A 108,403-nucleotide genomic window follows, 5' to 3' on the forward strand; every position below is an offset into this window, starting at 1 on the left:
TGATTGACAGCCGATTGACAGCTGCCACCGTGTTTAAGATGCCTTCAAGAAATGAGTAGTTTCACTTACGACACATTTCCTCCCTAAATTTGTCACATGAGTAAATTGAGCACTAATCTCTAATAATCAAAGTGAAATAATCCAATGTGATTATTAAAGATGTACATTTTATTCTCTTATTAAAAGAGTAATAACAGAAGCAACTACTTTAAATCACATCTCTGGTTGATTACAGCTCGGGTTGTATTAACATGGTGGAATCATCTCGTACTGATCGAGCTCGGGGAAGATGGGGGACCATGTGACAGGATGTAAACAAACCTTCCTCGACCGATCACCTGAACCAATGAGGCACAACCAGAAGTGAGCTCACCTGAGATGTCACTGATTATCCCTCATTTCACACAGGAACAGTGAATTCATATTATAAATCCATATTTCTGGATTCATTTAATTGAACTATAGTGATTCTATGACTTCTTAGTTGAAATGTGTCTGTTAACATCTATCCTGATACACAGCGGAAGGGAAAAACTCACTGTGACTTGTAAATTCTATAGGAAATCAGAGGAAACTGATTTGCGAGAGTGAAGCTTCTCATTCCAGAAGGGGAAGTAAAATCTTTTCCCGTTGTTTACCTTTGTCTATTTCGATGGACACAACAAACAGAAACTCGTTTTTCTCTCGTCTCCTGCTCCTCACCGAACCCAGCGTGGCTGCAGCTGGAAGCAGCTCGCCCTGCAGATACAGATGTTCATGTTTAATAGACGACCAGGGAGGAGCAGCATGAATTCCATCCGCCAGACGAGAGAACACACACACACACACTGGAAACCGGCTCTGGGATTGGATGTATTGATTGAGGTAGGAGTCCTGACGGATCACAGGCTGTTCCGAACCTGCAGGTACAGTTCCTGGATGGATGTGCACAGACATGCTTTACACTCATAAACACACATTAATGCCCAAACACCTGATAAATGTGATGCTCGTTGAAGAAACCAGCAGCCGGTTTATTTTATAAATCAAATGGAGCCTCTGACAACCTGAAACTTCACATTAAAGCCTTGTTGAGTTCTATCTCGTCAACGCAGTCACATTGGACACGAGTTCAAGGACGTCAGGCGACGTAACAGGAGCAGAATGACTCAGATTATCTATATAATGATAATCAATGCCTAGAAAATGAAGATTAAATCAAGCAAAGTAAGTTTAAAACTTCTCAGTCAGCAGAATCCCAAAGAGAGGCAGCGTTTACTAACTCGCCAACAGTCTTAAATAGAAACCCGGGGTTATGCCGTCTGCTGAAATAAGGTCAGACAAATATTAGCCTCAATCTGACAGCGTTCAATATCCTGTTATAAAGAAATAACAGCTCTGTGGAGACCGGGCGATGGACCCGAATACATCAACATCTAGCTGCAGTTTCTTTCTTTTACAGCTGTCAATACGGACATTTAGCTCAGGCTGCTTCGAGGGAGCAAAGATCTCCGAGGTGAAGGAACAGACAGAACCAGAAGAAATCAAAATAGATACTGGGAGTTAAAAAGTGTGAAGAACTAAGAGAGCTCCTAGTTTTCTAAAGGCACGACTTAATAGGACGAGCCAGATTAATGCAACTCATGACCGACATAAACATATCCATAATATCCACAGAGGATAATGTCTGACCCAGGCTAAAGGCCAAAGGCTAAAGGATCACGGTTATGAGTTTGGCCAGAGACATTTTGATTCTGTGATATTTGAAATAAAAAAAAAGGAAAACAGAGGCAGAGGAAGGCTCATCACCATGGATATTAAAATCGCAGCAAAGAATAATTCCGTCATATTTCAAAACCCGACTGAATAAGTGAGGGAAGTCCAGCAGACAGGATCAGCCTGTTCAGCAGGATGATGGATTACAGCAGGTCGGAAGTGAAGAGGAGAAAAGAGCAGGAAGAACATTCACCTGATGTCTGTGACAGTATCAATATCTTAGTGGACATCACTGTTATTTCAAAGAGTAGACTGGTGACCAGTGTAACCAGTTCAGACCTGAGGTCATGCAGTCTGGACTGAGCTTCTTAATGAAAGGTTTATCTGATGGACGAACTCTACCTGTGCTTATATGCTTTTAATGACAATGCTAACATGTTGATATTTAGCAGTTTGATATTCATCCTCTTGGGACCATGAACGTCTACAGGTACAAAGTTCCAGGGCCTAATATACTGCCACTGGCTCAACAAAAAAGTACAAGATATAAGAAATTACTTTTAATAAGTATCAAGACACATAGTTAACAGTTGGATGAATAACACGTTGTCTTCTCTTTGAGACAACCACCCACCGTGTGCTTGTGTCCATCAGGCCACAGTGTGATCAGTCCAGCTCCATCCACTGTGTAGTCACCTGACTCCCTGACACACTGTTGGAATAATCGTCTATAAGTTATCATGAACTGAATATGATCTGGTGTAGGAGGTGTTATTCAGTGCTGTCTGGAAAGTGTTGAAGTAAGCTTCTACACTGTGGGCCCCATTCTTACACAAGAGTTCGCCTGACTAACCACTGCTGTGCCTTGCCTACAGCTGATTTTTAAGGAACTGTCTGTTATGGTTATGAAATCATAAAGGTTATTTTTCATTGTGTATAGAATGGGGTATTACCAAATAAAGCAACACCCCGAAGAGAAGGAGTTATCAAGAAATTAAAACCCCACCCAGATGATGTGTTGTAATTTTGAGCTGTGCAAATAAAAACACTGTGTTTGGGAAGTTCTGTTGAAGTTGGCTGCGACCCATTCAGAGGTGCAGACTTCCCTTGCAAGTAAAACCTGAGTTCTCGTGTATGTGTGGTGTTTGATTCAGTTCTGACAGCACTGTTACATGTCTGGGGGAAATTCCCTCGACACAGACACATGAACCACAACACAAGTTCTGAATGTCCATCGAGCCTCCACTTGTGTAAATGTTGGTTTCTCTCTCCTCACACACTCTGCGACCTCTGGCTCCATCATTCGCTCTCCACGACCTTTTCACCGTTTTCCAGATGAGACGTTCAAACTGAATTTTCCACCTCGGCTCCACTTTACCGGGGCAGTGTCCTTATTTCCCAGCTTCCCTGACAGAGTGCGCTGTAATAGCCCATCACAGAGTGCTAATAGGAAGTCTGTGTGGGAGATTGAAACATCAAATGATGCTTCAGTGCATCGGGGAGACAGCCGCGGGTTCCTGGCATGTACCAATCAGCTGAGGACAGGAGTTCACAACTCCCCACAGCCCCTTAGTGGTGACGGCCGGGCGCTGCAAGAACACAGAGGCTGAGCAGAGGGAGGAGAGCAGCACTGACTGGAGGAAGAACTAAAAAACACAGAGGGATAAATAGATAGATAGATAAATGGTGGGACAATCTCATCTCACCAAGTTGGTCTGGTCCAGAATAAGCTCATCTGTCAGTGTCGCGGCTCTGTAAACACACACAGAGGGAGAGAGGATCCAGGATCAGCTGCCGGTGGTGGAAACCCACCAAGCAAGGAGATGTTTGTCTGGTCTGGTGTCTGCTGAAGTTATTTGGAAAAACACGGGATCGGAGGCACAGGAGCCAAAATATTTCCGGTATGATGTTTTCACAGCGACCGTCTCCCGGCCGGATTCAACAAAACTGCAAATTCCATATAGAGTAAATGATAAAGTGTTTATCTAGAGCTTTTATAGTCTTGAATCATACTGTGAATCGATGTGCAGAACTTTCTCTATGAGACGGGACAACTTGGAGTTCTGTGTCTGGATGGACACTTCCACATGAGGACTAGGGAAGACTGGGATCGAACTTCCAACCGCTCTCACCCCTGAGCCACAGCCGTGTGTCATGTTATCGACTTTGCACAGTTACAATTTAGTGACGAGTTCGGGGTTAAAGTAAACACAGACCTGACAACACTTTCCCTGTAGCTGCCGTGGTAATGCTCCTCACATTTACCTCAGTGCAGTGAACTCTCTTTGTGTTTTTGTGATAATGTGCAGTTCCCACAGGCCGTCAATTACATCCACCAGTCAGTACGGCCGCTATAATAATAATTGATGTGCCATAAACTGCTGTGTTCCCATCAGCCGGTCTGCCTCAGCTGCCAGACACATAATCAGCAGGTGGAGAAAAAACACACAACACAGGCAGAGCAACACACTGCAATTTGAGAAGACGCACAGGTCAAGATTTAATGTGAGAGCTGAATAATAAAGTTTAATTCTGGAGGTTCAGAGTTTGGAAACCTTCCTGCAGCTGGTTGTGGTCGAGCGGCAGCGCCACACGGGAGTCGACCAGACGTCATGTTTACTGTTTAGTGTGTTTTGCTGACACTAACACAAAGTGTGACTTACAGTGAGCGCCGTCATAGAATAAGCTCCACAGCACAGATAGGGAAGCAATCACCTGGAGTTCATACCGCGGGGTCAAAGGTCACGGCACCTCGGCAGCCGCTAAATCAGAATGTGGTTTTTGTTTGTAACTTGAAACACGTCGGTTTGATATCATCAAGGACTTAACGAGGTAAAAAGACCCTGAGTGGAGAAGTTGTGTAGTCAGTGTTGCTGCGTTGCTTCCCATGGACTCTGATTAGATCATCACCCCCCCCCCCCATCAGGCTCAGCAGTGTTTGGCTTCGGGTTGAAATGCTTCAGTTGGCTGCTTACACTGCAAACAGTTGTGTTGTGTGGTGACAGAGTGTAAGTCTGCGTCTCTGTTGACATGTAAGCCTTATTATGACTCTGTACAGCTAGTGTGTGTGTGTGTGTGTGGGGGGGGGGGGATGTGTCCACATCTACACAAAGCTGTACAGATCTAGAGGAAACATGATCTGATGAGAGCAGAAGAGTTCAAGCGGGTTCCTCTCTCCTCGTGTTCTCTCTGCTGTTTGAGTGTTTCTGTATAAACACGTCTCTGTTTCCAAGCTTGTGATGTGTCCGAGACTCTGACGACTTTATTTTATCAACATTAAAACACGACACCCGGGTAAACTTGCCGATTTCTTCTTTTTCATTTTGGCAGTCTAGACGCTGACGCTGCACTTTTCCTGCACGACGTTGTGACGTACATTGATTGTGGTGCGTAAATTGCCATGATGGTTTGAGTACGTATTGTGGTGGTGATGGTAAACTCCTCTGGCAATGGGAGAGGAATCTGTAGTGGTAAACGACTCATATTCCCAACTAAATGAAAAATATATATTCCGAAAAACAGTGTATGATATCTCTACAAGTTGGTAACTTTAATTATGCAGAAGAGCTTTAACGTAGAAGGAATATTCAGCATCTTGTCATTTAATCTTAAATATGGATATTGACAAAAAAATGTGAAATGAGTGAGACTGAAGAAAAAGTGATGAAGGTCAATAAACAGCATCTTTATGAAAAAAGCGTTTTCCTGCCACACAAACCGAAATCTCTATTAAATGAGAAGCAAGAGATTCATTTTAATTGAAAAATCCATGAAGCCTCAAGGTCTCGTCCATCTTTCAATCTTTTAGAATTCACTTGAAGCTGCATTCAGTGTCTGTTCAATCAAAAACACTCATTATATGACTAATTTAGAAATGTATTTGCCAACCTCTTTGTTTAGTTAATATATTCTTCTTATTTATTATGTTTACTTTGACCATGTTTAATATTAATTATTAATCCACCAAAGTCCAAACCTTTTTAATTTGAGCTCCTCTTACTGGTTTTATTTGAGTTTTATTTAAATATTTCTAATAATAACACAACTTCTCACACTGAGCAGATTAACTGAGTTACGTTGTGTTGTGGTTCCTTTCATCATGAATCATGAATATTAATGTGTGAATGTCTTATTTTTTTATAATTCATACATTAAAGGCTAAAATCTAAAACTTTTTCGGGTAATTTTGTTTAATAATTATTTGTCAACGTGTGAGATACAATTTTTCATTCTGGAGGTGTCACGGAAATACTTTGGGGAAATATGAGCATGTGTCAGAGGCAATAAAACTGTGAATCTGCTTGTGTGCACGTTAAGGTGCTCATGTCTATTTCCATCAGGGTGGGGTTGCATACCTTGTGTGTGTGCGTCTGTGTGTGTGTGTGTGTGTGTGTGTGTGTCTTTACATGATGGCCGGCAGCCAGTGGAGGCATGTGGCAGGAGCTGGTTCCAGAAAGCCCACGGTGAGGAACGGGCTCAGCTTCAAACACTTGAGATCCAGCTCTGGGATTAAAGTCGCGCTCTGACATGAGTTTACACCTAAATCACCATCGCAGCCAATAAACAAACTCATCTCTGGAAACTGAGACAGTTGAGAGCGAGGGAGCCGCTCGACGTCTGGAGAGAAACTGCTTGACGGAGGGTTGAGGATGAATCTTCTGAGCTTTAAAACATATTCTCTTTATCTTAAATACAGAAAGGAACGAGTTTTAGCTTCTGCTCTGCTGAGTCAGACTCTCTGTGTGGGAAAGTGTGTCTTCATGGTGATGAGCTCAGGACAATATGCTGACACAGGGTCTGTGTTCACTGACGTCGATCTGATAACATCCTGTAAAAAGGGTGAAGGAGTTTAATGCACCTGAACTCCAGTCCTGACCCAGAGGATCCAGAGAGTTTGGTCACATGGTCTCACGTCCTGTGACGGAAGCTGCAGAGACTCTTTGATTCAAAGACGTCACCGAGCTGCTCAGGTGCAAATCAGGTTTCAATGAGTCGACCGACATCATCTGAAAAACGTGTCCAAGTAATAACTCGTTAATATTTCACTGTCAAGCTGCAGCTGGGAGGAAGTGAAGTACCTTGCGTGGGTTTGAAAATACTTTGCTTCTGTGGTTTGACGTTGATAATGATGTTAATGATTTGAAGGACACGGAGCTGATGACAATTTGAAAATATGAACAATGCGATAAGTCACAATACAAAAACATGAGCTTTTACAGGTTGGGATGTAAATTGAATGATGAGAAATTCTTTGTTTGATTCTAAACAGGTGGATCATGTCCCACTAACGCCAGTAATAACCATTTCAGTCAGTGCATTGAAGGAAGAAAATTATTTTATAATAGCTCCTGTGATCTGGGGCACATTGCGGTACGTAATGAAGAATCCTCTGCTGCGTTCTCTCTGCCTCGGTCTCACAGAGGCGGCTTGTAAAGAACCTTCAGCTGCTTCCTTGGTGTGATAAAAATAAAGTTTTATTATTATCCAGAGCAGAGTACTGGGACAGTGCACTCGACACTTCACGGCTATGCTTCAAGCAGCCGGGGATTCCGAGTCCTGTTCAAGGGCAACTATACAATAGATGCTGCGGGAGGAAGAAAGTGTGTTACTCTGGATGAAGGATGTGTGTTACTCTGGATGAAGGAGGTCTGTTACTCTGGATGAAGGAAGTGTGTTACTCTGGATGAAGGAGGTGTGTTACTCTGGATGAAGGAGGTGTGTTACTCTGGATGAAGGAGGTGTGTTACTCTGGATGAAGCAGGTGTGTTACTCTGGATGAAGGAGGTGTGTTACTCTGTATATTTACCTCGGTAAAGAGACTTTCTCCAAACACAAGCTGACACAACAAAGACCTTCTACACTGGACTCGAGCAACAAGGCGTCTCAGTGAAGTTCTCCACAGATCCGGTAGGGTAGCATCGGTGCCCCCCCCACAGAGTCCAAATCAGAGCCCCACAAGATAGGAGGTGGCTTGAGGCCATAAAGAGGAGCAAGGAGCAGCGAGGGGAGGAGGAGGAGGAGGAGGGGGGGGGGGGGCTAAAATAGGGGGGACAGGGGAATGCCGGCGCCCATACCAGTGGAGATTAATGCACCGACCCACATGTACACAATGTGCCGGGCGATATTTGTCCAGGACATCTTTATCATGAGCCACGTTCTCCACGAGTCACGTCCCTCTTATGGTCCTGACCTTCCACTGCTCATCGGCCTGGGATGACCGGCTCCCCACTTGCCCTGTTAACTGGTATGTTGGCTTCTTGCCCGTCACACTGGGTGGGGGATATTGGGGGGTTGTTGGTTAAACTGGTTTGGGTAAGTAAGTGTGTTCTACTTCAGTAAATTTACCCATTGCTTTTGCAACTGTTTTTTCTTTTGTTGTTTCTGTCATGACTCAACTCATGATATTGTGCATGTGTAGAACAGAGTCTCCTGAGCCACATCATCCATAACCAAAAATGGTTGTTGATTGACAGCCGTGTGTCGTAGATTATAACCAAGTGTCAACCCACTGGTTCCCAGCGCCATCTTGGTTTTTTGAAACCAGATATAATCATATTTGGGGGAGCAGGGGCTGGAGTTACACTTCTGCACATGCACCTGTTAGACGTGACAAGCTGTCAATCACACGGTATCCATAATTTATAAACTGAACGTCACGTGTATTGAAATTAGACACTGATATATTGATTTCTTCTTGCAGGCAGTGGAGTCGCCCCCTATTGGCCACTCAAGAGAATGCAGGTTCCAGGCGCGTCTGCATTGGCTTCACATACAGTCCATGATTATGACCCAGTAAACCGCTCATACCTACAAGTACCAGTACATAAGTGGCCCACTGGGATGCTACTGGTGACTTGGTACCTGCTTCCTCGCTTGTCGTGGTTCCCTGTCTCACTGGGTTGTTAGGTGGGAGGCTGGTGAATCTGGTTGGCCTCTCGTGTCAAATACAGAGGGGGGTGTGTGTCGTGGTGTCAGCCTGATGTTTGCCGGTTCGCCGTTAGACCAGTATTGGTTAAATGGGTGGATGATTCTACAAGCGGCTGTGGTGGGTAGAAGTAATCTGGACTGGGAGTGTTTGAGGGGGAGAGAGAATGAAGTGTTCCCAGTGGTGATGCAGTTTGACATGTGGAACACTAAGTGTATTAATCCAGAGCAGTGCAGCTCTGTCACCGTGCATCTGTCCACTCGGCCGACGCCCGCTCTGTGAGTGAGTGCATGTGTGAAAAGTGCTTTCCTTCAAGTGTGTGCAGTTTTTTTTGTGGGTTTGTGTGTTTGTGTTTGTGTGAACGCAATCTAAATCAGTTCCAGTTTGTAATTTCAACCATGAACTCTGAGCAATCTCCAAAATACAATCTTTCACACACACACACACGCACAGACACACACAGAGACATACACACAAAGAGAGAACTGGATGTTTTCAGCGTCCATGTTTGCTGCATGAATAATGTGAGTCACACAAACATCAAATCCTTCTATTCCATTTGCCAATTTCTGGTGAATTCTGAGATGCACCGGCGGCTGCTTTTATTTGCATCTCTATAATCGGGGATTTAAACACGAGATGACAGTTTGATGGAACCGGGGGAAAGAGATTTGACAGCATGAGAATCCATAACGACGGAGACCTATACACAAAAATACAGAAAAAATTAAATAATCCTTCAAGATCTCTATTCACACGAGAGCCATTTTGATTTGTGTGATATTGATATCAATCTTTTCCTTTGAGAGTAAATATTTGGTTACAGACCTAAACATGTGTCCACCACAGAGACCTGGACGTATAAAGACGTGAAATGCTTTTCTATATATATATTTAATATACTTTACACGTTGTGAAGCGGTTTGACCTCCTCCCTCTCCCGGCTGAAGCGTGTCATTTATGTGCAGCTGGCTAAAGGATAAAAAACTATGTCAGGAGGAACCGGAGAGGCATCGGTGAGTCAAGGCCGACAGGAGAACATCTTATTGACTAAATCACTTAAGCTCCCCCCCTCTCTCTCCCTCTCTCTCCCTCTCTCTCCCTCCCTCTCTCATATTGATATACTGGAATCCTTCACTGAGCTCGTCAGCCTTTTCTTCACCCCCCCAGTCGTTACACTGACCCAGTCTTTATGGGTTTCATTAGAAACTTGACCTCCTCTTTCTCCTCCTCTTTCTCCTTTTTATTCTTTTATCCCTGTGGTCTTCTTGATCTTCTGCCTTTCTGTTCAGACTCATCCTTCCATCTATTATCTGCCCAGTCCTTCAACTCCCTTTCTCCCCACCTCCTCCTCTTCTCCCATCTTCTCCCCTCCCATCATCCCCCTTTCCACCCCAACCATCTCCAAGCTCTACCTCCCTCTACTCCACCTCCACCTCCCTGACTGTATTCCCCCCCCACCCCCCATCTTCCTCTTCTAAGACAGATAGCCACTTATCCTTTTTATTTCAGTTCTTCTCCTGTTTTACAGCTCAGCGAGGTGGAGCTCGGAGGTCGAGCCGAGCAGCAAGGTCACAGCTGGATTTAGATTTCTCTAGGAAATCAGGGGGGAAGAGGCCGGGAGGAAAAGAGGGGGAAGTGCTCGACCTCTAGTTATTGCCTTGTGGGCTGTTTACGGATTACAGGTCACAAATCACGTGACAGAGCTTCTCACCAGAAAAACAAAAAGTGTTTGGTTGGGTGATTAAACCTGAAGAGCAACCTTCTGGAAATTCAAATTGAAAAAGACGTCAAGGTGAATGATGAATGTGCGGATTTGCAGGATTCATGTGTTTCAGTGTAATTGTAATAAATGCAGAGCCTGGATTACAGTTGTGTCATTTACACACACACATGCGTCAACTAAGCACCAACATATGATCAGTTTCTGCCATTTTATTAAACATACACATGAATAATGACGCAGATATCATATGAACATTTGTTTGATTTACTGTTATTGATATTATTTATCTGCTGAAAAATTATATAAAACAAGTCAAGGTGACAAGTTATGAAACAAAGTAAACAAGTTGTATAAGTCAAAGTCAAATCAGCTGTTATTAATATCACAGGTCAAATACATTTTCTAAATTTGAATTCAGGTCAATTTCCAAACAGGTTTTTCTTCTGTAAAAGTAAACATCATCTGAGGTAAAAGAGTAAACTAAAGTAAGACACTGACTCACTGTGGTTGTTTTGAATATTCATTCAATTATATCAAATGACACAACAGTTAAGTTCAAACTGTATTTAGGTGAGAAGTGAGATGCCTCCCAGCTGAGCTCAGTCTGTAATGCTACTCACTTTAAGACTTCTAATGAAGACTGGCAGCATGGGCTGTAAGATGAGAATGATAAGGGTGTGTGTGTGTGTGTGTGTGTGTGTGTGTGTGTGTGTGTCTGGCAGAGGACACCGTTTCTATTTGTGTGCCCCTAAATTTGAGTGTATGCGTTTGTACATCCCAGTGTGTATGTGTGTCATGAGGGCATCACCTGATATGTTTGAGGAAGCAACGTGTGTGTGTGTGTGTGTCTGTATTTCTGTTAGCTACAAGAAGTGGAAAAATGGATCAGTATTCTTAGAGTGCAAGTGTGTTATAGTTTTTTTATTTGGGGGGCGGGGGAGCTGCAGCAGAAGTATACATTACACATGTATATACATAAAAATAACACACTGCCTCAATGGGAATAAAAAGTTAAATCAACTTATCTTTATCTTTAAGACATGGTCACTGGAGGATGAAGAAAAGTGACAGTAATAAATAATCATTTATTCTGTGTCATTTCATTTTTCATCGACACAGAATCTAAAAAGATAAATTTAAACAGGTTTATGTTCTAATAGGAAAATGTTCCCTGGGAGTTTTATTTATGAGCAGAAGCTTTTGCCTTTGACTTGTTATCAACTGACCAGATCTCCTCTCACGCAGGTCGTCGGTTCGATGCTCATCCAAACCTTGGAGCTGGTCCAACGGGTCAATACCGGGTCTTTTTTTAAGAAAGCAGGATTTTCCAGAGGAGCTGGATCAATAACAGACGATCATAATTCAGACGTCTCTTTTGTGTATCGTGCAAATAAATTCCCAATCCTTCCTCTGGCCACTAAATTAAATTCCGGTTCAGTGGATAGAAGATGAATCTTAGAACACATTGCTGCAGAGTTACACTTTAAAATGTTGAACAGACTTTATACTGTAAATACTGAGATATGATTCCAGCAGCAACAAGGGGAAATAGCCTGAGGAGACATGGAGGATGGATCTTAATGAACCAATTCTAAAAAGTGTTGGGCCTTGACAGAGGTGTGTGCTCTGTGAGTGACTTCCTAGTTTCTTAAGACATTCAGAAAAAGACAAATTAAAACTCTCAAAAGTTAAGGAAAGGGTAAAAAAAGATTTCCCCCGTCTCGTTCCACCAAGTTTGAGGAAAATCGGTTGTGTAGCTTTTGTGTAAAGCCCTTGACAAACACACAACGATGCAAACATCCGCTCGCTGGCTGAGCTAATGAGCTGCTGCCACATGTCAGCGATGAAGAGCCAGAGGAAGATGAGGAGACACTGACTTAAAGCTCTTTGGGGAGAAACAGCTCCGACACAACAGGGCAGCGCTTCAGGAACACACATGCATGAGTGTGTTCACATTTGTTTTGCTTGTCTGCGTTTGTGTTTGTGAACAAGAGTTCTACACAGGAAGATAATGGAGGATCCAGCCACTGACCTGATTTCACACTCGTTTAAGTTATGGTGTTTTTAACCACTGAGGTAAAACAAAGTGCAGGTGGCTGTGGAGCTGGGGGGGGGGGGGGGGGGGGTACACATGTCTCAAGTCAGTGGACAAAGGATTATACAAACACCTCACTAGGGGACTATGAACTTTAAGATTCAGACCTTAGACTATCCCATTATTCACAGATAAAGCTGGATACAAACATTTAGAGTCTGTGCAGAGGTGATCAAGGAAATGGAGCTGCAGTATGATATTGTTAATTTTGTTTTAATGTCGTCTGTCCTCACAGGAAATCATGAATTTGGAACAAATAAATAAAACAGACGACGCGTCTCCAGTGAGGATGAAGAAGCTCGATGACGAAAGCAGCCGAGTCGCTTCGTTCACATCATTCGGAGTCTGTTAGTTTTCAGGGGGAGGAGCTACAGCAGTGAGGTCCTGCCGATACAAGTCAGACTCAGCTGTCAATCATAATGTCTCACCATGTTTTTAAAGCTTCAAATAAAAACCAAACTTCCTGAAACGACTTTTTGACGTGAACTATGAAGTTTCACTTTGGTCCAGGTCCAATGGATGAACATGGAGGACACAGGTTTCTAAACGATACTGCAGCCCTCCACCAGGAGGCGATCGAGATAGTTTGGCTTCACTTTTGGGACCCGTCATGTCGTCCATCTTTATTTACAGTGAACTTTCATCAACACATGGTGGGTTGATTACAAATGAGAGATTAATAACGGCGGCTGCATTGCTCTGAAGCTTGAATCAAACCAGAGGCTCAGAGCTGCTGGTTCTTAATGGTTCGAGATATTTTGATCGTTATGATGTCAAACTGTGAAGAAGACGCCCGAGAGGACGAAACAAAGAGAGACAGAGACGAGCTGTTAGTCAGCGCTGTCACAGTGTGTTTGTGAGAGAGTGTGTGTGTGTGTGTGTGTGTGTGTGTGTGTGTGTGAGAGATGTGCATAGAAGAGAAACAGCTCAGTTCAAAATGAATTGTGTTTAAAAAGGGACTAAACTTATCAGGCAGATTCTTTAAGCTTCGTGTAAACACATCCGTCAGTTTAGGTCAAAAGTGAAAACTCACAAATTTGTTTTATTTTATCAGCGAATGAGGAAGAAATTAATCTAAATAAAAGATAATAGGATGATTTATTATGATTGATCAAAAGCTGCGTGAAGCTTCCTGCGCTCCTGACGACACAGATGTGGAGCGGATAATAATACTGTGAGTGTGAGTGTGTGTGTGTGTGTGTGTGAGTGTGTGTGTGCGTGTGTGTGTGTGTGAGTTTGGGGTGACAGCTGATGTCTGAAATTAGGAGCAGCCAAATTCAAACCCCCCCGGACAGATGGGGAGCTGAGACACACACAAACACACGAACACACAGAGAGAGACTGAGAGAGAGACGCAGACACACAATAAAACTCACACACTATACTGCATAAAACGTATTCTGACAATGACAGACATTTGAATGACAATGTCCTCACTCCAATGGCAACACACACACACCAACACACAAACACCTACACACACTATAAAGCTCACACAGTAACACAAACTATAAACTAACGATGTAACAACTATTAGAACACTCACACTAAAGAGGGGATGAAGCAGGTCGAGTACTAACAGGAAGGTCGGTGGTTTGATTCCCGGCTCCTTCATTCCACGGACTAGATAAGTGCTTTGTAAATACAGACCATTGACTATTTACACTGTAACACACACTGCAACACACAGTGTAACACAAACTGTCACACACATTATAGCAGTGCCTCTCAGTGAAAACCTTCTGTATCACGAGACGTCTCGTTTGAGAGATTAAATAGACGCCAGCGTTGAAACGTCTAAAAGATAAACTGGTAAACAAACACTATAATACTCAGCTTATAAAACACACAATAACATGTTTCTATAGTTGTGAGGACACTCTACCACACAATACCCCCCCCCCCCAACCCTCACCTTAACCACCACAAATAGATCTCCCCCCCGCCCTTTGACACAGATATAATTCTAACCTGAACTTAAGAATCTTAAATATCAAACGACGCTGTGATGTTGTGACGCCCGGACTCTACCCCCCCCCCCCTCCCCCCGCCCCACATGCAGACGCTGCCTCACACCTGAATCCAACAAGTGTGTGAGGATGTTGTGACACAGTCGTAGAACGTGAGTGTGTGTTTTCTCTCCTGCTTTCCACTTCTTCTACTATAAATCATGATACTCCGGATCAGATGTAAATGAAGGAGGGACACACACACACACACACACACACACACACACACAGTTACGTCTTGCATGGAGAGGCACAGATGGCTTGCCCCCCCTCGCCCCCCCCGCCCGAGGCTGCTATTAGCAACATGAACAGTTTGGTTGACCGTTGTTGCTCTAAGCAGAAACACACACACACACACACACACACACACACACACACACACACACACACACACACACACACACACACACACACACACACACACACACACACACACACACACACACACACACACACACACACACATATATACACAGCTGCTCAACAAAGATGAAGACACAACATACTGGTGGCTTTAAGATTATGACTGATGGTCCGTTAACACACACAAATACTGAGACGGTGATGTTTGTTTTATTTGTGTCAGACACACTGTCAACAATAAAAAAAAAAAAACACAATAATGCCACACTGACAAAAGAGAGAGAGAGAGTTGAGAATGAACTAAAATAGACACGATTGTGTTTCCACTCTGACCTGCACCGAAATGAACTCATCTCTTCATCAGGTCACTCACCAGTTATTGTGTTTGCTTTGTTATCGATCGGTTTCTGCAGAAATGACTGTGATCACTCAGATATTAAATCATATTCTGGTGCATTTTAAAAACCAAATAATTTTCCAGTCTCACTGTGACGTCTTGAATGCTTCATGGTTCAGTAACGCCTCATTAATAGATACTAATCGACAAAACATGAATTCATCCAAAGCTCCAAACAACCTGACTTTGTGATGTGTGTTGTGTTACTTTGTGTTGATCTGATTCTGATGTTATTACATCCATAGCTTGGCTGCAGTTCTTCTATGTGTCCCTAGGGGGCTTTGGGAATCGTGCACCTATTTATAGCTCAGCTTCAGCTAGAGGACAAGATATTTATAGCTTGAGATCTGTTCAGTGTTGTGCTGCTGAGGCTCAGCCACACACACACACACACACACACACACACACACACACAGGGCACATCCATCCTCCCACATGCACACTCTCGAGGGCCCAAACTCACACACACTGATTCCAAGACTAATTTCTCAACACACACTCGCTCTCACGCAGTCATTCAGAGGCTGCCGGGCGCCTGGAGGAGGGTCTCTGCATCCAACTGCTCCTGACAGTGAAAAGGTTTTGCTGACGTAAGCATTAATGAGCACCAACACACACACAAACACACCAACACACACACACATGTTCATGCCACTACACACAAGCTTGAATGGACACACATGTGGAGTAAAGACAGAAAACTGCACAGGAAATGTTGGCTATCTACAAATATCCATGAATAGCCATAAGATATTCATACGTGTGCATGTTTACTTTTACACCAACACACGGAACATCCGAGTGTCTGCAGATCCCCCCCCCCCCATGTTCCTCCACACAAACACAAAGGCAGCATTTGTTCACTAAGTGCTGCTCTAAAAGCCCCCGAACCAGCTCCACATCACACTCCAGTGCCCACTGGTGCCGGCTAATGTTCCCTGTGTAGAGGCTCGGTGCACGCACACACACACACACACACACACACACACACACACACACACACACACACACACACACACACACACACACACACACACACACACACACACACACACACACACACACACACACACACACACACACACACACACACACACACACACACACACACACACACACACACACACACATATACAGACACACACAGGCTCAGATTCCACATGCAGCTCCAGTCTTAAACACAACAGACAAGATCCACTCAGAAGATGTGAGGCTACAGATTTGTGTTACTGTGCAGATCTGCACTCTCCACACACACACACAGGGTAGAGCCATTAAAAGACCACAGAGGAAATTAATGAAAATTGAATTGTTTCTTAATATGAATATTGATTAGTGGGATTTATTTGAATTGAGTAAATTCAACATCTCAGCAGCATCTGCACAGGAACAAGGAATCTGATTTCTGATTGACGTGTAACCAACCTGAGCAGTTTATCATGTATTCATGTGTCATAAATAAAACACCAGCTGCAAAAGTACAATAGTTCAACCCCTGAAAATACCTGAAACATAAGTGGTACCTGTGTAGTTGTAAACACACGACACAGAACATTCTTACCAACTTAAGAAGACACAGTAAATCACAGACTGAAGCATGTCTGTTAAATGTGTTAAAGGTTGACTACAGACCCGTCCCCTCACACGTCCCTGTCCAAGCATGTAGGAGACATTCATCTGTCCTGCACCACGATGGAAACATGTCAGACTCTTTCACATCCAGTTCCAGCTTAAAGATCTGAATCTGAAACACTGGATTCTTGGGGAAATGCAGCAAAGGCAATTTCCTGTATGTGCAAATATACATGGCAATAAAAAGAATTCTGATTCTGATTCAAAGAAAAATGTGAGAGAGAAGAAAGACGTGATCATAAGTTCATGAGGCAGGTTTTAAAGTCATGGATGATGAAGGAGGTTTGTGCTTCCATCATGTTTGCAAGGGTGTACTGCTGCACTGTGGGTAATGTGGGCAGCATGAAAGAATAATATGTGGAATAAATATGAAGGATATCACAAATTCTGCTGCATTAATTTTCAAAAGAACATTCTGTCGTATATTTATACAAATTTAATGCTTAACAGTTTTGGGCCGGTACAGAGAAGCATAAAGACTGGGATCAGAGCAAAGTGGCTAATTCTGAAGTAAAACAAAATTACCAGAGCACACTTATTAAAACACAGCGTCTCGTTTGTACTAAAACAGAAATGTAAAAATCAAATTTACTTTCATGTCCAGAGTTTCATCTAAACCTTCTGTGTGTGATTCAGTGATTCTCTCCCTTTTCGTTAGTCTTCATTTCATTAATACTCTGAATACTACTTTTTCTGTCTTTAAGCGTGAATTCTATTTCACTTTCTCCATTTAGTGATTAGCATTTTTTCACTCGTCTCTGTTATCAACAACAAGAATAAAGTGTGTTTAGAAATGAACTAAGATGGAGCTAATAACATAAATAACCATCGGAGCACCTGTGGCTGGATGTTTGTTGTCTGCTGTTTGATGTCAGCTGAAAAAACTAAACGTGTAGAAACACAGAGAGAAAAACACATTTAAGAACATTTAAGACAGACATTCATATTAAATCCAGAGTAGATGTGGAATCAAAAAATTATGTCACAGCATCTCTCTCCTTTTTTATTTCTCTGGGAAATATTTGACTCTGAGCTGTTTTACATTCACAGCAGGTGAAGAGAACTGAAGCTGAACTCGCCCAAAAGAGAAGCACTGCTCAACACAACACAGCATACAAATGTGTGTGTGTGTCTGTGTGTGTGTATTCCTCTGCTAAGCTTTCTATTGTGCGTTTGTTTTGCACTTGGCTGCACTGAAGATGAAAGTGGAACCTGTATGAGGTAAAAAAAAACTCACAACTGACGCTCTGGGAAGAAAATAAAACTAAACAACGAAGGGGACTCAGAGAAAACAGGGATTTAAGAATAGAGTTCGATCGCTCAGTCGATCCCGGGGTCAAGACGCTTAGAACCAATAAGCAGGACGAGGAGCAGGAACACGAGTAAACAGGCGGTTTCAGATGAAGTGCCAGTGATGTAGTGACAGCTGCTGAGCACAGAACCCGACCAGTTAGGAAAACAGGGCTGTTCACCGCGCCGAGGCCGAGGCCTGCAGGGAAATCAGTTCAGTCTCTAAGAATCTGACACAACTAGTTTCCACAGGGAGAAGCTCTGCTGACACCCGGTGCCTTGCTCATGGGCACCAACCCTGGTAACTGTAGGAGCGTGAGGATGTGGTCGTCAACTTCTCTTAGTCTGGGATTCAAACTGGCAACCACCAAGATGCCAGTTTGTCCTTAAGAGAATTAAGATTAAGATATGTTTATTTATAACAAACACAGAATGTAGAGCTAGAAACATGCAGATAGATTTCAAACCAGCTGAGTTCTATACAAACAGCTTCCAGGGATTGATTATGAAAGAAGATGACATTGATATTTATGATCTTTCTAGTTTTAATAAATAAATGACTCGAGGACACCGAGCAGGTTTCTTTAGTTTTATTAAAGCCAAAGTCAATTCACAGCTGACTGACGCTCATCTGGTGTATAAGTGTGTGTGTGTGTGTGTGTGTTAGTGTGTTTGTTTGATTGAGTTAAACATCATAACTTTGGCGATACCTCAAAGACTTCATCTCTTGTTGCCCTGTGGCGTATAAAATAATTTAAAACCTTAACAAAACACACATTTACAAAGAAACAAGTCTGTACAGTAGCTTAAACAAAATAATCATAAACTAAACATGAACAGAACGTACAGGAGACGACTGTGAGCTCAGGCAAACAACGAATACTGACAGAAGGTAAAGTGAAGATGGAGGTAACACACACAAACACACACACACACACACACACAGACACACACACTCTCTCTCTTTCCAGTTGTATGGCGAAATACAAAGTCTCACACTCCCTCTGGTGGCATGGTGAATAAGTAAAAACCAAAGTTTTGCAGGGCACAATCAGTGTGTGTGTGTGTGTGTGTGTGTGTGTGTGTGTTTGTGTGTGTGTGAGTGTGTGACGTCACTTCATGTAAGTTCAATGTTTCTGCCCCGACCACGAAACACGTCTGAAGTTTTATCCAGTTTCTGATCAAATAACATCTTTAATTAAGAAACCCTGTTAAATCCACTTTCTGTAATATACCAGCAGACCAGTCCCATTAAAACTTGTAACTGGTTTTAATGGTTAAATGTATAACACTTCATAGACCATCTACATTGTTGGTCAGGCTTTTAAAGAGAAACAGAAAATACTCAGCAGCAGTTTCATAGACTTTGTTTGCCACCAGATGGAATTAAAAACAAATACAGTGAATACCACTGAAGTAAAATTAAATCAATGTTTGATTAATAACATTCAAAAGCTGAATTTCTTCCTCTCAGACGAACGTGGCCTTTGAAAAGGTAAATGTTCTCAGGTTGGAGGGTTTTTCCTTCACATTCTTTCTTCTCACAAACCTTGAGGACATTTGGTATTTAAGTATCATCACTACGCCCCCCCCCCCCGCCCCCTCCCTCCCCCCTGCTGCTCTGCTCAGTCCTGACATTCAGGCTGATGGGTGAAGCTAAGCTCCAGCTGAGCAGCTCCTGATCTCAGCCTCCTCCCTCCTCCACCTCCTCCTGCACTATTCAGGAAACAGGAGCCAACTAAATATCATACAAAACACGCTCACGTACCAACAGGGATGTCATATTATTATTATTGAATTATTTGAGTTTCTAAAAGACTCATTGCGTTTATTATTACTTCGTTCAAAAGAAGTCATAATTTTCTGGATGTTAAAATTCAAGCTGTGATAATCACTTAGAAAACTGGAAACAAGGCCCATGCTGCCAGAGAGAAGATTCACGAGAGCGTTTAAACTAGAATCAAATACTAGAAAGTGAGAGAAGTTTCTTCAAAGCTTCATCGAGGTGAGATGAACTCCAGGCTCAGGATACAAATGTTCCTATAATTATCTCTATAAATGTGTCATTATTATGTCTTTAAGGTGGAAAGACAGACGATAAATACTGATTTTGTTTAATTGCCCGTCCCAGTTACATGTAGTGATTTAAGCAATTGTTCTGAATAAAAGCTAATAAAAAAAGAGGAGACGAGCAGGTACTTGTCTCTTTTCACGCAGCTCTGTAAACCTCCCGTGCTCCACTGAACGTTCGAAGCTCTGAGACATAATGAAGTGGAACGTTTTCACTAATCCGACAAAACACGACCAGATTTCTCCCGGAACGTTTTCACCGTCCAGTCGACTCGAGGAGACGCCATCGAGACGCCAGCTGCATCATCAGGTGTCTCTGAACACAGAGCTCAGATCTCAGATCAGATCCATCCTGTTGATGCTCTTTTGTATCCAGGATTTATAATCTTGTGTTCAGGCGAGATGGACGAGTGTAGATCTCAGAGTAACGAGGGAACAGAGACACTTCACCTTCACAGGCTGGAGTGAGAAGAAGAGTGGATTAACATCAGGGTTCTGAGCAGAGAGCGAAAACGAAGGAGGCTGGAGAGGAAACCTTCAGACTAACAGAGCGACTCCATCTCCTCCACACGTCTTTCTTCCATTTTACTGCAGCACTTGCACTTGTTCTCCTTCCTCGCCTCACATCTCCTCTTCCTCCTCTCTCTCTCTGTCTATTTTCAGGCCTGGAGACATTCTATTCTTTACATCCCATTACACAGTCTGAGATGATGAGGGCGTCGTGTACCTGTCAGTCTCGATACAGGGATGATCCTGCCTCCAGGTGAGGAGGAGGTGACTTCTCGCGCACAAACACACGCAAACACACAGACACACACACACACACTGTCAGCCTAGCTTCATGTCAAACAGAAGCACACACACATGCTCAGGGTGTGTAAGCGTTGCAGTTAGTTTGCCAACACAACACACATATGGAGTCTTTTGTGGGTTCAGGGTCTTCGTGTCCAAACGTCTTCTCTTCATGTAGAGCTCAGACCGAAACGCTACTATCATCCGATGCTTTTTAAACATCCTCCAAAATGAGCATCCTGAAGATGCAGGATTAAAATCCGTCCCCGCGAACAGATGTCGCTACCTGCCCAGGTGTCCACGAGCAAGACGCCGTGCTGTACAACTCCCAGCGCCGGAGCTGCTGCTGCTGCTTCCTTCATCTTTCCCCCAGTGTGTCACATTCATCAATCACTTGGCTGATATTCACACTTTCTGTGGGACAAAGGCTTTTCCTCCCACGTGAACTCTTCCAGATTCTTCTCCAGGTTTTACTGTTCGAACCCGAGTGCAAAGGTATTAATGTTTTTATGAGATGTTTTTGCACCGTCGAGTCATTTTGAAAGTTTAGCTTCAGCACCGATGGCACCGCAGAGAGATTGTTTTTAAATGTTCCAAGTCTTCTGGTTTCTTCACTTCAGTGTCGGCTTTAAAAAAATAAGCTTTTGGTTAAATAGGCTGAATAATCCCTCGGGGAAAATGAAAAAACAATCGTAGCTTCCTTTGCTTTCCTTTGTATTTTGGCCTTTTTCAAGAAATTCTAAATCACTGATTATCATGATGCAGATACTTGCTTAGTTTATGAGCTTAAAGTTGCAGCTAAATATTAAAACCACAGCTGGAAGCCGTCTGTAGAGAGCAGCAGTGAGAACCTCTTCACACTGAAGCTGTACGTGCTGCTGTGATTCCTCAGGTGCAAGTCCTCCCGTCCTCCTTCCCATCAGTGGAAACCCCCGGGTGGTCCCGTCCCCAGTGGCGTGATGGTGAGGTAGTTGGAGGGCACGTAGCCCCTCTGACCCCCCCGCCCCTCGACCAGGCTCCACTCCGGGTGCCCTCGCTTGTCGTGGGCCTCCAGGACGCGGACCGACTCGCCGGCCCGGAGGGAGACTTCATGGCTTCCTCTGGCCGTGAAGTCGTAGGCTGCCATCACCTGGAAGAGACGAGACAGAAGACAGAGATCTGAGAGCTGGAATCAGGGGACAGATCCAGCTGTGATTCAAAGACACACATTGAAATGTAAAGACTCACTTTGTCTACTTCTTCAAACTTACTCAGTAATTTAACTTTTGAGCAGTCGGAGCTGTTTGAACTTTAGTTTAAACATTTTCACGTTCAGACATATTCAGATTCCCGATGACATCAGAAGAACCTATACGATCCTATGACATCATTCTGCCCAGTTGCTGTGGCAACAAGGAAATATGAAGTGTCAGAATTCACAACACGGCTCGAAGAAATGAGCAAACACACACAGACACACTAACACAACCACAAATCATTGTTACGCTCTGTGGAAAGGTTAACCCCACTCGTTATGTCTCGACACATCCCATCTCATCACAGCACACACACAAGGATACACACACAGACACACACACACACACACACACAGAGGGCTTCCTAACGAGGCCTGTGCTGGTATGACGGGGCCCCAGCAGCGCTAATAGCTGAGTTTATCCGGCTGCTCCGTGTCATTAACAAAATGCCTCAGCTCCAACTTTCACTCTGCCCTGACGATCTTCACTCATTAGCATCTAATTAGCGTCGTGTCACGAAGAGACGGGGAGGAGAGAGAGTACGAAAAGAGAGAAGTGACCATCGGCTGCAGATTTACATGGAGCCAAGTTTCACTTAGAAAGTGTGGAGAAGCTAATCAGCACCTTTCAGTTATTATATATATTCATGAAAACATGCTGAGGTCACAAATCACACAGAAACAATTAACTGAGAAAACGTAGAGAAGCCAGACAACAGTGAACATCTGGGATTACACAGCCAGTTTGCCCAGTACGTTCCACTACCTCAAACAGAGGTTGAACCATTGTCTGCCTGAAGGAATCAAGCTCCATCCATCCACTGCTCATCCTCTGAGGGGGGGGCAGGTTAACCACTTTACTACTGTGCCGCAATCTTCTCAAGTGTGAATAAAAATGGTACCGTCGCTATTATAAAACATTACTTCAAGTATATTTTATGGAGTTTAATTTAATTATCTGATTTTATTCTATTAACTTTTATTTGTAATTGCCTTATGTGTTATTATGCATTAACAGGACCTTTAATATATATTATTTGAAATATAGTACGTATTTTGTTTGTTTGTTTGAAAAGTGCTTATTTTAAGTTCTTAAGTCTATCCCAGCTCTCACTGCGTGGGAGGTGGGGGTGTCTCTCCAGACTCCACTCGTGTCTCTCAAGGTTTAAGACGTATAGACTGAGAATCACATTCACACTTTGGCTCAAATGCATCTCTCACAAATCAGAGGAAAATATTGCAGTCGAGACAAATTTGGCACCTTAGCGTCGCGGCTCCACCTTCATGTCTTAAAACGCTGATGCACATAAATCACTTGGACTGAAATATAATTTTCTTCTTCAGGTGCAAACAGATGCTTCAATGTTGAGGGAGGAACATAAATGTGTAGAAAATGTGTTTTTTTGAGATTCACCTGCTCCAGTTTGAACATGGTGGTGTGTGTGTGTGTGTGTGTGTGTGTGTGTGTGTGTGTGTGTGTGTCTGTGAGCAGACTCAGGGTCAGGAGGCACCGACATGGGGAGGACAGGCTGTGAAACACCGCTTCTATAAGGTCACTGGAGCCATCATTCACTTTAACAGCCAGTGTGCAGACATGTCTTTAAAACACGCACACAGACACACACTCACACACAGACACTCACACACTCACACACTCGTAATACCAAAAGCAATTCCACTTTTCATCCACTCACGTGAATCTCCTTCTCTCTCATGTACACATCCACATAAACTATCCCAAATTTACAAGCTGTGACACCTCCCTCTCTCACACACATGAGTGTTGCCAATGTAAATCAATGGCGCACACACACACACATACACAGCTCCACACACGCACACCTCCACACACACACCATCTATCTCAGCTTGCAGCAATGCCTCGCATAAATTAGCTCTCAACCCTTCACACAGTAACCCACTTACAAGGTTAAACTGCTAATTATGGACCTATCCATTAATAACACACACACACACACACACACTCCATGAAACCATCTTACAGATAAGGACACACACATGAATGCACTTGTATATGGTTGGATAGGCAAGGATTGCCCGTCTTTCCTTTACACTCAGACGCACACACACGGTTTCACAACTGACAGATTGATGCTTGGGCTTCAGGACGCTGCAACATTGATCACTCGACTCTTCAATCACACACAGAATATGTTACTTTTGATTAAAGAAATCCACTCACACACACTCCACCAGTTTGCAGTAAGATAAGAACATTTCAAAGATCATCAAACGGACGTTCACGTCATTTGCAGTAAGATTTTCATGTTCCTGAATTTACGAGTAACACTTCTCTACAGACCAGGAGCACATGAGCTGCTCGATGATCTATAACTAAACCAATGAGGCCTAAAATAATCTGACTGATGTCTTTAACATATCTGTCAACGTATTTCAGATTCTATGTCAATAAAATGTATAAAAAGGAGCTGGTAGATTTAATAGATCATGTTTCCGTGGCGTTAATATGCAGATTTATGTAGAATCAAGCTTCGACCTCTAATCAGATCATCTTCAATGATGAAGAACCCTGAGAGGTTAATGTGACGTTTCCATCGCGCTGAGTCAGTCAATCAATCAATCAATTAATTAATTAATCACCTGGAAGCTAGGCTGGCTCATGACTGTCAGCGGCCGGCTCTCGGGGGTGTAGGAGTGTCTTCTGATTCCCGTCGCGCCATCGGGCAAGGTCAGGTGTGGCGAGGGGGGCGGGTCCTCTGATGGCTGGTGATAGCGAATTAGCTTCGAGGAAGGAGCGTAGCCTCTTCTGCCTGCGAGGATCAGTCACAGATGAACTTTGATATGCACTTTGCTTTTAATGCACATTTACACATTCTATTAACATCATATTTTTCGAGTCTACTTTGCATCACTTTTAACACCAAAATAAACCAACATCAAAAACAGGATTTGATTAACTTAGATTTAACAACTCTAACTGTTAAGTCCAATAAATTAAAAGATGAAATAAAGGTATATTTTTACAGACAATATAAAGTTTAACTGTTTTTCAAGCTAATTAAACTTCAATCTAAGACTAATCCTAAATTAAAATACTGCCGTTGTGTTTTTCAGTGGTTAAAAGCTTGTAATATCAAATGTCCACCACAAGATGGAAGCCACGAGCTACATTTAAAAAGCACTTGAGTAGTTTTCAGACATGAAAGTGAGTTTCTTGTCTTTCATGACGGCTCATGTTCTCTGCATGTTGTTCTGCTTCGTACCTCCTGTGTCCACCAGCCATCGGCGTTTGTCTCCGCGTGTGTCCATCTCGCTGATGATGGCCACCAGTTCCCCTTTGGCCAGGTTCAGGTCCAGGTCGCGGCTTCCCACAACAACTCCCCCCACCTGGTAGATCTTTCCAGAGCCGTGTTTATCCGTCAGCTGCTTCAGGCGCCGCTGGGAGGACGGGCTCAGAGGCTGGCGAGGCAGAGGAGGAATGCAGAGGGAAATGTTATGAGGGGAAAATTGTTAATTAGATCAGACAAAGAGAGGAAGGACGAGAGGGGCCTGAGCAGGAGAGAGGACTGTCAGTGTAGTAATGGAGGTAATAAAGGTGGCATCGCCAACATGACAGCTGTGTGCAGGTTACACCAACTTATCAACATCAAACTTAAACGTTAAATTATTTATAAGTGATAGATTTAAATATAAGTTTGATATGGAGTTCATTTCTATTAAGAAAATGGGTTATTGTGCTAAGAACAACCTATAATGACAGAAACAATATTTAAGAAAATTGAATTAACCTGTATTTTTATTTTTGTCGTTTGTTCAACATTCCATCTGCAAACATGTTGGATGTGTGGGGTTTGTGACAAATACTGCAAACAGCCACCAAGGGGCAGCAGAGACACTTTACTGTTTGTGATATGTTGTGTTGTCCATCTTTATGAACAGTTGTGTGTTGATGGCGAATCAGAGTTCAGTCTTTTGAAACCATCTTGCTCTGAGTGACAGGTTATAAATAGATTAAACGTTTCCAGTCACTGAATAGGATCGAACTTTTAAGTGATTAAGAACAGTTGCAGAACCAGACGAGCAGCATTCTCCAGCCTGTTGTCTGTGGTGACTGATTCATGATGTCACGTGCATGACGTGCGTCTGCTTACGTGAATCACAATCTGTGTCAACTGTGACTACAAAGGAATCCCGACACGGCAGTAACCTGCTCTTATAGTCAGGTATTTATACATTCTGTCTGGCAGGTTTGAGGAATGTAGCTCCGCTCTGGGACATCTGACACGTTGCTGAGCAGGAAGCGTAGTTTCGCTTTAACGTAGACAAACTGTGGTGACCCATCAGTGTAATTAGTCTCATAAAGATCTGACACACTTCTTCTAATTCAAAACAAAAGCACAAAGGCATTATTTCAAGTCCAACCTGGACCACACTGTCCGACATGTTCAAGATGTTCCAGTTCTCCATTAGTCACAAGTTACCCCTTAGAATCATGACATCAGTGTAATTAGTCTCATAAAGATCTGACACACTTCTTCTAATTCAAAACAAAAGCACAAAGGCATTATTTCAAGTCCAACCTGGACCACACTGTCCGACATGTTCAAGATGTTCCAGTTCTCCATTAGTCACAAGTTACCCCGAGAATCATGACATCAGTGTAATTAGTCTCATAAAGATCTGACACACTTCTTCTAATTCAAAACAAAAGCACAAAGGCATTATTTCAAGTCCAACCTGGACGAAAGGCGCGTTGAGTGTTTCCTCGACACTTCGACACAGAGTCTCAAGCCTCCTCGCCCCTTCCAACACCGCGGTGTCTGCCCACTCCCAGAATGCACCAGGGCTGAATGAGCTGTGCGGCAGCTGAGGGAAGAACAGAGACGGAACAGAGAGAAAGAAACAAAATGAGCGTGAACATTATAGTATAAATCGATTCTTATACTTTCCAGCAGGGGCTCAGTGGATTACATACGTGATTACAGGATTATTTACCTGTTGTGTAAAGCTCTGGAAAAGTTGCTCCATGTCTGAGGCGAGGTCTTTGTGGAGACAGCTGTACGTCCCCAACATGCTCCAGATCATCTGAAGAGCTACAGCGTTAAACTGAGGAAGCTCGTTGAGGAGCAAAGTGTTGATTGTCCTAGAAGAAGAGGAGGAAAGAGAAGAGATTCACATGTGAAGTTTTGAAATTTCCATAAAATTTAACACAAGGGAAAAAGACTGGACAGAATAATGTTCAACCCTTTCATTAAATGTGCTCTACAAACTTATTTCCAGAGGGTGCACTTGTGTGGACTGTGATGATTCATAGGACGAAGCAGTAAAAATAGTGTTTATGGTTTTACACCATAATTGACTGGACTTTATGGAAGAGTGTGACTTGTACTCTGGTGCCTGCTCATGTTTTTAAATTGTTTTATATTGAACGAGGTGTAGATGTAGAACGTTCTGGGTTCAGACGACAACTCTATGTTCATACAATTGCTATAATAAATGTAAAAGCTACTATCAGACAATTTATCATTATTTTGTGGCTGGTTTTACCTATTTATAACTTCATTAAAATAATGTATCATCTATTCAAATGCATTAGATTGTTTACTACAACTGAAATGGACCCTGCTACTATGGCGTATTATTGGCTTTGACACGCCTTCACTCTATGGACTGACCTGTAACCCTGTTTAATTATGAGTCAGGTTTTCCAACCACAGGCTGAAACGATCTCTCTCTCTCTCTTTGTACCTGTAGGTGTTGGCCACCGCCTGCTCCTCGTAGGTCAGATTCGATTTGGCTTCGATCAGTTCGTAGTCGAGCAGCTTGTCCAGCCTCTTCTTGATCAGGTTCCTCGGGCCCACCAGGAGGTCACGGAGCGCACACAGCGGTTTGTGAATCAACGTCCTCATCCTCTTCTCCTGGAAACAAGGGAGGGAGGGAGGGATGGAGAGACTACAGTCATTTTTAGAAGATGAGGAAAATCCTGATGCTGCCAACACGTATAAGACTTAAATCTCAGGGTCTCAGGGAAATCAAAAGAAAACACTGGAGGAAACGTAGCATGAAAATAAAAGAAATTAAATTCTGTTTTGTTCACAAAGGTGGAAAATTACCTTCAACTCACCAGTACAACATAAAATCAGACAAACAGATGGGAAGACAAACTATTAAAATTAAATGGTGACTTCATAGATTTAACAGAAATGTGGGACTTAAAGTCATATAGGTTTATTGATTAAAGGCTTTATTAATTTGTTTTAACAATGTATGGCTGCTTTAACTTAAATCCTTTGACTTCTGTCTCCACTGATATCTGGATAAGACTTGACTCACAAACGTAGGAAGGATCCACTGTCTGAGCGCTGTGGTGATCTCTTTGTAGCAGATCAGCAGCTTCTCTCCGTCCATGTCGAAGTCAAACTCCTCCGTTTTACAGGCCAGGAAACCCTGCACACACACAAGATGTCAATCACTGGTCAGGTGTTTGACTTCTCTGAATAAATGACAAGTGTTTCCTTATTCTAGTTTAAGGTTGCCATGTGGAAATTAGACGTTGTTAAGAGGTGTTGCTTTGTGAATACACAGGAAAGAGGATAAGTTCCCGGGTCTTGAGAAAATTACTTCTCTTCGTAGGAAAACAAGTTTCCACAGGATCATTTTAGAAAGGTACACAGTAAAGTTGTGTGTTTGACCTCAGGGAGGGTTTGAATTTACACAGTGTGACTCACGACCACACTGTCCGACATGTTCCAGTTCTCCATTAGTCACAAGTGACCAGGGAATCATGACATACAGTCACTGGGAGGATGTTTGAATGGGAAGGAATAAATAAGATGTCTGCATTCAATTGTCTTCAGTCATCTGTTGTTTTTTTGTACTAACAGTAAGAATGCGGTAGTGGAACAATAGTGAGAAATGCATGTATCAAAGTATGAACTAGTAGAATTAATTGTTTCGAGAAGATGATTCGATACAGATTTTCTTGAATGCAAAAAAATCTTGCAAATAATGAATTCTGTAATTTCAACAATTAAACCAATTTTAGGAATTACATCACCAAAAGGACGTTAGCCTGGAAGCCGACAAAACAATAAACGTCTCTACGACTGGATTCTCCTGTCACATGTGGGTCACTTCCAGGAATAGAAACGAACCCTCAAGTGAGATGTGAGCGGGAGCAACACTTTAATTCAGATCGTCTGTAGTGTGAATGTAAAAGTTAAAAAAATATAATTAACTGGGAACTGACAGGATCCTACTGGAAATCTGGGTTTTAGTGTCTTTTCTAGGCAAATAATTCCTCACGGATAAAAGATTATTCAAGTTATGTTCTTCCTCAAATATCCTTTAATCTAAATAGTTTTCAGATTTACATATCAACAGCAGAATGTTAAATAAGATAAAGGAGCTGTGTGTTATTATAACCTTGGACATTTGCAGCTTACTTGTAGATGGTGCAGATACGTCTCCACATTCTCCAGCAGCTGCAGGATCCCGTGGCCCAGGACGTGGAAGAAACCTTCCAGGACGTTAAACTCCTCATCAACCAGCTGCAACACAAAGAATAAGGATTTAACGTGATGTTATGATAACATGTATATAATGATACATGTAATACAAAATGTCATGTCAGGAAAAAGAAGTTGCATGAATTTAATATCTCAACAAAATCTAGACACCTGAATCACTCCCATATGTGAGGATGGTCAGGGATGTAAATTATTAGGTCATTGACCTTATTGGATGAACAGGTATGACCTTGTTCTAGCAGAGTCTAGAGCCACCACTGTAAACAGCAGGTTTCATAATAGACCTTATTGGTTGTTTTCTTCTGTGGATGAATCAGTCCACTGGTCAATTATTAAATGCTGCAGTGACAGTGTGTACTGGACGGTTATTAAAGGCTCTCATGGATTCTGTAAACATTACTTATAGTGTTGCTCATCTCTCTCTGACGGTGACAAGTCAGGGTCAGTTCCAGAGCAGCCTCCTGGTGTCGTTCAAGAGCATTTAAGTGTGATATTTAAAATAGTGCGATAAACTTCATATCCAACCTTAGGAACTATTCCAGCCTCGTGTTTGATTTGCTGGCTGAGCCTCGCCGTCTTCTTGGCGATGCTGTGGGAGTTGAGACGGTTGATCTTGTCTTTGATGGTTAAGGTTTCGGTTTTCTTGTATTTGTCAGCTTCAAAATACAAAAAAACAAAACACAGATTGGCAACTTTTACAGCCAAACCGAACAAAAACAACAACTTATCCACTCATTTTCATCTGTTGATGTATTAGCAGTGGACAGTTTTGGCAGAACCCTGACTTACCGACTTCCCTGAAGCGTTTGTACTCGTTGATTCGACAGTTGATGGCGATGGAGGTGTGAGCCGTGTGCTCCAGGACTGCGTACGCAGGGTGAGCCGGGTCGGTGTGTTTCTTAATGGTCTGCAGGAGGAGCGGGTAGCGGGCGATCCGCTGCACCGGCATCACCAGGAAGAAACTCAGAGAAGTAGCATTCACCTCAGGCCTAGAGACATGAGCGTCAACAATCAGCAATCAGACAACTTCAGGACAGGAAGTAACAACTATTCCTCTGTTTTTCAGCAGTTTCTACCGAGCTCAGTCCGGTGTGAAGGAAAAGAAAATGTGATGAACCTACGCTGAGGCCTTGATGACATCGACAATCTCATTCCAGACGTCCTCCTTCTGTTTGTAGCTGTTTTCCAACATGGTGACATTGTTGTAGTTGGCCAAGTATTCCCTATAGGCTGCTTCGATGTCTGAAGACAGGCTGAGGAACGAAGCACCTGTCAGAACGGAAAATGTGTTTACAATCATACAATAGAAACGGAGGTTTATATTCAATGGAGACATTTCCATGGCTGTACGTGTAGAGTTGTGTCTCTTACAGAGCGTCTCCAGGAATTGAGGATCTCCCGGCTGAACCTGCTTCTGGTCCAACAAGCTGAGTAGTCGACTCGACACGTCCATCACCTCATCGATGTAGAGAAACATGCTGTCCAGGTTGGCTAGAGGAGGCTACAGTTAACAGAAAGACACACAAATTAATGTAGTGTATTACAGGAATGCACTGTGCACATCTCAGACAAAAAATATTCAGAAATACAACAACAAATCTAACACTATGAAGGTTGTGCAGCATTATAATAGTTCCAATTACTTAAAATGCAGATTTATTACATCAAGCAAGCATCCATTGTAAGTGTGTGTGTGTGTGTGTGTGTCTGCTCCTTTTTTGTGCTAATTAATGCTAATGAATTTTGTTTTGCTCCATTCAATTGTAATGAAAGAACAGAGGGAACAATCTGCACATTGCCACAGAATACAAAGCAGCCACTTTTCTGTCTCACAAAGGCTTCATTCATCAAAATATGTTCTATCTCTCTGCTCAGCCCTCTTCCTCTCTCTTCCTCTTTTCACTCCCAGTCTTCATTCTTTCATTATATTCCACCACATTGTTATATCTCCGTTTTGAAACCCAATGAGTTTCCCTCTTTCCAATTTCATTTCATTGTCATTTTCCTCATCCCGTGTTCCCTTTGTGTGTCAGCCCTGATTCGATTATGTTTTACGAGGCCTCATTTCATTACCACAACAGTAATAAATGATTATTTAACAGTGATAAGCGTAACCTCGGATATAATGAAAAGCTAGTTATAATAAAGCATCAAGCAGCGTCTGCAAGGGGCTTCGGATGCTGCAGAGTCAATTCTACAAGTAGAGGTTAGATTTTGTTTAAGGGCACAAACAAAAGGGTTTATGATCATACCAATCAAAACTAAGACATTATAATAAAAACATTTTAAAGTTTTGTTAAATTAGAGTGAGCATGTTTTGTGTGTTAAACTTCAGTCCTTTTTTCTTTGTTTTATATCATGTAACAACATTAATACCAACAGTTGATGAATACCTGTAGTGTCTGCAGGTTGCTCCTGATGGTCACTGTGCTGACTTGCAGCAGTCGAAGATAATTCCTCTCAGATTGGACCAGCTCCTCGATGGACATCAGTTGTCTCTGGGCTGCTCTCGCCTTAGCCGCTGCTTCCTCTTCTTCAGATTTCTTCTCGACCTCTTCCGCATCCTGTGCTAACCTCTCCTCCGTAAAGCTATCCTGTGAGGAAATTCTTGACCTTGTATCTACAGGTCCCGAGGTCTCAGCTGGATCTTCAACAAAAGCATCCGAGTCCTCAGCCTCTGGGATGAATGTCTCTTCTCCAGATTCAGTTTTCTCTGAGGCTTCATCTGGCTCCTGGGGCATTGAATCCTTCTTGGTGACTTTTTGTAAAGCTCCAAAGGAAGCCAGTGCAGATGAGGCTGGTTTGGGGAGAGTCAACGTGAAGGAAGGCAGTCGCCTCCTGGGCACCTCCATGATGGACGTCACTGTCAAAGAGACACTTCGTTTAGACACCATGTTCATATATTTTCATCTTATCCAAGTATGTAGAAACAATGACTCATCGTCCAAAACAGGACCAACTTCTTCTTTACAGTTATAAATATCATCTTTGTACTAATAGGAGGAGGAGAAGGAAGAGGAGGAGAAGAGGAAGGGGAAAAATGGACAGAGGGAGAAGAAGACAAAAGATTTTAAGTAAATTAAATATGAGTTCTTATGAACAAACCCACTTTCTTTCCTGAGAATAGAAGGAGAAAGGAAAATCTTTTCACATTGAATTTGACTGTCAGGTTCAGAACAGAAAAAACTAGAACCTTGAATCCTGTATCCACCCAGCTGTGTTGTCCAAACAGCACCAGAGACAAACACAGCACATTTCACAAGTCTATGCTACATCTGTGTGGCCCTGAAACAAATGTTCACCTAATACATGTTAGATCACTGCTGTGGTGCTGAAGACATCCGGTGTTACATTAGCAACCTTCTCACTATTCAGTGTGAAAGGACCAAGTGGCAGGAGGAGTGTTATTGTCCTTCAAATTACATTTCCCTTGTCTAACCTTTAGCAAAAGTGAAAAGGGGAGTTCAGGACAGGATTATTTAACATCTGGTGCCGACTGAGTCTTCAACAGGAAGAGTCACTGAATTTCCAGGAACATTCCTTCACTTGATTTAGGGTTAATAACTTAGAAGTGAGGAAAAGGTCCAGAGAGGCAGAGAAAGGTAAAAACAACCAAAAGCGTGTTGAGGATTACAGCTGAAGTTTCCCATGTTAATTGATCCTTAATAACAGAGTCAGCAGCCCACAGCAGCAGAGCTACAGATGAATTGGCTTTGTTTACTTTGTTTATGGCACAGAAACAAGCAGTGAGGGGGGGGGGGGGGGGGGCATTGTCATGGATCCTCTGAGTTGGAACACCACATGTGCGACCCACCAGGAGGCTGGCAAGCTGCTTACTGAGCGACTAATGCTGCCACCGCTGTGAAAATTAGCCTCTACATGGTTCAGCTGAACAGCCTTGTGTGGATTCTGAGGCCTGACTCTAATGACAGTTTTATTTCTGACTCTGTGATCAAATTATAGCCCCGGTGTGTGGAGTAACCACTTCTAACAGCAGCATCATGACTCAGAGCTTCTTCTTCTTCTTATGCATCATAGTCCAGCACTAAAAGTTTGATCCTGTGACTGATCTGAGACCATGCTCCACCGCATAAAACTGTGTTACTCTGTGTGAGAGAAGTTTCGTTTCAGACACGCTGTGTTTCAATCCAACATTTTCACGCAAATAAAATACTTAACTTAAGCAAAAATAACTTATATTCAATACTCAGCCTTAAATGGCCTGAACTTTAATGAGAAAAATATAATTGTAAGGTTCCATTTGTGATTCTGTTCCTTTAAATTTAAACCAATATGCAAGTTTGCTTGATGTACCTATCTGAAACTAAAGTTGTCCAATACAACAGCACGGCAGTCATGTTTTCATCATAGTGGATTGTACCTGATAAACAGGAGAGGATAAGAATGTGTTTTTCTATTTCTGAAACCTTTTTAAAATGTTTTTGGGTGTAAAGAATCTGTACAGATGTCTGATGTGGGTTTAATTTATTGTCCTCACTTGAAACAATGAGTTTATTCCAACATGGATCTGTTGACGGAGAAGATTCTTGGTCTAACGTGCATGTGAACAGAGAGCAGATAACGGTCTAGGTCACAATTAGTCATGTCAAGATGCCCATTATCTTCTGGAGAGCGGAGACACATCAGGGACAGGAAAGCAACTCCCAACACACAATATAAAACATCCAGTCTAAAGCATTCCTGCAGAGACCTTCAGACGTCTCAGCTCGGCCATTTGTGGGTCAGTTGCAAATATTTATATATATATCATAGAAATACAAAAGTCACCTTTTTGTAATGATCAGCAGGATATGATGGACTGAATTGTACTTGATCCAGTCCTGCCTCACAGATTTATCTTTCCCCTCCCACATATGGTTTAAGGGTTTAGCAGCATATGGTGACCCAGACTTTTGGGATAACAGAGTTTCAACAACCAAAAATCTGGCATCAAACACAAACTTGACCATGCAGACGCTTATTTTAATCTAAATAGTGCTGGTCCGACACATTTCCTGACTGTTTGCTTGTGTTTTCCCATTTTAACGCTTATTTTTTTATTTAAAAAGTATATAACTCTTTATATAAAGCATTCTTAAGAGGTGTTAATTAGGAATACCCAGGTGTCAAACTGCCACAATTTATAACCTCTTTATAAACGAGATAGACGAACTTGACGTAGAAAACCTTTCAAAACCACTTTGTCATCGCTTCAGGTTTTGACATCTGCTGCCAACAAGCCCCATCAAAACCACAGCAAAGCTCCCACCACAGCTATGTGTGTGTGAGAGTGACAAAAACATATCATTGTGAACAACATGTACATGAGATCCGGTCTTTATTACCTTGTTCAGATTCCCTGATTCAGCTGCAGTGCAGGTCGATCTCCCCTCTGTCGCTGTGCTCTGTCCCAGGAAACTGCTGCAGAGGAGACGCTGCTGCTGAATGGACAACACAAACACACACAGGGCTGGTGTAACTTTCTCCAGTGACTCACACACAGCGGGCTGCTGCTGGGCCTCATGTGGCAGCAGTGTTTCAATGTATATTCACTAGTGTGTGCATGTGAGGGAGGGAAAGACAGCGCATGAGTATGTGAGGAAAGGGGGGATGGTAGTGGAAAGGAGGGCTGGCGGTTTTGTAGAGGAAAGAGGAGAGGGGGGGGGGGGGGAAAGGGTGGCCACACACACACACATTCACGCTGCTGAATAAGCTGATTGACTGCAGCAGCCGGTGGGAAAAGGAAGCACCACTCACCCAGGCAGAGGCCGATTGGCTGACAAGTCTTCCAAGTGGTAGTAAGAACCAATCGGTGGACACCTAGAGGGACATCACAGAACCCTGGACAGACCAATGAAGATGGAGCTTGAAAGTGATTGAAGTTTTCCTTGCACAGGAAACAAAGGCACCGCGGGACGTACCATCCTCTTCCAATTGCAGAGGGATTGTCTGGGTTTTCTGGGAGGAGGAAACAAAAGGAGATTTAAAGCTCTCTCTCCTTTGGACGTTTTCTCAGCCGGAAATAAAAGGTTTTACGCAGGTTGTATTTCAAACTGTTAAATTAACAACTGAAGAAACTTTTAACCCACTGAGCAGCAAGCATTTTTACAAAAAGTTTTATAGGACTGTGTTAGTTGGAGGTTAACAGCAAAACCATGCACTTTAATTAAAAAATAAAGGGTCAGATCCCCTATAATCTAACATTATCAGGCCTGTGCAAATAGATATTTGTTTTATCATCACACAACTGTGACATTAAAAGACAATGGAGATTAGCCTGTGTTGCAAAAGGCAAAGATGCATATGAAAAAGAAAACATTGAAACTAGCAGCTGTGTTTAAAGATGGAATTCAGAGGGAGTCGGTTGAAGGTGTGACAGTGTTTTGTCACACTTCACAAAACCACAAGATCAAGTTGTCATCAGAGATCATCTGGGATGTTGCTGCAAACCCAAAAGATATCTTTCATAATGACGGAGCAGATATGACACAGCTTCTTTCATTTCCATCCTCCTCCTCTACACTTCAGAGGTTTTATTAGAAGGAATAAACATTTATGATGTGATAGGTAACAGAATTAAGCTTTGGCTTTACGTGGAGTTGGTTTATATTTTCTGAACTATTCAGATTTATATGCACAGCGATTTCCAAATGGTTCTTACATGCATCTTATTATTTTCCCAAAGCATCGGATTTTCGCATTTATTTGCCATTTTTCCTCCAAAACAAACAAACACACGGTCGTCTAACTATGTGCCTGTAAGAATAATTATAATTAGATGCTAGCGGGAAGCCGGCCGGAGACAATGAGGAGATTCACTGGATGAGTCTGGAATGAGGGAGGAGGGCAGAGCAGAGTCAGGTTAATCAGATCAGCATGTCAGGGAGGAATGTGGCAGGACTGGATTCTTCCACCAGCTGACCTATGATCATTTTATGAAGTCAGCTGACGGAATAAAGGTGAACAAACATGGTGTTTATCCAACTCTCCACAGAGAACACTTTCTGACTGGCTTGAATGGGAAAGTGAAACCTCTCAGTCTTGAACAAACATATTTCTCCCAAGCAAATAATTTTTTATCAAAGAGAGAATTACGAGTTTCTATAAGGAAGGACTCTGCAAAGGCTCCATCTAAAAGGCGTTATATCTTTTCTTATTAATAAGAGAGCTACTGCCCGACAGTTCACTGATGAAACCACATTTAAATCTGCCAGGTTCATATTTCTACTTGAATCCACACCAAGGAAACATCACCACCTTGGTATATTGTCTGATAACAATAACTCTCAGCAGAGAAAGAAATCATAAGTTGTCTTTATACAGTTGACAGGCAAACACGTTTCCTTGACTGAAAAAACAAGACGGAAATGATCTTTGATGTTTTCACTTTACACTTAATATTTGAGTCTTTATGTCCTTTGCACTTTCCCATAAATGAGTGCAAGTGCAGGACACAGGAGTCTATCACAGGCAGAGAAGTGTAGAACCATGTTTACCGTAATTACTGGGTTGGCTGACTTCCTGGCTATTGTACAGTATGTGTTCAAATAAATACACAACTCAAAGCTGGATGTGTGTTAAAGACACACCTCCATACAACAGCGTTTGATATCAGACATGTAAAAACCTAAAGGGTGCCTTGTTGACACCTTGGGAAATCGGACAGATTACTTCTGGAACACGCTTCTCTTGGACAGAACTTTGATCCTGCACTTGCACTATGCCGTTACTAGAAGTTGTTTGTTGACTTTGAGATCCTCCTGCTGTGAGCTGTGCGACAAACAGCTGAGACAACATGACAGAGCTGAAAATGAGCCGTGATGTTTACATCACTTCTCTGATTCGGCACAGAATCTGCCCTCAACCTGACAGTCTTGTGTTGCCAAAGCTTTACTGCCACTGACTGAGGAGTTGTTCCAGGTTGGCTGAGTGACAGCAGATAGTCGTGATCACGGTAGCATCTTTCTTGTGTTGAACCGTAGTGGGGGAATTAACATTGTCTTATTTACTTTGTCTTGATTTAAAGCAACACTTCACCCAGAAATAGCAGTTTCAAGTTGAGTTAGATGGATCACTGACTCGGAAAAGGGAGAATGGTGCGGTTTCTATTCCCACTCCTGAACGTCTCTTCTGGCTCAACGTAAAGCTTCTCTCAGCCAAGCAAGTTTCAAGTCAGACGCATTCTCAACATCAGGAACATTCCCAAAACATTCAGGTGAAGCTTGAGCTCGGGGGTGAAGGACATGACAAATAGATTCCACTTCCGAGATCAGATGTTTTAGTTTTTTTAGGAAATCATTACATCATATCATTAAAAAGCTCTGATTCTGACATCTGCCTTTTTACATCCAGCCCCTGGAGAAGATCTGGAGAAGATCTGGAGTTCAGTGAATGTCTGAAGCAGAGAGTTACGCCACATCTGAGTCAAACCAATTACTGTACCTACCCCTACTTAGGTTTTTCATCTAGCTATAGCACTATAAAGAAGTACTGCTCATTAAGTGTATCACTACCTCAGGTTTCGTCTCTCAGTGCAGTTCCACTCAGGACTCCAGACGCTGCAGCAGCAGAAGGACACATCGTGATATCCTTGGTTTAAATATCACCGGTGAACTGAAACAAAAAAAGTGAAGGAGTCAAAACAGAATCTTTTACCCGTCTGTCTCTCTCTTTCTGGAGTGAACCTCCGGCTCAGATACAGTTAATCAGCATTTTATTAAATGTACTTTAAATCTGGTTTATATGGATTTCAGTTAAATGGAGGGTATTTTGGATTTACAAATACAACATCAAACAGAAAGTATATCTTACACACAACTGCATACTAAACATGTGTGTCACCTGTGTACTTATAAATACTATTACTCTGGAAGCATAGTTCAAAATGTCATCCACCAGCAAGTATTTTCAATTTCCAAAATCTGTTTTGTGCAGTATACAAAGTAAGTCATCTTCATTTATCGTTATAGGTTTGCGATTAAACATTACATCACCGTAGCATGTTCACCTGTCGCACACAGTTTATATAAATATGAGCACAAATATCTTACACACAGCTGAATACAAAACATGTGTGTCAACTAAGTACTTAATAATATGAGTATTTCCATTCTCCTAAATCGATTCTGAGCAGTATTAACATTACATTTACTGTATACTGTAAAAAAAAAAACACGCTTTGCAGATTGGAGACACTTGTTTGTGATTCACTCCACAGACATAATAAACTATGCTTCCACAATATTACCATTTATTAATACACAAAGTTGAGACACGCATGTACCAGTCAACTCCAAGTAAATAATGACAGTTACTGCATTTTTTACTTCACAACATTTAAAGTATTTACAGTCTACTGCTGTTCCACTATAGCTAATGTCTTATTTTCTTTATGTATAAGTACACAGTACAAATCTCAATTGTGTGTACATGTACCTGTAACCTCCAAGTGTAACAGGTGAACATGCTACCGTCATGTGTAGTTATAATATTTACCCTCAAACACGTGACCTGTGTCTTCTACCATAAAACGGAGCCTGAGGTTCACACCTTGTGTTTCGTGTTCGCCATATTGTGAGAGTATTTTTCTGTAATGGTGATAAACAGCACCAGTAAGACGCCCGCCTGTCTGTACTGGTTCCATCATGAGAACCAGCAGCACGACACAGATGTGTATTTAAATATCGAGCATCTCCTCCCGCGGCGGACATGAAGCTTTAAAAACCAGCTGCGCTTCGTTAGAGACCTGATTCAGATGAAAACCTTCATTTCATGAGGCGTCTGGCGGACACACGGTTTATCCGCGGCGGGGGTTCGAGTCCCGAAAGAGGAGAGTGAACGTTTTACCTCATGTCGCGGTCCCGTCCTCGCGTTCCAGCCCCAGAAGGTAAATAAAGAGGATTCACCTGAACCCGCCGCGGCTCACCTGCTGCCCGTCAACCTACAGACCAACCACAGCGCATCCGGTCACTGCGCTACAAAGTACAGCTCGACGGAAGAGGGGGTGGCTTTCAGAGTAAAAGAGAGAAATATGAGAAAGCAATTAAAAACATTCACTCAAACGTGATACTCTAATTAATTTTCCGGTACTTGTACTACACTTGAGCATTCCTATTTTACTTGACTTCGTTTTTAGGTACCTGTACTTTACTAGAGTATTCCATTTCTACTTTACTTCATTTCCAGGTACCTGTACTTTACTTGAGCATTCCTATTTAATTTTACTTCATTATTAGGTACCTGTCCTTTTCAAGAGTATTCCTTTTTAATTAACCTCATTTCCAGTTTCTTAACTTGAATATTCCCATTTTACTTTAGCTCATTTTGAGGTACTCTTACTTAACTAGAGAATTCCCATTTTACTTTACATAATTTCCAGTTACCCAACTGGAGTATTCCAATTTGACGTTAGCTTTTTTTTTAGGTACTTGTACTTTACTAGAGTATTCCCATTTCATGTATAAGATACTAACACTCCACTACCTATCGTATTTATACTTATAACTGTCACATACCTTTCAGATAAACTTTGTTCATTTAAGCTGTATTATGGTCCATGTGACATCTATGAGGTCTGAAAAGGAAAAATAAAAACATTCGCTCAAACATGATATTATACTTCATGATCAGGTATTTGTATTTACTCATGTATTCTCTTTTTATTTATAGCTACTTCAAGTCTACTTTATGTCATATTTCACTTTTTACCTATACTTTGTACTTACTTTTCAGATAAACATTGTCCATTTAAGACTTATTATGGCCCATGTGAGATGGTCTTGTATATGTAGACTGGAGTATGTAAATATATACTATGTATACATAGCAGATGTATAAATATCAACATAGAGTGTGCAACATCCAATCTGTAAGTCAAATGTCAAATTAGTGTAATATTATTATTACACTAATAATAATTTGTACTATTCCTTATTATTGTTATTAATTCTCCTAATTAAACAATTTCTATGTAATGAACTGAATCCTCAAAACAAAGTTCCTGTGTCTCTAACGTATGTGTTCTTACTCCTCCACGCCGCCAGGGGGCGATAGAGCCCACACATCCCGTCGCTGTGGCGGAGGTGAAAAGTCTAGAGTGTGACAGCGCCACATGCGTGTTGTTGTGTTGTTGACATTTTAAAGGTTTCATCTCTTCTCGGTGAGTTTCATTGTTGTTTTATCACATTAATACTTTTCATAGGCGACGTGTTCTAATCGCGTCACGTCGCTAAGAACACGTTGCTCCTGTAGCATAACCGGTAAGCTAACATATACAGTTCCATTGTCGGACAGGACGCACAGTCTTATTATAATAGTTTATTCAGTAAACTGAATGAAGTGTTTTCATAATGTTTTTATATTAGAGTCTCAGCGTTATTGTGGTTTAACTGTGGTCTATGTAGCATGTTTGACTTTGGCTGGATCGTTGTGTTGCTGATGCTGTGATGGAAGAAGTCTCCAGGTTTACTGAGGAGTTTAACAACAACTACCAGATTTACGATGTGATTCAAACCTGTGGGATAATCTTTATTTTATAATGAGTGTGGTTCGTAAGAGGTGTGTGAGTCTGAATAGTGATTAATCTAACGTAGCAGTTGTGTTTACACACACTTAGTTTCCTACAGGCGTCTTCTAACTGTTCAGTCTGAAAGATCTATTGTGTTGAAACGAGAAAAGAAGAGATAAATGTTGTGTCTCTTTGTAAACTGATGAATTATTAAAACTATGCTCAGTCAACAGTAGATTGAGGTTGTGCAACAAAGAAGTAATGTCCCAGATCAAACCTGTTATCAATTATTAAGAAAACCTCAACACAATTGCACATAGTGGTTATTGCTTGTAGAATATACTTTAATATAATCTGTAATTGTGTTGGTGTTACGGAGCTCTCTCATGAGTTCATTTCTGATTCTTTATATCAGACTGATCTTATGAAAGTTGTCTGTCTGTGGTTAAATCTCTGAGCCTGTGTCATGTTTCTGTTTCAGGTGTTCTGCAGCTTCCGGGTCCAGACTCGGGTTCGGTGAGTTCTCCGTCCGTCCGGAGGTGAAATGAGGAACCTGAAGCTGCTGAAGAGTCTGTGCAGCTCGGAGCTGAACAGTCCTGGCTCACCGCAGTTCCTGTGCGTGCGGGCCGACACCGGCTCGCTGCTGGTCGCCTCCCAGTACTCCGTCACAGAGTACGACGCCCGAACGGAACAGGTGAGTCTGGTGGAGGGATTGATCTCTGCTGTAGTTTGTAGAAGAAGCATTTCCACTTAGTTCTGGTCGACGAGTGGAGATGACAGTTGTCTCTGACTTTCTCGTTCTCCCCCGCAGGTTGTCAATGAAGCCTCATTAACGGCGAATGGTTTCCTCCCGGAGGACGGCAGCGGGCTGGTGGTCGGACTGCAGGACCTGGCGGAACTGGAGTCGGCGTGTGTGGCCACAACTGGTGGCGACGTCGTCCTCTTCAACCTCAACACGTGCCAGGTGCTCACATCTACAAAGTGCTGTTTGAGGGTCAAGAAGTTAGCTTTAGCTTTGAGGTTGTTGTGGGATTAAGGATGGAAACTCATTATGTTAATGAGGGTTCTGTCTGTGATCATGTTGTACAGTTGGAGTGCGTTGGCAGCGTGGACAGCGGTCTGACCTCCATGAGCTGGAGTCCCGATGAAGAGCTCGTCATTCTCACAACCGGTCAGATTTTTATACAACAACAAAAACATTTTCTTTCTAGAATTGCTAACATCTCTGCAAACATAAATGTTCCCATCTTGTTTCAACATGGAGCTTAAAGCCTTTATCTACTGAATTCTGCTCTACGAGACAATATGTGACATTAGTGAGAGATCAGTGCTCAGTAAGGAAAGTCTCCACTTCAACAAAACATATTAAACTGTGCTACAAATGAAATAACGTAATTAATTTGTTATCACAGGCCAGGAAACAATCATCATGATGACCAAAGAGTTTGAGCCGATCACTGAGGTTGGAATCCACCAGGACGACTTTGGTGAAGGTACGGTGGCTCCTAGTGGACTCTGCTCAGATTAGGGACTCCAACATTCTTGTAATATGACTGAACGATGTTTATATAAATCTTTTATTCTTCTGTATGTTGTGTGATTTGCAGGAAAGTTCATCACAGTGGGTTGGGGGAAGAAGGAGACGCAGTTCCACGGCTCAGAGGGGAAACAGGCCGCACAGAGGAAGAGCCAGGTCAGGATTCAACGACAGTTACAGGGTTTGAACACAAAATAAAACAATATTCTGAATGATGTTAACTCGCCACACAGGAGGTGCAGCCGGCGGCCGGGTGGGACGACCGCAGGCCGCGGGTGACGTGGCGAGGAGACGGTCAACTGTTCGCCGTCAGTGCCGTCTGTCCTCAGACCGGAGCCAGGAAGGTGCGGGTGTGGAACAGAGAGGGAGTCCTGCAGTCCACCAGTGAGCCCATCAACGGCCTGGAGCAGGCGCTCTGCTGGAAGTAAGAGTTCAAGCAAAAGAACCTGGTGTCTTTTCTAAAAACATAATAATCTATATGAAAATAAAGGCTGCATTAATTTAAAATCTTCTGTTTTGGTGTCAGACCCTCCGGCAGCCTGATAGCGAGCACTCAGCGCCATCCCAACAAACACAGCGTGGTGTTCATGGAGAAGAACGGACTCCTGCACGGAGACTTCACGCTGCCCTTCAGCAAGGACCAGGCCAAGGTCGGTTCCAACTCTGATTTTTAATAAAACTCAGGAGGATCAGTGTGGAATGATCAGCAGACAGTGATTTCAGTTTATTAGACTGCTGAGTGTGTTGTAGGTGAAGGATCTGCTGTGGAACACTGACTCTACAGTTCTACTTGTCTGGTTGGAGGACATGACGCCTGGAGAGGATGGACAGGTCAACATTTACAGTAAGTTCAGCTCAAATATCACCGTAGAATGTTTTAATGCTACCACTAGGAGTCACTAAAGTACATAGTTCAAAATCCTAACAGACATTAAACCCCATATTCCTCAATTAAGATTAAACTAACCTGAAAAAACTCTTTTTAGAAGATGATTATAAGCTGAGATGTTTTGTCAGAATTGTGTTTCATGTAAATTTAGCAAATGCGAGATTTAAAATACCAGGAACTTAAATAATTGTAACTTTGTTAAGAAGCTAATTTTAAACAACTGACATTTTAAATACATGTTTACACCAGTCTTTGAATGAATGATTAATACAATGTTTGTCATGATAAGATTCTTTAATGAGTTTTAAACTTGTTGATGCTCCCTCCTCAGTCCAGCTGTGGACCGTAGGAAACTACCACTGGTACCTGAAACAGAGTTTGAACTTCGGCCGAGACCCTCAGAAGGCGCCGGTCTCGGTCTGTTGGGACCCTGAACGCCCCCTGAAGCTCCATCTGGTGAGACGCGACTGGTCCACCACCACTTACGACTGGGGCTGGACAACGGAGCGGAGTCCCGGGCTGGACGCCACTGACAACGCCAACGTGGCTGTGATCGATGGAGGTGAGGACCAATGAGACGAGGAGCTCAGGCTTCTAGCAGGATTGAGCATGACGTTTAAATTCATCTAATGCCCCTCAGATAAAATCCTGATGACAACCTTCAGGCAGGGTATCGTCCCTCCGCCCATGTGCTCATCGGAGCTGCAGCTGAAATCACCAGCCAACCAGGTGACCTTCCTCTGCCAACCTCAGAGGACCAATCAGCTGGCAGTGTTCACCGCTAATGGAGAAATCTCGGTCTACGGCCAAGGTAGGTTATGGACCAGGTTTCAGAATGACTTCTCAGCTATTTGTTCTCATGTGTTAAAGTATCAGTCTGTCTTTATGCTCTGGTTCAAATTCATTGCCCTACCTGTGTGTTCTTTTTATTTAACCTGCTTATTCTCTTGTTAATCCAGATTCAGGAGAACATGCCGACAAAACAGCTGACGGCTTCAGGATTGTGTCTCGTCCCCTGGTCCTTCAGAAAACCTTCAGGTAACTCAACGACCTACAACACTGTGCATGATGCTGTCTCCTCCTGGTCCACACCTGACCCTGTGTGTGGCTGTCCCTCTTCGTCCTGCAGTGGACCACTTCTACGGGACGACCCTCTCGCCCTGCGGCAGCTGCTGTGGCTGGAGGACGAGCTGTTTGTGTGTGTCAGCTCCGGTCTGCTGCCGACCTCCTCCACTCTGCAGATGCTCCGACCGGCTCAGGACGATCGTGACACGCTCGCTGTCAGGTTGGAAAACTGAACAAAGCTCCTGTGGCCACTTTCTTTACGCTGCAAAGCTTGGAAAGAGACTTACACCTCTGTTTTGTTTATGCCCCAGGTGGGAGATAGAAGTGGACGGTGTGGTGGTCAGCATGGTTCACTGCTCTCAGACCGGCACTCTGGCCTTACAGCTGGAGGACGGACAGATCAGGAAAGTTCTCTGGGGTCAGTAACCAACACTCTAAAATGATAAGTTATGATAAAATTATCAACCCATTATTTTAATCACTTACAATTTGCTGTCCGGCTCCATCATGATCAATCCACACAGGATACATGACTGAAATGAAGATGAAATACATACGTCTGACATTTCTTCTATAATTCTGCTCCCATCTTGACTCTTGTTTCCATAACTAAGGCTAATTTGTAATATGTCTGTGCAGATTGTGCTGAGCCCTTGGTGGACGTTTGGCGTGACGCCAGTGGGTGTACCACTAACTTCCCTGTTCCCTGCGTTCAGACGGCGCTCTGCAGCATCAGTGGGGAGGTAGAGACACACTGAACTGTAATTACATTTATAATCACAAGTGGAAGAGTTCTTGTTTACAGTGTTTCTTCATCTACTCAGGAATATCTGCTGGGCCTGACGGACAGATCCCACCTGTACGCTGGAGACACAGAGGTATGATGTCGCTCTCAGTTTGTTCATTAAGTGACAGGGAGAAACTAATGCTGTGTATATCTTCATTTATGTTTGTTTTTTTTCTCAGCTGGCCTCCAACGTTTCCTCCTTCGCCGTCTGTAACAACTTCCTCCTCATCACCACACACTCCCACACCTGCCGCTGCCTCCACCTGAGTATTCTCACGGTCAAAGGTAAAGTGGAGGCAAACACACACATTCAACACGTCCAGGGTTTTGATATATTCAGATTCGAGGTCAAGGATTCACACATTCAGTCCACGAGCCGAAAGCAGCTGATTGAATTGACCTTTGCTCCGACAGGGCTGCAGACGGCCTTGTCCTCGGACGGAGGTCAGAATGACGAGACCCTGCGTCGGGTGGAGCGGGGATCCAGGATCGTCACTGTGGTGCCTCAAGACACCAAAGTGATTCTACAGGTCAGTTCAGCAAAGACTCACACGTGGCTACCTTCACTGGAATAACTGTGGCGCTGATGGTGAGTGTTTTCATATGAAGGAAGATTTTCTGTTAGTTTCTGATTCCTTTCGGTTTGTGTCCAGATGCCTCGTGGGAACCTGGAGACTGTTCATCACAGAGCGCTGGTGTTGGCTCAGCTCAGGAAGTGGTTGGACGGGTTGGTTTGATTTCCTCCATCATATATTATACTTGATTTTTAAATGAACTATTTAACAAGGCTATTTAACAAGGCTTACCTGACTATTTCACCTAAACCAAGACTTGCTTTATACCCAAAACAAATATATACAGATATATATATATATCTGTATAAATGTTCTCTTTTTGTTTTGTTTTTTCAGTTTGAGGTTCAAAGAAGCTTTTGAGTGTATGAAGAAGTTGAGGATCAACCTGAACCTCATTTATGACCACAACCCAAAGGTATGCACTGAATTCTAACTTGCAGATCCTACATTTTCTCTGATACAGACACTAAACAAAACTTCACATGGTCACTATCAATGAATAACCAAAAATATATAATATTTATTTTCCTCCTGCAGGTTTTCCTGGAGAACATGGACACCTTCATCAAACAACTGAACTCCATCAACCTCATCAACCTCTTCCTCACTGAGCTCAAGTAAGTTGCACCTGAAGAATTAAGATTTCACATAAAACATTCTTAATTAAATCTTCTCTAACATACATTCTTTCTTCTTCTGTGCCCAGAGACGAGGACACAACCAGCACCATGTACCCTCGTCCTGAGAGCAGCCCAGTTCAGTCCCAGCGACTCTCTGGGCAGAAGAAGGTGGATGTGGTTTGTGATGCTCTACGGAACGCCATGGAATCAATGGATCCAAACAAGTCAGTGATATTAAATATAGTTTTAGAATTCATTCATTTAAATTGTCTGACTAGAAAGTGCATCATGTGGATGTCTCTTGTTTTTGTGTAGTTTATTCTTTGGTCAGAAATCTTCTAACAGAACTAGTGGGACATTAAATGATTGCGTTGTCACCTTCCAGGTTCTGTCTGTCAATACTGACGGCTCATGTGAAGAAGACGGTTCCAGAGCTGGAAGTCGCTCTGCAGAAAGTCCACGAGCTTCGAGGTGAGCACAGGCACAGTTTACGGCAGCTGAACACACACACAAAGTTTACAACACATGAACACACACACACACACACACACACACACACATACAGGCACAGTAGAGAGTGAGTGCAAGGAGAGGATGTTTAATTTTATTCTCAGTTATTACATAATTTCCTGCTCTGTGTGCATTTGTCCAGAAAATCCTTCTGCAGCTCCGGGCGCCGTCAGTGCTGAAGAAGCGTTGAAGTACCTCCTCTTCCTCGTCAACGTCAACGACCTTTACGAACACTCTCTGGGGACGTATGACTTCGACCTGGTGCTCATGGTGGCGGAGAAATCCCAGAAGGTACGACTCAGAACAGGAGGAGGAGACATGTTCTCTACAGCACGAATAAAAACTAGAAAATCCTTTGTACCACGATATTAGACATGATCACTCATCACTCATGTAACTTCTGTATGAATTAATCATCTTATCTTCTGCCAATGTTTATTTGTATCTGTCTGCCCCCCCCCCCCCCCCCCCCCCCCCCCGCAGGACCCCAAAGAGTACCTCCCCTTCTTAAACATGCTGAAGCGCCTGGAGCCGAACTACCAACGCTACACCATCGACAAGCACCTGAAGCGCTACAGCAAGGCTCTGCTCCACCTCAGCAAGTGTGGTCAGTCTCCTTGTATCTGTCATGTGGGCTCCTCTCACTGCTTCTCTTTCTCTGAAACCCACCTGTGCTTTTCTTTGTAGTGGAGTAATTTATTCTGCTACCTGTCTGAAAAGCTTCCAGTATCCAAGCTGTGCCGGTGTTTAGCAGTTTTATTTTCCAAAGAGCCGAGCTGAGCGTGACCCTTCTGTGTTCTGTGCTCAGGACAGGAACATTTCCTTGAAGCTCTGCAGCTGGTCAAGGAGCAGAAACTCTACAGCGAAGCTCTGAGACTGTTCCCAGCGCACAGCGTTCAGTACAAGGTGACGAGTTTGTAACCAACACACCACAGACGGCTCATCATTATAAAAATCCACCCCCTTAAAACCTTGACTTTTGACCCCCAGGCTCTGAGCTGCTCCTATGCCGAGCACCTGGTGGAGCAGCAGCAGGCGGAGCAGGCCGGCCTGCTGCTGTGGCGATGTGGAGAGTCCGTCAGCGCCCTGCAGGCGTTCGCCAGCAGCTCCAGCTGGAGGAATGCGATCTGTGTGGCGCAGCAGATCCCGCTGCCGCCCGACCAGCTCGCTCTGCTGGCCCGGGACCTGGCAGGTAAACATGGCAACAGACGGGTGGCTGGTGGGACGCGGTGTGGGTCCGTCTGTGCGTCCTCGTCCTCGTCCTCGTCCTCGTCCTGACTGCTTCTGCTTCTTTCTGTTGTAGAGAAGCTGATTGAACAGCGGCGGTTCTCAGAAGCTGCTCTGCTGCTGGACCAGTACGCCAAAGTAAGATCCTCTGCTGATAGAACCAGTAACAGCTTGAGCAAAATCAAACCAGTGACAGAGACCTCTCTGTCTGCTGCTGCTAGTCGAGGTCTCAGAGTCTGTGTCTTTGTTTCAGGACTGTGAGGAAGCCATCTTGGCTCTGATCACAGGTGCAGTCTGGGAAGAGGCGCTTCGATTGGTCAGTGAGCAAAATTACCTTTTTATAATAACGTAGCCTTTTCTCGAACGACTTCAAATGTGAAGAGTCTTAGTCCCTCTGTTTTTTCTCTGTGTGATGGTTTATTTCCTTCTTTCTGTTTCAGATTTACATGCACAACCGGCAGGACATCACAGAAACGAACCTGAGACCTGCTCTGCTAGAGGGTAAGAACAGTTCAGACTGGAAACTGGAGGAGAAGAGACAAATTGGTTTGAAGTATTTTGATGAAAGAACTAATGAGGAGGCCAAACAAAAACAAATGGCTTTGTTCAGTTGAAATAAAGAGGCCACACAAAGAACTATGGTCTTGTGATGTTTTGTTGTGTGTGTCTTGTTGTCTTGTATCAGCTGTCGGCACTCAGACCGCCTTCCTGGAGGCTCAGATAACGATGTTCATGCGACACAGGACCCGACTGGCTGTGGTTCGAGAGCAGAAAGAAAAGGCCAGACTGGACATGCTGGGTGAGAATAAGTCACAAGTCATGGAAGGCTAGTGTGGTTCAATAGCTGTGTTTGGGGTTTTACACAATGATTGTCTGTCTGTCTTCTCCTTCAGATGAGGAAGGTCCAGACTGTCCTGATGCTGAGCTTTACTCTGAAGCCAGCAGCGTGATGACCGGCTCCAAATACTCCCAGAGCAACTCCCGCATCTCCTCGTAAGACAGAACCTCACGTGATTCTTCATCTTCATTTCAAACACTTAGTCCTTGTGATGAATGATAAAAGTTTCTAATTCAATGCTCCGTCTGCAGGAGATCGTCAAAGAACCGACGGAAAGCCGAGCGGAAGAAGCTCAGTCTGAAGGAAGGAAGCCCCCTGGAGGACAGAGCGCTGATGTACGCCCTGGGTGAGATCATCACCACCGTGGACAAGATGAGGGGTAAGAAGACGGGAGAGGAACACTGAGACATCTTTATCTTCTTTATATTGTTATAATGAATCCTGTTGATTTGCAGAGGAGGTGCACAACCTGCTGAAGGGCCTGGTGCTGTTCCAGTATGACAAGCAGGCGGAGAAGCTGCAGCTGAGCTACGACGAGGCTCTGCACACGATGGAGGCCGCGCTGCCGGAGGTGTGGCCTGAAGGCCTCCAGAACAACCAGGCTCCGGTAAGTACCACACCAGAATCCACCATTATATCAGTGAAATGCCCTTTTCACACTTGAGTTATGAAATATTCAATTTGTCTTCATTGTCGTAAGTGGTCTAAGACGTATAGATATATTTTGTGAAAAGACTTTCATGAGGAATTCAGCTTTTTCTATAAACTTTAATCCAAAGGCATGATAATATCCCAGAAAGTCAATTCCCAAAGAGTTAAGATCTTATTCTTTTCATTTAACTCTCATCTCTTCAGCTCACTGGACCAAACTCGACTGCAAACAGCATCATGGCCTCGTTCCAGCAGCAGCAGCAGAGACCTGCAGCTCCACAACCAGGTCGGCAGCTTCTGCTCTGACACTGTTTTCTCTTTTCATATATCTGATCTGTATCGGTATCATGTGATTTTTCCAGGATTTTAAAACGCTGTTTCTTTACAGATGCTGAGGTGATGCCTCCACCGAGGATGAGAAACGGTATCAAGTGGAAGCTCATGATTCTCAATTAGTTATATTTCTGATGTTTTTAAGTGTTAAATGTTAAATATGTTATAAATAAAGATTCAGTTCATGTGTCCTCTCACCAAATGTGTTTGTCTGTTATTTAAAGTCTCAAATCCCATAAAACTTCACAAATTGTCTTTTACCATTTTATCAACATGATGTTAAACAAAGAGAAACTTTAAAATCTTTCACCTGGAAATCTCTCCTAAAAAAACTGCTTATGAACATTCATTTAAAATGGCGATGAAAGTCTTACTAGATTTGTGGAAATGATGCTTTTATTTTGCAAGAATTGTGCAATTACATCCTGTTTTCCATCGTTTTGACCACAAATTAAAAGTCGAGCTGTTTAATTATGTCATGGACAATGACACAGACCCCCCCCATGAAATGTTCCCACAGTTGTTCTGCTGCTCCACAGCAGGAAATGTGATTTTCCATTCATCTGGTGTGTTTTTGTACCGGTGTTGAGTTTAAATAACTCCAATGAGGTCTCTGAACTCAAATTGAACTGAACAAGTCCTGCTTTGTTCTCATGTTATCCTCCACCATCCTCTTCTTCCTCCTCTTCCTCCTCCTCCTCCTCTTCATCACACCCTCTTCGCCCGTTTGGCTGCAGCCGCCCTCCTCTGGTTGATGGCCTTTGTGGTGACCCTGAGTTTACGCAGACGCAGCTGACGTAGCTTGAGCTGCAGGTCCGTGGAGAGCTTCCCCCCCCTCCCGATGATCAGCTTCAGCCTCTGCTCGGGGATCTTGGTGAGGCGGAAGTCGCAGATGGTCGGGTAGTGTTCGTACATGACCCGGCAGGTCCTGGAGGAGCGGAGGTATCCCTCTGCGCTCACCGTCACCTTGTACTCACCGGGGTTCAGCAGCCGCCAGTAGTCACCATCAGTAACTGGGAAAGTGGGATGTAGGTAAAGGCTTTAAATCAAATGACTATGATGGAGGAATATTATTGTATATTATCTCCTTTACTGCCTAAATCCACGTTTTCCATATGCATTTGTTATTTAAAACATCTGCTACAACTTCTTAGAACAATACCTTGAGTGAATGGATCAATATCTAAACTTCCAAGATTCATAAGTGTGTTTATTACCAATGTTTTCATCTGTGTTTGTTTGTAGTTTTGTTTTTGTAAGCAACATATCAAAACTTGATAAATTACCACGTGGAGGGTTGTGGTGTGGGTCAGGGAAAAATCCATTTAATATTGATCTTGATCAGGAGGCAGCGAGAAATATGGTATTTTGACATTTTTTGTTAATTTACCGACAAATAATAATAGATGGATCTTGATTAAAAACAATCTGGCAAATTGTTATCTGATTTCTATGAGCGTTTGAAATTTGGTGTATCTTGGCGGAGATATGTGTCTATTCTAGTTTTGGAAACAGATGAAGAAAGACGATGAGAATCTTAAATTCACCTCCTTGATTTCAAATCTGAGGTGAGATTTAATCTGTACCTGATCTTATGTGATGATCGATGTCATCAACCTTTATCACAGCATCTGCTATTCCAGCCTCTGTGTCTTTGTCCCGAATCACACCTTTAATCCCCCGGTGAACCTGGAACAATTTGAGGATATATAAAAAATTCAGCATATAGCAAAGTGGAGAACCAAAGAGAGAAGCGCTGGTGCCGACCTGCTCCATGTAAACCAGCAGAGACTCTCGGTTGTTCTCCCACTCGATGGGAAGCTCGCTGGCGTGAGGGAACTTATCACAGGACAACTCCACCGTCACCTCGAAGCAGTTGGTGTGGAGGTAACTGAAATCATTCATACCTGCAGGAGCCACAACACACGAGCAGCTGTGTGTTAGGCCTGAAGCTGTGAAACTTCACTTCCCTCCTGGACATGAACAATAACAGCCACAGATATTATGTGAAGTTGTTTCATCGCATGGATGTTGGACAGAAACTCTGCACTCAAGTCCTTTCTGTACTCCGCACATGGGAGTGAATAAAGAATATAAGTTTATGAATCTCAGAAACATAACTGTAGATCAAGCTAACATGAGGAGACACACTCTTTCTTACTTGCTGGTACGTTGTGCCAGTCGGCTCCATTGATGATGTTGTTGTATCTGATGAAGTCCTTGTTGTGGCACGGCCTCCGGTCGGGGTTGGACATCACCTGCAGCCACGAGAGATGAAGACAACAACATGGTAACAACACAATGACAATACAATCCAACACTTCATTCAGTCAGTCAGCAGAAGGAGGGGGAGGAGGACTGGTGGACCTGGTTGGTGCTGGCGTACACTGTGGCCAGCCAGCGGAAGAAGCTCTCATCGGGGGTGGGCGTGTGCTCCCGAGGGGCCCAGTCCCGGGTCATGTCGTACGGGTAGGTGACCACCAGCTCCCCCCCGTGGAGGTTGGCACTGAGGACAAACGGGATGTTCTGCATCCAGTCGATCACAGCTCGGGTTTCGAACGCCACCTGAGGTCAGTCGCGGGGAAATAGATCCAGCTCAGTTTATACAGATGTTCAGAGGACGTCTTTAACTCGTCCTTCTAAGAATCTAAAGCTTTATTGTTTTGGTTTTATTTAAAAACGGCTGCTTTGGAAAAATATCCTCTATTTGTTATTATTTTTATCTTATTATGTTCTTGTTATTTTCTTTTTTTTCTAAATCAATCCAATGTTAATTTGTAGTTATTGTTGTTTTATAGTACTTATATATATATATTTATATAAATCTCAGATAACTTGGAATCAGTATGTGTAGAAAAGAAAAATTTCAAATGATTCTTAAAGATTTTCTTTGTAGAAATATTAAAATCATCATTTTCGTGTAGTATATAGTATATTGGCTTAAATTGGACACTTCGACCAGTTTAATAGTGAGGCTATGGTGTAATTATTATTAGGTCATAAGATAGATCCAATAATTTCTCAGCAGTAATAACAACATTATTAATTAAAGACTAATTTCTTGACAAAACCTGTTTTCTCAACTATGAAAAACTAAGAGTAACACATGAAATGGTATTTAAATATATATATGTGTGTGTGTGTGTGTGTGTACGTACGAAGGCCTTCTCAGAGGTGTACGCCTCAGGCATGGGGAAGTAGTGGTTGATGAGTTTGGACCGGTCCGTCTCCAGCTCGATGGCGTTCCACATCTCTGAGTTCAGATCTGCAAAATTACTGTTCATGTCTATTCCTTCGTAGCTGTAGCGGCCCGTGGCCCAGCCGGCCAGCTCCGAGCCCTGAGGATGACGGAGATGGAGAAGGATGGAGAGGGTCAGGTGATCTGAATTCATACATCAGGTGTCTGATCATTACAACCCGAGTCCCAGGCACCTTTTTAAAAGCCGTCTCGTGGCCATCAGGGTTCATGGAGGGCAGGAGGTGGATGCGAGTCTCCTTGACGAGGCGCACGATGCGCTGGTCGCCACGTTTGTATTCTTCACACATGTGCTGCATCAGATTGAGAAGAAGCTCTCGACCCAGCACCTCGTTCCCGTGCATCCCTGCAACGTATCGGAACTCGGGTTCACCTGCAGGGGGCGCACCACAAACAAACAGGTTCAAATTCACAGCTTAATGCTTTTACTTTTGGTGTTGCTCATGTTCAGAGCCCAGAAATGTCCAAATAAGGTCTATATGAAATCATAAATCAAGACAGTTAGAAGGACTGAGTGAATAAATCCAATATCTTTATTGTGCAGTTATAATCAGACTCTGTGAGGATGAGGAGTCTGCGCTCAGAACTTTGTTATAAACAGAATCTGTGTTTTCACAGAGAAGGACCTGGAATCTCCTTCATGTGTTTCTTCACATACATTTCTCTCACAAGTTGCTCTGAAATCTCACACATCCCCTCAAAACCAATAATGTGGAGGAGTTCCACTTCTCTGAACTCTGTGGTTCTGAGACTCCACTGACTTGGGTTTGTGCAGATAGATATCTATATATTTATATTCTTTGCATATAAAATCTACTTCCCTGCACAATACGACATATTTTAAATGCATGAGGTCGATAAAATTGATTAACGGAGCTGGATCCCAACAGCAAATCTGTGGTGTTGGGGTTTTGGTCGGAGTTGTTCTGCAGAAACCATTAATTTATGAGTCACCATCCCAGTCACCAACTGTCACATCAGTGTTCTCCGAGCATCTCACCCAGTTCGTGTTTTCCAGGATTGTCAGAGATCTCCATGGCGTAGAGCTTCAGGCCCCCGTGGCTCTTTCCGATGCTGTAGATTCGAGTGATGTCCGGACACGACTCGTGCACGGACCTCATCAGCTGTGGACAGAAACTCTGAGTGTCAGTGGAATCTGACTGAGGGAGAATATGTGGGCTCGAGTCACAGCTGGGAAACAAACAAACACACAAACAAGTCAGATGTTCAGAGAAAGAGAAACCTCAGAAACTTCCCAAACTGTCAAATAATATTTGTAAAGTGAATTTCAAGAATTTGTTGAGTTAACTGTCAATTAACTACTAATCATTTTGTCTGTCTGGTTTATAGAGATAGACACTAACATGAGTTGAGTTAAATTCTTTATATGTTTATTGCGTGAGACGTAATTTAGCATCCACAAATCTGTCTTAACCAAATCTAAATGCAGAGCTTATTCCAACATTCCAACGAGCCCCCACAGAGTTTTTATGTGAGTTTGTGTGTGTGTGTGTGTGTGTGTGTGTGTGTGTGTGTGTGTGTGTCTGTGTGTGTGTGGCTCTTTTCTGACAGCCACACACGGTGTCTTCAAACTGACCACAGGTAGTGGCAGGTCAGTGAGGACACTGTCACGGTGAAGTGAAACCTCACATAATATTTACTTCTGGTGGACAGACTGCACTACACACACATACACACACACACACAAACACAAACACACGCACAACTACACACAGTTGAACCTTCCAGGAGTTACTATGAAAATAAATAGTAAAATTTTTCAACATTGGAATTTTACACATATTCTCTCTCCAGACTTTGTGGTTGTGTTTAAATCTCAGTGGAAAAGTCACAGAACATAATTTTCTTTATGAATTTGAGGTGATTCCGAACGCCACTCGCTCTCCTACCTTCCTCATCTCTTTGTAGTTGTGGTGCCTGAAGTCCAGTTTGTCTCTGGACTCACTCGGCTCCGTCTGCCAGGCGTACATATTATTTGGATCTATATGAAATTCGAGAGGAGTGTGTTAGAGCCGTTTAACATTAAAATGTGTAACATGAAATCTGCGGGGGGCCTGTACCTGGGAGTGTGCAGCCCAGCACCTCGGCTCGCAGGCAGATGTCTCCCTGCGTCCCGTTCTCGTACCAGGTCTGAGGGTTGATCCGGATGTACCGAGCCACAGTGGACGTGTTGAACAGGGCGAGGACGGGGGTCTCCAAGTCCTGGTTCCCCTCGAATACCTGAGACACAGGGAGACACAGGGAGACACGGGGAATATAATAAGAAACAAATTAAGAAACCATCTTTAAACTAACAGGTAAGCTCCTTGAGAAGATAGAAAAGAAGAAGATAAAGTTATCACACTAAAAATCCTGAATTTTTACTTCCACTTGTGTATCTTTCTTTATGATTTCATCTTTTTGAGATGAAGAACTTTTTAACTTCCAGAATGATACCACAAAGTCGACCTGATGACTTACCAATATCTTCTTTCACCTCAATGAAAACCAGAAATATCAAATATCAATATCACATAAAAATCTGAACATTTTTACTGACACCGTTACTCTCAGTGGGCCCTGAATTGTAAAATGTATATTTCATAAGCCAAAGTCTTTTTTAGTGAGAAAATGTGAAAATGGAAAATGATTACTGGTTAATTCAGCCACTGGCTTTTTCCACAATTATAACAAAGTCCATGAGCGACGTCACTGGTTCAACAACCAGAGCAGCTCTGACATATGAAAGATGGAAAATGTACCAAGGAGCAGAAATAATTCTCAAGAAGTAGAATCAGAAACGATTCACTCACAGCCTCTTCGGTCCCGTTCATACTCGGTTTCCAGACCAGGGAGTCGTTGCTGAACTGGACCTTGTAGGTGTGCACCACGTTCCAGCTGTTTGGGAGCGAGACACATGTGGTTCACGTTATTCTACATGTGATGTGGAGGAAGCTGAGGTCCAAAATAAAAGGTCATCAACCAGAGAGGAAAAATCAAGAAAGGCTGACGGAAGCTTGGAGTCTTAAAATGATGCTACAGTTCAAATAAACAGGGACTTTGTTCTGAAATCAACATATTTTCAAGCTGCTTTATAAAACTACATTTCCCATCCCTCTTCCTGGTGCTACTAAAGCTCTGGGCGACGCTCTGACCTCCAGATGGAGCTGCGGCCCTGCAGGATGACGCCGGTGAAGCGGGTCGGCCTCCGAGCGTCGACCTCCAGCCACTGATTCTTGTCTCTGTACTGAGCACACCAGCCTCCATCGTAGATGTCTCCGTCCTCCACCCCCGACTGAGACACAAGACGAGCACAGGTGTACAAAGGGACAGGGCAGCCGGAGAGCGAGGGTCTGGTTCACGGTGAGGCTGCGTGGTTACCTGGATGTTGAGGCGGCCGCGGTGAGGTCCCAGGCCTCTGCGTTTGAAGGAGGACGCCCTCAGCTGAGTGTCTCTGACCTTCAGGGACTCCAGGCCCAGCGGAGGACACTCTGACACCATGAGACAGATTTAATCACAGTTTCAAAATGATCATGTGGAGGGAGTTTGGTTAATTTGGCATAGGCAGCGGGAGATGATTAGTTGAACAAGGTCTGCAGAGGTGTTAACTTAAAACTTGAAGGTTTTAAAGTGCAGCAGGGATTTGATTTGCCACAGAACTCGGCAGACACACTCTGGTTGTCTGGAGGGTTCAGTGCCTCCTCCTGGCGTTTGGACATTTTACCGGCTGTTAAAAAGTGTCAGCCTGAGGTTCAGAAGCAACATGACTAATCACTAAACGTGTGTGACATTTCCCTGGAAAGACCGTTTCCCCATTTAGCCTTGTAGTCCAGCTGGATCTCTGTGGAGCCGCTTGTGACTCAGAACGTGTCTCAGCTTCAAAGGAGTAAAGTTTCCTTGTTGGTGTCGATTTCTGCCAAAGTAAAGATTTCTCCTGGACGGACTCAGCAAACTGACACGTGATGCCCGAAAGACAAAGACAGTGGATTAGACCTAAAGACAAACTGAGGGTCAGGTTGCACGTCATGTTTTTTGTGCGTTTGTTCGATCTCACTATTGTTCCTGAATCTGAGGACGTAAACTTCCTCTCGAGATAAGAGGGACAACAAACAACCCACTCTCTCCTCCCTGTGTTTATCTAAATCTGATCTGCTTCATTTCCTCTTCCTCCTCACAGGGGACGTCGGGGGGGGAGATGGAGACATGAGATGATTCATCCTCTTGAGTTTTATCCACAAGGTCTCAGAGCTTCATCCACTCAGGATCAACACTCAGAAGTGGAACGGTCGAGATTATTGAGTGGAGCTGAGCAGGATTACAAATCAAACAGGTTCACTAAAGTTCACAGAAGTGTATCATGTGTTTTTTTCAGGATTAGTCGAAATTTCACAATGTGCTGAAAAGTTAAAGCAGTTTGTTGCATGTTCAGGGAACAGTTTGAAAAGTGTCTCTGATTAACTGGAACAAATCTTATCACCGATGTGTTTCTGCTCGTGACCTTCGACAGCTCCTCCAAACATTCTGTGAATCAAACATCAGTCTGTAGCAGGACAGTGAAAGACAAACAAACATGGCTGAAAATCTGTGGGCTACATTGATATATTTAGAAAATTAAGTGTTTTATATACAGAATATTGCAAATGAGTGTAATAATCACTGCTCCTGTCGACAAGTTGTTGAGTTAAACTGTGAAAAAACAGAAAATTGATTGATTCTTAATGAGGATCAGCTCTGATTTGAGTGTTTATGTCCAGACGACACACACACACATCTACACTGGGCTCAGTTCCAGGTCCAGCTCACACACAAGTATACATGCAACACAAGAAAACCCTACACAAAGCAGCTGTTGGACTGATGCTGGTCCCTGAAGGCTGAAACTGAGACATGCAAACCAAACTGTATTCTACGGTTAGAATTTAAAGAGGTTCAGGTGAGAACTGAGAGAAGCGGCTCAGATTGAGTTCTTTATAAGTCTGGATTTCAGGATGTGCTTCCTCAGCTGGAATCAGATGTTGGGAACTTGAACAGCAAATAGTTGAAGATTGATTCTGGTGCTTTCCGGCGTTTGCTCCAAATGTGGAATCACTTGAATTCTCCGGTTGCAGCAAACTCCACTTTGAAGGTGAAAGCACTGGGAACTATTTGCCTCTAATATCTGACCCGTGTCTGAGTGACATGCTGAATCCTTCAGGGCGGATCCCGGTACATACGTGAGGCCGCGTCCGCGCCGGCCCCTGATTGGCTCACGCTCGGTTTGACCTGCGGTTTGGTTTTCTTAACAACCTTTGGCTTCTTGCTGAGGACTCGGGGTTTCTTCAGCACCACTCTGGGTTTCTTTACAACGCTCCTGGTCGATCTCCTCGCTAAGAAAAGGCAGTTCAGGTCAGTGGTGTTACTCTGCGCTCTCTAAGTGTGTGTGTGTGTGTGTGTACAAAGTTACTCAACAATGCATGGACGGATGTTCACCAGACTTTGTGAGTATGTGACTTGGGTGTATATCTCCAGATGATTAACTTTCGGGACTGATTGATCAAAGTTCAAAGGGTCAAGACCAACTATAATATGGTCTGAAAAGCACATTTTGAAATATATCTCTTCAAATAATAGCAAAAAAGTCATATTTTTAAAGGTGGCTGCATCTTATTGGATGATAGACACGACCTTACGCTTATATAGATCAAAGTTTTGTGACATTTTAACAAGTTTATTATGAGATTACATTATTATTACAATGTGGAAAAGTTAGCATTGCCTGATTGAGAGGATCTAGACACACTTTTCTCTCACATTTGATGGAAGGTTATGAGGATTCAGTGCACGGCTGCAACAAGCAGCACAAACCATCTCTAACATCTGAGACTGTTTTCATGTAAGCTGCATTTTTTGGCTGCATATGTTTGAGTCTATTTACTTTTGAGTCGACTGGCTCCAGCCCCAGTGAGTGTACAGTAAAATTAACACTTTCATGAACCTGAGGGTTTGAGGAGTTACAGAGAGTGAGGGGTCTTGTTCTCTGTTGTTTTTTCACATCTGGTTTTCATCAGTGGAACACGGCTGAACGCTCTCTGTGCTCACAGGGTAGAATGCGGAACATCCTCCCCCAACCCTCGGACACCGACTCCCTGACCGCAGATATGAAACAAAGCTCGTTTTCCGCCTCTGAGAATCTACGAAGCCTCGAGGAACCTCTGAAATCCTCAGAGTTTATTTAGTCCCACAACTATAACACCTCTGAGCTTCTAGATAGTTTGTTGCATCTGATTTGCAAGATTAACAACACATTTTTCATGAGAGGTTAGTTAACAGTTAAAGTGACTCACAACATTCAGAACAGTGTGTTTTCACCACAGAGGTTTTTCTTTACAGGAAAAGGAAACACGTGAAACCAGAGAATTTAACAGAGCAATTAACAACTAGAGTGAAGCAAGAATCCTTATCACAGGTAAAAACTATAAATCATTAGAGTAATATTGAATTCATGTTTTATTATTAATTTATCTAGAGAGTTTTTATTTGGAGATCAAGGAAATTAGAATAAGAATCCACAAACAATAGAACATTTTATATTAATTCAATATTATTTCAGTGGCCACTCACCAAACTCCGGAGGCCCTTCATCCTCTTCCTCAGTTTCTGGGCTTGGAGCTTTTCTCTCGGCTGTTGCTTCAGTCACATGTTTGCTGCTCGTCTGAGGTTTGTCTGTTGTGAATCCAGTGGGGGGGTCTTCCGTGTGGTTTGCAGGGCTCATAGTGTGTCCTACAGAAAAGGAGGTCACAGGTGAAGGAGAAGTGGAGGTCACTGAGTCGTCAGCAGGTCCGGATGAAACCAGGATAAATGATCCATGATGCAGAAACAAGAGCAGAGTAAAGAGCAGGACTTCAGCCATAGTATCTGTGAACTCTGCAGAAACTCCAGTGACAGACACTCATTCATCCTCCCTGAGCCCCACTGGCAACACACCCACAACACAGGCACCACATCCGGGCAGGGATGAAGAAAATAAAATCCAGGAGGACGAGATGTGCTCATGTGATATAATACAAAACTGTGTGATGCCCTTTTCCTCCAGTGAGGCTTTGGTTTGTTTGATAAATTCGTAAGGGACATGATTTAAAACTTTCTGATGTTTTACAGACACAATAACCCAGAGTAAAAATCTGGAGATACGTCAGTGATGCATCAAATGTTAGTTACTAACCCAGTAGGAAAGGACAAGACAGAGAGCCATATATCAGGTAAACCAGATATCTGAATATCATGCTTAAATAAATACATGTAAGCTTGCAATGTTTGCTTGGCATGGCTAAATGTAGGTTTTTGAATATTATAGAGCCACGATTCCTGGCAACTCTTTTTTTGTTTCATATATTGTATACGTGCAAACTTGTTGCTTGTAATCAGATGTGCGTCAACTTTGAAAACATCAGCATCTACAACCCATCTTAACCTCTGAAACATACCACTAACAAATACTTGCTTTTATTTTGAAGGTGAAACAAATGCCCTGCCATGTCTCTTCCTGTCTGACTTGACTCTCCTCTCTGCAGATGTTGAACCAACAGCCGCTCCACCAAAGTTTATCCACGGATTAACTGCTGTCAACCCTCTTCATCAAGGAGCAAACTCTTCAGACAACTTCCTGTTGCACAAAGGCTCCGGGCACAGCTCGAGAATTTGTCCCAATAACACACGTCTTCTTAAATCCTGCAAAGGTTTTCAGTGACGGTCGTGCAGTGACCTCTGGTGTCCTGGATGCTTTAAACCCTCTGTACAGTTCAGAACTACTCAGATATTCTCTGATTCTCCACCAACACAACTCTGAGACGCACGTTTCAGTTCTGGTTAAATAGCTTTAATGGCAAAGACAAGAAACACAAGGGGACACTTGAACATCCGAGTTACACAACCTGTGGTTTGTGTGAAGTTTCAGAAATCACCCCGGGGCCTAACTCCAGGAATAAGAAATAAAAAAATATGCCTGATTTAAATAAAAAAAAGAAAAAAAGAAAACAGTCTCTAAAGATTCATGTTTTGAAAAGGGAGAGAGGATGACTTATAAAACTGAAATGTGTTGTTCTATATTGCAGAAGGCAATAGTGTGACTTGAGGAAAGACACAAAGACACACAACTTTTTAACAAGCTCTTCTTGAAAAAAAAAAAAAATGTAAAAAAAATATATTTACAAAAAATGGAATTTTCAAAACAAGAAGTAAAGTCTTGTTTCTATCTCATTCGGAACATCTGACTCCTCAACTGGACCTGAACCCCCTGGGGTCAAAGGGTCGTGAAACCTTTGTGAGAACAGAAACAGAAAATGTCTAAATCTAAAAGATATAAAAGAGTCAGATTTGAGAAATTGAACGAAACATTTCCATTAAAAACTGTGAAGATCAACCTTTCCTCTCAGAGGTCGAGGTAAACAAAGCTCCGCTGCACAAACATCCAGCTGCATGTTCTCAATCACACAACAATTTTGTTTTTATTAATTACACACAACGACAAATTTCACATGAAAACATGCAGCTGAATGTGACGGATCATCGGCGTCCACACGAACCCGGGAGTGATTCACTGTGGAAGAACACGAAGATCGAAGGAGCAGAGTCCAGAGAGAGGAGAGGCTGCCCAGAGAGAACGTCCAATTTCAACATGGCTTCCACACGTCAAGGCTTCCAGAGCTTCAGAAGGCCGTCCTCACTGTAGGTGCCGATGAGGTTCTGGTGGGGGTGGTGGGCGATGCCGATCACATCCTTCTCGTGGATCTGCAGGGAGGGGGGAAGAGGAGGAGATGTGAGCGAGATGCCGTGGTTCATAGTTAAGAGGAAACTTCACTATAAAACAATACTGATTCTAGTTAGAGCTTCATTAAGTTATAAAAATGATGATCTTTAAAGTGACCATTAGCAGCTACAGTTGCAATCTTGTAGTAATTATGAAAATTTAGAGGAATTTACAACATGCATAAATTCTGTATTAAACCAAATCAGCGCAAAAAGAAATGAAACTATGCTGAAATAACTGTTGGACATCAAAACAAAATAATTAATTTAGACTGTCAGTTCATATAATATGAACTCTTTATAGTTATATGGGTGTAATTACAAAAGTTTAATGACAATGTTTGAAAACTTTTGTCTTGATGCATTTCATTTTCTAGATCTTTGAACTACACTATCCAGAGTGAGAGATGCTAACAGTAAAGTTAAATTAAAAATACAGTAAAGTGGTTTGTTTACAGCTCATGAAGAAAGTATCATTAATAGGATAGGTGACCCTTTCCCTTTCTCTCTGATGATGTTTTATTCTATCACATATTCATATCCTGCTTTCAACACTTGGATCTAATCTTCACAGGGAGAAGTTCTTCTATCCAGCAGCAGACGAGCGAACACGCTGTGACTTCTCCGATTCTTTGATGCAGCCACGTACCGTCAGTGTTCTCTCCAGTTTGCCCGTCACGATGCTGAAGCAGTAGAGCACAAAGTCCTCTCCCACGCAGTAGATCCACTCGCCGCGGGGCGACAGCGTGCAGCACACAAAGTCTCCACCTTCCCTCTTACCGGAGCTGAAGCTCCTCACGATCTGCAGCATGAACCCAAACACACACAGACACACACAGCACATGTGAGAGGGCAGTTGGGCAGTTGTATAAGCCTGGTTTCATAATGGAAACATTTTCAAAACCCTCAGTATTCACAGATTGGACGACAGTCTCTTTTGGAAACTACAACCGTTTGCTGCTTATTGTATTTCACACAAAATAACCTACATTTCAGTTTGGAGAAAAAAGAACCTGATCTCCACATTCAAGTGTAAATAATGTTGTCAGCGGCTTGGGAGCCGTTTCAGCAGCAGAGAGTGTTTCATGAACAACGAGCTGTGAGGACTGACGTGCTGGTGGTTTGCACTGACCTGTCCCTGCATGTTCATGATGACCACCGTGTTGGAGCGGTTACACACGACAAAGTGCTCCGGGTTCTTGGGCAGTATGATGACGTTGTTCACGGTGATGTCGGTGCCGGCCGACGTGCCCAGAGGCTTGTAGGTGTTTGAGCACTCGCTGGTCTTCATGTTCCAGACCTGGAGAAACCACAGACCATAATACACATACTGTTAGCAAAGCGAAGAAGGAAAGGAAATGAAGGAATGAATAATGTGGATGTTTCTTTCAGCAGCAGCTTCTCTCACCTTCACCGTCCCGTCGGAGGAAGCGCTGAGGATGTGGTGACCGTCCGGTGTGAACGTGGCCTCGTTGACGAATGAGGAGTGACCACGGAACTCCTTCAGAGTTTTACCGGACTTCAGTCCATGGATTCTACAGAAACACACAGAAACAACATTCACACACATTATCCAGGGACTCAACAGGTTTCTCCACGGCTGACTTTCATAAATCTTGGAAGAAAACAAAGGGTGGAAGGAGTTCGGTGTTTCAGATCGGAGTGTACCTGATGGTCTGGTCAAAGGAGGCGCTGAGGAGCTGGCTGCTGTCTTTACAGAAGCTCACACACGTTACTCCTTTGCTGTGGGCACGTTCGAATCTCCTCAGACACTGACCGCTCTGGATCTTCCAAACCTAAACACACACAGACAAGCCATTTGAAATGTCTTTCTTCTGGTTGATAATAGCATGAAGTATTTTTAATGTTCAATAACAAAATCAAATCAAAACACGAGTAAGAAGCAAGTAAAGTTTGTCCTGTACCTTGATCTTTCCATCCTGAGCTCCGGTGGCCAACATCTCCGTGTCCCGGCTGAAGCCCATACACAACACGGCATCATCCATCATCATGAAGTTATCCTGAGCCTGGTACTTCAGATCCTTCACACCACAGGGGAAACATAAGTGTGAATGTAATGTCACATTATCCAGAAAGCAGATCCTGCTTGTGTGCGTCTCTCTTGTGCGTCAGCTACCTTTCTGATTTTGCCGGTGGTGAAGTTCCAGACCTCGATGAAGCCGTCCACGGAGCCTGTGACCAGGTACTGACCGTCGGGGGAGAACCGGGAACATTCCACGTGAGATTTCTGTCCAAACTGTGGAGGAAAGAATTTGACAACATGTTTACTACAAAAACAAGAGTCTGCTTGGCTGAGTGCAGCCTTCTGCCATCTGTACTATGGGACGGTGTTGGTACCTTGACGTGTCTGCAGAGCTGAGTGGGGAAACGCTCCTCCTCCACATCTTTCACAGCAGCTTTACCCCTGAACAGATCGATGGTCATACCAGGAGGAAGGAGACCCTGGTGCTGCTGCCACTTCAGCGACTGATGGAGAAAGAAAATCTTTGTAGGTCTGTGTATGGGCGGTAGCACAAATGTGCACATATGGTAGAAGTATGTCAAATATTAGTTATTTAATGTCAACACATACCTGTCCCAGCAGAGCCATGAGACGAGAGGGGGGCACCACACTGACCTCCCCGGCCAGGGCGTGGGCGATGGCAGCTCGGCGCTTCTCCTTGCTGCTGCCGTCTGGGTACGCCTGAACCACAGGAAACACAAATACTCAAAATACAGCTGGAGACTAAAACACAGATGTGTCAGATGTTCTTTTTGAACTGAACCAGTGTGTGTCCACGATGATACAGCAGCTGCAGGGTGGTTACCGCTCCACCAGTTGGTTTGGACTCACCTCTCTGGGATCGAAGTAGGAGCGAGCCAGCAGGTTCTCCAGGTTGATGTATCTCTCTGGTTGGGTTTGTTTGAGCATGATCATGGGGTCAGTCTGCCTGAGAAGGGATCGAGCCGCTCCCAGCTCTCTCAGCTCAATCAGCTCCAACACAACCTGGTCAGGAGACAACACACAGTCCGATTCAGAACAAAGACGATATCAGATATGATCTAGGTTTGAATTGGCAAATTGGGCTTTTCTTTAGAGATAATAAATACAAAAATCTACATAAGAAGGATTATAGATGTAACAAACTTCTCCATTGAATTGAAAGAATAGAATTTACAGATTCCTGGACAGTAATATCATAACAATGCCTCAAATAACAACACTACAGAAAAGACATCAGCCGAAATCAAGTTAGATATCTACAAAATACTGAAATATTAAAACACCTGACATTCAGTTTATGAAGTGGTAGGAGCATGGGCATAGGAAGCACGAGTTGACCAGGAGACATAGTAGAAGACGTTTTAGCTGAACCTCACCTGTTCATAAAGGTCTATCAGAGTCTTGTCTGGGAGCTTCAGGGACTGGATGGCTTGAAGGACAGTGTCCCAGTGGCCACTGTTGATGTCTGCAACAAAACTCTCAATACTGTCCACGGTGTTCAGGGACACTGTGGTCTCCTCCTGCAGGGTGACCAGGGTTCGCTGCAGATTGTTTTCTTTTAGATACTGCATGATCAGACGGATCACGCTGTGGAAAACACAAATGATGAAAGTTGTAAAATTTAATATATCAAGATGGCAGAAAAACTGATCTTACAAAGAGTTGAACACACAGTATTTTACATGTTAAGATCTTCATTGTAATGCCTAGAAGGTTTATACAATGCTGCATGTAAAGCAGGGAGCTGCAGGAAGTGTGGGGGTACTGTGGAAAAGGTTATTCACAAGTTGTGGCAATACCAACAACTCGCTTATAACAAAAGTTCTTTAAACATATAAAATCTGACACAATTCACATCTTCAACTTATGTTGTTTTGCTGGATAAATAAATATAAACTTTATTGATCCAGAGAGAAACACTACAAACTGTCACTGTAAAAAACGTTGTGTTAATGGAGATATTGAAATATATGTTAAGTTGAAGGTGATTGAATGAAGCCAAATATAAATTATAGATTTAAAGATAAATAACTGAAGGTTTTTTGCATTAGACTAACGCAGCCTGTGAAGTGATGGTGCAGGTGCTATACAAGACTAGGGATGTAAAGAATATAAAATCATATAAAGATAAACACAGGCAGTAAATGTGACAGCCAAAGGGTTAATTATTAATATTTAAAAAGGAATTCGATTCTGCAGGAATTTGACAAATCCAATATTAGCATCAGCCTCAAACATCTGTCACTGGAAACACGTTAAACTGGGACATTTGAACTGGGAACTCTATTTGACCATCAAACATCAGTTCTGCTCCTGTTGTGACTTTAATTTAATGTGTGACGTTACATTAAGGATGCACTGGGTCTGCAGCATCTAGCAGTGTAGCATGAGCTAATGCTAACTGACTTTAGCTCCACCTTCAAAGTCTATTTAATCCACGGTGAAGTGGTGACGACTTAAAACGGGTAATTAAATTCATCTAATAAACCAGACGAACTTCAACCTGAAGTTAATTCCGTTTCACAAACAACTGAAACAGATAAAACAGCCGCACGTTAGCTTAGCTCTGGTTAGCTTGTAGCTTGGATGCCAACAGAGGCTGAACCAGGCCTCGTCGGGACAAACTGGCACTAAACACGGATTCGGACCCGAGTTGGTTCGTGGAGGAGAAACAGACGGAAGATGAATGAAGGTGAAGAACTCACTCTGCAGATTCCACCTCCAGAGACATGATTATTAATGTGAGAGCAGCAGCTGATCTGAAGCTGGGACACGGACACGAGCACAGGCGCTAACACGGAAGTACAGGGTGGACAGGGGGGGACTTTCAAAATAAAAGTCTGAGCGGAGGATGAGCTTGTGAATTCAAAATTCCATTCAAATTTTATAAACTTTATTTGTCCTCAAAGGTTAATACTCAGAAAAAAATAACATCAGTGCAACATTCAGTATATCACTGCAATACACTGAAATAATAAAGTAAGAGCAGTATTAATAGGAATATATGTACAGGACCAGGTAGCAGCAGATGACTAACGATTGTAGCATATGAATAAATATATATATACTAGAGATGAATACATATAGAGATTATGCACAGTTAAGGTGAATGAAGATGTGCAGGAGCGGTAGCAGCAGATGAATAATGTAGGATACGAGTAAATATATACAGCAGATGTGTAATAGATGTATAAATACAGCAGTGGATAAATAAATATAAAGCTGGTGAGTAAGATATAGTGGGGGTGTGTAGGTGAATGTCTGTGCTTGGGCAGGGGGGAGAATAAGAGTTTGTGACTTTAATACATGTAAAGTTTGTTTTTATATTTATTATAAGAACGATTATAATTATGTACCATAATAACATTTGTCATATTATTGATTTATTATTATAATAGGTTCAAGGTGAGACCTTTGAAACTATAATCAACATACACCATCACTGTATTTTCTGGCAAAACAACAGAAATATTATTGTGGCAGAATTATTATTTTCTGTTGACATGTATTCCATTAAACTGTATTTTCTCTTCTCCCTATAAGACGTTAAAGTTAAAATACTGTAGGTTTTTCTCCCCTGAAATGTTTAATGTATAATAATAGCGTTATTATAAGTATTTGGACATTGCATATGATATTCCTCTTTTTCCCCGAGATGATCAACGGGTGGTGCTATCAGCACAGCTTTTGCTCAGAGTCCCTCTTGACACCTTCCTCGCTGCCAGTGAAGGTCCTTCAAGGTTGTGATGATGAGGCTCAGTGCAGCACCACTTCAGGCGGCGGTCCCGAGGTCTGGGCTTGATTGTTTTTCGGCAAATCGCGACATAATCCTACTCTGAGCCTCATCCACATTGGAAATGAATTTGGCACCAGGAACGCAGCAGACCCCGCTTGGATCCATTTATCTTTGCAGATGGAGAGAATTATTGGGAGGTGATGGGTTTGAGGTGGAGAGGATGGGGAGGGGAGGTGTTTTCATACATTACCATAACCATGCAGTCATATAGGTATATATTAACATGAGCAGAGGGAGGACGTCAATATGATTCCGCCGTCTTCTGGCGTCTGTTTGGAAGATTGTTTACCAGTGAGGGAGACTCCGCCACCGTGCTGGAAGAATGACAGCGACACAAAGGGCTGTAATGTAATCACTTTACCCTTTATGAGGAAAACAAAGAAAGTTATATATTTATGAGAGGCGCCAGATAAACGTAGCCCACCCATTATAATTAGAACACAGAGACATCAGACACACATCAATTGTGTTTATTCACTTCTCATTCATTCATTTGATGTTTTCAAGTAAGGAAGTAGAGAAGTAAAGAAGTTCCAGAGCAGGTACTTCTTCCTCCTCGGCCTCATCTTCACAACACACATCCCTTGTGTTCTCATGGAAACCATTTTAAAATGCTTAACTGAAAAAAAAGGACCACTTGTCCACACGGAACACTCGCTGACAATAATAATAAATCAAAGTTTGGCGCCAAAGGGAGATTTACAGTCTAATGAACCAATACATGACAAGAGGGCTGAGGAAGACGAGGAGGAGGAAGATCGCCATCCAAGCTGGGGCTGCTCAGACAGACCAGATTACAACTTCTGTTCAGGCGTCTGACATTAATCCATTCTGTAAATTTAGACCGTTAAGATTTAAATTTCCAATGCTTTCATTCTGTTGTGGAATTGACATATTTAAGGGACTCATATCTAGGAATCTGTGCAGCTTGAATGTGTTTAAGGAACAGTTGGGCCTTGTTGTCACCGTCACTGTTACCTCACAGCAAGAAGGTCCTGGTTCGAATCCCAGTTTGGTTGGGGTCTTTCTGTGTGGAGTTCCATCTTGTTCCCAGGTATGTGTTCTAATGATTCTTATTTCTGTGTTCTGCTCTGTTGAGTGTATCGAGAAGCCTAAGAACTGTCAAACGTGTCCCAAGCTTCCAAATACTTCTGATGTGTGCGTGATGTGATATCTTCTGTACGTCATAGCTGAGCTTCAGTGTCGTTTCTTTTTAATAAGGATAAATTACATAATACACAGAATAGTAAATCTCAGTGATGTCGTGTCAGCTGCAGGATTACAGGTGTGCTGTGAGAGTAAGATGCACAGGCTTTTCTGAGATTTGAATAGCAAAGATGATTTGTGTGCACGCTATGCTCTGCACATCTCAAACATGGAGATACTGAAGGACAAAAAGCACGTGTGTGTCAGAACACGACCCCGGATGAGATGCTGTACCACAGATTCACGATCCAGATCAGAATAGGTAACTGATAATTGACGTGAGCCAGTGTCGGATCCACTGAATGTCACATGGAAGTGTGAAAAATACCCTGAACTTCAACACTTTCTCCTACAGTGTGAGCTGAGCCATATGGGTTTCAGATCTGCAGCCTGTTCCACCAGAGACCACAGCCCCGGGTGTCAGAGTCTGACACTCCTCCCTCCTTCAGACTTGTGTGTTGGCTTCACAACAACAAGATACCTCCTCCTGTGCTTCTGTGTTTTTCCAAGAACAGAACGCTTCCATCGCCCCAAATCTCCTCCTTCGCCTCCAGATCCTGAGAATCCACATGAAGAATCTGTTTATAGAGATTACCAGTAACCAGCCGGTGCAGAACACACAACACTGTGAATAAAAACAGCCAAATTAAACATCAGAGCCTCGTTGCTTTGTTTGGTTTTTGTTTATGTCTCTTTAAGAGCTTTGCCCTTGAGTGTGACTGGCGGCTGAACACAATGAACAAGGGTCCATTAATTTAAGGAGCTACTCACGGCTCCTTGCTAATGGCTGATTTCTCCGTCAGTCAGTCAGCCCCTCGAGTAACGAGTGGCGGTGGGTGGAATGTGTGTGCGCTCTCGTGGCTGTGTGTCCCTGTGAGAGGTGTTGGTGATGGGGCTGCTGGTGCTGCTGGTGGTCGTAAGGCTTTCAATCTTGATGGATTTGCTGCTCGGATCTGAGCCTCAGCCCAATCGGCACGTCCACTATTCCGAGCGCTCGTATTATAAAACCAAAAGGGACTCGTTGAGAAACCCTTATCGATGTCCTCAACCCCCTTCAAACACAAAAAATTGGAATAAGGACCAACTCTGAAGCCAAAGAACAGTATTCAGTTTGCAGGAGAGTGGGAGCACAAACCCACACAAAGCCACAGAATCGGGCTCTATCGGGCTGCAGCAGCTTGCATTGCAGCTCCATGAATTACGGGTCATCAAGGTGACAAAGCACTGAGCTGGAAATGGGATTGTGCCTGTAAGGCGGCGAACCAGGCAGCGCCCACCTGAGCTGATATACGCTGGTCTCTAAGCAGTCTGGAGAGGAGAGATACAAACCGTGTTTCCACCTGTAACAATGCAAATAGAAGCTCTCACTTCCCGGGTGAATGCTGCTGCCGCTTCTCATTGAAAAGCTCCCGGGCTGAAGGAAAACACCGAGAAAGTGCTGACACGACTCGATGGTTTCAAGTGGGTCTTTCTCTGCTGGTTCCAGCGTCTGCACACGTTAGTCTGACTTGAGGTGTCAGGATTTTCTTAAAAATTCACTGGGGGGATTTGTGGACAAGCTTTCAGAATGGCAATGATGCACTTTGAGATGTCCACTATTTTTTAGGACAAATTAAAAGTTTGCATGACAGATTGTAGTTTCAGGTGTCAAGAGTCGGGAGGAAAAATGCATATTTTGGTCGCTGAACAAACTCCCATCAATTTCCATTTATCATATGTAAGTGTTGATATTTGTAATTATTATGCTTGTACATAATTCAATGTATTTAAGGTTGTTAAAGGGTGCCACACAAGCTAGAACCAACACTGACAAGGGGACACCAAACATCATGTAGTCCACAGTCTGATTATATAACATCATAATGAACTGCTTTAAATGACACAAGGACAAACTGCTCTTTTCTTCATGCTCTTCACATATGTGAGGTCGCATGTTTTTCATGAAGACATGCACATTTCACTAAGCAGCTCCACTGCTGGTGGAAGAGGGACATGTTTTCATTTCTTTCTCAAATTAGAAAACCTGCGAGCCTTTTCTTTAGAGCAGCCTGTGACCTCTCGTGACTATAAAATCTTCAGCGTTACAGAGCTACAGATAAAAAGCCTTGGATCGTTGTTTTGAGACTCACAATTAAAAACCTAATTGTCCCCCGGAACCCATAGTAGGAGAACGTGGCAGGTTGAAACAAGGTTATTATGCAAAACGCAGAAGACAAAGGGAGGCTGTTTGCAGTTAATTAACGTAGTAATTCTCTTAGTAAGGTCTAATAATGTATACAGCAGCGAGGATGTGGTTACGTTGGTCTCTCTCTCTCTGTGCTAGCTCTGTGTAGCACCACCTCCCTTGTATAACCCGGCCGGAACCGCTCATCTGTATGCGCCTCACGCTCCGCCCAGAGAGTTATTGATTCCCCCGCTCTCGTTCATTGGCATGCACAGGCATGATAATAAGTAAATCCATCTTCTGCCAGTCCCCGCAGAAGGGTCCTGAGGGGGAAGAGGGCAACATATGGAGGTCCAATTTTTCTTCTCTGGTCTGTTGTTCGGGATTACCGAGGTATTGTTCTGTCCCGCTCGGTCCCAGCACGCCACACTGAGCCAGGCTGTGAAGAGCGAGGGGACTCGGGAAGGTTTGGGATATTCGGCAGAACAAAGAATCCAATAATAGAGTAAACTCATCCGTGGTGGTTTAATTAGTGTGTGTTGTTGGGCTGGAACAAAGCTCGTTGTTGGGATTCAAAGACTCGAACAAAGACTCAAGTGCACTTCATGGGACAGATCCACCCAAATTAACCTACGGGGGGGGGGGATTGTTTGATCAATTTCACACCTAAACGTTCGCACAAAGCATCAAGTCTCTGTTCCATTATTTACAACTGGTTTGTTTTGGCTTCACATTGTCATTTAGGGATCGACTAAAGACCGTTGATGACAGATGTACATCTTGTCGTTGTCGTCTACGTGGACTTGACATCGAATCGTTTCTAGACGGACGTGCGTCGGGTGTTGACGTGTCAATTAGTCCACAGAAAAAAGTTGTCTTCCCGTTGGACTGGAGAAAATGAGTTACCCAGTTCACTTTGTCCTTGTGGTTCCAACATGATGTTGTCGGAGGTGAAGACTGCAGCTGCTGCTGAAGTGTCTCTGTCCTGTCATTCGTCTTCTTCTTAGATAAGCTACCGACTATACTGACAGTTAATATGATAACATCTTAAGAATGTTTATTTTCCAATGTTTTTCTTGAGAAAACAATGTATCTTAAACGTGTGGGTTTGTTCAAAGCTTTAAAGTTTACTGTAAAGAAGGAACGACCTCAACTTGCACTGCATCACGGACAATTGCGGTATAATTGGTCCCTCTGTGTAAACTGTGGCCCCTTTATGGCCTCCGATTTAGATCTGCGGCTTCTTTATTCCTCTCCTATTGTTTAATGCTGTCTCAACTTCCTGTGATTGGTTCAAAAGTCCAAACACTCTATCAGTGGTGTTTTCACTCTGCGAGCAAACCAAACCCTGGTTCAGTTTGATCCAGACCCAGAACGCCTCCTCTGGTCGGACTAAATCTTTGTCGGTTTGTCTGGACCGATGTCTGAGGAACAGGTGGAAGTGAAAAAAGCCTCGGAAACAAGTACAACACAGACATTTTGCCATATTCTTCCCACACACTGGGTTTTTCTATATCGTGTTAACATGTCAACTGTCCACTTGGCCTCCGAGACCCCGGTGGCTTTCACAGGAAGTCCTCAACATTTCAGTCTCTGCTGATTGAGGCTATTTTCACTCCTCCACAGCAGCACATCTCAGCATGGAGACGATTTCAAGCTGAAATAATGGCCGTGGACTGTCAGAGTGCCCCATGGCAGCTGTGATCTACAGAGACAGGAGTGACGTGTACGGCTCCTTTTCAAAAAGTGAATTGGGTTGGAAATCGTTGGTGAGTTTCTACAGGGGCGATTGCAGAAATGGAACAAGAAGTGTGAAATGTCACTGCCTCTCCTCATCTGTCCTAGAGTTATATTACTTTTTCTGTGGCATTTGGTCTCCACTGGAACAGGCCGGAGTGTCACACGTGAGTGAATGAACAGAAAAAAAACATTTTGCAAAGGTCAGTCTGATAATGAGATCCAGATTGGCCCTCTATCGTCAAATTTGCATTTGAATATATGATGCTTGATATAATAAGGTGTAATTACTGTCATGATGAGTGGAGTCTTATTTTTAGCACCAAAGAACGAAGATTTTTTTGGTATTTGCTTTGTGAAAAGAACATTTGACATTTTCATACAATTTTACTACTTTCATTACTTTAACATTTTCAACAATCAAGAAATTACTTTGTTGTTGTCGTGTTCTAATCCTGTGTCTGCTCATTATATTTGTGTGGGATTAAAAGGTCAAGAAAAAACTGCCTGGTTCAATGAAGCTCCTACAGCCATTGATAGAATATATAATAAACCAAGGATGTTCTGTAATGACGGGTGTTTCCTGTATGCACATGCAATTCCATTAATCCTATGTACAGTAATTAGAAATAGAAAGATAAGCTTCTTAAGTCGTCTTCTCGATATTTTGTCAGTCGAGGAGAACATGAATATCTGTCCAGTAAATGTTGAGGCCAACAGAAAGACTGGAAAGACGGGAAACAGCTTGATACTCTAACACATCTTTAAAACCCACAATAAAAACAGGTTACACATCATTTGGACATCACAGTGACACCAATCGTTTGTTATCAGGACGAATCCTCACATTTGCAGAGCAAGCCCCTGAAAAGAGGATGTTTAAATGTTTTTTCCCTGCAGCACTCACCTACCCCCACACCCCAGGTGGACTCTGTGGGTGTGCAGCAGGAGAAGCAGAGTGTGGTGCAGCCTCCGTCAGTTTCCCTCCTGCCCGTCGCCGAGCTTCAAAGAGGAGCCCAACAGCCGGACGTGAGGAGAAAGCGAAGGCGCTGGCTGCCGCATCATGAGGTATTATCTCCTCCAGCTGTCTGCTGCAGCCGGGGAGGCCGCGGACATTGATTGGTTGGATGTGATCTCACACTACACACCATGGCATCACTTTAAACCTAATAGCTGTCTCCCTACCACACTGGAAACAAGGATTCTTTACTCTCCTTTATTTATATGCATTGATTCATATTTAATCCCTTATTAGGAACATGTGCTGTTTGTGAAATGAGCCTCCGAGGTGGAGGGGGAGTTCCCTTTGCACTGTGTGATGCATAGGGGGGGGGGACCATCATTTCATAAATGTTCTCATGTATAAACATTTGGCTGCCGGCTAATCGAAGGGGCGGAACAGACCGAGCTCCGTGTTGTTTCAAGCTTCTGCTGCTTGAATGGTAATTATTGATTGAGAGACAGAATCAGCCCCGAGCTTCAGAGAAAAATATCTGGAAGTTGAAATGATCGTTTGGTTTCAAAATGTTACCAGGTGGTGGAATTCAGTGGTTTTTGTCTGTTCCACCTTTGTGCCCCAGCCGATGGGCGAAACCTGCAAACATCACTGAGGCTAAATAATGTGTAGTTAGGGTTCGACTGGAGATGAGAGAGGAAGAAGGAGGAAATATCAATTAGAATCTGAGGCTGCATCCTGCGTCACATTTCAAAGGCTCCTCCAAACGTGGGCGGATCCTTCTCGGGCCAACCTATCCCAGGATTCATTGCACTTGGCTGATGAACCTATAAAAGTTGCTAACTGGGAACTGAAACAGCCTCAATGAGCTTCTTTACACACGTCCATGTTGTTGAGCGGTCTCACTTAAGCCTGATGAGCCGATTCACTTCCTGCACTCGAGAGCAGGAGGAGATGATTAAATCAACAGGCTCCTTTAGACTTTCTGTTACTGGACCGAGTCGATCGAATTCTCTTGGGCCAGTGATGGAGGCTGCAACAGGATGTAAAGAAGAATTTCTGGGGGATTGTTGCTCATATTTTTGGTCATAAAAGTGTAACATTTCTATAAAGGTGGTAAAACTTAACCATCTTTAAACCTGGTTTTCTTTCGTGTTCATTTGTGCAGGATAACGATCAATCTACAAAACTGATTTCCATGACAGTTTGCAGAGAAGTGGAACGCGACCAATGGAAGGACCCAGTAAATCTGTGAGCATCTGGATAAACAGAAGGACCCGGGGTCGTTTCCCTTTATTTTACAAATAGAAGACTCAAACCTATAAACTTGACGGTTCTGACACTCTCCCCGACTCACTGAGCTCCAGACGCCCGTTAGCCTGACACTGAAGCTGCACAAGCTGCTCGCTGCTTCCCTTCCACTCAATATTTACTCTGAAAATCATTATCAATCCCATTTTCCTGATTCACTTCGGAGAAGAGGCGTACAGGAAAAAAAATATCCGCAGGCTTCTTCTGCTGAAGTGAGAGATGATGTAATGAGCGTTGTTTGAGGCCGAGGACAAAGAAAGAAATGGATGATGTGAGAGAGGAGCAGAGGTGTTTCTTCCATTCATCGGAGTAAAGAGATTATAAAACACTCAAACCCAGACGAGGCCGACGCTGCAGAGCTGATGAGCCTCGGAGGCGTCTCCAGTACGTGTGGACGCAGCTGCTGGTTGGTCCCACTTCCTCGATTTAATCCGTTTTTGACAGTGCAGACAAAAAGAGCCATTTTCCTGAAAAACAAAAAGACAAATCATAGAAACACGGGACGGAGAGAAGAAGCAGAGACATATCTCATTTCTGTTTTAATCCCTCTAAAGCCTTGAGAACCTATGAGTGCTTCTTTCCTCCAACGTGGACTAAAGAGCTCATCAAGTTTGGATGTAGGTGCTTTTGTAAACTTTTCAATATTCTCTAAGAACAATTAATCTGTTCAAATGATCAAGCAACCATCTTTTCTTTAGTCGCCGTCATTAACATTGTGTTCTAGCTTGATGAGCATTATAAGTTTATTTAGATCTTTTATTTTCTTACATTACTTCACATCCTGCCACTGATCCCCTCAGTTTCATCTGAGCCGCTGTGACATTTAGGAAACATGGACTCAAAGAGTCAGAGCCTTTTTCTTTGTGTGAACTTCATCTGTAAAACGTACTTCTTTGTGGTCGTGATTAAAGACTCAGTGGTTCAGATGGCATTTGTGAAAAGGGCAGATTTCTTTTGTCCGGAGTGAAAAGCTGCTCCCGCGGCTGCTGTGACGAGAGGTGATCTGCAGGAGTCAGCGCCTCGGGGCTAAACGCCGGCTGCTGTTGACTCGTGTCAGAAAAGACCTGATTCAGGATTCTGCAAGGAAAAAGAAGTCTGGAGTCGCTCGGCCTCTTTTCTCTGCTCTCTGTCTCCTCACATGAACTCACAGCCACATGACATCATACCTGTTATCTGGAAGATCTTTAATATATTTCCTAATTCATTGCTGTCTTTATTTATATACTAAAACTACTTTATATCCTCCATTGTCTTTTCATTCTTATTTCTTATTATCTTTAGATCGTTCCTTCATGAGCTGACGCCACCCCCCCCACGCAAGGATCAATAAAGTTTATTTTATAGTGTAGTATTTCTCCAGGGAAAGTTGACTGAGTGTGTGTTTCTTTATCGTTAATGTGATGAGACTCTCTCACAGTCAAATGAATCCACAGCAGGGCGCGGCCTAATGAAACCCCAGTCTGCTGAGTGATGACTTGGTGTTTGTCTGCCTTGCTCAAGGGCATTCTGATAATACAGTTCTGAGGGAGGGTAGTGTGTCCCGACCAAATCTTTAATTTTGTTATTTTTTTATCTTTGATGTAGATTAACTTCAGATACAGGATCAGTGAGAAGAGATGTCTCGGCGGAGGGAGGAGCTGCTAGCGCTCTCTGGGATTTTAACCTATTTATAGCGATTCCACTTTAATGCTATTCAAGGTGTCTGCTTCTGCACCGAAACCAAAGAGCTCCATGATATCCCCTAAATGATATCGAGATCGAAATGTCCATATCAGGTGTTGTAGATAATTATCATGATATATGTCACATTATTAAGTATATAAACACAGATTTTTGCTCCTAAGTGAACGTTTTTAAACTCCTCCTTATGAGCAGAGAGGATTTATAGATTAAGCTCCCTCCTTACCCTCAGTTCTCTTTTGTATCGTCACAAATACACAACTCCAGTGATAAGAGACAAACAAGGACACCGATCCGCCTCTGATCTTCTCTTTACTCGACTGCATCATGGCTCCACTCCACGGCTGAAACATGATGTTCATTAGAAGAGTAAACCAGGTCATCAGACTCCGGAGCCAGTAGATGTATAAATACAAGCTGCAGACACTAGGGTGACAAATTGGCTCTTTTGAGCTTTTCACAGATCTTATCTGAAAAGACGAGAGCTCATCTTCTCGCTGCTTTTATCAACCATCAAACTCGTTCTGCTGGAGTCGGCCTCTCCGCCGCCGGCCTGTGTAAACATGACAAACACAATCAGAGCAACTCAGGGGGACCTTCAGGTCGGTTGCAGTTTGATATTAAAGGTCATCTCATTTTGCTCAGATTAATTCCCCCCCCCTCCCCCCCCTTGTCTTTTATACTCTTGCGAGGCAATAAATCTTTTTCCTCCTGCTGTCCTGAAATCTCTCCAGCACTCAGGTGCTGTTTGAATCAATCCTCCGTCACGTGAACATAATGACTGGACGTGTGTGAAGTGGTTCACCCGCCTCTCTCATGGAATCTAAAGGTGATAACACACCACCCTCCATATTCCCTGCAGGGAAACAGAATTAGTTTAAGTTCGAACACAGAGCGAGAGCAAGGAGGAAACTCCAGAGCAATCAGTCCCGGCAGTAAGTTCACCACCTCCTCTCCATTATGCTGATGATAGACTCCTGATGTCTGGCTTGTTGAAAGGCTCCTCACATCGGCAGCGTGCAATTTACACCGAGGAGTCAATGAGACTCAAAGAAGTTCAAAAAATCCATAGCGTTTTGGAGGCTGTGCTTCAGTTTGTGGTAAATTATGCTTCATTTGATAGTGTTCATCTTTAAAAGAGGAGGAGGGAGGAAATTGCTATATACAACCATTTATATTCCATAGTCAACACATTCACATTTACCAGTGTGCTGTGTAACTGCCAGGCTGAAAACTGGAGGGAAGGATCGTTTAGAAAGCATTCATCTGTTTACCTCAGGTTTTGAATGGCTGATATTAATCCATCAGTTCATTAACCTTCTTCAAAACCATGATGATTTGTGTTAAGCTGCTTCCAGACATGAACTGAACTCCAGAGAGACGTCTCACACGTCGAAGACAGTGAGAGGAAGATGTCAAGAGAGTTTGTGGTGATAAGAGCAGATGCCGGAGTCCGTGTGCTGTACAAACAGAATCAAGTGATCCCTGCAGCGTGACTAATAGGTCACTTCCTGTCTGCTGCACCCCCCCCCCCCACCTGAATCCTGTGGAGAGTCTGTTGTTGTTGTGAACGCGTCTGAGCAGGAAACCCCTCAAATGCAGAGAATAGGATTTGTGAGCTGTTTGATGAGTAGACTAGACTCAGAACCCTGAAGCTGAACAATGAGCTGGAGAATCAGACATCATAAAAAATCCCAAAATCTAAATTGTAGTCTCATTAAAAGTCCTTTTTTTCCACAATAAAGATGAAAATGCAACAAATAAACCTCAAAAGAAAAGACTAGAGCACTATAAATATGTATTTATTTGGTTTGTTTGCCAATTAGTTTGTGTGCACCTATCCCCAGTGTGTGTTCATTTATTCTGCATTGATCAGTATTGATCAGAAGCCTCTTACTGAGATTATGATAACGTATAGCTCCCCACTATACTACATTCATTTTCTCATTACACACCAACATGTTCTTTCCATGAGGCCGGGTATTGATTATTGCTCCGCCCTCCTGACAGGTAGTTCCTCAGGATGATGAGCAGCTCTTAATGGACGTGTTATTCCAGCGCTCGGGTGAATCCATTAGGTCATCTGGTCTTTTCCCCTCGTGCAGGTAAAGAGAGACAAAAGTCTCAAGATGCTTCTTCAGGTCGCTTCCCTGAGGATCAGCAGGAGCCCACCCCCCCATCCCTGTCCCACATCCCCTCATCCAGGTCTGACAATAAACAAATGTCTGTTGCATAGCTGGTTGATAAGATAATCACATGTTACCTTGGGGCGTCCCACACACATGGCAGGTCTCCGGTGGCCACGTTCGAGAGCCACACAAGTGAATGCACGCCTCTCAGTATAGATGCCAGGGCTCCGATTGTTCTCCACGCTCATAAGAGCCACTTTATCTCGATCGGGGTGAAGAGCGGGGCCGTGAAATCCACTCGCTATTCACTGAGGTTTGATGAATTTTGTTTTCATGGCAATTTTAAAATCTCCGATCGTCTGCTGCGATGCTGCGATTCCACCGATTAGGAACGAGATGGAAGGAGGTCGTGAGTTCATCAGTGTTGTGTGGGGGAAACTTTATATCGTTATTCAGAGGATTTTAAATGTTACATCCTTCAGAGATATAAAGAGTTTCACAGTGAAATAAGATTCCATTCATTAGACTCAAGGCCAAACAAATGCTGTGAGGAGTTTGATGCTTCAGGTTCTCTGTGGGAACAAAAACATTTTCTAATCCAATGAAAATCAGAACAGACGACCTCTTTGGACCTTCAGTTAGCTTTAAAACCCCAAATAACTAATAAATCATGTTTTTCTTCCTTCAACATTCAACAACACAACAACAATTAATCTGCAAACAGCTGAAAATGTTTGGTTTATAACCGGATTAGACCTGAAAATGCATGTTTAAATCAATATCTTGTTATTGGCGATGCATACATTAAACTTGAAAACCAAACCAGTAGCAGAAGGAAATGTTTGTTTCAAATTACCAGTAACTTTTGGTCTTCGTCTCCACTGAGAGGATCCGACCATGAGCAGCACGAAGCATGAAAACAAATAACTTCTACAGATTTTTGACTGTACAGATTCTGCTTTGTTATATAAACTATATTCCACCGAATTTAATCTTTCCAAGTTTCCATCTAAACCTACTTGGCAATAAAACCAGATTCTGTCATTCATGCAGAGTTTATAACGTGTGAAATGTTGCCCAGGATGTTCAGAGTGTTCAGATTGAGTTCATTGACTCCAACGAGCCAACAATGTATTTTTTCAATCCAGAAACTAAAAGAAAAACAAAAACCCTTGTTGCTTTACCCTAAACGGACTGAAATATATCAGAAATCTCTGTAAAACTAAAAAACATAAAACCGGTGAGAACATAAAAAACTACAGAAAGATTGTTAGAACTCATCAGCCGCTGAAAACAGATCACCGTCTCCGCCCGGTGACAAAGATCTGAGTCGCTCGTCTGGAATGACAGTCGCTGTTCAGACGGACCAATGTGTGACCTTCATTTCAAGGTGACGCAGAACGGGGGGGGGGGGGGGGGGCAGGGGGAAGATGGAGCGATCAACGTTATCAGTGTTGTCAGTCCAATCTCCTTCCATCACGGATCTACGGAGGCAGGCAGAACACATTAGTGTGTCGTTCCCAGTCCTGACCAGGAGACAGCAAAGCAATTATTTAGCCCCGAGGCCACATGAACCAAAACTCCTCCGTGGTTTTAGTAAACCAGTGAATGATGTTTTTTGGTCTCTTTGCTCAATTTCCCTTCAGTCCATCTCCACTTCATTAGGTCTCCAGCTGAGTGCAGGTTTACATAAGACACAGAAAACATCGGAGCAGATGTTGGTGTTTATATTACCTCGGATAAAGGTGATAAGGCTTATTTTGCTTTTGATCATATTTGGGATATCTTGTTTACGTGGAAATCTGTTTTTTTATATCCTCATATACACGATAAATACAAGTGTAACTGCCAGCTGTGTCTAAATTCAGGGTCTGAGGACATGGGCCACGCAGAAGAAGGCTGATCCCAGATCAGACAGTCTGGTCTAAAGAGGAACTCATAGCAGCTCGTCCTGAACTGATTGCTTTTGCCTGGAAACACAACAAAAACGTTTCCAGCTGGAGAATCAGGTTTCTCCGAACTGAGAGGAAGCCTCTCAAATAGAAAATAAATATATCAGACAGTAGATAATAACCAGGTTTCAATTTGAATGCAAACACAGTCACAGAAATGAGGCAGGTCACTGCTTATTAAACACACATGAATATATATTTCACATTGAAAACTTGAAAACTCTCTTGAACCCACCGGAGTTTCTTTGTCTAGCCCACGGTTTGTGCTTTGGTTCTTTTTGTCTAATATCTGTTGTTTCTTCTTTTATTTATCTCAGTCTTCGCTCCTTTCATGTGCAAATGAACCTGAAAGAGTCAGAAACTGTTTAAAAATAAATAAAAAACGTTTTATCTTGCACCTTTGCAGAATAAAACCAGGCAACAAAAGGATAAGTGTTCATACTGAGAAGGCAGATCCCTGCAGAAGGTGCTCACATTATACTGTGAGATAATTCTGTGAGATGGATGTGCACAACACAACCCTCGCTTCCTGCCAGCCTGAGACGTTTGGTCATAAAACCCGTTCTTTCTCTTATGAACCGAGCTTCTCTACTGTTGTCCTGCATTTTTCACCTTCTGCTTGTTTCTCCTGCAGAGGACGTGAGGACCTCCATGTTCCAGCACCGTCAGGACCCAGGTCCACAACAAACCCCTGTGGAACACCACACCAGCGTGAGGTCGCCTCACACACTTCTTGCCTTGGTATTCCTCAGTGTCACCACACGGCAGCGACCGGGGCGACAAGTGGGTGGAACAAATGTCAGGTTCCTATAACCTTTATTGAGTCAGGGAACGAGGTGATTCATCTCCAGTAACATGAGGCTGCTCGATCACGCAAAGGGAAGTTTGAGGACTGATTGAGAAAACTTCAAAACGAGCTTGTTCATGATTTAATATTTTGAAGTTTTACAGTTAATCTTTCCAAGTTAATGCAGATTGACTACAAATGACACATTGCTATCAAACATTTAAGGGATATAATCTGTCATTTTTTATTAATTTTTTAGAATAGACAAGTAAATAAGAAGAAGTTGATTTTCTGTTAACTGTCTTGCCCTTGTGTGATACAGGATGACTGGATTTAATTGGGATTCTTACTTTAATTTCAAACAGTCATGTGACCGTTCTGCTTGTAGTGCGATTCTGAAACGAAACTCAGGTTAATAAAATAATAAAATATATCTTTTGCTGACACAGAAGTGTGGCGATGAGAAAGAGAATCTGTCAGTCACTCCTGTCACTTATCTGCACACTGAGCAACTTCAGTGTCAAAACCAGCTTCACATTCTAAACCTCATCGTGTCCTCTTGTCCCTGAGGTGTGTCAAACTGTCCTCAGCACTTTCCAGACCTCAAGCTCTTTTCTGGTTTTGATCAAAGTTCAAGCCACAAAGACAAAAAAAGAAAACTGGTCAGGAAAGTATTTTCCTCCTGAATGTACTCATAACTTAACATGACCCCTGCTTCACTTTGATATTTATTGTGTATTTTATTCATTTGCACCATTTTAAACATTTTGCACTATATTTATTATTATATATACATCTTCCTGCTCCTAAAATGGTGTGTTTGCTGTTATCGTGTGTGTGTGTGTGTGTGTGTGTGTGTAAAACCACCATTAGAGGAAATGTCACCACTGAGGTAAAGGCCCCTGTTTAATTATTTATGCGACTTTATGTGAGTTTCCAGCAACAGCCTCACTTTCACTTTCACGCAGAAAAGTTGCTGCCTAGTGGAATATATGGAATAACCATTAGGTTTCAACTGAGGGTTACTATGATAACCTGTCTCTCAATATCACACGATCTATGAAGAGATTTGAAACAAACTCTATTTATTTGTTAGTAAGATAATTGACTGGAAACTGTCGGGCCAATAGCATTAATATCTGTCACATTAGGATTATGCTGATTTGATATTTCTGTATTTAATATTTTGATATTGTGCATTTGATTAATTAATGATAATTGAGCCTAATTGTTACTGGATAGAAGGACGTCACTGTTATCTCATCGCTCGTTGGCATGTCTTACTTGTGAATGGGTTTCTAGATAAAAGCACAGGATTTAGATATTTATACACTTCCCATGATACAAAAAGCTCAGTTTGTACAAATCCGTGGATCGAATTGTTTCTTCGAGACTTTATGTTTCCTCAGAGGCTGAAAAAAACAAAGCACATTTGTCGACTCAGCACAAAAGGCCGGTGTCCTCGTTGGGTTGGTCATTAATTAATTTCCCTTCGGACTCTGATCAAGAACCTTTTAACATTGAGTTATTCAGAACTCACAACTCTCTCTCTTTCCTCTGACATCAAACGACAACTTGTCACAATAAAGACAGATCCGCCTCCTAATGAGAAACGGGAACAATAAGACATGTTTGCCACTAACATGAGAAAAAGTCACTTTGGGGGCAACTGGTGTAATTAAAGTGCTTTCATATCTTTTTCATGTGTAAATGAAATGTTTTAATATCTATCATTAAGAGAAAAAGGCCTTTGTATTCCCGCTGTGACTCTTAGCGGAGGATGAGCTGCGTCTACGAGCAGCCAGCGATGAGTCATTGATATTGATTAAATACACAATCAGCCCCTTGCTGGTAAATCACTCTCATTTCCAGCTCCGAGGCCCAATAACATCAGATAGAAGCAGCTTCTACAATCAGAGGACAAATTGGAACGAAGCAGAGTTGTAATCAAACACACACACACATCATCACTTTGGTCATTTACTACGAGGACATTGTGTTCATTTAAATGTATTAACTCAAGACCGACTCCATTAGAAACCTCATTTCAAACTAAAGTGAAATGCATTATCCTTTAGAGAAATTCCTTTGTTCCCTACATTAACTCTGCACTCCAGGTACAAATGCATTCAGCCCATGAATGTGTAACTCATTTGCATTGGTTAATACATTGTGACAGGAAATGTCTGATGTTTGTATGAAGAAGGACGGAGGGAGAAAGTCAGCGGATGGTTGGACATACAAAACACATGATTATATATCTATAGAGGCCATCTTCTTCTCATTCTTCAAGTCAGTGTTGGTTGGTTTCTCATAAAACATCCATCATCTATACAGTGTGTCCTCCGAGGGGTGTGGGGGGCTGGAGGATGGAGGAACTAAGGACATGTCCCTGGACTGTGGGAGGAAGCTGGAGGACAGAACCTGGAGAGGAACATGAGAACCCTGGATGGGTGAAGAAGGTTTGGAATATTCTACTTAGATGAAAGTGTCCATGAGTCAATCTCTGAGAAACAGAAGCACACATGCGGTTTTTTTTTGTGCAGATACACACCAAGACGTTTGTACAGCCTATGCACATGAAACAGACCCTTCTTCTTGTTTGGTCCATTTTTTGCAGAACTGCTACACACATTCAGTATTTGGGTAACACTCACGATCTTAAGCTTTACAACTCTTCCACTTAGCATTAAAATTAAAAACAGCCCCAACACACACACACACACACACACACACACACACACACACACACAGTTTCCCTCTTGCTCTTTGTGTCTCTACCACACAGTCAGAACAACGCACACACAGGAAGTAAAGTTGTGGGTCATTACAGATCCACAGAGTGTGTTTTTCTGTTACTAAAGGGGGGGGGGGGGGGGGGGCTTTTAGGCTTTTAAAAAACACTTTGTCTACAACACGACTTCGCCATCCAACACGTCACCTGGCAACAGAAAGGCCGGGACGCAGTGTTGAGGCTCGAGTCTCGTTAGCGGGCGACTGGAACACGTGGTGGAGATGATAAGTGCCGTCTGGAGAAGTCCTGAAGCTTGTTAGAACCCCAACCCCCCCCTCCGACTTTGTGGAAAAAGACTTTGAATTAAACAAGCCTGTGTGACGGCCTTGAGAGTGGTTCCCTGTCGAGCTCGGCTCCTCCTGACTTCTCTGTTTTCCTCTGACAGCGGCAGCGTGTCCGTCACACGGGGAGCAGCACATACGATAAGATCCACTGAAGCTCGGGGGCCGGCAGCCGCTTGTGCCTTTGTGGCAACGAGGCTTCCTTCAAAGACGGTTCCTCCAACAGGACCTCGTGCAGCACGCTGTGAAAAAGAAGAAGAAGAAGAAGAAGAAGAAGAACTCTGCAGTCAACAGCTTCGACTCCTCAAGGCCGCCCGGCTGCTGTGACAGGGGAGCTGCGTTCAAGGAAAACCCAGCCTCGCACGAACCAGAGAAAAGGACTGGATGGTGTAAATAACAAAGTTCTCTTCTGCAACTTCTGCTGCACTCTGAGAAACAAGCTGCTGAAGAGATGGAAAAGGAAGACGTGCTCATGTACCAGCGAGAAAAACAAAACCGCACAGCTGGGAAAAGTCCAAGAAACAAAGAAAGGCAAAGAGTTTTGGCAGCGGCTCGTTTCCTTCTGGGCTTGAGCGATCGTCTCAGTTTTCACAAACGGGTCACAGAGGTTGTTCTTCCATAGTTTACTGCAGAACGCCTCGTGCTTACCAACAGCAGTGAGTGTGGGAGGGGTCATATGAAGATGTAGAGATGTTCCTCTTCACAAACTGTTTCCCTCGAGCTCATTAGTGTTGGGCTGCGCCACACAGCCCGGGCAACGTGGGAATAATTGGGAGGAGCACAACCAGTGAATCAGTGGAAGCAGCTGTTTGCAAGGACAGGAACACGTGGGCGCCATTTTAGATCTGGTCGTTTCCAGAACCCGATCAGTTTCAGCCCAGACCCCAAAACTCTGGATTAACTCTCCTGCTGAGATTTGATTTTCCTTCCTTTCCTATCTGTCACATGTCACCTTTAAAAAAGCTTTCATCTCTGTGTGAATTTCCATTAATTTCCTTTTCACTGAATTAATCCTTTCTTAAAACCCTTCAAATGAATAATTAAACTACATTCTTAATACTACAGAGCACAAAGCGACCACCAGCACATGCATCACAGCACGATGTCAGGAGAGCTGACAGGGCTTCCTTGAAGGAAACATTTGCTTCATCTGGTCACTCATCTGTCCGGCTGCAGTCAGTCAGCTGCTCCGTTGTGGGACAACGACACAAGAAGGGAAAGGTTGTGTGTTGTCGACTTGCACAATAAACAACAGTGTTGAGGCTCAGGATTAATAAAATATAACAAAAACGGCCCCTTGATTATCATTCATGTTCGCCCACCTCCCTCCTGCATTCATGTCATTTCTGCCTCTGTAATTAAATAGGGGGAAGTCAACTTATTGGAGGAACTAAACAGTAGTTGACATTAAAGAGAAATCACAAGATTAACACAAGTACAACACATTCATTATGTTGCAGCCCTGGGCTAAAAGGAAAAATGATATTTACTTTGTGGTGTTGCACATTGTGTTTTAATGCCCGGTCTACGTGGCCCCGATCTGCACTTGTGTAAAGCTTTCAGAGAAAGTTTATTGTGTACTTTCAGATTATAATCACTGCTCCTCACTCAGGAGGTAAAGTCCACCCACGGAGAATAAACACATTTTATCATTTAATACAAAAGGAAACTCGAGAAACTTGTTAATCCCTTAACATCTGAGCTTTGAGCTGTTTTCTTCTTTCTTCTGTGCAGCTTCTCTACCTACAGACACACACACACTGATATTTGTACAAGCTCCCTGTGAAAATATGCACGTCTGCTGTTACATATAAATACACAAATCCAGATACACACTGCATTCAGTCTCTGTCTCTTTCTTTCACAGATGTAACAGATGATTCACATTAGAAACTGTCCATTAAAATGAGTTTAAGTGAATTTACATGAGAAACGAATCAGTATTTATGACTTTACGTCGATCAGCTCTCTGACCAAACGTGTACATTTACTGCAGAGTATATATATTTGTACAGAAACCCATCAAATCTCAAAGTGGGAAGAGCTGCTGTGAATAAAGGTGGCACACAACAAATTGTGACTTTGTCATTTCAACTAAATGTCAAGTATTTTCTTTCAAAAGATGCGGCCATTACTTTCAGTTTCAAATACAGACTAGGGAAGTGTGAATTAAATGTCAGTCTGTGGATCATATAATATGTGAAATAGAGTCTCCAGTCAGTGTGTGTGTGTGTGTATGTGAGAGAGACACACACACAGGACACCTATTGTGAATTTCTGCTTCCACATGCTTGTTTCTAGTTAGTGTCAAATACTGAACTTGTGGATCGGCAATGACTTTGTGTGTGTGTCAGTGTGTGTGTGTGTGTGTGTCCTTGCTGTGTCGTCTGGTGTTTTGGAGACCGGAGAGTGTGTGTGTGTGTGTGCACTTAATGGTCCCACGTTTACTGACCTTTTGGTATCCGCAGGAGGCCTCTGAGTCGGCAGCGAGGTGCAGAGACTAAAAGCCGAGTGGAGACGAGATAAAACAAGAGAGGGCACAAGAAAAAATTGCGGAGGAGTGGAGGGGTGTGAGAAAGAGAGAGAGAGGGGGAGAGAGGGAGAGAGGGGGAGAGAGAGAGAGACACGTCTGTGGGCGAGCGGAGCTGATCGTGGTAAATCACAGGGCAGAAAGTCATCAGTGAGAATTAGTGAATGGAAAACCAATACGAGGTAATGAATGTGGAGATAGGTAATGTGAGCCCAGCCCCGACCACAGGCCACATCGTTACCGCTGCTAATGGAAGCAGGTCAGCGCTGTGGCCCTGAGGGGATCTGGGACTTGATTCAGTCGGCTGAACGTCCTGTGGTGTTCCAGTATTTGTGAGCAGAGGTTCTCCTCCGTTTGAAAAGCCTCCGTGTTTAAACACGCTGCTGGTGTTTGTGGAGGGAAACAGCGTGAGGAGCGAGCTGTGTGTGATGAAAGCAGGCTCGTGACTCGTGGCGACATTAAAACGCAATCTGCTGCAACGCTGGTTCACTCAGGAGTCAGAATTCAAGAAGGTGGCTCGTGCTCCTGCAGATGATACTGACGTCTTCATTTATAAAGTGTCAGGAAGATCAGCGGACGGGTTACAGCTGAAGAAAATGAATGAATTTCTTTTAGAAATTAGAATAAAAGCTTTTTCCCTTGAAACCAAACATGTACTAATGAAACCATGCAGACGTCATTGATGGAGTTTCTGCTGGAAGCCAATTATGAAGATTCTCTTCTGTGGGAGAATCACATCAGTCAGGAGGAGAACAGTGTCTCTGGGAAATGGAAATGTATTCAGAAAAGGTCCCGGAAGGTGAAACTACATCATTCAAGATCTGTGAAGAAATCGTTAATGTGTTTTTCAACTGTACAAGTCGCAAAGAGATTATCACACAGCAACTGACAATAGAAGGTTTTAATCAGAGTCTTTGGAAAACGTGCTAACGCAGTCTAACTTTATTGTTTTATCTAATATAATGTTTCTTATATCCTTTTCTTTTGTCATTCATCTTTGATTATGTTGTATTATTTTCTTTTCTTTTCTGTTTCTTCTCTTTGTGAAGCACTTTCTAATGATAGTTGTGAAAGGTGCTATTTAAATACATTTATTATTATTGATATTCACCTGAGGCAGTGTTCAGTTCAATCAATGGACACGTAGGCCATTGAACAGAGGAAGCAATGATTGTGTTGCTCTTTTCTGATTCATCCCATCGCGTCTGTTCTTCTTCACAACTCTCAACATTCAAGAAGAAGTTCTTCCACAGCGGAGAAGCACCGAGAGTCATCTTTAATTGTAACTCCGTGAACATCTGAACTCTTCTGAGCAGCGTGAGCCTCCTCACTTCTCTGTGAGGTCTCAGTGGCTCATCTCAGCTGAACTACAACAAGGAGAATCCTCCAGCTAATTAACATGAGCTAATGTTTTGACAAGGAGGCGGCAGGTGTCCCCCCCCCCCCCGGCACAGCTTCCCACCGTGAGGGATAAAGGCGAACATATGATCTTCACTCCTGCTCATTACATGACCTTTCAAACGATTGCTCTGATTAAGCCGCACATTAATCACACATTTCCAGTGGAGTCGCTCAGTAAGTCGGGAAAATCCACCTCAGGGACGAGAGGAAAGAGTTTCAAACATCCACAAATAGCTCCTGTCTGTTGAACTCAAATGAACCGGTTTTTAAAATGTGAAAAAATATTTATTATTTACATTACATTCTGCATAAAAGATAACAATTCACTGTGGATGGATCCACACTGACTTGTTTTATCTTCTGTAAATCAAACACCACACAGAAGGTTTGTGGAGAAGGCGAAGGAGAAGGAGAAGGAGAAGGAGAAGGAGAAGGAGAAGGAGAAGGAGAAGGAGAAGGAGAAGGAGAAGGAGAAGGAGAAGAAGATTTACATTTGTTCTTCTTCTCTTGGAAAAACAAACTGTGCAGCTCGTGCAGGTTCAGGGACTCACCAGCAGGAGGTCAGCAGGGACGATTCAACCCAAACACAGCTTTTATTAATCTTTTCTTTCAGGAACAAAGTCACAGTAAATAAACAATAAAGAAAAAAGTTTTTTACAGCAGCCTGTGGTTTTTATTGAAACTTCAACACCTGCTGTAAAATGATACAGGAAGGAATAACAGTAATTAGTCCACAAGTCAACTGAGTTTTCTCCAATCGGGAAACATTATATATCTCTAACATTAATTTGATTTATTTATGTGTACAATAAAACAAAACATTGGGAATAAAATTAGACAGATAAAATATTGATCAATGTACAGTTGAGGTCCGTGAAGTGTTATACACAAATACAGAAATCATAGATAAATAAATCACTATTACATAAAAATAAACAATAGATTTTACGTAAAAACTCAAGCTGCACAGTGCAAGTGTCTTTTAGAAGAACATCAACTTTAACTACTGTAGATACCAGATGTATAAATGAAAAATATCAACATTTGGTCTGCTCCTCTCTTCCCTCATCTGGACGACAGCGACCCAACAGCAGGAGAACAGTATCCAGTGCGACATAAATATGAAAATCTTAAAATATAAAAAGTGACGGGAACACAAAAAGGAGATTTACCTGCTCTAGCCCGTTATTTCTCTCAAAACAGGTCATGTCCCCGAACACAGCCCGGGAACCAGCTCCCTCTGAGCGGTGTCTTGATGGATGTCCCACCCACAGACTGAACACATCCCCGGGAACAGTTTGTCACCATTAGTTCAGATGCTAAACTACCCCTCTCTATCTACCTGCAGCAGAAAACGCTTCCTGTCAGCACAAAATGATCCAATTTCAGCCCCACAGGCAGAAAAGAAAGGTTTTCATTTATAATTTTGAGATAGTAGACTTATTGAGGAACCTTGGAGGGGGGGCTTCGGAGCACAGTGCAATTAAAGCGAGGATTTCCAAGCCTGCTCTTTGTGTCACTCTCCCGGTGTCTGACACTTCTTTTCTAATTCTCCCTCTGCAGGTTTCTCAAAATGTTGCTGTCAGAAGATGCATCCTGCCTCCCACGGGGCCATGCATTATTCAGAGGCCCTCCATTGTATCCTTCGGTGTAGTTAAATTAAACTGACAGATTCGGAAGGCAGCCTATACATCCCTGGCATCTGCACGGTTTCACCTGGAAGCCACTCGTCAAAAGAGGAACAGCGGCGGAGCTGCAAAGTTATCGAAGGCTCCCGGGGACTCGAGTCCCGAGAAAAGTGAACAAATTAAAAACCTGCAAATCTTAAAAAACACAAGCAGAAGTTCGGAGCTGCTGGTGGAGAGATGGATGTTTGGTAAAAGGGTCACAGAACGGAAGCTGTACTTTGTTTTCCAGCCAATTTAAGTAGCCAGCTTTTCTCTGTGTGTAATTACAGCATCAGTCACACACAAAGAGGACGGCTCAGCGCTGACACCTCTACGAACCTGGGAAGCTAAACAGCCACGATAATTACACACTGCCAGTCTGCTCAGATGCAACGTATGGAATCCAGGTTTCATACATCGCACTCAAACAAAGCCGAGCATGTGCACACACACACACACACACACACACACACACACACACACATATATACATGACAGCCTCTAATTAGACCAATCAGCAGATGTTCCCACGTGTTAGCACTTACCTTTTAAGCTGAATTTAAGAGCGACATTGTGGCTTCACTTGATTCTCACCAAGCGGAACCTATAGAGTCGGTATCGAGTTTACCAGCATGTATATGTTAGTCATCAGAGAGAAGACACACACTAAAACAGTGTCTCTGCTGTCTTGTACAAGAGACTAAACATTTACGTTACTCCAATATTCTCATAAACCTTATTCAGAATAATTTAGATGATGGCGTTTACAGGAGTTGGGAGTAGAATATTGAATATATAATACGTGTGACGTTGAGCCACCAGTTTGAAAACCTCTACCTGAGATAGTTTTCTACTTTTTCCTGTGAAAACTCCAACAGGACGTGATGCCATGAAGACGTAAGATCAGAATTCTCATCGTGTCTTCATTTGATTATTGTTTATTCCAAATATGACCGTATTTGGGTTAAGTTAAATAGAACAAAAACTGTTTGCATGGCAGCATCTTATTTATTTATTCATTAAGTTATGAATATTTATAATTTGTTTATGCTGCAGCCTCGAGCTAAAATGAATAATAATAATTACTTGCACATTGTGTTTTAATGCCCGGTCTACGTGGCCCCTATCTGCACTGGTGTAAAGCTTTCAGAGAAGGTTTATGGTGTAATTTCAGATTAAAATCACTGCTCCTCACTCAGGTAGTAAAGTCCACCCACAGAGAATAAACACATTCTAATCCCTTAACAACAACTGAGCTCTGAGCTGTTCCTTCTGTGCAGCTTCTCTACCTGCAGACAAGCACACTGGTATTTGTACAAGCTCCCTATGAAAACATGCTGTCACATATAAATACACAAATACAGAAACACATTACGTTCAGTATCTGTCTCTTTCTTTCACACCAGATTAGTCTCAGCCACAGAAATACGTCTCTGCAGGAAGCTGGAATCTGAAACCCCCTGTGATGTTCTGGATAAAACTGAAATGTCCTCGCATCTGTTCTGTTGAGAGCTGAGCTCTAAGACTTTTATGTATTTCCTACCTGTCCTTATATCCTCAGGTGTCAGAGCTCAGTGGCTGAGATACAGCACAGGAACAATGTGCCGAGGATGAGCTGGAAGTGCCAAGGTCAAAATGAAGGACACCTCCAAAGGTGGTTGAGAGCGATTGAGCAGAAATCCTGTGGGAGTTGTAAATCCAGTCTGAAAAACAGGACTTCGTGGTGTCAGGAGAAGGTGTTGGTGATGGATGTTTGAGCTAGGGGAAATGTGGAAAGTGTAGTTTTCAGGCGTATGTGACCTGCATCTTAATATTTCAGAAGGATTATGATGCATTTTAAAACATTCCAATCAATACTAACCTGCAGTTTTATGGCCTGAGATTGTTATCCAAAATACTTCATACATTTCGAAGTCTGCACACAAATCCACATTGAGACTTGACTGTTTTAGAGTATTTTCATTTTTCAAGAACACATTTACCACACGGAGCTCTGAGGTCCAAATGGCTGTATCCCTGCTCACTGCCTCACACTCTGGGCAATTTGCCTTGTTTACATTTGCTTTACATTTACCAGAGGCCGTTAAGCTGTTGACAGAGACGAGCTCAGAGGCAGTCGAGCAGTTTCCACTGGATCGCTTACATATTCTGTCGATGTTTCAAGTTATCTTCATTAGCCACAGCAGGCGAGGAATCGATACTTCATCAGGGCTGTTTGCAGACGCCTGCGAGGAGCAGCGAGTGGGCTGAGCCACAGCCACATCCAGTTCCATCAAGCTGTGTCTTTATAAACTGTCTCTCAGGAGACACCAGACGGACGAGTGACACAGCTCTGCAGTGGACACTGATCATTGTGTCAGAACTTTAGACTTAAAGTCCAGTTCCACTTACTTTCTTACTTTTATGTTTCAGAGTCAAAGGTTTTGAAAGTAAATGATCTTCTCTAATGTTGTCGGTTCCCAGCAGATCCCTCTTACCTCAAATTCCATCACATCACAAAATGAAATCTCCAAAATCCTCTTAAATGATTTCATTTCAAATTAATCAACAACATCCTCGCTCCTGTCACCTCCACCCCACTGCAACCTTAACACCAAACACCACCCGTCTTTTTCAGGAGACACCTGCTTCGTTGACCCACTTTCCAAATATGTGAAGATCTAACGCCGGGGAACATGAGGAACGTGAGGAACATGAGGAACGTGAGGAACGTGAGGAACATGAGGAACGTGAGGAACATGAGGAACGTGAGGAACGTGAGGAACATGAGGAACGTGAGGAACATGAGGAACATGAGGAACATGTGGAACGTGAGGAACATGAGCACCATGCTGCCGTCTTTGTTCCCTGTGCAAGCCAAACACCGTGGGGAGCTTCAGACTCCCACACAGAAATCCTTTAAATCTTCATCTTTGCTTGTAGTAAACATAGAGACATTACAATGCAGCTCACATACACACACACACACACACACACACACACACACACACACACACACACACACACACATAGCATCTGCAGTATATACAAGTACACTCTTATGTGACAGGCTCGAGATTGAGAAAAGGAGATTTTCCTTCTTTTGATGGATTCCGATCACAACGGCCGTTTAAATTTAGATTTATTCGTGTTTGTGGATTAACTGCGAGAAGGAAACAGAGACGGGGGGACACACACACACACACACACACACACACACACAATAACAAACACTCCCATTCCACTGAAGTAGACGCACTGCAGATGAACTGGGCGAGCAGCCGGCGCCATTGCTCCCGTCACATTTCAGCTCAATGCTGCAGCTGGAGCTTCCACAGCCGCAGACCGATTCTGTTCCCGAGCAAAGCTTTTAACTTTTCCCTCTGACTGGTGTTGCACTACCCCCCCGCTGTGCTGGGATACAGTTTCTCTCTCTTTTTTAGTGAAGGAAACCAAATGATGCAATGCAGCCAGACTCTCTCCACAGCACAAAGCTGGGAGCGCTGGTTTTCTGTCGGGGGCCCTGAGACTCCCCGAGGCCCAGCAGGCTGCTCCAGGGAGTCACATGAGGATCAGTTCAAAGCTCCACTGATGAAGACTTCTGGAATTAACGGATGAATCAAGGCACTCGGTGCAGAGGAGACGTGTTTAGTTCTGAACCCACGGATGTTTCTCAGCTTGGTAACTCAACATTTCCATGTTTCAAACCCGCTGCTCTGGTTTGAGTCACAGCCGTGAGTCTGTGGTGATGTTGTGGAGTCATTCAGCCTCAGAGCAGGAATAAAAAACAGCTTTGGAGTTTCACAAGCTGCAATTTCATTTCAGTCGAATCTTCAAAGGCTTTTGAACACTGCAGCGTTGGTGTGTCCTTGGGACACGGAGCGTTCGTTCTGAGATCGCTGACCCACATCGGCGTTTCTTGTTAACTATTCATTTTGGATTTAAACAATGTAGAGTCTCTCCTCTGTGTTTATGGATCAACTGCAGCTATGTTGAGACATTTCTGAACATAGGACTCAGCTTCCACAGTGACTGAGCAACATTACAGAAGGTTTTCCATAATTGGTTTGAAACTATTGAAGCCACTGTATTATCGTACAGTGGCTGAAAAGATCCCTGAAGATCTGGATTTTCTTTTGGAACCATAATAAAATTGAACACCATGGCATAGAAACCCCTTCATCTCACAATGTTGTTCCAACACGTTTAGTGGAAATAGAAGTATTTCTTATAAAATCCTGCTTAATGGCAGTTTTTATTGTTTTCAGCCTGAACATCTATTCTTAACCTTGCAAACAGATATATTGAATCCTAATTTAAACTCCTCTTATACCTCTAATCTCTAATCTCACAGTCTTCAATTAAATATGGAGGTTGCTTGGCATCTAATCAGGACCAAAAGATGAGAATTGAGAAAAGCTCAAGTACTTTATAAAAAATATGGAGAAATATAAATAAAATACAGTAAAGCTAGAACACGTAAAAGCTTTTTGGGCTCCTCTCAAGAATCTGTTAATTATAGTAATAAATGTACACAATACATGGTTTAAAGCGGTGTACACATCGACTCTATATCCACACAAAGGTCTGAGTTCACTTCAATCTTTAACACATCAGGGATTAAGAGGAACGTCGGAGCATCGACTCGTTTCTCCACCTGGTGAGAAACAGCAGCAGAGAAACAACCAGGAACATTGCCTACAGATAATGTACAGTTGTTCCCTAATCACATATTGGAGCTTGTGTTAAATCCTGCACGGACCTTATTGTTAGAATTGGGGTTATTTTTTCTTTCCCATTAATTCTGAATGAAAAGATGAATTTGTTATTGTTGAGAAACCCAAACAGAAGAGAGGGGAGCAGGTCATTAGTTCTTAAAGTTCAGTTTTCTCAGACACTTCATGTTTTTTCCTGTTTTGAACAACACACACATTCTAGACTGTAACAAGCAGCTTTCTATTCCCCAAGCTGACCCCAGTCCGTGCTTTGGATGACATGAATCCCCGTGCACTGGGATGTGAATGCATCTGCATCGTCTCTGTTGTGCATCCACTGACTTTGAAGCATCTGTGATTCCAGCCGGCCTCATCAGTCGTTCAGATTCATGTGTTGTTGACTCTTTCTGAAGCAGAAGCCGAATTACTCAGGGGAGGGAGGGGGGGGGGATTCGTCTGAGAGAAATAAACCTGGGAGCTCGCAGCCCGTGAAAGACGATGAGAATAATAAAACATATGATGAAGGTTTCAAGCAGCTTATTAAACCAAGAAACCGCTATTTTCAGATTTAATGCTTCTTCCTGGTGCTCGTCAGGTAACATCCTTCTCGGTGGAAGACTCAGCGACAAGGGGGCGAGTTCATTCCAGTACGAGAGCAGCTTCCTCTCGAGGCTCTGTTGTTCTGATCTTTGCACTTGGATGGTTGTGAAGCCGTGAAAACGAAAGTTAGCTTCTGCAAATCTGATGCAATACAAACGCCTGATCACCGCCCTCGAGGTTGAAGTGAGTCTCTTCAAGTCCTGGATGTTTTTCTCATTGGGGAAAGAAATGAAAGTTACAGAAGGAACCAGTTGGATACATGTAGATCATTTTAAAGTTTAATTTGCATTGGGAAATAAACCTTTCACACGTCCAGATTGTTCTGTAGCCGCGGCACAACTTGACATTTTAGATAATTTCTATAGTAAGGGAAATTAATGAGAGATAATCGTAATTTCTGCTAATAATCGAGTGTTGTCCTGTTTTAGGAACTTGCATTGTCTTTCTCCTGCAGTGAACCATTTAAAAACATTCAATCTGTGCTTTCTACTAATTAAATGCCTGATAAATTCTGTTATTTCCTTGTTAACTGGTTTATTTGTGCTGAATTGCTGACTCACTGGGAAAAGAAGCAGTTATCGAGGCAACGAAACTTTTCAAAATGCACTTCTCCCACCGAGCGTGAACTCAATGTTCCGGCACAACTGGCAAAGACTGTTTTCTGGAATTCAAATCAGAGGAATGTTCTGCCAGCAGAACGTTGTGTCACCACATCGTGCGGAGACGAAGACGATTCTTCAGTCGTTAACGGAGCTGACGAGGAAGGAAACTCGATTAGAACGCGAACGTTTCTGAAACTCAGAGTCAGGAGAAGTGATGAAATCCACTCCGACGCCAGGAGCTAGACTCCGGCTTCTTTCAAATTAAAACCTGTCGTTTAATATCAAGCCTCGTTTTCCTCCCTGCTCAGACTTCATGTTACCTCCGGTCGTTTGGTTTTTCACGTTATCTTAAATTAGATTTATTAAATGTGTAACGAGAGCTTTGTGATGCCCCTTCTCTGTAATTATATGCATATTGTGGAGCTACAACTCGGTGCCATCGAATTAATCTCAGCAACTCTTCAATTAGCAGCACAGTGTATTCGATCTAATAAGGCTCTGATTGGGACTCTGATGAGTAATATGAATTATTCTTCCAAATGTTGATTTGTGAACTTACTGACTCACGTTTCTGATAAATGAAGAATTCTAAGTTTGTACTTTTTAATGGAAAACAGCAAATAAGCAAAAGGTGAGAAGATTTTGGTTAAAATTCAGATTCAACTCTTTTGCAGAAACACCTTCTTGCAGAGGCGTGATAAACTGTTGAGTCCCCCCCCCCCCACACACACACACCTCTGTTACCGCTGGTGCTAATAAAGATGTGGCCTGAGTCGATGTTCTTTAAAATCTAAACAGGTAAAGACCGTAAAGCTTTCAATCAGAGCGTCTCAGGAGTTTTCGTGCCTCTTACCTGAAGGTTGGAGGGAAATCGATCCCGGACACCCAGGCCCCAGAAAGATTTAGAACCGAGGAAAAGTCATAAAAAGTAATGGAGAACTCCACTTTCTCCAAAATAAGGTTTTTCTCTTTGCAACCATTTCATTCTGCTGTGCTGCATCGCTCCACCTCCACCAGGGAGCTTATGTTTCCTGTGTTTTTCCTCACAATATATAATATTCATAATAATTGGAATTACTTGAGCGTTAAGGACACAGTGTGTTTCACCTCCATCCGATTGTTAAACCCAACGAGGCACAATGTGATTTTTGAATGTCTGCTTTGTGAATACAAACTGATTGATTATCAGCAGGATGACATAGAAACGACCAAACGTTTGTGAACCGGTGGAGCCTGAGGTAAAACAGAAGCCGATCCATTTAGATGTGGATCCAGACAAACATTTCTTGAACATTGTATTTCCATTGATTTCCCAGGAAATGACTCGTGGATCTTGATGAAAAAAGACAGTCGGTGCCGTTTGATTGAATTTCAGTAGACTTAAATCAGATTCTAGTTTAAAAAACTGAAAAATGTTTCACTGTGTCTTCATCTGGGGAATTTTCATTTGTCAAAAACCAAATTGAACAGATTGAAACAAATCCACCGCCTCAGTGATTGTAACATAATGAACTGAAGTGTAATTGCTTAATTTGGATGAGATGAGACTTCCTGTTGTTGTCAACATGGCGGAGCTGTAACGACTGTGAAGGATTTAATCTCTTGTAGGATTCCATGACGTCAGGCTGCAGCTCAGTCACAGAGACCTGCTCGTGGTGAACGCTGCAACCTGAAGGTGAAGTTTGAAGCGTTTGTGTTTAACTCACAGATCTACACCCGACATCTCCCAGTGTTTGAGTTCACATGCATGAACTGAGCCTGAGCTGCCTTCAGGTTCAAACCTCTGATGAGCCACAGTTGACTTTCTTGTTGCTGTGGATTTAAGAGAATTTTAAGAGAGTTTTTTGCAGCACAGTAAATCCTGCCAGTGAAAAGGTGGAGCTGCCGCCCCCCCCCCCCACCGAGAAGAGGACACGATGCTGAACAGTTGCACCGACGGGTTTTCACAGGCGAGGAGTTGGTTCCGTGTGAGGCTGAAGAGACGCAGATGCTGAAGACAACAAGTGGAGGAACTTTTGTTTCCACGCAACAGACAAAGAAAACAGAAGAAAAAAAATACATCCAACCCAATACAACACAATAACTCCAGTGTTTAGGTTCTATTATCAGTAATTTATAGTTTTAATTAACTCACTGCGAACCTCAGGTTTTTAAATTACTAAAGAGTATTAAACCATTCTGAAGAAATGATGTGAGAATAAGGTTGTTAAATAAGGAGAAAAGAATTGTTCAGAGAATAAAGTTTTATCATTAATAAAGTAATAATAAAGTAGAGACTTTAGCAGATGCTTCACATTTGTCATTTTTACGCAGGTGAAAGGTTGATCTTCTGATTTGACTTCCATTAATTCTCATAATATTAGGTCTTATCACGATATTGCATGATATTAAACCACATTTAAATATAAAATAATATATAATATAAGACAGTATATATTACTTACAGGCTCAATCTGTTCTATAGATTTGAATAAACAGATTAAAAGCTTTACAAAGATTTGATATATTGCAGGTTGTCTGCCTTCTATTATTTATTGTAATTTAGCTTTAAAATATATATTGAGTTTTTGTGTAGATGATGATGATGTGATTATAGCAGTTTTCTTCATGTTATGTAAATATAGAACAAATATAAACAGCACGTGATGGAAAAGTACACACAATACACGACAAATACACAACAGACATAAAGAAAGGAATTCTACAGTACTGGGTTGAATATATCTGAAAATAGGCTTCTTTAATATGTTGGAAATATACAACGTGAATGAAGTGTGTGTGTGTGTGTGTGTGTGTGTGTGTGTGTGTGTGTCTTTCATCAGTCCATTAGCAGAGCGCAGATTGACTACCTGCTGGCTCATTACTTGCTCCCCTGCAGGTGATTTTAATATTGTATTTATGTTTCAACGCCCACAGAGCTGGAGTAAATACGTTTTTAATTAATCAATATGAAATTGCTCCATATCGCTCCGTTATTAACTGAGCCCCGGACGGATTCAAGAGAAAATGATTCACAGCAAAACGTTAAAAAAAGACGTGGCTCTGCGTCGTAGAGAAGGTTCTAAAAACAAAGACTTTCCAGGAAACCTGCAGGTGATGACTGGAGTTTAAATAAAAAACGTATTTAAAATAAGATTCAGATATGAAATGTCATCATCAAAGCACAGCAAGGAGCCGGTTTATTTAGGTTTTAGAGCAAAGCAGGTAAACCAACAAGGCGAAGATCAATTAAAAACCGCTGTGTCTCAAGAACAGCATCCTTCACAATGCATCCATAAGGTTTCCAGATCAGAAGATGAGATGTGGCACCAGAGATGGTTTCTTCCTCCCTGGTGGTGAGGAAGAGGAGGAACAGGAACACCCTGCAGCAGCAGCTCCAGCAGGTTTCGTATTAAATATGCAGAGGTGTAGGAGGGAAGCCCGGCCGGCAGCAACAAGGGCAGGAGTATTATTAGAACGGGAGGAGAAGAGAAGTCGGCCTCTCTGGCAGAGGAAGGTGAACTTCCAGCAGCTTCATCTGGAACAAATGAATGAAAGGGGAAGAGGTGGAAGTGGAAAAGGAATAAAAATCATATCTGTTGTAAAAGCTGCATTTATATGTGAAATCACAGCTGCAGAAATCGTAAATTGAAATATTCCAGACGATCACATTTCAGAAGACGATTTTTCTTTTATAAGAAGCAACGATACCCTCTGGGGTGAATCAGGTTGAATGCATTTCACCAAACAAACACCACTTTTCCAGGGATTTCCTTGCAGACTTCAAGCTGCTGCACGACGGCAGAGTAATGACTCTTCTTATTGCTCAGATTTATTGCACGGTTGTAATTTCCCTCACAAGGATTTGTTCTGAACTGAACGAGGCCGGAGGAGGAAATGTTCTCCTCAGTATTCACACAGCTGCCGGGGTTTTCATCTGGTGCGCTGCCTGTAGAGAAAAGAGGGAGCGTGACAGGGATTACACACAGACACACACTCTCTCTCTCTCGCTCGCTGCTGTCATTTCCCATGACGTGACCTTTTCCACTGGAGCGTGTGAGACGTGATATGATATGAATTCAGTGTGAACGCTTCCACGTGGGGCAGGTGACTGCTGGAGACGAGAAAAAACACGACAACTCATTTTTGTCTGCAAACGATCACAACACGGCAGCTTCTTCTGTGTTCAGTGACTTAACTCCAGTTATTAGTTAGTTACACTCATGTTGTGTCTCTCTCTCAGACACTTTATTGTATTAAATCAGGAACTGAGTCATTTATAATGTTTTGGCAGCTTAAGATGAAATCACTTGTTTACACCAGCAACTAGACACAGCCCACCAGCACTAGGAGAGACAAATAAAGCCCCTATTTGATTGGAATAAGCCATTATGAATGATGGTAATTAGAGTTAATTGGGATACTTAATTTGACAGACTAATTAATACGATTACTGCCAAATGTGATGGTGCTCAAGTGAAATGTGTCATTACACAGGTTTTTGAGGATTTTATGACATTTGGATTGTGCTTTAGAATCTAACAAATAAATCCCAAGAGTACAAAAGCTTCTTGGTGCAAAATATGTTCGACAAAATAAAACGGAAAGTCTCGGTTCAGCAGAAATTTGCTTTGTGCCTCGTTTGGTCCAAAACTTCAGACTTTGCAGTTTAGTCGGAATCAAACACGATCTGGACCGAGGGACCGAGGACTAGTCTGACGTTACGAGGTGGTTCTGGGTTCATATGTTTGCAGGTTGACAACTTAATATAATAAACATAAACCAGAATTTCTAAACCATTTACAGGAAGTTAAGACAGTATTGAACAATAGAGGAGGATAAAGAAGAGGAAGCAGCTGCAGTCTTCAGCCTCAAGGGTAAAAGGACATGTTCATGTTGGTTCTCATTCATCCACTGTCCACTAAAGACACTGAACATGGCTGCAGCACACATGTACTCGTCTGATGTCCCTGCAGATAGTTTGTCTCTGTTCTGAGAGCAGCTGCTGACACCGGCTGGTTTTCATTTCCCCTCTCTGTCCGTGTTAATGCAGCCGGCCGGGATGAATCTCTCTGGGAGACGTTAATGTCTGCTTCTTGAGGGGAAGAGGAAAGTAACGTTGTGATTCACTCTTTCTGATGAAAGCATAATTGATCCATTGGAGGCTTTCCGGGGTTCGGATGTAACTGCTGCCTGCAGACGACTGTGTGATATTACATTAGCCTGAGTGCCGGGAGCGCTGCAGCCTCTTCTGCCTCAGACACACATGTTGTGTTTGCATAATAATAATACTTAGTATTTGTTGACCTGCACCGAGCACTGAATGTGTGAAGTTTACCACATTATCAGTGTTGTGCAAAAAGACAACTTGAGTTTGTAAGCTTCTCCCAAGGTTATTTAGAAAAACACAAACAAACACAAACATCATTCCTGTTTGAAGAGACACAATCACAGACCCAGACCTCAACCTAATGAAGCTGTGCATCTTCCTGCAAGTATTTCACAAGTGCTTTTACTTTGAAACAGGAACAGGAAAGGGAAGAGTTGCACTCATTTATGTGTGCGACACATTTAACAGAACACATTTAACGGAAATCAACTTTGAGGAAACTTGGGAGAAATGGAAGTTTTATAAATATCTTAATTGTACTCTTATATATTATTTTTATTTGAGTTTTTCCAGAAGGATGATGACAGCGTAGAGTGTCAACACTAAATGACTCCAAATAAAAGAAAATGCAATTTAGAAACTGTGGGGAAAGAGCATGTTGTATTTTGCAGTGAACCACACAAACACACACGCACACACACACACACACACACACACACACACACACTCACCTGAAAACAAGGGAAATAGAAAAGAAAGACGTTCCATGATGTTAACTCACAAATCCAGGTTCAAGGTCAACATGACATTTACAGTTTGGTCCAGAACCAAAGTGAAATAATAAGCATCCAGAAAGACAAGCACACATTTTATTACTCTACATAATTCTATTATAATTATTCTCAAAAGATATGTTTATTCATACAAAATTATTCCCCACTACCAGCTCTAACATGCAGCTCTGACATGGAAGAGAAGAAGGAAACAACACACCAGCCATAAATATTCATCATATTGAGGAGATACTTTATAATGGAATTCATCACCATGGGAACCTACTTTTACACAGAGAAGGAGCTGTGTGTGTGTGTGTGTGTGTGTGTGTGTGTGTGTGTGTGAGTGTGTGTGTTGCCCTGTAATGAAATTGGTACTCATTTTTTTTTCATCAGTGTGTGAGAAAGCTTTAGAGTAAATTCAAAGACCTGTAATGAGAGAGGACGTCTCCGTCAGCAGAGAGGATTCGACGGAGCAGCAGCAAATCACAACGGTTCAAGTTTCATGAAATCGTAGCCGAGGAGAGATCTGCTGTTTAGGAAGAGAGGACGTGAAATCTGTATCGTAACTCAATTTAAAGGTTTTCTTATCCTCTCATCGGCCATCGTCTAACAAGGAATCAGCCAAGCCTTTGCGGCACCTTGGGAAGACGGAGGATATCCGGTCCTCTGTCCTCTGTCCTCTGTCCTCTGTCCTCTGTCCTCTGTCCTCTGTCCTCTGTCCTCTGTCCTCTGTCCTCTGTCCTCTGTCCTCTGTCCTCTGTCCTCTCTCCTCTGTCCTCTCTCCTCTGTCCTCTGTCCTCTGTCCTCTGTCCTCTCTCCTCTGTCCTCTGTCCTCTGTCCTCTGTCCTCTGTCCTCTGTCCTCTGTCCTCTGTCCTCTGTCCTCTGTCCTCTGTCCTCTGTCCTCTCTCCTCTCTCCTCTGTCCTCTGTCCTCTCTCCTCTGTTCTCTGTCCTCTGTCCTCTGTCCTCTGTCCTCTGTCGTCTGTCGTCTGTCCTCTGTCCTCTGTCCTCTGTCCTCTGTCCTCTGTCCTCTGTCCTCTGTCCACAGTCCGACTGGTTTCTGTTATCACACCAACCGAAACACAAACAGTGACACTTTGCGTTGGTGTTTCAGGTCCAGACGACATTTCGTCTCATCTCTAATAACAGTTAGGAATTATTGGATTTTATGTCCAATGAGTCTTTGCAGCGTCCTGAGGCTGGTCAATAATAAGATAAGAACTTTTTCTCACTCCTAGAGATAATACTAGTTTTCTATCTGTCTTTTCTCATTTGTTGTTTAATTTCTCTTCTCTTTATTTATTTACATGTTCTAAATGTAATACACATGAATGCTCTGTCATCACTCAGTATGGGTACATTAGATCTAATACAATTAAAAATGGCTGCTACTTAAACTATGGATACCATCTTTCAATGTATAATTGGCTTCTCGCAAATTTCTTAATACAAAAGTTTTAAAAGTACTAAAACTTTCAGAGGTCTGTAACTCAGTGGATTATTCCCATGAGCTGAGTAATGAATGTTTTCTGTGGCTCTTCCACTCTCAGTCTCAGAAGCTGCAGCGTCTCTCTCTCTCTCTTTGTTGAGGCTTCGTGTGTTTTCAGGTCTAAATGCTTCGTCTCGCTTTCTGTCTCCAGCACTAATGGAGAACATCAGCCACTCTGACAAAGCAAACCTTTCAATTCTCTCCTTGTGAGAAACATTAGGCTGCACCGCTCCTCCAGATGCTTAGTCACCACTCGGTGTTGGTAGCATCGCATTTTATCTGTTAGAAATAAGAAGAAAAACACTTCTGCAGGGTCCAGAATTAGAAAACATGAAGAAACAGGCTCCTTTACTCTATAGATGCTGTTTTTTCATGAGTCTACTAATGAGTAGGAGCTGGAAACAGGTTATTACATCCTTGCTGAAGTCTTTTGAAAGACAAAATGACTTTTCTCCTCGTGTGATAACCAATCATTTCACAGTCCTCTCACCTCTTTCCCCGGTAACAACAACCACGAGCTGAGGAGCCACGGCTTCGGCCTCATTAGCCGGCTGCACGCTCACCGGGGACCAACAGGCCGAGGGAGACTCATCCTGAGGTGAGACGGTCCCCGCACGTGTCCTCCGTCCCCAGCCTCGTCCTGAGCAGGGACAGAGAATGTCAGCGACTGAAGGTGCCAGCGAGGCCTTTCGCCGTCTCCATAGATCCCCAGCCCTGTTTCCTGCTCATTAGGAGAGGATAACAAGATTTCACCCTTCTGCCCAAATCAAATAAACGCTGTGTGACGACAGCCTCAGTGACCTTCAGGCTCGTAATGAATGTGACAGCACAGCGCTCCCGCCTCGGCCCTGCTCGCTGTCCAGCAGGGTTTGGATTTGCACAATGGCCTGATGACGGGAAGAAGTCGTAATCTAAGTTCCCGTGGACAGATCGAGCTGCTTAGACACATCGCAAATAGATTTACAGTGAATCTTTATTAAAGTCATCGCAAAGACATTTTTTTCTTATAATTTGAATCCAATGGCGTCGATTACATTCTGTTACTAAGCAGATATATGTTTCTAGGTGTTTATCCTTTGCTCTGTGGAAGAAATGTTAAATTTTCTATTGTCTATTGAGTATTTATAGATAAATAACGTGTTTTAAATCGTTGTCATTGTTAAAATCACATTATGATTCCACATGTGTCTGAATGACATAGTTCAACTTTTATAGGTTTTGTTAAATTATTCCTGTAAATCCAGTGGTTGAGTTCAACTTGTAAAACTGTTTTCTTAAAGTTCATAATAATCCTATGAATGTTACTTTTCTTTTGCTGCTGCTAGCATAACTGGCTTTTGTGATTCATTTCGGAGGGATCCAATGTTCGCCCTCCAGTGCTTCCCATTATGTATGTCCCCCCCACCATATCTAATTTGTAGAATAGACAGAGGCTAGTCCCAAATGTCTCCTTGTATGAGCACGTCTCACCTTCTCCATCCTCTAACTTCTCCTGGGTTCAGAAGGAGCAGGTTGGTGCTGCTGCTGGAGGATTTACGTTCTGATAAAGAAGCTGGGCCGGAACCACAGAGGTGATCGGTAGAGAAAACAAATCTACAAGTGGAAAGAGGCCGGAGAGACTTGGTGCTGCTGCAGAATCGATACTAAACTCTGTGAATGTCACTGTGGAGCTTTCAGCTGCTTCTCATGACCTTCAGCTGCAAATGGAGTTTCCTCGCTGGGTCTCCATCGTCTCCCTTCATGCATTTAGAGTGTGGTCAATGGAACCTGTGCATCCAGTTGAATATCAGCCTCAATGAGTGAAGGAGCCTGTTTGCTGAATTTTAATAGGAAAATACTTTTTCCACAGGCAGCAGAGCTAGGTACATTAAATATTATCCCACTTCATTTTGTCTGTTTTTAGAGAGAGCTTTTTCTTATGGTGCTTTACCTCGAACACATTCACACGACCCACGTGTACCAATGAGGAATAATGAGATGGAGACCGACTCAGAATCCAGTTGTTCTTCCACGTTGGCTCGCCTCCCATCACTTCCCTGCTTGCTTTTCAGGTTTGACATAATTAGGTCGAAGTGATGAGCCCGTTTGCTGCACATTGTGTGTCAGGCGCGTGTTCCCGACTCGATGTGGAACTCGGTGAAGTGACAGAAGCGATGTGGGACAAAATCATCAGCATCTGCAAAGTGACGCTGCGGCTGTCGTTGGGTTTCTGCACCTGGAAACGTCAAACCAGATGTTGGAATATCACATATGATGCGTTGTCCAATTCTCTCATGGCTCTAATTTGTGCTTCATACTTTGACCAGGATCCATGTGTTGTGTGTATTTCAGGAACTTAGAAAACATGATGAGGCTCGTGCAGGAACATTGGTTCGTACAAATATGACGTCAGATTAGTAAAAATAGCTTCATGGTGACAATGAACTGAGAAGTCACTTACTAATAAGCCATTCCAGATATAACTGAATGATGTCAATGGTATAATTATTTAAAATCACTGCATCCTAATCCATTTGTGAAAAACTTGATTTAAATAACTGCAGATTGATTTCACTGACGACAGATTTGGACAATTCTGTTGATTTCTGCTCAAAAGAAAACTCAAAATTCAAAATAACAATAAAACAAATAAGTGAATCAGACAAGTTCCCCTAAATTACAAATTAAAGATTAAAATTGTATCTGAATTTGACCATATTCATAAAATCACAATTTGCCTCATACTCTAGAACCTCTGAAGACCACTGTTCCTACTTTAATTATTTAACTTGTGATGTCATTCCAGTTTCCATATCTTCATATTGTCACTTTCCATTTTTAATCAGAGGCAGGATCAGGTTGTTCATGTGTCCTCACAGAACCTGAGGTCCTCACTTCAGTGACAGCAACAGCAACAACATCTCTGACCTTTAAGAACACTTCACTCAAACTTGATGAAGTGAGTTTATGAATGTAACATTTACGACTCTCTCCGTCACACCTGAGGCCCACACCCGTTTCCTGAAAGGCCACACAAGCTGTCGTCAAATATTCATACATCATTACTATTAATGCCCAAACAGGGACTAGCCTGCAAACAAAGGCAAACGCGCTGCTGTGTCCCAGATTGATCATTTTAATTAAACTGGCAGGGGGATAAGAGCAGCTCGATGCATCATGTGTTAACCGGTGATTTGTTATCCACAGCGGAAGCTTTGCCTTTTGTTAAAGCATTGACTCTGTCAGGAAACACCAGGCACTGTGAAACATAAATCTAATCTGGAAAGTTTGACATATATCGTGATTTATCTTCGTCATATTTACATTTTTTATCTGCAAAAAAGTACATTTTAAATTCCTAAAAAGTTTTCCCCTAGTTTGGCTTCTTCTCACGCAAGTCAGGAGTATTTCTGTCGTCTGTGAATCAGCCAGAATGAGTCAGGCGCTGATTAAACACGTTATTTTTACCATCAGCGGCTTCGTCTCCGACTGAGATCGACTGCAGAGCCGAGAGTCTCTGGTTTCCCACTGACGTGTGAGAGCAGCCAGGAAACTTCTCTCACAATCTAGAAGCTAACGAGACAGAAGCTGAAACCTCGTCAGGAAACAGGTCCGATTTATTATTATCGTTGCTAAAATCTGGAGTTGAGGAAATAATTTACAGACTCGAAAACAACAACTAATAGTAGAGAAGAGTTTGGGATATAATGGATTCATGATTTCATGTGAAACAGTAAAACTGCTCTTTGCTGTGTCGTGTCTAACGGTAATTTAATCACTTTGAGATTCTCTGGAAGTCAAACACTGAAAACATAAGAAAAAAAACCTGGCAAATGGTTACATTTTGAAAAAAGCAAAGGATGGAATGGAAACGTTAAACTGTAAATGCCAGGCAGGATATTATAATGTAATAAAACTCCGCTAACTATGACGATATGAAACCACAATATCAGAAAAGCTAAAGCAAATATCTAGAAATGATAGATCCAGAAAATATAACATTAGTGTAAAATGCTGGAACTAGATGGTCAGATTGTAAATATCTTGCTGCCGTTGCAAAATAAAGTAATAATGGTAGATTAAGTTAATTTATAGACAAAGTCCTCAGGTAAACCACAAAGTAAAGTTCTCAAACCTTCTTTCAGTCAGAGACTTGTCTTTAGTCCTCTGTTAAAACTTGGCGAGACTTTCACGCTGCGTTTCTGTGAAATAACTGTGAGGAGATGAGCTGCAGATTTATTCATTCTACACGTCTGTTTATTTTTCATGTCTCAGTTCGGTTGTGTCTTCCTCACGCTGCCTCTGTCCCTGGAGCGTTTCCCCCTCACGAGTTGAAGCGTCTGATCCACCGTGACACGGCGACGGGAGCTTTGTGAACTCGCAGTGAACCAGACGAGAGAATCTCCAACAGAATCTGAGATATGAGGAAAGTCTCTGAGCGGTGCAACATTAATACGGCTTCA

The 108,403-nt window shown here is 42.8% G+C and overlaps 4 protein-coding genes across 5 annotated transcripts; 1 reads left to right on the forward strand and 3 right to left on the reverse strand.

Annotated features, from left to right (window-relative positions):
- Positions 1 to 19,739: 19,739 nt before the first annotated feature.
- On the reverse strand, positions 19,740 to 39,696 carry arhgef37 (Rho guanine nucleotide exchange factor (GEF) 37). Of its 2 annotated transcripts, none has more exons than XM_062394123.1 (17): positions 39,586 to 39,696; positions 38,253 to 38,352; positions 35,497 to 35,697; positions 35,085 to 35,177; positions 32,133 to 32,602; positions 31,111 to 31,240; positions 30,861 to 31,008; positions 30,529 to 30,728; positions 30,265 to 30,395; positions 29,656 to 29,760; positions 28,544 to 28,657; positions 27,959 to 28,128; positions 27,206 to 27,353; positions 26,948 to 27,076; positions 25,474 to 25,669; positions 24,851 to 25,020; positions 19,740 to 22,123 (listed from the first exon to the last, which is right to left on the reverse strand). In XM_062394123.1, the coding sequence occupies exons 5-17, from the start codon at positions 32,589 to 32,591 to the stop codon at positions 21,914 to 21,916; spliced, it is 2,310 nt and encodes a 769-aa protein (XP_062250107.1). In that variant the 5' UTR covers positions 32,592 to 32,602; positions 35,085 to 35,177; positions 35,497 to 35,697; positions 38,253 to 38,352; positions 39,586 to 39,696; the 3' UTR covers positions 19,740 to 21,913. The 2 variants fall into 2 exon arrangements, with proteins under 2 accessions (XP_062250107.1, XP_062250106.1); XM_062394122.1 differs by having other exon boundaries at positions 35,085 to 35,180.
- A 1,082-nt stretch (positions 39,697 to 40,778) lies between these two features.
- elp1 (elongator acetyltransferase complex subunit 1) lies at positions 40,779 to 50,479 on the forward strand. Its single transcript, XM_062393538.1, has 36 exons — positions 40,779 to 40,897; positions 41,727 to 41,939; positions 42,057 to 42,209; positions 42,335 to 42,416; positions 42,658 to 42,738; positions 42,853 to 42,938; positions 43,016 to 43,206; positions 43,309 to 43,432; positions 43,533 to 43,626; positions 44,003 to 44,233; positions 44,312 to 44,482; positions 44,631 to 44,709; positions 44,801 to 44,956; positions 45,048 to 45,154; positions 45,376 to 45,479; positions 45,561 to 45,614; positions 45,703 to 45,808; positions 45,938 to 46,053; positions 46,177 to 46,250; positions 46,435 to 46,513; positions 46,636 to 46,715; positions 46,805 to 46,942; positions 47,104 to 47,189; positions 47,371 to 47,519; positions 47,712 to 47,835; positions 48,037 to 48,134; positions 48,219 to 48,420; positions 48,532 to 48,593; positions 48,709 to 48,771; positions 48,896 to 48,956; positions 49,141 to 49,254; positions 49,349 to 49,448; positions 49,545 to 49,672; positions 49,749 to 49,900; positions 50,149 to 50,230; positions 50,333 to 50,479. Exons 2-36 carry the CDS (start codon positions 41,790 to 41,792, stop codon positions 50,398 to 50,400), a joined length of 3,945 nt encoding a protein of 1,314 aa, XP_062249522.1. The 5' UTR covers positions 40,779 to 40,897; positions 41,727 to 41,789; the 3' UTR covers positions 50,401 to 50,479.
- A 178-nt stretch (positions 50,480 to 50,657) lies between these two features.
- Positions 50,658 to 60,422, reverse strand: LOC133958637 (probable carboxypeptidase X1). Its single transcript, XM_062393539.1, has 14 exons — positions 60,134 to 60,422; positions 56,915 to 57,024; positions 56,689 to 56,828; positions 56,347 to 56,431; positions 55,615 to 55,774; positions 55,444 to 55,535; positions 54,534 to 54,657; positions 53,710 to 53,906; positions 53,436 to 53,615; positions 52,645 to 52,842; positions 52,439 to 52,535; positions 52,045 to 52,184; positions 51,864 to 51,966; positions 50,658 to 51,290 (listed from the first exon to the last, which is right to left on the reverse strand). Exons 1-14 carry the CDS (start codon positions 60,420 to 60,422, stop codon positions 50,986 to 50,988), a joined length of 2,220 nt encoding a protein of 739 aa, XP_062249523.1. The 3' UTR covers positions 50,658 to 50,985.
- A 950-nt stretch (positions 60,423 to 61,372) lies between these two features.
- smu1a (SMU1 DNA replication regulator and spliceosomal factor a) lies at positions 61,373 to 67,125 on the reverse strand. The gene is made up of 12 exons (XM_062393540.1): positions 67,028 to 67,125; positions 65,699 to 65,909; positions 65,172 to 65,324; positions 64,911 to 65,021; positions 64,676 to 64,804; positions 64,455 to 64,574; positions 64,243 to 64,359; positions 63,986 to 64,113; positions 63,726 to 63,852; positions 63,450 to 63,617; positions 62,967 to 63,119; positions 61,373 to 62,299 (listed from the first exon to the last, which is right to left on the reverse strand). Exons 1-12 carry the CDS (start codon positions 67,051 to 67,053, stop codon positions 62,201 to 62,203), a joined length of 1,542 nt encoding a protein of 513 aa, XP_062249524.1. The 5' UTR covers positions 67,054 to 67,125; the 3' UTR covers positions 61,373 to 62,200.
- Between the last annotated feature and the right edge of the window lie 41,278 nt (positions 67,126 to 108,403).

This window comes from Platichthys flesus, chromosome 8, assembly GCF_949316205.1.
Source record: "Platichthys flesus chromosome 8, fPlaFle2.1, whole genome shotgun sequence".
In the NCBI taxonomy this organism is placed as follows: domain Eukaryota; kingdom Metazoa; phylum Chordata; class Actinopteri; order Pleuronectiformes; family Pleuronectidae; genus Platichthys; species Platichthys flesus.

What these genes read in the sequence shown, in the direction of transcription:
- arhgef37 (XM_062394123.1), bottom strand. Translation starts at nt 32,591, where the DNA reads ATGGAGGTGCCCAGGAGGCGACTGCCTTCCTTCACGTTGACTCTCCCC. An exon ending in GATGTCATCAAGGCCTCAGC is followed by an intron (nt 30,729 to 30,860) that starts GTAGGTTCATCA and finishes TCATGTCTCTAG; the next exon opens with GCCTGAGGTGAATGCTACTT. An exon ending in GCGGTGGCCAACACCTACAG is followed by an intron (nt 27,354 to 27,958) that starts GTACAAAGAGAG and finishes CTCTTCTTCTAG; the next exon opens with GACAATCAACACTTTGCTCC.
- elp1 (XM_062393538.1), top strand. Translation starts at nt 41,790, where the DNA reads ATGAGGAACCTGAAGCTGCTGAAGAGTCTGTGCAGCTCGGAGCTGAAC. An exon ending in TGTACGCTGGAGACACAGAG is followed by an intron (nt 45,615 to 45,702) that starts GTATGATGTCGC and finishes TTTTTTTCTCAG; the next exon opens with CTGGCCTCCAACGTTTCCTC. An exon ending in AGCAACTCCCGCATCTCCTC is followed by an intron (nt 49,449 to 49,544) that starts GTAAGACAGAAC and finishes CTCCGTCTGCAG; the next exon opens with GAGATCGTCAAAGAACCGAC.
- LOC133958637 (XM_062393539.1), bottom strand. Translation starts at nt 60,422, where the DNA reads ATGGCTGAAGTCCTGCTCTTTACTCTGCTCTTGTTTCTGCATCATGGA. An exon ending in TGAACGGGACCGAAGAGGCT is followed by an intron (nt 55,775 to 56,346) that starts GTGAGTGAATCG and finishes CCTGTGTCTCAG; the next exon opens with GTATTCGAGGGGAACCAGGA. An exon ending in ACTACAAAGAGATGAGGAAG is followed by an intron (nt 54,658 to 55,443) that starts GTAGGAGAGCGA and finishes TTCTGTCCACAG; the next exon opens with CTGATGAGGTCCGTGCACGA.
- smu1a (XM_062393540.1), bottom strand. Translation starts at nt 67,053, where the DNA reads ATGTCTCTGGAGGTGGAATCTGCAGA. An exon ending in TGATAGACCTTTATGAACAG is followed by an intron (nt 65,325 to 65,698) that starts GTGAGGTTCAGC and finishes TCTCCTGACCAG; the next exon opens with GTTGTGTTGGAGCTGATTGA. An exon ending in CTCAGGATGGAAAGATCAAG is followed by an intron (nt 64,114 to 64,242) that starts GTACAGGACAAA and finishes GTGTGTGTTTAG; the next exon opens with GTTTGGAAGATCCAGAGCGG.